Source organism: Peromyscus eremicus, chromosome 4 (assembly GCF_949786415.1).
Source record: "Peromyscus eremicus chromosome 4, PerEre_H2_v1, whole genome shotgun sequence".
NCBI lineage: Eukaryota > Metazoa > Chordata > Mammalia > Rodentia > Cricetidae > Peromyscus > Peromyscus eremicus.
The window spans coordinates 131367962-131512140 of record NC_081419.1 but is presented as its reverse complement, the minus strand read 5'-3'; the positions used below and the strand labels follow the sequence as shown (position 1 = coordinate 131512140).

The following is a 144179-nucleotide window of genomic DNA, read 5'->3' as shown; positions in this document are numbered from 1 at the left end:
TGGGGTGAGATCAGGTTCCACAATTCCTCACTAGGTGCTGACAAGCCTCAGAAGATCCACTTCTAAGCCTGTCACTGTCATCACAGCATTGACCTCTCCACGTGGTACCTCTGGTTGGTTAGATTCCAGTCAACAAGTGAACCCAACATGCTCTGGAGGAGGCAATGAGCAAAGGGCATGGAAACCAGGAAATGGGGTTCATGGGGCCACCTCAGAGGATGCCTACCCCATGGAAGCTGCTGCTGGAACCTGTCACCATGGATTCACAGAGATTGAAGGCAGATTCACCTTCATGACACTCTCCAGAGAGCCAGGCATTGGACCCCAGGATCTGCAGGTCCAGCTCTCTCTAAACCTTGCTGGCCTCACAGTGCATGGCTTTTTCCCACTGTGTGAGACAATATGGCCTTTTGGAACCTTAACTTAGCCTTGTGCCCTCCTGATCCAGGCTTGCCCACATTGTTCCTCCTCTGGGATGGCTTTTCTTGTCCTACCCAACCCCTAATTGCCCTTTAGACCCGAGCTTGAGTCACTTCCTCGGAGCAACTGTCCCTATCCAGCCAGTTTTGAGTTACCTGTGAACACATCTTTCTCTTGTCACAGAACCTTCTGTAGGTACTCTTTCTTTTGTCTCCCTTTGTCCTCTGGTTCTCTCCTTCCCTCCCTCCACCCCCTCTCTCCAGGATTTATCTATGTAGCCTTGGCTGTCCTTTGTAGACCAGACTGGCTTTGAGCTCACTGAGATCTGCCTGCCTCTGCCTCCCGAGTGCTGGGTCTAAAGGCGTGCACCACCACACCAGGCTAGCACTCTTTCTTTTGGAGACTGGTCATCACATCTGCCTCAAGACTGCTTATGCCAGATGAACATGGACCGTGAGTTTTTCCTTGTTTGATTTCCTGGAGTCCAGGCTCACCTCAAACTTACCATGTAGCCAAGGATGACCTTCAACTTCTGATCCTTCTGCCTCTACCTCCTGAGTGCTGGGGTTCTAGGCATGCACCACCAGTTTCTGTTTACAGGGTGCCAGGCAACACTCTGCTAACTGCACATCTCAACTCCAACTGTGTTTAGTTTTGCTAACTGTACTCATCATGCCACTTGCCTAGTAGCTGTTTAAGAAACATGGATGTGGTGGTATTGTGTTCCCCAAAATATTGTGCACCCTAATAAACTTATCTGGGGTCAGAGACAGAACAGCCACAATATTAAACATGAGGATAGGCAGTGGTAGCACATGCCTTTAATCCTAGCATTCCAGAGGCAGAAATCCATCTGTTCAAGGATACAGCCAAGCATGGTGACTCACACCTTTAATCCCAGGGAGTGATGGTAGAAAGCAGAAAGGTATGTAAGGTGTGAGGGCCAGAAACTAGAAGCATTTGGCTAGTTAAGCTTTTAGGCTTTCAAGCAGCAGTTCAGCTGAGACCCATTCTGGATGAGGACACAGAGGCTTCCAGTCTGAGGAAACAGGATCAGCTGAGGAATTGGCAAGGTGAGGTAGCTGTGGCTTGTTCTGCTTCTCTGATCTTCCTGCACTCACCCCAATAATTGGCCTCAGGTTTGATTTTATTAATAAGAACTTTTAAGATTCCTGCTACATCTGGCGCCCAACGTTTGTGGTATGAATTCATGAAAAAGCTGCTTGTCTGTGGCCTTGTGGGCCCCAGCTCAGGCCCGAGCTACACTCACCCGGTTGTGGTGGAACACACTGGTTGGATTTACTGAAGAAGGTAGAGGCAGGAGGATCTGGAGTTTGAGGCCAACCTAGGAGAAGCTTCGGCCGGGGCCCAGCCACAAACAGTGGTGGGACCATGAAATCAGTGGCTGCTGCTCCGAGTTGCTGGCTTCTTCTCATCGTGTTGGTGACTGTGGTGATGCTGTTACCTGGGACAAAGGGTTTACTGTTACTTGTTCAGAGAAGAATTGCCAGGACCATCGTGTTACAAAAAAGCATTGGCAAAGGTCAGTTTGGAAAAGTTTGGCAAGACAAATGGTGGGGAGAAATTGCTGTGAAGATATTCTCTTCCAGGGAAAAACATTCATGGTTTCAAGAGGCAGACACTTATAAGACTGTGATTGCTCCAGACCACAGAGGAGGCACAAAAAAAAAAAAAAAAAAAAAAAAAAAAAAAAAAAAAAACCTCTGCAGGGAACCAGGACCACGCCTAACAGCAAGTTTAAAATCTTCAAAAGCATGACGGGACCCCACAATGATAATTCCACATGGACTATGGTAAAGCCATTAAGCTGATTAATACCATGGAAAGATTGACTTTGGACTACAAACTACTCAGGACAATTTCGAGATGGCTAGCTGAGATGATCCAGCCTGACAGACAACTTGAACAAGGACTTGAGACAAGCCCTACACTTTCCCATTATTCAAAGACTGGACAAATGATACAGGACTTGACAATTAATCCCCTAAAGAGGCCTTCACCCCCAGAAAGCAGGAAGTAGTTTTAAGAAAATGACGCCCACATTCCCAAGATGTGGGGGTTTTTGGTCATTTAATGAGTTTTGGATATTGTCATTGTTTACAATGGATGGTTACAAGTTGTTAATTGTTAATGGTCAAGAAAAAAGCTGAACATGGAGATTAGATTCAGAGGGTTTTTTTTAAAAAAAAAAGGAAAAAGAAAGAAGAGAATATAGATATGAGGTAGATCATTGACTCTACTCTGAAAAAAAAAAGATAAAGAAATAATAGGATAAATGGGTAGATCACTGAATCTACACTAAAAAGAAAAAGGGGAAGATATAAAAATGACAAAAGGTAGATTACCGAATCTATTATGAAAAGAAAAAATACTTTTTAAAAGGAACTACTTGTTTTAAATAGGATAAGTAATGAAATTTTTTTGAGTTTATCAAATGTTACTGGACTGGACATTGTTAATATATATAATGGAGTTTTTTGTCTGAATCTGTCAGATGTTAATGGACTAGACATCATTAATGTAATCTTCACTGTGTATATTGTATATACTTATTGGATATAATTTTTCTTGTATTAGTTATAAGCTTTTTAAAATTTGAGACAAAAACGGGGAAATGTGGTGGTATGTGTTCCCCAAAATATTGTGCACCCTAATAAACTTATCTGGGGTCAGAGACAGAACAGCCACAATATTTTTTTTTAAAGATTTATTTATTTATTATGGATACAGTGTTCTGCCTGCATGCTTGCAGGCCAGAAGAGGGCACTAGATCTCATTGTAGATGGTTGTGAGCCACCATGTGGTTGCTGGGAATCGAATTCAGGACCTCTGGAAGAGCAGCCAGTGCTCTTAACCGCTGAGCCATCTCTCCAGCCTAACAGCCACAATATTAAACATGAGGATAGGCAGTGGTAGCACAAGCCTTTAATCCTAGCATTCCAGAGGCAGAAATCCATCTGTTCAAGGATATAGCCAAGCATGGTGACTCACACCTTTAACCCCAGAAAGCAAGCCTTTAATCCCAGGGAGTGATGGTAGAAAGCAGAAAGGTATATAAGGTGTGAGGACCAGAAACTAGAAGCTTTTGGCTGGTTAAGCATTTGGCTGGTTAAGCATTTGGCTGATTAAGCTTTCAGGTTTCTAGCAGCAGTTCAGCTGAGATTCATTCTGGATGAGGACTCAGAGACATCCAGTCTGAGGAAACAGGATCAGCTGAGGAATTGGCAAGGTGAGGTAGCTGTGGCTTGTTCTGCTTCTCTGTTCTTCCAGCACTCACCCCAATAACTGGCCTCAGGTTTGATTTTATTAATGAGACCATTTAAGATTCCTGCTACACATGGACAATAAATTTTATTTAAAAATGAGTGCAGCGGCACATGCCTGAAATTGCTGCACTTGGAAAGCTGGAGTGTGTAGCTGAAGTTTTCCTGTGTCCTGGCTGGCCGGCAGTCAGTCAGGACAAATCTCTCTCACCTGCCAGTCCCACAGCCGCTCAGACCCAAATAAATACACAGAGGCTTATATTAATTAAAACTGCTTGGCCATTAGCTCAGGCTAACTACTGACTAGCTCTTACACTTAAACTTAGCCCATTTCTGTTAATCTATATGCTGCCATGTGTTCCGTGGCTTTACCTGTGTGCCATTACATTCTGCTCTCTGGATGGCGGGTTGGCGTCTCCTCCTCAGTTCTGTTTTTCCTTCCCAGAACTCTCCTTGTCTGCTTATTCCGCCGATACTTCCTGCCTGGCCACTGGACAATCAGCATTTTATTTATCAACCAATCAGAGCAACACATTCACAGTATACAGAACATCCCACAGCAGAAGTGGAAGGGCCACAAGATCCAGGCCAAGTGGGTTGCATAGGGAGATGCTGTCTCAAACAAACAAATCAAACAGGCCTCAGAGGATACCTCGGTTGCTAAAACTCTTGTATTACAAGCACGATGACTTGACTCTAACCCCTAGGCTGGTAGGTCACTCGTAATCTCAGCTCTAGGGAGGCAGAAAACAGGCCGATCTCTGCAGCTCGGTGGCCAGCCAACTAAGTCTTCTGGGAAAGCTCCAGCCAGTGAGAGACCCTGTCTCAGAAAAAAAAAAAAAAAAAAACAACTGGTGGATGGTACCTGAGGAATGACATCTGAGGCTACCCTGTGGCCTTCACATACATCTGCGTGCATCCATTCACGCAAGCATACTCACACACCACTAACATGCTCTCTCTTACACACATGCACAGTTGAAGTCTTTCTGACGACAAAGAACAATTTGGAAGATATAAGTCCACTAGAATGACACAACTTTGGGGTGAAGAAAGGATTCAGAAACCGGCCGTCTCTTCATGTTTAGGAGAGGAAACAGACCAGAGACAGGATGGGAACACCAGTGCCACGGTCACTACAGCTCTTGACAAGAAGCCAGGCCACTGGTGTGATCGGCTCTCCTGCTAATTTCCATGTCACAATACCCACTGTATCCACTGCTCCCCAGCCTTCACTGTGGGCAGCTGACAAACGCCAGCAGATCACTCTGTCAGCCTTCAGCCTCTGGCACAACGTCTCTGCAAGCCACTGACAGAGTCTCCTCCCGGTAAATTCTCTCTGTAGTGTTGGCATTACCTAAAGACATGCAACCAATCAGGAAACAGTTGTTTTTACCCCAACCAAGAACCAGTTCTACATTTATAAACGCCACCCTTTGAGTTCCCTCCAGGAAGGTTCTAGACCTGTAGAGTCGGTTGGGGCCTGGGATATTCTAGGCCAACTCCGCAGAGAAACATGATCTCTGAAAGCAGGGCTGCGCTCCAAGCCTGGCCCCTCACATTCAGGAAGGATGGCACTCAGCTCTGCGTAAAGGCTAGCGGGTTCTTCCTAGAACAGAGTCCTTCCCAGAGCACAGTCTGTTGTATGGATCTCTGTCACTGACCCCCAGACGAGGGGACCCACTTCTAGTAAGAGTGGAGAACTAGTATTCCGAAAGCGTTTTCACATGCAACCCAGGGTTCCAGCTTCCCTTAGAAAAATGAGACCATCTTGAAATGTAATCCGGCTTGCCGACACTTGGCTGAACCGAGCATGCCTGGCTGTCCAGGCAGCCACACGCTCTCCTTGTCCTCCAACTTGCTTGCTTCCTTCTTTCATCTGTTTATTATCATGGAGGAAATGGATGTTTTTTAAACGCTCATACAAAGTAACGGGTTTTGTTAGGACACCCTCACACAGGCACGTCAGCTCCTTGGCTCACATCTACTCCCGTTATCCATTCTTGCTCAACCCCATTTTCCCTCCTTCTCCCCGAAACAGGCCCTCTTCTGTCTCTGTCGTGCATACACAGACATCTAGATTCTATGTACGAGAGAAAATACTCTTTGTCTTGTGGAGTGGGTGTGTTTCACCTAAGAGCACACCCACTCCCCTGCAAGTTCCATAATCTTGTTTTTCTTTATGGCAGAATAAACTCCATCGCGTGCGAGTACCACATTGTCCTCATCCATTCTTTATCCTCTCTTTGCCTGCCCGGCCCCAGGGCATTTACAGCCTCTCTCCCACCACAGCTGAGACTCTTTTTCTTCCTCTGGACCTTCTTCTTGAGTTTGCATTGGCTTCAGTGGATGCCCCTAGTAACACGGAGGTCATTACCATTTTGTCCCCTGGTAATGGTGTATATAATTGTATATAATGGTAATAGTTGGAGGGTGTGGGGAAGGAGGGAGAACCTGACCTGTCTGGAACGGTCACGGCGAATGTCGTTCCAGGCCTCATAAACTTGGATTGCCTCATTGCCGGTGTCTCTTGCTCATGTAGACTGAGGCAGATAAGAAAGCCAGCGCCGGGGATGACTTAGACTATGACAATGAAGTCCAGATGCAGCTGCGCTCTGGATACACCAGGGCCATGTCTGGATGGCCCTTCTGAAGTTCTGCAGGCAACCTCGGCAAATATCAAAGTGTTTGGAGGGCCTCCTTTGGATTCTTGAGCAATGACCAAGATTTCCATATGGTGCCGATCTGGGCTGATTCTCAACCTTGCCAAAAATGGACAGATCCTGAGCAATGTCAGGGCACTGAGCATTTCATCAGGGGGCAGCCTGGGAAATCTGTGTGGACACCCTTTACCAAGTTCTTGGTGAGCATCTACCTTTAAAATGGAAGTGGTTTTGTCCCTACCATGCTTACCAGTCACCCCTATCTCAATGGAATCGTTGGGAACCTGGACTGTTAGATCTGGAAGGGGCTGGTGTATTGCTGTCTGTTTAACTCTCTGTGAAGAAGAGGCTCCATCAGAGGCCCTGGCTGAGGGCTCAGCAGCTCTTTTCCCTAGAACTTGAGCTCTTGGTTCCAGTTTTATCTTCCAGGTAAGAGCCACCTACCTGCCCTCTGTGACATACACACATGCACACCCCACTTGCTTTCTCTTCCCCTGCAGGCTATGACCTTCCAGGTCCTCCAGTCCTTCCTTGGAGGTCTGGTCACCCTCCAATGACTGGCTGGGATCCCTTTCAGCATCTTGTCACAACAGCTGTGACCTTAAAATATGGAGCTCTTACAGCAGTATCTCCAGAGGAGAAAGGCTACATCCAGCCAGAGCTCATCCCAGGCTATTCTGCCCCAGAATTCTGTATCAGCAAATAGTTTCCTCAAAATCTATGTAGCTCAGCCTAGGTGAGCACTGTGAATCCAAATCCCTGCCACAGACACCTATGTGATTGAATTGATCATCTTTTTTATCGTTTGGATAACAAAACCCACACAGAAGCCAGTTAAATGATGAGGTTTGGATTTGAAACCACTGGGATCTCGAGTCAATGAACACTTGCTTGTAACTCCCTGTGTACTGCCTCTCTGCACAATGTACAGTGCTTACCTCCAGAGAGGGCTTCCAGGGAGGTCTGAAAATACTTAGTATCAGTTCTGGAGTCATTTAGTTGTGACTTCCACTGGAGTCCAAGTTTAAGGCTCTTTGCCTCAGCCTGAAGCATTCTGAGTGGACTAATCTGATTTAAGTGAAGTGGAAACAAATCCCTCAGGGAGGCAATGTTACTGAGATCCTTTCTAGGGAAATGAAATATATTTGAGCCTAGCTTTGAGCCCAGTGCATATCTAGAGGCTGTTTACACAGTAGGTCCTTGGGCCACTGCTTTACACAGTAGGTCCCTAAGCCAGAGAACAGAGACATGCCTGCTGTAAGTACCCGAGAGTCTGAAAGTGCACGTGTTGGAAACACATGAAGACCTCATTAATTAATAGCAGATTACTCAGGACCATCAGAGTCTCTGCTGGCTTGAAGAGCCTGTCACTTGAAGCCAGAGTTTGCAAAGCCTGCCCTGTGAAGGGCCCCTTCAGAGGGGACTGTGCCATGCTGTAATTCACTGCCCAGAACCGGTCCCAGCCAAAAGGTCATAGGGGAGCAATGTTCATCACAGAAGCTGAGCTGACTGTTCTCCTGTAAAATACTGTTCCACTCAATACTTTTGTGTGGTGGTTTGAATAAAAATGGCCCCCATAGGCTCATAGCGAGTGGCACTATTAGGAGATGCAGCCTTGTTTGAGTAGGTATGGCTTTGTTGGAGGAAGTGCATCACTAGGGGGTGGGCTTTGAGGTCTCAGAAGCTCAAACCAGGTCTAGCAGCATTCACTTCCTGCTGTCTGCGGATCCAGATGTAGAACTCTCAGCTACCTCTCCAGCACCATGTTTGCCTGCATGCCGCCATGCTTCCCACCATGACGATAATGAACTAAGCCTCTGAACTGTAAGCGAGCCACAGTTAAATGCTTTCCCTTACTAAGAGTTGCCTTGGCCATGGTGTCTCTTCGCAGCAGTAAAACCCTAACTAAGACACTGTGCAGGGTGTGTTTCTTGGCATCCACACAGAGGCTGACATTCTCAGATCACTGTTCTTCATGGCACACACAGTGCTAACTGCTGTCATCCACCCTGGGACGTGGCAACAGCACTCTTATGCTTGATAAAGTATTTTAGAGTGTGTGGGTCATACACTGTCTGCCTCAAAGTCCAGCTAGCCCATAGGGCAAAACAGCTGTAGCCACATGTAAGTGAACAAGTGGGCCAGGTGAGGGCAGCTGGCTGGTCCCTGTGCTGCGTTATGGAAAAGGCATCGTTGAGCAAGTCAGGTCTCACAGGGGCTGGGCCACCTCAGAGGAATTCCACAGCAATACCCATAACTGCCATGAAGTTAAGAGTCATCACACACACAAACACACCATACCACACACCACAGCACCAAAACGAGGATTGCAGCCTGAGCCCTCTTACCATAAAACCCTGTCTGCATCTACCTCATTCCACCATTTTGAAAGTGTCCTGGCCTCTCTGATCCTGCTTTGAGAAGTGAGCAGGTCACAGCCCTTTCATGGGAGAGACGAGGGCTCTGGGGGCACAGCAAGGGCACCAGACATAACCTAGGCCCCACAATCGATTGATAACTGTCAGCTGGGCTGGGGATGTGCCTCAGTGGTACAGCACTTGACTGTCAAGAGTGAAACCCTGAGTTCCGTGACCAACATATCACACATGTGCACACCTATACATCCCTTCACACACACATACAAACACATACATATACTCATACACCCCTACACACACACATATTCCCATATACATACACCTCTACACACACATACACATTTCTACATCATACACACACTTGCACACACACACATATATATATACATCTACACACAAAATTATACTTATATGCACACCCCTACACAAACACACACACACACACACACACACACACACACACAAACTAACACACAAATGCCAACTATAAAGTTCTCAAGAGACACCGGAAAGAAGGCGATCAGGCTTAAACGAGGCACAGAAGAGTGATGGGCACCTCTGCACTGGGGAGGTGGGTGTTGCAGTGATGGCCCAACAGTCCCATTTTACAGATGGGGAAACAGAGGCCCCAAGAGGTCATCACTCACCCAAGAGTGTGAAGGATGGAACTCAGCACCCAGCCCCGCCTGTCTCCAGCTTTCCTTTTGATGTACTCCGTAGATAGTTGGAGACTAGACTTGAAAAACACACAGCCTTTTGTTTTACAGAAGGAGGAAGTGAGGTCCAAAGAAAAGAAATCTTTTTCTGAGTTCCTGTAGCTGATTCTTGCCTCCAGGATTTATTGCCCTGTTGTTACAGCCAACTGGAGGTAAGCGGTGTGATAAAACACGACTTATCTAGTGTAATGTTCGTGTAACATGGGTGACCACTGTTCTAAAAGAAACCATTGTATTTCTGTTAGTGTTGTGAGGGAAGAGCCAGCTGCTGAGCAACACAGTGTGTGTGCATGTGTGTGTGTGTGTGTGTGTGTGCGCGCGCGCACGTGCGTGCGTGTGTGTGTGTGTGTGTGTGTGTGTGTGTTTGGGTGTGTGTCAAGGGGTATATGTGTGTGTGAGTAGAGGTGTGTATACAGGTGTGTGTGTGTGTGTGTTTCAGTGTGTGTGTGTGTATAGGGGTGCATGTGTGTGTATAGGGGTGTGTGTGTGTGTGTGTGTGTGTGTGTATGTGTGTGTGTGTGTGCAAGCAGTGTGCTTGCCCATATATGTGCATGTTGAGGCCAGAGGTCAGTGTTGAGTGTCTTCCTCTGTTGTTCTCCACCTTTAAAATTTCTTTACTACATTTTTATTTACTTGTGTGCATGCATGCCCATGCCACAGCACGTGTGTGGGGCTTGGTTCTCTCCTTCCATCACGTAGTTTCTGGGGACGGTTCAGAGTGTCCGTCTCAGCAGGAGGAGTCTCACCCACTGCGCTATCTCCAGAGCCACCCTCTTGGTTGGTGAGGCAGGGTCTTTCACTGGGAGCCACGGTCTTGCCTAGACTGGCTGTCACGGAGCCTCTGGAGCCTGACTGTCCCCCAGGGCTGGGGTTAGAGGCATACACTGCCTCATCTGGCTTTTACATGGGTGCTGCGAGTCCCAACTTAGGTCCTTATGCTTATGCAGCAGGCTGTTTGCTGACTATCTCCCCAGCACTGGCAGCTGGTGACTTGGACAGAGTCTGAGCAGTCTCTATTTGGTTTTTGTTGCTTTTGCTCGTTACATCTAGAAAGGCTTTTCCTGAAGCAAGGACACTAAGATTTACTCACATTTTTTTAAACTAATGGTTTCATAGTTTGAACGGTTTAGCTCTGCATCTGTTCTGAGTGAGTTTGTATGTGTGGTGTGGAGAGCTCTCACTTCACTCCTTGGCCTGCGCATATCCAGTTATTTGCTGAAGAAACTCTGCTTTCCCATCCAGCGGTCCCGACCCTGTAGCTGCCAATCAACTGATCACAAAGCACAAAGTGTAGGTTAGTTTTGGGATCCGATGGATCCATCAAACCTATGACAATACCTTGGAGTAAGTTATAAATTGGGGAGTGGCCACCTGTGGTGGCGCACACCTTTAATTCCAACACTGGGGAGGCAGAGGCAGGCGGATCTCCGTGAGTTTGAGGCCAGCCTGGTCTACAGAGCAAGTTCCAAGACAGTCAGAGCTATGTAGAGGAACCCTGTCTCAAAAACAAATAAACAAAAAGCAACCAAATAAAGAAGTAATAAATAACTTGATAGTGTTACTGAAAAAGAATTACTTAAAAAAAATTACAAATCCAGCTGAGATCCCCATAAGGAGCCCATGGGATCTGTGGCTCACTTTGGGAAGCACTGGCATCTGGACAGTAATGTCTTTCAATTCATTTTCTTGCGACAGTGTTTGTTATTTCCAGAGAAGAGGCTTTGTGCTCCTGTGGGATTTATTTTACTTCATGCTTCTTTAAGCGGAGCTGTTTTCAGATTGTTCATTATCTAACAATGAAAACACACTGATCTTTGTGTGCTGCTGATTGTTTACCCTGATGTCATTGTTTATTAACTTTTTGAAATGTTTTATTAGTATGGGGCGAGTTTGCATGTCAGCTGTCTCCTTTCACCTTTGCGTAGGTTCTAGAGATAGAACTCCAACTATCAGACTTCCCTCTCCTGCTGAGCCATCTTGCTGCCCTGGTTATTAAGCCTTACAGATAAGTTGGTGGGTTATCCAGGATTTGGATGCATGTCATCAACAAGTATTCATTATTTTACTTTTTTCCTTTCCTTTTATTTCAGTTTTGTCCCAAGAATGTTCAGTACAACACTGGTACATATGAGAGAGGACATCTTCGTCTCATCCCTAACCTTCTCCTCCAGTTACTCCAGTTCTTTTTTTTTTTTTTTTTTTTTGGTTTTTCGAGACAGGGTTTCTCTGTGTAGCTTTGCGCCTTTCCTGGAACTCACTTGGTAGCCCAGGCTGGCCTCGAACTCACAGAGATCTGCCTGGCTCTGCCTCACGAGTGCTGGGATTAAAGGCATGCGCCACCAACGCCCGGCTTCCTCCAGTTACTCTTTACCTTTCCTTCCCGAGACGGATCTCTCACTGAGCCTGGAGTTCGTTGATTCAGCTATACTGGGGCTGGCCAACGAGCTTCAGTGATCTGCCTGTTTCCAACCCCAGCCACCTCATCCCAGCACTGGGCCTTTTGTATCACAAGCTTTTTTATGTGGGTTTTGGGGATATGAGCTCAGGTTCTCATGCCTGTAAACTGAATTTTCTGATGTGGGTTTTTAGGCTTTTCTATTCACAGTATGTGGAATGTTCCTGAGGTTGACAGCTTGTGCTTTCATTTTCATGTGCTCTAAATACTTTCTAGTTTCCCGTTTGATTTCCTTTTAATGCATGTGTTTCCAGATATTGAAGAAGGAATTTCTTTCTAGTGTTAATTTCTAATTTAGATCCCTGTGGTGATTTGAAAGAAAATGGCCCCCAAAGGGAGTGGCACTATTGGGAGGTGTGGCTTTGTTGGAGTAGGCATGGCCTTGTTGGAGGACGTGTGTCACTGTGGAGGTGGGCTTTGAGGTCTTTTGCTTAAGCTTTGTGTTACAGTCAACTTCCTGTTGCCTGCAAGATGTAGGACTCTCAGCTACTACTCCAGCACCACACCTCCATGATGCCATGCTCCCCACCATGAACCTCTGAAACTGCAAGCAAGCTACCCCAATTAAATGTTTCCTTTATAAGACTTACCATGGCCATGGTGTCTTTTCACAGCAATAGAAACCCTAACTAAGATAGAAGATGGTACCAGGAGTGGGGTATTGCTATGATAGGCCTGATCATGTCTTTGTTTGGAGTAATATGGACTTTGGGAGCTTGGGTTAGGAAAGCAATGGAATACTTTAAGCACTGCTTAACGGGCCATACTAGTAAGAGCAGGAAGACAATGGTGTTGAATGTGGTTTGATGAACTGTGGGGATCAAGAGGTTTCAGAGAAGAATGTTAAGTATGTGACCTTGAGACTTGTCTTACTATATTTTGGTGAAGAAAGTAACTGCTTTTGGTCATTGTCCCAAGAGTCTGAATGAGACTAAAGTGAAGAGTTTTGGATTAATTCCATTGGCAGAGGAAATCTCAAAATAGCCTAGTATAGACTCTGTGTGGTTATTAGTGGTAACTCTAATGAAAATTCATAATGAAAAGGAGTAAGCTGAGCAGGGTAAATTACAAAATGTAAATTTTGAGGAGAAAAAGAGCACCAGGAAGTGGAATGAAACTAGATCCTCTGTTCAAAGAGATAAATGAACTAAGAAATTGAAAAAAGGGAGTAGTGACCTCAGGAAAAGATCCCACCCAGCTAAGTTTCCAACTTGTGAAAAGGAACTAAAGAAAAGCTTAGAGTTGGTGTGGTGGTGCATTGTTTTAATCTTAGCACTGGGAAGGCAGAGGCTGGTAGATCTCTGGGTTTGAGGCCAGCCTGGTCTATGGAGCAAGTTTCAGGACAGCCAAGCTATGAAAGACAGAGCTGGTGAAGATGTAATTGATTGAGGGGGCATGCAACCCCAGCAAACAGCAGAACTTGTCAGCTTCAGCCGCATGGTTCTGGCTTTAGAGTTAAGGATAGAAGAAAGGGGTTATGGAAATTGCCTCTGCACCTAAAGAAAGCTGCTGAGGCCAGGCATGTGTCAGGGGTGTCCCTGAATGGAGGCCTAGAGAGGCCATTGCATGAAGCTGTGAAGTTGAAGCCTGGATTATCTTGGAGACCCCAAGATGTTAGAGATGCCAGAGTCATGGGATACCTGTTGAGGAAAGCTGCTAACAGGGAGTGGAACCAGCGCAAGAGAGAGAAGTGTGTTGCAGTCAACAAAGATAAAAGATCTGAGGAGCACTTTGACATTAGACATGGAGATGCAGAGTTTGGAGTTTACCCAGCTAGTTTTTGGTCTTGCTTTGGTTCAGTATTTCCTCACTATGCTCCCTTCCCTGTGCTTTAGAACAGTAATGTATATCCTGTGCCATTATATGTTGGAAGTATGTGATCTGCTTTTTTATTTTAATTTTATAGGGGATTAGTTAAGAGATTGCCATGAATCTCAGAAAATACTTTGGACTTTGAAACAAGTTTGAGACTGTTATAGACTATGGGGACTTTTGAAGTTGGACTGAATGGATTTTTGCATTATGATATCTACAAGCCTTTGGGGGCCAGGGAGTGGAATGTGATGATCTGAAATAGAATGCCCTCCAAAGGGAGTGACACTATTGGGAGGTGTGGCTTTGTTGAAATAGGTGTGGCCTTGTTGGAGGAAGTGTGTCACTGTGGAGATGGGCTTTGAGGTTTTTCCTTAAACTTCACTCAGTGTCACAGTCTCCTTCCGGTTGCCTGCAAGATGTAGAACTCTCAGCTACTAATCCAGCCCCACATATGCATCACACTGCCATGCTCCCCATCATGATGATAATGGACTGAACCTCTGAACTGTAAGTAAGCCACTCCAATTAAATGTTTCCTTTATAGGAGGTGTCATGGTCATGGTGTCTTTTCACAGCAATAGAAACCCTAAGACATTCCCCAATGATAAGAGAACATGCTTCCTATTGCTTTTAAATATTATTAAATTTTCAGGGCATAATAATACATACCTTTAATCCCAGCACTTAGAAAGTAGAGGCAGGTGGATCTCCATGAGTTCAAGGTCTACATAGTGAACTCCACGACATCCAAAGCTACATAGTAAGACCCTGTCTCAAAAAACAAAAACAAACAAACCAACAAAAAGATTGTATTTGTTTTACGGTTTTAACTGTTACTTTGAGAGTTTGTATTCTGCAAGCTGTTGGGCAAAAGCCCTGGAGAAATGACATTGAGTAAGACCAGTCAATGATACAGTTTGCCTCCTTGCATAGGTCCACTCAGGCTGCCATAGCGAACACCATAGACAGTGTGGCTTGAACAACAGAAATGTATTACTCTTAGTTTTGTAGGCTGGAAATCCAAACATCAGGGCTGCAGTGTGGCTGGGTTCTGGAGAGAGTTCTCTGCTAGGCTTGTAGATAGTACCTTGTGTTATGCCCTCACCTGGGAGGCCAGAGAGAGGACACAAACTCTGTTTAAAAATGAAAACATTTCCAGCACAAGGGTATCTTGGCAATCGGGAGCCAAGGAGTACAACAAAGTCACAGCATGCAACAAACCTCACACAAGCAATTTATTGGGGGAACAACACGGAATGGGAATTGAATGGGAAGAGAGACAACAGAGGACTGGGCGAAGGGGAGGGCTTTTATAGGGTTTTTGGAGCTAATGGAAAAGTATAGCATAGTGGGGAAATATTGCTTGGCTGTTAACTCTGAAACACTGTTTGGCCATTAATGCTGAGTCATGGGGGCAGGGATTTCCAAATCACAGAAGTTCTGAGTCAAGCCAAGGGCAGGGTGTTTTTTTCTTGGCCCTTTTACCCTGCATCCCTCCCTTTTTTGTTTACTATTTATAACTAATCAGAAATCAGGAAAGAGGGCAACATTATCATTAGACTACTTCCTGTTGTATGGGGAATGTCAAAGTCCTTGGGGCAAGATTAATCTTCAATATCAGGGCATAATCGGGGGTCGTAGGCCTCTGATTCCATAGGTAGGAATGATGTATTTCCTTCTGTAACTACTTCCTACTGAAACTAGGATGTCATTGTCAGGGCTGAGGAAGGCTGGAATGCTAGTCAAAGGCTGGGAGGGGATTCAGGCAATGGGGCATTCATCAGAAGCATCTGGTTAGCTGATGTAGCTGAAGATGGAAATACGCTGAGACAGATATAGACTAGGGACAGAAGTTAAACTTTAGGAACATAAAGAAAAATCATCATATATTTGGAACTTTCAGGCCCATAGTACTGGTAGTTGGGGTAGGGGAAGTCTCAAGACCAGGGAGAGAGATCTCACCCTCAGGAATAGGCAGATGGAGAAACTTAGGTTGTACTTATCTGATGTCCAGTTGACCTGTGAGAAGTGGATCCAAGTCTCATGACTCCCTCCATTCTCTGAAGCTTATGTGAATTTTTTGTTTACTAGCAATACCACTGTTTGTAATCTGCATTGAAATCCACATTGTAGAAAAAGCAGCTAACAAGTATTGGTAAAACAGCTGGAGTACACTCACGCCTTCAAGTCATAACAGAAGCTTTGACTTAAAAAGCATGAATATGCTAGGTGGTGGTGCATGCCTTTAATTCAGGTACTCAGGAGGCAGAAGCAGGCAGATCTCAGTGAGTTCAAGGCTAGCCTGGTCTACAAAGTGAGTTCCAAGACAGCCAGGGCTGTTACACAGAGAAACTGTCTGGGGTGGGGGGAGCACTAACAATTTCCTCTGTCCAGAGGGCTGGACATATAGATGGGATAGAGATGTTTTTAGCCAAATGAGAAGCATCTTTAAGTCTATACTTAGAAGGCAACTGTCTTAATTAGGGTTTTTATTGCTGTGAAGAGACACCATGACCATGGCAAAGCTTATAAATGAAAACATTTAATTGGGATAGCTCACTTAAAGTTTCAGAGGTTCAGTCCATTATCATCATGGCAGGGAGCAAGGCAGCATGCATGCACGCAGACATGGTGCTGGAGTAGAAGCTAAGAGTCCTATATCTTCCAAGCAACAGGAAGTTGACTGAGACACTGGGCGGTATCCTGAGCATAGGAAACCTCAAAGCCCTCCTCCTCAGTAACACACTTCCTCCAACAAGGCCATACCCACTCCAACCAAGCCATACCTCTTAATAGTGCCACTCCCTATGAGATTATGGGGGCCAATTACATTCAAACTACCACAGCAAATAAAGGAAATTTATAATCTTGAGCTTGTGACTAATAATAGCAGTCAGTGTTTTATCAGCTTATCAGAACTCGATTGATGAATATTAAAACTCTGGACCTTCAAACCAGAGGGGGACAGTAATCTGAAACACTTTTCATTATCTTAGATCACTTTCTAGTATCTTTACAACTTGCATTACATACCTTAAAACACTAGCTTGCAGCCGGGCGGTGGTGGAGCACGCCTTTAATCCCAGCACTTGGGAGGCAGAGCTAGGCGGATCTCTGTGAGTTCGAGGCCAGCCTGGGCTACCAAGTGAGTTCCAGGAAAGGCGCAAAGCTACACAGAGAAACCCTGTCTTGAAAAACCAAAAAAAAAAAAAAAAAAAAAAAAACCAAACAAACAAACAAACAAAAAAACCAAAAACCAAAAAAAGACAAAACACTAGCTTGCACATCCTCAGATACATTCTCAGACCCTGAGAGCTTACTTAAGCTTTTATATCCTCAGACCTTTATTATACTTTCTCAGGCCCCTACTGCTTACTTATAACACTTTCTTAGACCATCATTGTTTACTTAAGCTTTCACATCCTCCATCTAACCATTTACCAGAGACATGGATAGTTATTACTGAGAGCAGTCACTGCAAAGCAAGCTCCTTTAAATCCTTCTGTTTTGTTTTGCTCTCTTTCTCTGTCACAGTCAGGTGGCTCTTCTGTCACAGTCAGGTGGCTCGCCTGACACAAGACAGAGATTGTGGAGGAAACCTTGGGTCTAGAGGTGGGGGGGGGGCACAACCAACTCCAGAGCCAGCTTTCCAATAAAGCAGAGCAACTTTACTATTATCCACACTCAAAAGGCATTCGAATCTCTGCTAAATTGAATCCAGTGACCAGAAAACTCAGAGATAAATTCTGAGCCCTGGACCTCAAAGCAGCCAAGGCAAGCAACATTAGCAGTGGTGACTGGTAACAAAAACAAAAAACACAAAACACAGAAAGCTCACACATGCAAAGAAGACCAATCATAAACAAAACATGCTGTAGTCATCATCAATTTATACATTCAACTGAGCCTGGCCCATTTTTGTTCGCTTCTCATGTTTAACACAAGACTTATGAACACACTGGAAAACAGACCCATCTGCACACACAAAACAGACAGATGAACCTTTCCAAGCAACAAGAACCGGGTGGGTGGGCGACATCTCACGTTTTTCCCTGGACAGGAGTGAAAGGGTTTTATAGTTGGTGATGAGATGGGGATGTGTGGTGATAGAGGGGTTTGGGGTGTCTCATACTTGGGGATACACCTGGGAGACTAGCAAGGGAAAAGGTGTGTCAGATTGTGTGATTTGGAGGAGAAGGGCAGGGGAGGAGAATGGCTGGCAAGCCTGTGGTCAAGCAGAATGGGAAACAAAGGAAACAGAGCCTTCCGCTTTAGCTAGGAGGTCTTTCCCCAGCAAGAGACAGATTGGTACCACCAGGAAGGAACTGGTAAGGGGAATACCCCTAAAGATACAACTGAGTGGTGGAGTTTGGTGAGGTTGGCAAAGCTGTCCCCCCCACCTTGATAATAGGGGAACGAGAAGGGGAGGTGGGCTCCCAAATCTCCATCAGGATGGAGTAAGTGGCCCCGGTGTCCAGAAGGAAGGAGATTCATTGCCCTGATACCACGATGACTAGCCATCATGGAGTTGGCCGTGGTTGGGCCAAGGGAGCCCAGGCACCCTCAGTTGTCCATGCCCCGGCCTAAGAGGTTGGCTAGAGGGCGATCTGGGCCTTATGTCCCGGCACTGTGAGAGACTTGAGGGCAGTCAACATGATGGCATCTTGGACATGGTTGAGGTGTGAGGGCTTGGGCAGGACCAGGCCTAGTGGACCCCCCACCCCAACTACATTTGAAGCAAGAACCCTGAGGTTCTCGTGCTTTGAGAAGCAAGGGAGCCTGGACAGTTGCTATGGGCCGCTGAAAGACCTCAGCCAACATCAGGGTTTTTTTTGTTTTTTTGTTTTGTTTTGTTTTTTTGTTTTTGTTTTTTTTGGTTTTTTGAGACAGGGTTTCTCTGTGTAGTTTTTGTGCCTGTCCTGGATATTGCTCTGTAGACCAGGCTGGCCTCGAATTCACAGAGATCTGCCTGGCTCTGCCTCCTGAGTGCTGGGATTAAAGACGTACGACACCACCGCCTGGCAACATCAGGTGTTTTTGTTTTGGGCTTTTTTCATCTCTCCCATGATACACCTTGAAGGCCTGCTAAGACTTCTGCCTTTGAGGTCAGGAGCCCCTCTCTAGGCATTTAAGTTTGGTCTTAATGTCAAGCAAACTCTGGAGAAGAAGTAGGTCATAAGGAATTGTTTCCAATCTGGGGTCTTGGGATCCAGATTGGTATATTGTAGGAGGGTCTTTGTAAGGTGGTCTAGGAATTGAGACAGGTTTTCTTGTTTGTCCTGGATGACCTCTTGGACTTTTTCACAATTTACCACTTTTAGGACAGCTTTGTGGAACCCAACCAGGAGGCAAGTTATGAACTGATCTGTAGCTAAACTGCCCCCCTCCCCCTGTTATCATAGTTCTATTCAGAATCCCAGTCAGGGACTGCCTCAGCCCTGGCTGGGTGGGTGACATTAGTTTGATGGATTTGTCTGCATGCACCCTAGCATATTCCCAGACTTGCCAGCACTCCTCAGGCAGGCTGTTGGTGAGAATCATATAAACATCACGGAAGGTGAGGTTGTAAGACTGGGTAATATACTGGAATTCTTTAACAGAGGTGGAAGAATTAGCAGTATAGGACCCCAATCCTTTTCCTATCTGAGAGAGTTTGCTTATTGAGAAGGGGACATGTACCTTGACTAAGCCATCCACCAGGATAACTTCCTGCAAAGGAAAAACCATGGCCAGGTTAAGCCCAGTAGAAGGAGGTAGAGAGGGCTCCATGGTGGAGCAGGAATGAGCAGTGGGAGGAGTAAGGGCTGCCAGTGGGGCTGAAAGTGAGTGCTAGGGAAATGTGGTTAGAGCAGCATGTCACTGGAGAGGGACCATAGGAGGAGAAGGAGCTGTGGGTTGAGGCCGGTAGTACGGAGGCTTGTTAGCTGGATTGAAGGTGGGGGAGGAATCTTCTGGTTCAGGCTTCATGGCTAGGAGGAGCTGGGTAGGGAACAGAGAGAACAGAGAAAGGGTTGGGAACGGAGATAAGAGAAAACTTGGACATAGGGAAACTCTTTCCATTTCTCTGATTGCCCACAGTAGTTGTAAAGGTCCCAAATCTTGGGATCTAGGGTGCCGTTAGACAGCCATTTGGATTGGCTATCTCAGGGATATTGAGGCCAAATTTGGGGAAAAGTGAATGAGTTTAGGGCCTTTCAGGTTGGGTGTCAGGTGGAGAGGCTGGAGGTTTTCTAGGAGGCATCCAAGGGGGAATGAGAGGGTATGGATGTCACCGTTCCCATGGATGACCCTTAACACTGAGTCATGGGGGCAGGGATTTCCAAGTCTCTGAGCTCAGGGTCAAGTCAGGGCCAGGGTGTTTTTCTCTTGGCCCTCTTACCCTACACGGTGGTCAGCTTCTTACAAAGTCATTAATCCCACCATGAGCTAATGACCTCTGTCGGGAGCAGAATAAAATTCTGAGTAAACGTGTATTGTTGACAAGGGCACACCCATGCGGAAGACTTCAAGGCCTCAGTTCCATGGGTTCCCCACATGCCTAGGCTCAAGAGGAGCAAAGGTTTCCTGGGGGAGCGGGGGTCTGAGTATGTGTGTTTGTGAAAAAATGATCAGTGTGTGCAAAGACTGCAATTGCAGCTCCCTCCTCTAGGACATTTACAGCAGAGACTGCTCCCTCCAGAAACACCCCACTGAGACTAGCTGTCCCTCCCCTCCTCCTCCCCCTCCCCTCCCACCCCCACATCCCTCTTCCTGCCCCTCCCCACGCTGCACCAAATAAATGCACTAAGGTTCCAGGTAGTGACACCTGACCCCAGCTTCCCTGTAACTGTGTCTGTGTGTCTGTCCTTTCTTCATTCCCCTAGCTGTGTGTTTGTCCTTTCTTTATGCACTAGCTGACCCTAGTCAGGGTTCCAGGACCCAAGCTGCTTGGGTTGCAGCACACTTCCCCTGACCTTATTTTCAGATATCATCACTCTGGGGACCAGGGTTTTAACATCCGAGATGGATGAGTACACAAATACGTATTCCATACTCATTCCATCAATCACTGAGAGTAGGTATTGACATCTCCATTATAATAGTGTATTCGTCTATTTGCAATTTCATCAGCTTTTGCATTATCCATTTTCAAGCTGTTACTAAATGCACAAATGCTTAGGATTACATCTCCTTTATCCTTAGTTTTTTACCATTACAAATGAACTGTTCTAACAATAGTAATATTCTTTTCTTTGATGCCATTTTCCCAATGTTATTACCCAGATTTTTTCAGTATAAGCATGATATATATTCTTACTCCTTTAAAAACAACCAGAAAAAGATAGTCTCATGGATCTCAGACTTCCCTAGAACTCAGCAAAAAAAAAAAATCCAAAAAAACAAAACAAAACAAAACAAAAAAACAACCAATCGAACAACAACAACAACAAAATCATCTGAGAATGATGTTGAATTTCTGATTCTTCTGCCTCTGTCTTCCCAGTACTGGGACTATAGACATGTGGGGGTTGAACTCATGGCTTCACACATGCTAGGTAAGCAGTCTACCTACTTATTTACATTCCTGGTCCCTGTTCTTTACTTTGAAACTACTTGTGTCTTTATAGTTAAAGTTTGTTTCTTCCAGGCAGCATATAGTTGGGTTTTGCTTCTGTCCTTGGAGACGCTCAAACTACTTGCATTATCTGTGATTACTGACATGATTGAGTTTAGGGTATCACATAACAGTTAATCCTTAATAGATTAGTTATTTTTCATTATTAATTTTTATTTAAAATGTCATTTAACTAACAGGTAGTGCCCTTACTGAAGGTTGGTAGAGATAAGTTTTTAAAGTGTGTTTGGAGTTAGTTCATGAATATTCTTGAGTTTTACATTATACCAGGAAGCCAGGCTCCATGAACATTTTTATGAAGTACTGAGTTGGGAAGAAGATCTTAGATCTTTAAGATTTATCTGGGTTGACTAAATCATCACATGACCAAGTAAACTTTTAAATTCCCACTTCAAAGTGTTCAAGACTTTAGCACCAGACGTGGTGGTACACATCTATAATTCTAGAACTCAGAAGGCAAAAACGAGAGAATTAGAGGCCAGCCTGGACTACATAGTAAGACCTTGTCTCCAGAGTCCAATAGTGGGGCATAGCTTTAAGAAAAAAGTTCAAGAGTTTGAAAAGAAAGCCAAACCATTCAAGGGGAAAGAATAGTCTCTTCCACAAATACCACTAGGACCAGGAAACAAAAATAAAAATTGACCAATGGGATTATGTCAAACTTAAAAACAATCAACAAAAGACAGCCTAGAGATTGGGAAAAAATATTTGCAAACTATTCATCCAGCAAGGGATTAGTGTCCAGAACAAACAAGTTCAACAACAAAACAGTAATAATCCAATTAAAATTTGACAAGTGTTCTGGCTAGAAATCTCTCAAAAAACAAAACCATAAAAAGAAAACAGACTCTAAAGTAGTTAACAAATATATGAAAAAAAAATATTCAACACCATGTGTCATGAGGGTATTGTAGATGAAACCCATGAGATGCCACTTTGCCCAGTCAGAATGGCTCTTACAGAAGAGAAAAACATAATAAATGCTGACAAAGACGTGGAGAAAGGGGAGCTCTCATACACTGTTGGTGGGAACACAAAAATTAATACATTCATAATGGGAAACACCGTGGAGGTGTCTCAGCATGTAAGGGTGCTTGCCACACAGGCCTGGAGATCCAAGTTCAAGTCCCAGAACCCACAGAGAACCAACTTCACAGAATTGTCTTCTGACCTCCACACGTCCACCATTGCACATGCTGCTCACAATACACACATACACATACACAACAATAAATACAATTATTTAAAAGAAACTAAGGGACTGGAGAGATGTCTTAGTGGTTAAGAGCATTGGCTACTTGTCTGAAGGACCTGGGTTCAATACCTAGCATCCACATAGTGGTTCACAACTATCACAAATGGATGAAATATGTGTGTGTGTGTGTGTGTGTGTGTGTGTGTATGATGTGTTCACATGAAAAAACAACTATTGCATGTTCTCATTCATATGTGGATGGCAAACCACTGATCTCACAGATGTAGAGAACAGAATAGTGGCAGGAGGTCTGGAGACAGATGACTGACAGGTTTGGGAGCTCAGTCAGAACAGAGAATAATGGCTCATGCTCCGTGTCATAATACAATGACTATAACGAACATTTAATGGCATGCCTCAAAATAGCTAGAAGAGGATTTTTAATGTTTTAAACACATACACACACATACACACACACACACACACACACACACACACACACAATATTTGCGGTCATGAACACACTCACATTGCTGGAAGTGGTGGCACACATCTTTAAACCCTGCACTTAAGAGACAGGCAACCTACACAACCATCTGCAGTTCCAGTTCCTGGAGGTCTGATGCCCTCTTCTGACCTCAGAGGGCACCAGGCACACATGTTCTGCAGAGACACACATGCAGGCAAGGCACTCATAAACATAAAGAGACAAATAAATAAATACATAAATAAAATATTAAAAACTTTTAAAAAATGTGTCAACTTGGTTAGGCTGCAGTACTGATACCTAGACACTGTTCTGGATAGTTCTGTGAAGGTATTTTTTAGTTAAGATTATACTTGAAACCAGAGTTTGGACAAGTAGAGTAGGCTGCCTTCCAAAATAGGTGTGGGCCTCACACGGTCCACTGCAGGCCTTAGCAAAGGACTGATGTCTCTGTGCACAAGAAGGAACCATCTATTAAAAAACAAAAGCCACCCCTTCAGCCACCTCTCTCCTCTATCTCACATGTATATGCATTTATAATGGTCATTTACTATTTATAAAGATGATATTAAATCTTAGGAGAACACAGAGGTAAGTCTTCATGCTCCTGGATTGGCTAGTACATGTAACAGGGAGACTGCGGAAAATCGCTGGTACAGGTGGAAACGGTCAGGTGCTGTGGAAAGCTACTCAAGTTGACTAATCTTGTCACCTTGACTGGCTGGAAAGCAGCCTGCATTCTCGATTCTGAGAGCCTTTCAAGAGACCGCTGGCTTGTGTGAGGGCGAACAAAGAGTAAAGACCCAGCTTGAATGTGGATGGTTCCACTCAACAGACCCAGATGGGACCAAAAAGGTAGGAAGGAAGCCGCACATGCGCACTACACTCTTTCTGAGCGAGTGCATCTACTGTGGCTACATCATCCATGGATGTCTGACTCCTTTAGCTTTTGAAGTGATTCAAACCAGTGACTCTGGGGAGCCTCCGGATCTTCAGCTTCCTTCTGGGACCGTGTCAACTCGGTCCCTCTTTTTCTGAGGCTTCCAGCTTCTTGGGGTGAGTAGATCCTGGGTCTTCTGGCTTTCCAGCATCCATATTGGCACGGGCCAGCCAGCCTCCCACTGTGTAAGCCAATTTAAAAGGTTCCTTTTACCTTCAATCTACTTTTACAGATTCTAGTCCTCAGAGAACTCGACTAACACATTCCACAAGAAGTTAAGCAAACAATTACCCTGTGGCCTGGCCATTGCACTCAGAGGCACATACCTTAAAGAATTGAGAACAGGTGTGCAAACCAAAACATGAGTTCACAGCAGCTCAATCAACAAAGCCAAGAAGAAGAAAAAAGAAAAACAAAAACCCAAAGGTCCACAACAATGTGGCATGTCTGTACAACAGAATATCATTCCACTCTAGAAAGGGAATGAACCTGGCACCTGCTACAAACACAGGTAAAACAACCAGGAAGTACTGAGCCAAGCGAAAAGAGCCACACAAAAGGCCACATTTGTATAATTCTATTTATTTTAAGTATCCAGATTAAGGCATTTCATAGAAATAGAAAGCAGGCTGTTTGCCAGGGGCTGGGATTGAGGGATTGTGGGAGTGGCTGCTTCATGGGTATCTGCTTTCCTAAAGTGGGGTGAGAATGTTCTGGAACTGCATAATGAGGCTGGCTGCCCAACATCACAAATGCAGCAAATAGCATTGAAAATGGGCCAGGTGATTAATCATGCTTTGTGTATCTTACACAATTAAAAGAAGTATTCACATTTACACAGAGAAGGGTAGTTTGTGAGCTTACTAACAGCTTAATGCTGTGGAAATGAAATTGAGTAACAGAAACAGAATAGTGAACGGACAATTGAAGGCCCTAAAATAAACCACCAACATGGTAAACCAAAGGTTGGTAGGACTCCAATGACAGTGGCATTGTAACCAATGAGTGGGCAAGTGTAACTAGAGGCTTTCCTCTGTCCCTGTTCTGCAGCCGCTTCCAAATAATCACTCAGAGGCTTATATTAATTATAAATGTTTGGATGATGGTTCAGGCTTATTATTAGCTAGCTCTTACATTTAAATTAACCTATTTCTAATAATCTATTTATTGCCACATGGTCCATGGCTTACCAGTTCTCTGGCATCTCATTCCTTGGATGGATGGATGGATGGATGGCATCTCTCGATTCCACCCTTCTTCATCTCCCTCTTCAGTTTGAATGTATAGCCTAACCTTATTCTGCCTGGCTATTGGCCAAAAGAGCTTTATTTATCAACCAATGAGAGCTACACATATTCATAGCATACAGAGAGACCATCCCACAGCAGGCAAGTGCCTCCAACCAAAGGAAAACTCAGGCCTCCACACTTCACTGGGGAGTAGTAAAGAAGATGTGAGCTGTCCCAACTCAGCTATTGGCATGCACAGAGCTAAGGGGCAGTGCAAGAGGCAAGGCTGCCCCAGGTCTGCTGCAGGTGAGACACTAGCATAGGGCAGGGAGACCCTTCCAGGGACTAAGTGGTGTCAGGAAAGGGAGAAGCAAGAGACAGCCCTTTCTGAGGGGTTGTGACATGACCTGGGTTGGCCAAGGCTCCACAAGTTCCTCTGGAGTGTTCTCACACCCTTCTCCCAGTCCCCCATGTTCACCCCATCGCAGGCTCTCTCAGAGTGATGCCCTCTCCCTGGCTCTTAGTTCATGCATGGTCCTTGCCCAGTATGAACTGACAGAACATGCTAGATTGTGACCACTGCTCTCCTCCACTTTGCCCTCACAGACTCCAGGAGTGGAGGCCTCACCAGGCTGCGGCACATCTTTTTTTGGATCCTCATCTGTGCACCTAGGCTGTTGTGGAATATTAGTTGAAGATGTGTTACACTTACTTATGCGTGGAACATTCGTTTAATGATGCAAAGATGTGTTGCATTCTTTTATGTTGCATTTGTTCAACTCTGTGAAGTTGTGTTACTTTGCCTGTCTAAAACACCTGATGGTCTAATAAAGAGCTGAATGGAAAAGAGTCAGGCAGGAGAAAGGATAGGCAGGGCTGGCAGGCAGAGAGACTCGAAGGAGAAATCTGGGAAGAGAAGATCAAGGAGCCAGAAGAGGAGAGGAGGACACTAGGGGCCAGCCACCCAGCTACACAAACAGCCACAGAGTAAGAAGTAAAGAAAGGCATGTAGAATAGAGAAAGATAAAAGTCCAGAGGCAAGAGGTAGATGGAATAATTTAAGTTAGAAAAGCTGGCTAGAAACAAGACAAGCTAAAACCGGGCATTCACAAAAAAGAATAAGCCTCCGTGTGATTTATTTGGGAACTAGGTGGCGGCCCCCCAGAGTAAAGAGTAATAACAACCTACTACACTAGCTAGCTACTAGCACCACATAATTTAGTTTTTGCCAGGCAGGAGTCATCATAGTCCACTAGACTGCCACCCTACAGGGCCCACTTAGCTCATGGAGGCCTCATATCTCAGTCTTGGGGGAAGAGGCTGTTGGCATGCACTGCTCCCTGGTGGGAGACTCCACACACTGACCAGTGGTGCTCTTTGAAGGAATCCTCACCCTGATATCCTCCTTTGGTCCTAATGCCTCACCCCTGGGGGGGGGGGTTAGAGGGGTATGGGGTTTTGACCCCTTCCTCCCTAAGTACTACCTATGGTATATAGCCTCCCAGCACACCTTACTTGTAACCTCTCATCACACATGCATGTAAATACCTACATATATTATTTTACACAGTCACTGAGCTCATGTGTCCCAGACCCTGGCACTAATCCCATTTGACATTGTGCTTAACGTTATCAATAGGTATGTTTGTAACTGCCTTATCTAGTTCATAACTAGGAACTCATGCAGATAACCAGCATTTAAAAACCTATGGAGGGCATTATGCAGGCACTGAGTTCACTAGGAAGATTCTCAGTAGGCAAAAATGCTCTGGAAGCCCAGGCATTGAACTTCAGACCTTGAAAGGACTTTAGCAGTTACTTGGGCAACCTACTCGTTTCCTATGAAAAGCAGCCAAGGGCCTAAGTGACTGGGAGACCTACCCAAGGTCATCACAGCGAGAGACAAGATAGTTAGCACTTTTCAAAGCCACCTCTTTGTTAAAAAAAAAAAAAGATGAATTGATTCATAATGCTAATTTTAATATTTATCAAACCAGTGGTAGGAATGAATTTTTAATGCAAAATAACTATTTTGGTCTAAAAAATTGAACAAACTGGGCTTTCAACACTACATAAAGCTGTATGAATCCAACCTACTGTGCAGGGGAATAATGGGTTCTTAATTGAATCTGTGCCTGAGAGTGGAAGAATGATTTTTAAGTGGAAAACCTCACAGAGGCAGAGAGAAATAAGTTTAGTCAGATAAATTATTCTAGGAGAAAGAGCAAAACCAGGCCAGAAAATGGCTTTTTCTAAAAGACCCAAATAAACCCAATGCAGCTGACAGCTGGCAAGTCACAAGCACTCATCCACCTTCCTGGCCTCGGCAATGTCATTTGGTCCTCATTCCTGTAGACCCAAATCTCCAAGGTGTCTGTCATGGAAGCCTGTCTAGCAGGTCTGGGACTCTACTCACTTATTTCATTTATATTACCAGCATCCCAGGACATCCTACCCAGAGTTCTCAAAAGCGATGCAGGCAACAACTACCCTCAGCTTTCAGGGCTAGCAGAGAGCTTGGGAATGATCTAGTACCATACAGCTCAGAGACAAGAAAACTGAGGCCCTGGGAGGAAGGTACCCAGCCCAGATAGGTCACATGGACTTAATGGCTCTAATCACCTAAGGTAAGTGTTTTGGCAGATTCGTCAACTCCATCTCCAGCTGTGAGGACCTGAGAGCCATGTTGTAGTCTCAAGTACTAATTAAAATCAACAGAGAATTATGGACATACTATTTATAGCTAGGAGTGAAGGAATTAACAAGATCATGAAAGCTGTGACACAGAAGACCCTGTCTACTGAGATTCACATTTTACACTCAACTTTTATTAAGACAGAACATAGGGTGAGGGTTGGCGAAGAGCTAGATTGATGGCTCGGCAGTCAAGAGTCGTTGGAGCTCTTGCAGAGGACCCAGGTTTGATTCCCAGCACACAAAGGATCCAGTGCCTTCTTCTGGGCTCTACAATCACCAGGCATGCACATGGTGCACATACATACATATAAGCAAAATTCACATACATTAAAAAAAAAAATCTAAGGGGGGAAAAAGGACGCAGGTAATATGTAGTCTCAACTTTCCTGGCAATGAATAGGACTTCAGCTGTAGTGAAAAAGGACACAGGTAATATGTAGTCTCAACTTTCCTGGCAATGAATAGGACTTTAGCTATAGTTAGTCTTGATGGACCATAGTTACTAAAGTAAGTCTCTGGCATCATGACAGAAACGTAAGCCCACACCTGGGAGGTAATACCACCATCACTTAGGAAGATCATAACCATCTTCCAAACACATCGGCTGCTTCAGAGCACCCTGTTTCCAAGGCCTTCTTTATTATTTTGAGTTTTAACCAATAATACCCAGTCACCAGGTCTTCTACTGGGTGTCAACACTGGAATGGAAACCCATGAAAACCTTTTAAAGAGATGGTGTTTTATTTTGCACGTTTCCTACAGCAGCTCCACCATACTGCAAATCAAACAGCTCCCATGAGGCCTGGCAGTGTGAACGAAAATGCTGCAGCCAAAGACCTCCCAAGCTGCCGGTGTGCTGGGGGTAGTCACTAGCTGCTCTCTGCCAGGCTCCACTCCTGCACAAGGATGAAATGTAGTTGGCTCTCCCTGCAGTGTGGACTGCTAATCCACTGGTCAATCAAGCTCCAAGAAAGAACTGAAAAGAAGTTCATCTTGTTATTTTATGTTTGTGCCACTAACAGCCCCAAGGGGGAGAGTCTGTGTAGACAGAGCGTTCTCCATGGATGGATCATCACTAACCACTATACAAGGCAGGGAGAAGAAACATCACATAATGTTGTTCAACAACACCATCTTTATTCAAAAATATATATCTATGAGACATTTCAGAATATACTGCTGTCACCAATGGCAGCCTATACTTCTAAATAAAGTCCTAAATTAATATACAAATTTAAGCTTTAAAAATATCCTTTAAGAAAAACAAAAACAAAGAAAGACTGAAGACTTTCTGAGGAACATGACCCTAAAGGAAAGATCCTTGAGGCCTATGGATGTCCTAAATAAACACAAAACCTGAAGTCACCCACCCCACCCTCCAGATCAACTCTCAGGGACAAGAAGTTTCATTTAAATTAAACAAGGGAAGTAAGCACACAGCTGGGAGACCGGGGGTGAGGGTGGGGGTACGACAAGGAAGATTAAAAAACTGAAGCATTTCATTAAAACGAAACCAACTTCCTCACAGTTAGTCTGCTAGGAACAGGTGTTGTTAGGAGGCCAACACATTCATTTACATAATCGCTACAGGTTCACTTCTTGATCTTGCTGTAAGAATTATGCACTGATTGCTGGTCAGAGATGCCAAAGGATAAAACACAGCAGTGAGCTAAATCCATTATGTTGTCATCTTTCCTCCTAGTGAGCAGAGAAGAGCTGCTACAGTCTTTTGGTCTGGGGCTGTGGGAAAGCCGTGTCTGAGGAAGGTGTTGAGAAATGGTGTGGCCATGTGACATTTCAGTGGCACCTCGTGTTGGGAGGTGTCCCACAGCAGAGACTGGGATTTCACTGGGTCAGTGCTGTCCTGTAGCCTTGGGGAAAACAATGTGGACAGAACAACGGGCAGAGTAGAGTGAACAAGGGAACGAACGGCAGCCTGCACTCAGTGAGAACAACAAGACCAGGCTCTGATGGGAACTCAGTACCACCACTGCCCAGACTGCCGGCTGCCGACTTGGTGACACACAGGCTTGTTTTAACATGTAAAACGAAGTGTGCCTGTTTTGGTGATCCTGAAAACAGCAACTCCAAACAATGAAGCTTCTCAGGCCCCCTTCACTGAACTCCTTCTTATGGCCTTTGGACTTCAGCTTTGGGTTATAATTCCTATTACACTAGTAGGGCAAAATGGCTTCTGCCCTTTCCACTGTCAAAAACAAGCCTGCCAGATTAGAATGATTTTTCAGGTCCAAGCCTGATCTTTACTAGACGTAAGATAAAAATCCTAACTACATCATTCAGTCATAATGTCAGCTGGCATGATAATGGAATTAGAACCCCAAATTAGTCTCCCTATGTTCCCTTCCTCTGCTGGAGGTGAGTTGTTTGTATGAATACTCCTCTCCTTGCATGGGAACATGGACGCACAGAGTGGCATGAAGTGCCTGGTGTGCTCAGTGTCCTATCTGCAAAGCTGATCAAGTTTAGTCACCATACAGTGGATGAATGCCCACATGGTGGAGTCAGTGTATACTCCAGTCCCCAAAAGAAGGGTAAAAACCCAGACTCCACCTGTGGAACATCCATCAGCGAGGGCATGCCAACCCAGACAGCTGCCTTCACAGCACCAGGGGCCAGAGGGCCCTGCTTTAGGGAGGTGCTCTGATACTGGGGACCCTTGAGAAGTGTAGCATGGGAAGGCTGTGGGGGAAACCAGGCAAATGACTTGTGATCCCTGTCACTCTGTACCTGTACTGTGACTTTATGCCCTAGGTCAGCTTTGAATCTTATTACTAGATTCTCTAGATTGCTCGAAAAACAAACACACCTAACCTTGACAACACTTCTCTAGTAGTTGGGTCAGGAAGGGTCAGCAATTTGGCAAACTTCTTGTGGCAAACTGCCTAATGGCTGTGCTGCCAACCTCGTGGGCAGATGGTAGCCAGGAGAGCCAATGCCTGAAGCCTGAGTCCCTCACTGGGAGCCTGTTCTGAACCTGGCCAAGCCCAGCTCAGAAAGAGGCTACCTCCATGACATGTGTTGTCACTTGGGGCAAGATTCTCTTGAAAGCTTCCGGAAATACACATGATTTTCATGGCTTATGGGTGTAAGAGAGAGCTAAGAATGGAAACGCAACAGGGGCATGAGAACATGAGTGGAGGGAGAATCAGTATTCTTAGCAAACACAAGTCAAAACTGAGTCCATCTGCACGGTTCTGAACTGTGCTCAGGAGGGAGCCGGAGAATGAGAAGTCAGGGTTCCCTGCTTCATTCCTGAGGCGGATGCTGGCTGAAGAGATGGAGCCAGGGCCAAAAGGCTGTCTCCAACAGTGACTTGCTTCTTTTCTCTGGCAAACACGGGAACCTGGAGCATGATACCTGTCCTAGTCAGTTGAGAAGAGGTCACCAGCAGAGGGCAGAGGTGCCAAGCCCCCTGTTACATTGGGCAGCAGCGAGAGGTCTGGCAAACTCTGAATGTGGGACTTGAGTTCCTTGCGGACCTGGGTTACTCGTGCGAGCTTCTGTTTATACTCCTAGAAGACAAGGGAGACACTGGGTTATACTGTGCAGACGGCTGGGCTAGCCAACAGGCCAAACCAGCTAGTCCCACCCACGGCTCTGCAGTCCCCAAACAGACTGGCCCTGCTCCTCCGGTCTATCACCACACTGCAGCTGCCAACCACCCAAAGGTCCAGCTTATTAAAGAAACAACCAGTTTGCCAACCTGATGAGAGCCTGTGGAAGAACATCCAGCCTAGCACATGAAGTTGGGAAGTAAAAAGCAGTGACATATTTGTATTCTTTTAACTGGTCCTCAACAGTTGTATAAAAATACAGGTGCTCACATGTTCTTGAGATTTTGAGGGCTTCATCTACACCAGTAGTTCTCAACATGTGGATCACAACTCCTATCTCCAAAAATATTTTCATTGAGATTCTTAACAGTAGAAATGAAAATAACTGTATGGTTGGGGGTCACCACAACCGCATTGAAGGATCACAGCATTAGGAAGGTTGAGAACCACTGTTCTCAACAAAGCTAGACAAATCATTATAAAATATTTACATTACACAATTTTTGTGTTAAAAGCTTATAGACCACAGCAGACTGATCACTCATAAACAAGCTCTCCACATGATCAAAATACCCACCTGTTACCACCTGGATCCAAGACCCCTTTACTGCCATCCATAATCCTTGAAAGGGCCTCCTAGAAGTCTGTGCTAGTTTCTCTAGGAATGCTGCCAGCCTTACCTCCAGAGTCTAGTCCCCCTTTACCGTCCCACTGAGAAGGCACAATGCTGTGGGATGGTCTTTCTGTATGCTGTGAATATGTGTTGCTACTATTGGTTAATGAAGAAGCTGCTTTGGCCTATGGCAAGACAGGTTATAGCCGGGTGGGAAATCCAAGCAAAGATACAGAGAGAAGAAAGGCAGAGTCAGGGCAGACGCTGCTAGCTACCAGAGGAACAAGATGTAATAGAACACAGGTAAAGCCACGAGACATGTGGTGATACACAGATTAACAGAAATGGGTTAATTTAAGATGTAATAGCTAGCTAGCTAGCAATAAGCCTGAGCCATAGACCAAACAGTTTGTAATTAATATCAAGCCTCTGAGTGATTATTTTATAAGCTGCTGTGGGGCCAAGCGGGACACAGAAAAGCTTCCGGTTACAGTACAATGTGCCCCACCATCCCCACAACTGCTCAGTGCCCAAAGCATTTGATTGTCACTGATTCCAAACTCATTCTCCCCTTCCTGCCCCCTCTGCACAGACCACTGTCCATATAGTCTATTCACTCAGGACTCCACCCCCCCCCCCACCAGGCTTGCAGGGCTCTCCTGCTTCTCTTGGTCCTAGCAAAGGCTGCTTCTGTCCCTCTACCTACTGGCTGAGCTCCACCTGCCTCAGAAAATCCACTCAGTGCCTAGAGAAGAGGTGTCCCACCCACACCTTTGCTCTACAGAGCTCCTGTGCTGGGTGAGCACTGGAGATCCCAGAAGCTGTTGCATGTTCACTCACCTCGGTCACATCAGACTTCCACAGTCCTCTACACTATGATTCCCAGTGAGAGAAACAGGACAGTTTTTTCTGTCCTCCACTCACAAATACCTCTGATACATCTATATGGGAAACCACTGGGCTATGTGAGGTCTGAGGCTTAGAGACTCCTAGAGGCTTATTTTTCCCCCACAATGCATTTTATAAGAATAAGGAAGTTCCTGAGGCCGGGCCTATGCTGCTTGAAGACTTTCTTAGAGGAGCCTCACACACAGTACTGGTTAAGACTCAGGGGCCAGGGGTTAGCATGCTTTTGCCTGTACTATCCTGTTTAAGACATGTTTCCTTCTTCCCTGCCCAAAGTGCAGACATAGCCTTTACCACGAAGCTCTTCCTTTAATTCTCAGTTCTTTGGGGGGCAGGGGTAGGTGAGTTCAAGACAGAGTCTCACTATATAGCTCTTGCTTTCCTGGAACTCACTATGTAGACCAGGCCAGCTTCAAACTCAGAGATCCACCTGCCTCTGCCTTCTGAGTGCTGGGATTAAAAGCATGCATCACCACAGCCAGCAGTAATTCTCGGATCTTCAATGCCAAATACCTAGGTACACTAGGGAGGCAAGCTTAAGGGCTTACGTAAACTATTAATGAAGACTCTTCCATCAAACCAGAAAGCTCTGGACCTACATGCCTCTCACTCCACACCCACCACACCCCACAGTGCCCAGTACAGTAACAAACATGGGTATAGAAATCTTCAAACTTGACTTCAGGTAGCACTTCCACTCCTGCAATGGAAGCTACCTTCAAGCATGGGCTCTCCAAGGCCAAGGTCCCCTCCCTTTGCTTGCACCAACACTTAAGTGACATTTGCCAAAGGCATCAAGTCAATGGTCTTTTTCTGGACATGATGCATTACTAATCACAGCACTCGGAAGGCTGAGGCAAGAGGATCACAAATTTAAGGCCAATCTGGGCAACAGAGAGATCCTGTCTCAAAAGCAGAACAAATCAAAGACCTAACAGGTCAAGAGGTTTAGATAATCAACAGGGTGAGCAGGGATAGCCTGAGTTCCCAAACACAAGTCAAGACTGCTGACTGCCTTAGAACAAGGGCCCCACAGAAGGACCCAGCTTAGTGACTGGCAGGTGACCAGGTCAAGCTGTAGCTGTTGTCTTACAGGTCACTGAGCAGATTTGAAGAGTCAGGCTTTCCAAATAAAGTCAACTATAAATGCTATCATGTACTAACAAAACATTCAAGAACAAGCCCAAGAAAAACTACCCCAAGTGCAACTTCAGCCCAAACTTCGAACTCTGTTCTGATGCTCCCCAGGCAGGACACTGCCGCGCACCCCCCACCCCCGCCACTAGCTGCCTTCTCAGTTTTCTCTGGTTCTGAGCAGGGACAACAAGTGCTCAGGAAATCTAAGAATCTCATTTCACAACGCACCAGCCAGCCTTTCCTCCTGGCAGTGTGTGGTCCTTAAGCTGTTGCTAAAAGACTCCCTTGGAAAAAAAGTGCCCCTGGCAACTCCTGCCCACTTCCACAATGCCACCTGTGGTGATTTGAATAAGAATGGCCCCACAGGCTCATATATTTGAATGCTTGGTCACCAAGGAGTGGCACTACTTGAGAAGGACTAGGAAATGTGGCCTTGTTGGAGTACACCAGGAGTGGCACTACTTGAGAAAGACTAGGAAATGTGGCCTTGTTGGAGTAGGTGTGGCCTTTTGGGGGAAGTGTGTCACTGGGGGTGGGCTTTGAGGTTTAAAAAGCCCATGCCAGGCCCAGTTCTCTCTCTGCCTGCAGATTAGGAGATAGCGCTCAGCTACTGCTCCAGTGTCATGTGCCCCCATGTTCCCTGATAAGATGACAATGGACTAAGCCTCTGAAAATGTAAGCAAGTCTCCAATTAATGCTCTCTCTTTTAAAAGCTGCCTTGGTCACGGTGTCTCTTCACAGCCACAGCACAGTGGCTAAGACAGCACTCAGACCAGCTTCCTATGAAGAGGCCCACTCAAGTGAAAGACTCCCAAAAGGTAGAGCTTTCCTCTTCTCTTTAGCACAAGAGCCACTCAAACAGGGCATGGACGGAAGCACAGGCTATTTGTTTAGAGGCTCCTGTGCTTGTGTGTGATCCTGACCTACCACCCATGCCTCCCTGCTTGGTCCAGGCTATTGAGAAATTAGGAGCTACACCATGCACACCCCAGGATGCTGCTTCTGCAGCGCCCTGACAGCTGTGTTCTCTCCTGCAGTTGCTACCCTCTTCCTTTACAAGTAGCCCCCCGACCCCAAGAAGGCAAGGCAAACCCCAAAGCCCTACCCCTGTCCTTCCCACTTGGGCATACTTCAGCCCCGGCTATTGCAGCCAGCCTGTCCACCAAACATCAGTGCAGAGACCTGAAACAAGTCAAGTCACATCTGACCTACTGCCACCACCTGAGTCAAAACCCAGGGGCTATGATAAGCTTCCAGGGTTTCTGTGGCTGCCAAGAAATGTTTCACATGTAGGCAGCCTAAGGTGTGTTCTGAGATAATGCCTAGGATTTATGTTCCTGGCAAAGCTTTGGAGTCTTGCCTCACAGCCACAAACTCCAGGAGAAAGTGCATTAACATCCCTGGCTGACACTGTGAACTCAAGCACATGGCACATGGGATGAAGTGCTGAGGGAGCAGGGCTTTCCACATTCTTTGCCTTTTATGGCCAGGGCAGTAAGCCAGACCTGACATACTGCAGATGAGCTCTGGGATAAGGGGGTTAAAAATGACAGGGCTGACAGCTCAGTGACCTTTCTACAGGAATTCCATTTTTGAAACAAACAGAATTATAAGCGTTTCCTCTAGCAACTCATGTAAGAAATGCAGATCAGAATGTGAGCATTCTCAAGCTCATTCTCTCCCTGGCTGCACTATTTACATTAGTATGAAGATTGGGCAGGCCTGAGTTGCTGAAAAGTAGCAATGAGGCCCCATGGCTGTCTCCTTTATCACATTCGGCTGTGCTATGGGACAGAAGACTCAGTTCCTCCAAGGTAAGGCATGAAGGAGTATCATGCACAACACAGTTCATGAAGGGCCTTGCTTTAAATAAATGAGGCACCAGACCAAGCTTAACTCCAAGAGCCACTTTGTTACAGGAGAAACTGGCCTTCGAGGCTCTGTGGTAGAATACTTGCCTAGCATGCACAAGGCCTTGGCTCTAATCCCAGCACCAGGAAATGGAAAAAGAAAAAAGGAAGTAAACTTTTACCTGGATATGATTTAACCTAACCCATGTCCTCCCATGGCACCAGAAGGCTTAGCCTCCATTATGGCTCACATGACCTGAACTTACAATCACAGCCTTAGTAAGCAGCTCCATTCAACCATCCATCTGGCCAGGAGAATAGCATGTATGTCTTTATATTAGACATAAGAATGCTGCTTTAAATTTTCTGTCAAAGATCCATGTGGAACAAAAATCATCACTAACCTGTACCTCTCTCCCAGCCAGCCCCAGGGCAGTCACCACATTTCAAAATGATGCCCTCTGGGAGCCACAGCAGAGCTGGAGCTGCTGAGTAAGATGCTGGGGAAGACACAAGGAAAAGGAGAAATTGTGGCTGCACCCCCGAGCCTGGGGCCTGGTCAGCTTCATTACTAAAGCCAATGATAAAAGTGCACGCAAAACCTTCCAAGAGGACAAATGGCAAGACGGCCACCAGAGGAACGCCTTTGAACCCCCATCCATCCATCCATCCATCCATCCATCCATCCATCCATCCATCCATCCATCCATCCATCCATCCGAGCATCTTTCTGTCACATGGCAGGGAGTTTCTTAAACACTGGAACATACAAACTTTGTCTGGATGCTTCTTTTCCCCCTGGCAACCCTCAAGTTTCTAGTGTCACCATAAAACCCCCAGTCTTGGGGCTAGAGAGAGGCTTGGAGGTGAGAGCACTTGTTGCTCTTTCAGAGGACCTGCATTCAATTCCTAGCACCAACATCGTGGCTCACAACCATCTGTAACTCTATTTCAGAGAATCTAACACCCTCTTCTGGCCACTGTGGGCACCAGGCATGCACATGATGCACAGACATACATGCAGACAAAACATGCATACCCATAATAAAGAAAATAATGAAAAAAAAAGTCTGACAGGGATTTGCACGAACAAAGGACGAATACAAAGTTATATGCCTATACATACATTAAGAACACTGTAAAGGACAAAAATAAAATTAATTTTAGGATAAGGCAATTCTTTCTCATTTTAATGTGGTGATAAAACTAAACATTCGCAATTTAAAGTCACACTTAGTGGTGTCAGGCCTTTAATCCCAGATACTTGGGAGGCTGAAACAAGAGGATCACAAATCCAAGGCTAGCTTGAACTACAAATTAAGTTCAAGGTCAGTCTGAGTAACTTACTAAAACCCTGTCTCAAAATTAAAAAAATATTAAGAGGGCTGGAGACGGCCGGGCGGTGGTGGCGCACGCCTTTAATCCCAGCACTCGGGAGGCAGAGCCAGGCGGATCTCTGTGAGTTCGAGGCCAGCCTGGGCTACCAAGTGAGTTCCAGGAAAGGCGCAAAGCTACACAGAGAAACCCTGTCTCGAAAAACCAAAAAAAAAAAAAAAAAAAAAAAAGAGGGCTGGAGACACAGCTCAACGGCTGAGTGCCCCATGTTCAAGGTCCCACATTTAATCTCCAATTCTCCGAGGTTAAAAACCCACATACTATAATAACTTAATAGAAATCTGTAAAAAATATTGATGACTCCTGGGTCCTTCAAAATGCAGGTGGTTGTGCAATGGGACCCCTCATAATATATAATACCAGTAAAATCAAAATGCTAAAACAGTTTTTTTTTTTTTTTTTAAGATAGAGCTTTATGTAGTTCAGGCTAGCCCTTGCTATATAGCTAAGGATGACTTTGAACTCCTGATGCTCCTGCCTCCATCTTCCAATTCCCGTGATTATAAGCCTTTAATAGGAATGGGAACTGTGGTTGGCTAGGAGGCTTGGACAAAACTAGTATGAATTAACCGATCTGAGGAGAAAGAACAACTAGCCCTCCCTAGTTTCCATTTATGAGCAATATTTAATCTTTCTGATTTATATGTTAAGAGGCATGTAGATTTGAAGAAAAAGAATTATTAATGAAATACAAAATCTTCTTCTCACAAACCATTCAACTGTCCTTACAGTCAAGCAAATTTACCAGACACTGCCTTGAGAGTATGAAAGGCCATTTGACCAGAGGCATCCTTTCTTCTCTAAAGGCCTGCCTCTAAAATTGGGGGGGGGGGGGATTTTTTTTTTTTTTTCCAGCTAAGTGACATCACACCCAGATCCATGCATCTACAAGCCCGCAGAGAGGAAGGAACTGGTCTACAAAGTAAGCCCAGACCTCATAGGAACACCCTCAGAATAGAGGAAGTTCCCTGCCAAGGATAAGGCTCTTCAGCATGCTTAGAAATTCATCAAGCTATGACCAGCCCTGATTGCTGAGCTAAAGGGAGCTAGAGGTATGAGAATGGTGATACAGACAGGATTTAGATATACAGGGGAATAACTACGAGTCCACAAGGGATGGAGAGCTCTGAAGGATAAAGTGGAAGCAGAGGCAACATCCACAGGGAGGGCACTTGGCTTTACAGGGTGGAGTCTGAAGGCATGCTGCCCAAAGAGGCAGTGAGATGTACAGATAGATGATGTCTTAGTTGGGTTTCTATTGCTTTGAAGAGACACCATGACCATGGCAACTCTTTTTTTTTTTTTTTTTGTTTTTGTTTTTATTTTTGTTTTTTTTTGTTTTTCGAGACAGGGTTTCTCTGTGTAGCTTTGTGCCTTTCCTGGGACTCACTTGGTAGCCCAGGCTGGCCTCGAACTCAGAGATCCACCTGGTTCTGCCTCCCAAGTGCTGGGATTAAAGGTGTGCGCCACCACCGCCCGGCATGGCAACTCTTATAAAGGAAAACATTTAATGGGGTGGCTTATAGATCAGAGGGTTAGTCCACTGTCATCATGATGGGACATAGCCACATGCAGGCAGACATGGTGCAGGAGAGGAGCTGAAATTCTACATTCTGATCAAGAGGCGACAGGAAGTGAATTGATACCAGGTGTAGCTTGAGCATAGAAGACCTCAAAGCCCACCCCCATAGTAACACACTGTTTCCAACAAGGCTCCATCTTCTAATAGTGCTACTCCCTATGAGCTTATGGGAGCCAATGACATTCAAACTACCACAGATGATGAGCAGAGACTAACAGGTAAGAGGAAATAGTGCAAAGTAAAGGAGAAGTATCCCAAGCAGGTGGAGGAAATAACCTTCAGAAAGCCAGAGATGAGAGATCAGCATGGGCAAATATCAGGCTGGTGGGGAAGGGGGAAGAAAAGCCATGAGTGATGGGGTGGGGGGCAGGCCATGGCAGGGGTTGAGGGAAATTGTGATTTGGATCATTTTAGAGGCAAAAAGAAGCCACTTAAATGATTAGGCAGGGAATGGTCTGCTTAGAGCTGCATTTTGAAAACATAAGAGGGTTGCTGTATGAATAACGGATTATAGGGCCACAGCAAGTAATCAGCAAGTCAGGCTACAGCAGGGAGGTGACAGCAGAGGTGGAGACAGCCAGCCAGGGAAGGCCTGGAAGAGGCCATGCAGCTCCCAGCACAGAAGCACAGTGGGGCAGGCAGAGTCTCTACAGAAACAGCTCCCAGCCAGACTCTGGCCCCTAAAAGCGAACTCTGTGAAGAAAGCAGCCACCAGGGACAGCGTAGAGAACTGGACCAGCTCACTCATGACCACTGTGCGGGTCTCAAGGGCGCTCAGAGGTCTTCCTTGCTGCTTAATTTTGTTGTGTTGAAATTTACAAAGTTACTATGCATGCTAAATTAAGAAAAGAGAGCTAACCACACTTTCTCCGATGAGAGCTTTAAGATAAAGGACCTAAAACAGGAAATGAGCAAACAAGGAGGTAGACAAAGCCACAGTGACCTGGCTAGTACCTGATGGTACACAGAGCCATCCTGAGTTTCATTTTTACTCCTTGGAGTAACCAGGAAGTTGTTGCCCTACACAAAAAGACTGTTTCTGACTTTGTTTTAAGCCCTACCTTCTGTTGTGAACACGTTTATTTATTTTTAAAAGTGTGTGTGTGTGTGTGTGTGTGTGTGTGTGTGTGTACACACGTATATGAATGCTGTTGCCAAGTAGGCCCAAAGAAGGTGTCAGATCCCCTGGAGCTGGAGCTACAGGCAGGTTATTTTTTTTAATTTTTAAGTTTAATTATTAAATTATATGTATATGGGGGGGGGTACACATGAGTGCAGGTGCCCTGGGAAGCTAGATCGAGTGTCTGCTGGAACTGGCATTACAGACAGTTATGAGCTGCCAGGACCTGTTTGGGTCCTCTCAAAGAACAGGAAGTGTTCTTAACTGCTGAGCCATCTCTCCAGCCACTTACAGGTGGTTTTGAGCACCCAATGCAGGTGCTGGGACACAAACTTGGGTCCTCTGCAAGGGCAGTCCACACTCTGACCACTGAGCCATCTGTTCCTTCCCTTACTTAAAAAAAAAAAAAAAAAAAAAAAAAAAAAAAGTAAGTCATTATGTAGTGCAGGCTGGCCTTGAACTCATATCACAATCCTCCTGCCTCAGCCTTTTGAATGCTGGTATTCTAGCCATGTACATTTGTCATTACAGAGACATAACTTCTGAGACTGCAGAGCATACAACCCTCCTCCAGTTTTCCCCTTTCCAAAGCACCAGTCTGAAGTGGGAGTAGAGGCCCAGCTTAGCAGCAGCAGCAGGACATTCACCAAAACTAAAATAGCACACACTCACTGGGGCAGTTAGCTACCATAGCTCAAATGTCTGTCATCTGAACCCTGCTCTTAAAATTCTGCTCACTCAAGTCAGTGTTACAAGTATCTGTCATTTTCCCACAGCTGTCGCAAATGTAAACAAGTTCATTTAAAAGCCAGAAGACAGCCCACTTTGTCTAATTAAACTCCTTCACAAACAAAGACTCCCCTTACTTGGGGAGAGCTGTACCTGGAGGTTTTGGAAGAGAATGAGAGCTCCTAAGACAGGAGTGCAGTTGGGGGAAGACACTGAAACAAACACTCTTCAGTGTGCACAAAGACACAGACACCACATGTTTCCACACAGACACCTCTAGAAATCTAGAGGACAACCATCCAAACACCGAGTCGGCAGAGAAGGTGCAGGCTGAAATGGAGAGGCATTGAGGAGAACAGTGCTCACAAGGGACCACAGGTATCTAAACTGCTCACAGCTTCTGTTAGCAAGGAAAGTAATTATGCAAAGTAAAAAACAAGATTAAAAAACTCTAAACATCACCCCTTATTTCAAAGGTTTCTCTTAGGGAGAAATGCCTCCCCATGTACAACCCAGGCTGGCACAGGCCTGCAACTTAAGATTCTCCTGCCTCAACCTTCTCTCACTGTTGGAATTACAGGTGTGTTCCACCATGCTTGGCTCTCCATTTTAACTTTCACAAAAAAGAAAAATAAAGCAACCAGACAAAAATTAACACAAATTCTTTGTCGATTATAAACTAATGAGATTATGATTCTTTCCTTACATGCATTATCTGTTTCCTCTGATTTACTATTTTTGCAATCAGAAAAAAAAAAGAAAAAACAGAGTATTTGGAGTGTAAGAAGGGCTGAGTACCAGGCAGGAACTGGGGGAGCGACAGAGCCAGTTTGCACCTGCACACACGTATGTGCCATCTACACCAGCAGAAACTCACCAAGGCTGCTCAGAAGACAGCTCCAACAACGGGCTGGGGGGTGCAGCTCAGGGTCCAGCACTTGTCTAGCGTAAGTGAAGTCCTGGGCTCACTCCGAGCAACACATATACTCGCACTCACACACACACTACTCACATCCTGCTAGACAGCTGCTCTGTATATAAATCTGGCCTATACTATAAGGGCTAGCCAAGTGAAAGGATTAAGAGGAATCCAATACCCCAATGTCTAGTTCCATGTCACTCATGGAACCCCAAATATCAACTCAACAGGAGCCCACAGAGATTGGAGGGAACCATGAAGAGAGGAGGGAGGAAAAAATGCCCCTAACAAGGCAGGAAGCAAGCCATGGCCTACTACAGAAAGAATCTAGGTACCAGACCCCGTGATCACCCTTCAGTAACTGTTCTAACTGCCCTTAGAGCCGATAATGCTGGCCTAGTGACGACCGAGCTGTGTGCTTCAAGGACAGACAGGTGGGGCCAGCTTGAGTCTATCTCAGGCAACTTGGCTATTCTGACATGCTCCATGTGGGCCAGCTCTAGTCATGTTCACTAGGATCAGGAGATCATGTACTGACACTATGACCTCCTCATATAAACCTCATATAAACCTCAAGCTTAATTCTTTTATGAAAAACAAGGATTAGACTGCCTGCATTTACTGTGAGGGACAGTGAGATAAGACAGTGACTTTGATCCTGTGGGAAGGAGAAGAATGTATTTCAAAGCTGACAAAGGGGAGCTCTCTATCTCCACCTACTGTTTGTCCCATGGTTGAAACAAATGTTTCTAAACATCTGCACCCTGAAGAGGAGGAAGAGAGGCTGCCAAAACCAACAGGCCATCAGTGTGGTTCAGAAGCCCCTAGGCTGGAGCCAAAGAATTTCTCGAGTTGTTAAAACCTGCAGTACACAGAAATACAAAGAGTCACATGGCAATGCTGGATTCTACATAGTCTGCCCTCCCAGCTGTGTTGTCTGAAGTCAAATTCTTAAGGATTCATTACAGGCCAGAAGAGGTGTGGAGAAACAGTAACACCCTAAGTTCATTTCTCCCCTGCCACCAGACCATGGGCATAGGCACACGGAGGGGAACAGGGAGCAGAGTGGATTCTCAAATACTCACAGACCACTCTGGGAATGCTTGCCCGCCATCACAGCCACTTCCCTGCATAAGGTATCACTGCTCCACAAGATGTTTTGGAGATTGTCTAAATGACTCAACTCTAGCTGCTCTTGTAGAAGAGTAAGATGTCTTCCTGCTGTTTTTCTCTTGGAATGAAGTCTCAAAAACCAAGCATTACAAACCTGAATGGAAAGTTATGAGATGTGTGTGTCCTGGGTTCTATTCCTGCCCTGCGGCTAGTTCCCTCCAGGTCTGAGTTTCTTCACCAATTCAAAATCATACCACATCCTGTTAAATAGACACCCATAGCCCTGGGAGCTTTGCTGAGGGTACATATGCATGCCTTCTAGAGATGAGGAGTGACATTTCTACCCTCAGTGTGTGCCAAGGAGACTTATGGTGCCTAGACAGGGCTTTCAAAGTGCCAACCACATCAGTAAGTGACACTCTGGTATGCTTATTAAAATTCTGCAGCAGCAGACTACAGCAGGCTATGCAAGGCCATCGAGCTCTTGTTTACAGACCAAAAAAGAAGGTCCCACCACCAATAAGGATTAAATGCAGTACAATTCAAATGGCTCTTTTTTCTTTTGCAGAAATTGAAATGATGATGGGAAATTCTTAAATTCATATGGAATTTTAAGGTTTTACACAAAACAACACGGGGGGGAAAAAAAAAAGAAAACAGGCCAGGCGTGGTGGTGCACGCCTTTAATCTCAGCACTCGGGAGTCAGAGGCAGGTGGATCTCTGTGAGTTAGAGGCCAGCCTGGTCTACAAAGCGAGATCCAGGACAGCCAGAGCTGTTACACAGAGAAGCCCTGTCTCGAAAAGCCAAAAAAGAAAGAAAGAAGGAAAGAAAAGAAAACAGATTGAAGACTTATGCTTCTCACTTTCAAACTTCCTACAGAGCTACATGCCAAAAGTGAGGTACCCTCATGGGACATACAGAGTTCATCTATGGCCAATGGTGTTTTGACAAGGGTGTCACACATTCAGTTGCAGAAAGGAACAGTCACTTCAACAAATGCTGCTCGGCAAATGGACATCTACACGCAACAGGAATTGGTTCCCTACCTCACACCACATACAAAACTAACTCAGAATCTATGACAACCTGAATGTAAGAGTTTAAGACACCAAAACTCCTAAAAACCAAAGGAGAAACCTTCATGTCTTGGCATTGGGCAATGAGTTCTTAGATACAACACCCAAAACAAGAGCAACAAGGAAAAATGAAGAGTACAATTGGAACTCATTAAAATACAAACAACTTTCAGAACAGGAGAAGATATTTGCAAATCTTATCTGGTAAGAACACAGCTATCCAAATACATAAACAACGCCAGAGACTCAAACTGCAAACAGCCCAACTTGAAAGTGGACAAAGGGACCTGAACAGACACACTTCCAACACTGACGACAAACGGTCATGGAGCAAGGAAGGTCATGCTCACTGCCACTGCTCCTCTGGGAAACACAAATCAATCACCACAGGTACAAGCTCACATTCTCTAGGTTGGATAGAAGCAAGAAGTGGTAAGTACTGTCAAGGATGTGAAGAAACCGAGGCCTGTACATCAGTGGTGGGAGCAGAAAATGGGGCAGCTGACACCAGGTAGTGGTGGCACACATTTTTAATCCTAGCATTTGAGAGGTAGAGGCAGGTGGATCTCAAAGCCTGGTCTACAAAACAAGTTCAAGGACAGCCAGGGCTACACAGAAAAACTTTGTCTTGAAAAAAAACAAATGAAAGAAGAAAGAGAGAGAGAGAGAGAGAGAGAGAGAGAGAGAGAGAGAGAGAGAGAGAGAGAATGTGGCAGCTGTTGAGGGAAACAGTTTGATGGGTGTCAAAGGTTAAACACAGAATCACCATTTGAGCAACCTCAATCCTCGTATAACACATACACCCAAGAGAAATGAAAAGATGTCTACAAAAACTTGTACATCACTGTCTACAGCAGCATTATTCATTACTCATAGTAACAGAAAAGTAGATGTAATTCAAATGCCCATCAATAAAAAAGAACAAATTGTGGCAGATCCATATAATAGCTAATAGCTATTACTGTTGCAATAATTATCAATATTTGCACTAATATTCATCCTCAGTAAGAATGAAGTACTGGTACATGGTACTTTGTGGATAAACCTCCATTTATTACCTAATTAAAAGAAGAGGCACGAGTATATAAAATCCCCAGGGGCAGAGAGGGTAAGGGCAGTGATGGAAATGTTAGGATAGCTGCTCTACCCTATGAAGTACTAAATGTCACTGAAATGCAGGCTCTTTAAAATGGTTAACTTCATGTTACATAAACTTCATCTCAGCCTACAATCAAACCTGTAGCTGGGGGTGCATGTGGGGCCCTCTCCTGTTTGGCAGTCTTTGTGTACCATAGCCCCCCCCCCTGTCAGCCTAGATCACGGACACACACGTGACTCAGCGCACGAAGCTGCTGTGCTAGGAGGTGAGACTGCAGGCACCTGGCCCTTTCATTTTTTCTTTCTTTAAAGCTTGTACCAGTGGCTTCTCTCCTCTGCCTCCTTCCCCTCCTTATCCTGGTGGCTCTGATGAACATATGCACACCACTTTTCATCCAAAATGACAAGACAGGAACTCTGAACAACCTGTTCAGACTAAAGCTTGGGAGCTTTAAGCAGTTGCTTGGCCTAAGAGTCACCTCTGTCAGCAAGAAACAAAGTCCCCTTTGTTCTGAGAAGTGATGTCTAGAGCTGTTCTGGTGCGCCTTTGCCTCTCACCTTTTTGAGCCAGCCTAGCTTTAGGCTCCACACTGTAGCTTGGCTTCTGAACTGTTAGTAACACTGGTCCCTTCCACAGCCTTCTTTCTCGTGTCTAGGTTTTCTCTGTTCACAACACAAAGCATTACAGATTTTCATCAGCTTTTCCTTTAACCTTGCTTGGAGTTTAAGGGAAAAGTGGTACAGCAGTGTCAACCATGACACTCAGAAGCGTTAAAATGTATCATCTCTAAATGAACCCTAATTCTGCTTAAAGAAGAAAGGACAGGTGCACAAGAGCAACAGTAGGCTGTTCTACCACAGTCACCTTTACCAAGTTTCTCTGCAGCTGGACAGTACATCAAATCTGTTAAACCACTTAATGGAACCTAGCGAGAACTCTCTTTCTAGGAAAAGGTGACTTCCACTGAGGAATCTGAGTCAAAGAACAAATATATCCCTAGTGCCGTGACAGCAGCCAAAGAGCATAGTGTCCACCAGACTTCAGGAGACCAGCTGGAGGTGTCTGGTGTTCCAAAACAGCTCCTGCATTTGATACTTTGTGTACATCCTTAATAAACATCTGATGGAATTAATATTATTAATAACAAGATTTTTCTTGGTCTGTTTCAGTGCGATGTGATGAGCTAGAAGATTCTCCTTCCTCTAAGCTTTCTCACATTCCCCTTCAACCCCTTGCTTCTACAGTTCTCTCGCTGGAGGGCAAGTCATTGAGGAGAGTAAGCAGGCTCTGGACATCAGGGAAACCTTTTGCTCCTGAGAAGCCTCTGGCTGCTCCCTTTTTATAAACATGTTTCTTTCCTTTAATTACCATTTCCTTTTACAAAAGGCTTTATTTCCTACCAGGGAGTATCTTAAACCACAACCAGAACTGTCAACTGTCTTAACTCATTTGGTTTACCTATGCTGCTGACACCAGACTTATGTCCTTGAAATGCAATTTCCTTCTGTGAGCCAGAATGGGTCCTCCTCCCCTCTAGACTCTGACCCAGAAGCTACTAGACACTCACCATAAAGTTCTCAATGAAAGAGAAGAAAGATGCTTGCTATCTAAAGGAAAATACAAATTAACAAATAACATACAAAAAAACCTTAAGTGTTAACAAATTTGAGCTGGGGGAAAGACTCCCAAGAAAACACCTATACACCCACAAGTCTATCAACTATAGCCTTTACACACTGAAGGCAATGAAAGGTTTCCAAACAAGATTTAACAGCCTTCTGATTTGGCAGTGTTGAGGACCAACCAACACAAGAGGAAGGTGGAGGGGCTGCAGCACCGAGGCTTCGCTCCAGCTGCACACTGGCTATTACCATCACCACCAGGACAGAATGAAGATCTGCCTATTACAAGGGGTGAGAGAAAACTGTAGATTTGGAAGAGCAGACTGTTCATGTGTTTAACAAGCACAAATAAAGAGCTAACACCATCCATCAGCCTCTTACATTTTATCTAGTCATCTGCTTTTTAAAATGCAGCAAACTTCATTTTATTTTCACAGTGAATGTTCTTGTCCAGTTGGCTTGTTGACATGGTTTGGGACAGGAACTCTCAGTTCTGACTGCCTTGCAGCACAGCACCGGGTTCTTCCTACTGCCTCCTCAAGTGCTGGGTTCCAATGCCATGCCATTCTGTGAAAGAGCAACAGTGGGGCTGCAAAGCTACAGAATGGACTGACCTCTCCTTTGACCTTCTGTGCCTCATAACCTCCTGGGGCATCCAGCAAGCTACTTGTTGTGCAGACGGCCCCCTATGAAACAGACAGCTAACTGCAGCTGGGGAAGAGACAGAACAAAGAGTTAACAGGCTCTCCCAACAGTCTCCTTCTCAAAGACTGTCCTCTATGGTGGCTTGCTGCGTTCCACCCAACAACAGCTGCTCATGATAATCAATGTCTGACAGATCAGAGAAAGCCCTTAATGTGTCGCCAAGGGGCAGTTCAACAGATGGCATGATGACTTACAACCAGAATCATTAATTACAATCTCTTATTAGTCCCAAGGTGCAGTGCTGAAATGCTTCCTCAGTGAAAGATGAGCGCTTCAGATAAATGGCCGTCTGCTATTGCTGATGGAGATGCCTTTAGGAGTCTGGTCAGTGCTGAATCTACAAGAAAGCCACACTACTGCTCAGCTCTCCTACCTTCCACTCAAGCTGGCTAGGCTTTTGAAGTCCCCAGCACCTCTAGCTATTAGAGTTCCCATAATCATTGCAGGTAAGGACACAGCATTCCCTCTCTAGTCAGCTGACCAAAGAATGATAAATGCGACAATCATTAGAGCTAGCTCAGTGCTCCCTCCCTAGTGGAAGAAGGGTGGTCTTCCACTTCCTTATTTACGGAGGGGCTTCGTGAGGTGTTTCTTGTGATCATTATGACTTATTCTCTAACTCAGACCCCTCTTCCCATCCTAGAAACACAGAGAGGAGAAACTCCAAAGAAACAAAATCTAACAATGGAAGGCAGACAGAACCCCAACAGCCACACCACTGTCTCTGCTCCCCAGGAACAAGGAGCTAAACTGAGTTAAGAAGCAGATGGTGAGGGGATGATTCTAAATCTTTTCTTGCTGGAGACACTGAGACGTATGCTCTCAATGCTGGAAAAAGGGGTTCCTGCCTACAGTTTGAATCAGGCTACATAAACATGACTGAACTTGTAGAATATGTACAGGAAGAGCTAGTAGGCAGGTGACTTACTGGCAAGCACATGTATATGTCAGAAATAAACCTTGAAAACAACTCAGATTCCCAAATATAACCAATTAAGTACCCTTTAGTTTTGCTGACCCTTCTGCAGCTCAACTTACAATTTTTCAACTGTAACACTAAACTGAAGCAACCTTAAGATCCTAAATGCTGTGACTAAGAGGCCACTGTTTTCACAATGTGAGTTTTTCTTTCCTGGACATGTAAAAACGTGACTTCAACCCTTAACTAGGCTCCAGTAATTACAGTTATCTGATGGATGCTGCTATCTCATTTGCTTTCAAAAGATTAAAAAAAAGGTTAATCCAGGAATAAAATGGGCTGTAGGAAGGGCAATCCAGGCAGTTGGGGTCTGCTCTGCTATGTACTCACTTCTAGCTTTTTCTCTTTTTCTGACAAAACCTCCTTCTGGTTCTGGGTGTACTCCACCAGCATCCGAGCCAGCTGGCGCCGGTCTTCCAGTTCCGCTGCCAGGCGCCCGTTATATTCCGCTAGTAACAGACATGCTTCATCTACCGTTTTTGAAAGACGTTCAGCTGCCTCTTTGTCTGAGTACAAATAAGAGCAGAAAACAGACAACATACAAATCACATAGGTATGATTGTAAACATTCCTGAGAGAAGGTTCACAGAGTCCCAAAATAAACCAGAACCTGTGAACCAACAATGCTGGCTAGCCAAGAATCCAAAGGTGCCAACTCTGTCAACAAGACACATTTCTGAATTGCCTGAAGTGAGGCAATGGGATGGGGCAGGAAAGCTGGCAGGCTGAAAAGCACTTCCAGCAGAAGCTCTCCAAACCAAACCAGCATACAGATATTTAGGGTCATCTGTGAAATGATTTCCCTAGCCTCTGAGACGATGTGCTTTTTCTTCTGTTACCGCATTAAGAACACTCCGTCCACTGCTCTGAAGTGACAGAACAGGCACTCACATCTTGGGTGTGGAGAGACTGAGAGAAAACAGAAGTTGTCTGAGAGGCTCAGAACGTGGTCTCAGAAGCTGATCTGCAGGCCTCTGTTCACTAGAGAAAGAGCCTGGCACCTGAGAATGAGCTTTTCTCCTACGCTTGCAAAATACAGGGTCTGAAAAGGAGGAAAGGCCTTTCGAATGTATCTAAACATGATCCTCAGTGGAAAGTTCATAAAAATACAAATAAGAAGCGACGTATGGTAGGTCACACTTGTAGGAGGACTGGAAGAAATTCCAAGTAAGCTGGATTACACAGCAAGAGTCTAAAAGAAAAAAGAAAAAGGAAGGGAAGGAAGAGGGAAACATCTTTTTCTTACATGTGCAAAAAATTTTGTGTTGTATTTTTAAAGTGTGGGTCATCATTGACCAGACTGATTTCATGTCCTAATAATGGCCTGTCTGTCACCCATGCTTTGGGGAGAGAAGAGCAAGCCCTGAATTCTAAGGAAGGGGATTCTTAGAAAGTAGTGCTAAACAAAGGCTGGTGCAGCAAATGAGCAGAGACAAAAGGATTCAGATGCACAAAGAAGCGCTGCAATTGTGTGGTGGGGGCATAAGTTTAAACACATGCATCTTGCTTTAAAAGGTCTTTTGGGGGCTGGAGAGATGGCTCAGTAGTTAAGAGCACTTATTGCTGTCGTAGAGAACTTGATTTGGTTCCCAACACCCATATCAAGTAGCTCACGATCACCTCTAACTCCACTTCTGGAGGATCCAAAGCAATCTCGGCATCTGTATACATATGGTGCACATAAATCCATGCAGGCACACACATACACATAAATAAAACATAAATATTAAAAATAAATAAAAGCAAAAAGGTCTTTTGGATGAAAATAGCAGGTTGATGCTTTGAAGCAAAGGGCACCAGAGCTGCCAGCCAGCAGTTACATAGACAACCCAGTGACACAAATCTGGGGCTCTCGGCATTCTTTGAGGCAATGGAATTGAGGACTTTCTGGCACAGAACAGCTATCTGGTCTTACTTGCGTCTGTGAACACCAGAGAATGAGCTGCTGAGGGCTCGCCAACTGGGTCTGATGGCCAAGACCAGGCTTTCTTCCCTCCTTGGGTTAGAGAACACATACTTAGGAAAGAGTGAGCAAAACAAGGTGGGAAGAGGGCCTACGACAGAGAGCAGGGGACCAACGCAGTCTCGACTGGAGATGCGGCCTGGGAACAAGCCCGAGTGACTGCGTACAGCTGTCAGTCCTTGACTACTGATCTCTTTATAACAGTAATTGCTAGAGTACCTGGGGCAAAAAATGTCAAGGAAACACTAATTTTTAAGATTTAAGATAAAAAAGAATCAATTCTCACCCTCGAGAACTTATATAAGAAAAGCAGATCATTTACACAAGTAATTGGAACCCAGAAACAGCTTTTTAATCACTCAAGAGTTACACAAAGCCACACTGGCTGGGAATCAGGTCAGTGTCTTGCTCAACCATCATCAGTGAAACTTCCTCCTGCAGAACTAACAGAGAACCACAACTGGACAGTGTACTGAGAGAGCTTTGGAACACCCAGGCCTAAATGGGATGTCTTCATCAAACCCCTTCCTTCCCTTAGGACTCAGGGAACCCTGAGGTTATAAGAGTCAGTGGTGATGGAGGACACCAAGGAAACAGTGTCTTCCAAACACAACAGGACTGATGCACAAATGAACCCAGAGACTGTGGTAGCATGCACTGGACCTGCACAGGTCCAAGCCAGATGGGGTCTCAGTGCTGAGAGTGGAAGTGGACAGGAGCCCCCATTCCTAATTATCTCCAAGTGTCAAATGCTTGAAAAGGAAAGATTAGTTTTTTTCCAATTAGAGTCTCACTGGACATACAAACCACGTTTAAAGACAGGACTCATGCCCAGCAGCAGAAGGCCAACACAAGATGAACGCAATGGTACTTTAGATGTTTTGTCCTGTAATGCTTTGTTTGGCATATGTATACATATACGCACATGGTTTCTGATTTTCTGTTTTTATATGTTTTGTTTGTGTGTGTGTGTGTGTGTGTGTGTGTGTGTGTGTGTGTGTGTGTGTGTGTGTGTATGTGTGTTTCTTAGGCTTTTTTCCTTTTTAAATTGTGGTTTATTTGTTCTTTTATTTGCCTGTTTGCTTTCTGAAGAGAAAAAGAAGGTGTGAAATTGATGGGTGGAGAAATGGGGAAGATCTGAGAAGAGGTAAGAGCGGGGAAACTGTGATCAGAATATATCATAAAAAATATTTTCAATTAAAAGGGGGGGTTTACACAAAAACTGCAGTCCAAATGCAGAAGCAGATCTTGCCTGGGGCTGACGGTGGCTGTGCTCTGACCCGCCCTCCCTATGCCGTGGTGAGCCTCCTGAGGCCAGTCCTCCACCTGGGCTCAGGAATCCTGCATTCCCGGGTGACTCGCTCAAACACTCAGTTTCTGGTAGTCCCCAAGTTCCCCCTATCTCCTCCATTTCTCTACTTTCTTAAGCACACCACCAGCACAGGAGGGAACCTGTAGCTGTCTCCCTACGAGCTATTACCTCACTTCCCTGCTCCCCTCCACAGCAAACTCAAGAGGCCCTTACAGTCCCTGTAGGCCTCTCTCCTATGTCCAGACGTTCACCCCAATCAGCAATCAGCCTTCCAGATTCTCAGTGCACAACCTTCTAATCACTGTGCGAAAATACATTGCTGTGATTGGTGTAATAAAAAGCTGAACAGTCAATAGCTAGGAAGAGGTTAGGCAGGACTTCCAGGGACAGAAAGGACTCTGAGAAAAAGAAGGGTGGAGTCAACAATGAGACTTGGAGGAAGCAGCATTAACAGTATGGAGAGAAGAGGTAACAAGACATGCAACAGAACGTAGATTTAATTTAAGTTATAAGAGCTAGCAGGACAAGCCTAAGCTAAGGCTGAACTTTCACAATTAATAATAAGTCTCCAGATCATTATTTGTAAGCTGGCAACCCAAAGCAAAGTCTGACTACAAATCACCTAAAAAATATCTGAGCTCCTCCCATGTGCCTTGGTTTTCAGACAGCAGGGGACAAAAGACAAGAAACACTCTCTGCCTTCAAGTCTGGGCTACTACGGGAAGGGAAGTCATGCACAGTACTGTATTGTTCATCAGCTGAAGATCAGAACTACAGAGGAGTAGGGCAATGGGAGTGAGAGGACCAGCATTTTCAATAAGGGCTTGGGAGAGGCTTCACAGAGGTGGTAGGAAAATACAGACCTAAAAGAGGGGAGGCTCAGAGATTCCCATAGCAGAAAGCTTTCCTTGATCACCTTTATCTCCTTCAGTGATTCACTGCCCACCAACTCTGTCTCCTCCTCCTTAACATTTTATCCTTGACAGGCTATGGATATGACACCAGGAACATCTGCTATACAGTGAACCTCAAAGATATCCCAACTGAAGGAAGTTATTGCCTCAGTAACTTTGACTTCCTTCACATGAACATGGACAAAGCCAGAGAAGCAGCCAGCTCAAGGGGCTGGAGGGGAAATGACCTGGAGAGAATGGGATCCAAGTACTGGGCTTTTGCAGTGAGAAGACCATTCAATATGCAGCCTAGGTTGGAATCCCCAAATCCACTGCATGTGTGATCTTGGCCAAGATATCTAACTTAGCAACGTCTCAATCCTTTCTTACATATGAGAATACACTTCTTCAAAGACTATCACGAGGCATAGAGTGCCAGGCACAGAACATGCTTTTTAAAAAATTTGTTCATACTTTACTCCCTTCTTCAACTGTTTGTACAGAAAGCAAGAACAGTGTCCATTCCTCTATTTAACCAAAGGTGATTGTGATGAGCTCAACAGCACACCGAGAATTCTTAGCACTGAATCACCTTCAAGCTTGTCAGTGTGCAGTGCAGTAAACAGCACACCTGTATACCATACACTTTTTTTCCTCTTAGCAAAGGGTTCATCCCTTCCTGGCCTCCAGTGTGCTATACATATACAATTTGCACCATGTTGTCTTATTTAGAGGGTGGCCGATTATGACACCCCAGCATTTCTGCTGTAACTACTCAGATCACTACTCATTCTGTTTCAAAGGCTTCCTTTGTTGTGGTTTACTTTTATCTATTTATTTAAGATTTTTGTTTGCTTGTTTTTTATTTGTAAATGCTTACATGTAAGTGCTTGCCTGCATGCATGTAAGTACATCACTTGTGTGTCTGATGCCCAAAGAGGTCAGAAGACAGCATCAGATGCCCTGGAACTGGAGTTATAGGTGGTTGTGCTACCATGTGGGTGCTGGGAACCACACCTAGGTCCTATGAAAGGGCAGTAAGAGCTCTTAACCACTGAGCCATCTCTCCAGCCCCAAGATTTATTTGTATTATTTTTACTTATATGAATGAGTGCATGTAAGTACGTCATATGTGTGTAAGTGTCCATGGAAGCCAAAAGAGTACATCAGATTCCTTGAGCTGGAGTTGAAGGTATTGTTAGCTGCCCAATGTAGGTGTCTGAAATGGAACCCAGGTCCCCTGCAGGAGCAGGAAGTACTCTTAATGTGGAGCTACCTGTCCAGCCCCTCCAAGAACTTTCTTGTTCAGCATGCTGAATTGCTTCACATGCCAAGATGGCAGAGCACCCATCATCACACAGAAAGTCTCTCTCTGCCTAGGATATAGCATGACCACAAATGGCTCCTTCTTTCCTATCTTTCACCTAACAACCTTCTTACCTGTTATTTTTTCTAGCAGTGACACATCCTGTACTTCTTGGGGCAGGGAAGCAATCTTCTGTCGAACAGTAGCATCCCCTGATGCAGCATTTTCCAGATCCTGCAACGCTTTGATTAACTCCTCAGTCTATAAAAGGCAAAGAAAATATATAATCCATTAAGACATAATGGGGTTAAAGAAAATTAGCTAGAGGCAAATTATAAAAACAGCCATTCTTAGTATTAAAAACAGGTCAAAAGTCACACAAACAACTGTTGTTAGGAGCAGGACTTTGTGGATGGAAATAATATGGACTCTAAAGGACAAAAAGTTAGTTGTTCTAAGTCTACACACATAAATAAACCTCTATAGAACTCTATTTTTTTTTTTAAATTAAAGGGCATATTTTTGGCAACTTAAGAATATGGACTCTAGTTCATGCCGCTTAATTTCAAGTGAAGCATTGTTACAGTATGAAACAGTCTATAATATAGAAAAAAGACATAAATACCAGATGTTGAACAGGTAGGTGTTGGCTGATTAAATTCTTTCTAGAGTTTGCTTTACAAAGTAAAGATCACCACTAATATTAAAATGTCAAATGAATTAACTCATTAGGAGTTAAAACAAGAAAAGCATATTCTGTGTCTATCAAAGGGGCTTCATCAAACCCTGAGAAAGCACACAGTGCTGCTAAGTGGCAGAGCACAGTGACCCAAGAACAGCCGGCTGTGGTGACAGTCAGATCACCCTGAAAGTTGACAATCCAAACTCATCTCCTTTAAAGGCGTTAGATGCAAAGATAGGGCCTAACATTGCTATTACTTAATCCTGTCTAAACACTATACAACACACACACACACACACACACACACACACACACACACACACACTTCCTAGTTACCACGTCCTGACCATATCCACGTAGAATACAGTGAGGTTGACAGGAGGCAGTCTCATCCAACGAACAGGACATGGACAGCCAAGTATGATGGCATGCACTTGTCATCCCAGCACTGGGGAAACTGAGGCAGAAGTATTGTTGTTTTTTTTTTTAAATAGGGTCTCATTATATAGCCAGGCTGACCTTAAACCTGTGATCCTCCTGCCTCAGCCTCCCCAGGGTTAGTATTACAGATATAATGTGCTATAACAGGAAGATACCAAGTTTAACGCCAGCAGGCATTACATAGTAAAACTCTTATCTCAAAACATTAAAAACAAAACAAACAAAAAAGCATGGACTCTGAATTGTGACAGATCTGAATTCAAATTAAGATACTTGGCAAATTACTTAAATGCTATTCAATCTCTTTTGTGTGGCTCATTTTCTTTGATGGTAAACAGATGAACCAAAACAAACTTGTTTCATAAGAGGTTATCTAAGGCAAATGCATCCTTAAATGCTAACCCCCTGTTGTAATTCCTATAACAGAGGCTATCATGCAGTAAATTCACTATTGGCAGTTACAAAACTGTCCTTAGATAGTAGTAAGCTGTTTGCTTAAACAAGAACGCTATTAGCAACAGGTACAGCAAAGTACTTCAGAATATCTTTATCATGCCATATAAATCTGCTTTTAAAGAATATTTTTCATTTTTAGGAGACAAAACCAATTCCAAATATTTTATAAAACATAAACCCATTGTAAAGTCGTGGTGTGAAAGGCAGGGTGAAGTCTGATGTCTGAGAAGCTCTGGGTGGGCTATTGTATCTGCAGCCCTTTGACAGATCACACTACTAGGAACAAGCGCCACCTCGTGGTCATGATCTTTCAATTAGAGGTCACCTAGAGTCACTTTGTGCTGGGGTCACATACCAAGAGGGGGCCTGCAGAAGGATCTTGGGGAGAGTAACTTCCAGGGTAGTCATCATCTTCTTCCTCTTGTATCTGCTGAAAAGTTCGTTTCAGAGACTTCTTCTCTTCTGTTGCTAGGGAAATGTGACAAATGTGAGCTGCACGTCCTGCCCAAACATCCAGTGTTCTGTACAATGACCACAGGTAAATCGAGGGTAGGGGTGTGCAGTTTCAGAGATGGCTTCATGCTAACTTTCTTGCTAGCTATTTTAAATGGATGTAACTCCTTATGTTATTGAAGAGACAAAAAGTTCCCAGTATATCATCTAAGATTGACTCTTTGAATCCAAGAAAATGCTACTGGAAAGCATCTAAAACTGGTATGTCCCAAGCTACCATAGTTAGAAACTTCCTTCCTTCCTTCAAAAGAAGTAAACAGTAAAATGGTACGAAGCATGAGGTGATACAATGAAGTAAACCAACACGTATGAGGGGCACAGAGAACACACTGCATATTAAACAGCTTTATTCTTTCCAAGGATCATTTTGGAAAAAAATAGGAGGGACAAAACTATCAAAGATTTCAAGTACAAATACTCTTTGAAATTTTTCTTTAAAACCAGAATAAATGTAATTTTACTGTACAATAAAAAAACAACCATTACTGAGAAACGTGATTGATATTACTGGAAGAAATTACTTAAGTTCTCATTCTAGAATTAACTACTTTTGAGGCTGGCAAGGTACATTCTTTATTATCTGTCCCCTGTGCTTTTACACGATTATGACAGATGTGTTAATTCTAAAATCATTCCTATTGCATCACATCGGGCAACACAAACCAAGCACAAACGACTGGGGGAAATAAGTCTAAATGATAAATCTGCGTAGAAAAGAAATATTGGACACCAAGTATGTGCAGAGCATTGCGATGGTTTCTTTACCTTCATCTTTCCAACAACTCTGACAGAACATTCCATTACAAGCAGAAAAAGACCTAGGGAGGTTAAACAACTCCCTGGCACAACACTCAAGTCCGTACTCATCCCACTGTATGCAAACAACTAAGCACAAGCACCTTTATCTGTCAAAAAGGGAGTACCAGGCACCCGCCTCAGAACTTGTTGCACGTACAGGGTAACTCACAAGGAAGGTGTGCACATGTTCACTTAAGTCTCTTCTGAAACCAAGGATGCAGTTCCTGTTTTCTATCTTATACATGAATTGGCTATGTTAGACAGGAAGGCCAGTCAATAGCATAAACTGCTTTGTTTTGTTTTGTTTTCTTACAGTTTTGTTTGTGGGAAGGAAGGGAGAAAATAACCAGCCACAGTAATGATAGAGGCTGTCCCTGTTTCACACAATGCTACTATGGAGAACAGCTCTCACAGTTCAGCGAAATGACACCAGTCCCCAGCAGTGCACTTCAGGTCTCACTGCCAGGTGTATCAAGTCTAAGTCCTGGGATGAAGTCATTTCTCTAATGGTTCAGCACCCAAATCACAATCAATAACCAATCATTTCCTTTCTGCAATGTCTGTCAATGACAGTCACTGTGCACTGGTTCCTCAGCCCACAAGGATGGGAGAGTAGATAATTGTGTCATCCCATTTCTCAGTGACAGATACCATATCACATTTCATAAAAATAATAAGTAGAGAATAAAAATGAAAGCACAACAAAGCAGCTGCAACAAAAGCTATGGTGGAACTGAATCTGAATGGCACTAAGAGGAGCTGAGAAGTAAGCACTTACTCAAGCGCTTACTTTTACCCTGCAGAGGGGCCTACTGATGCTGTGAGGCTAACACTGCACAGAGGAGCCTAGAGATGCTGTGAGGCTAACACTGTACAGAGGAGCCTAGTGATGCTGTGAGGCTAACACTGCACAGAGGGACCTAGAGATGCTGTGAGGCTAACACTGCACAGAGGGACCTAGAGATGCTGTGAGGCTAACACTGCACAGAGAGACCTAGAGATGCTGTAAGAGGCTAACACTGCACAGAAGGACCTAGTGATGCCAAGTTAGCCGCAAAAGTGAGGAAAGAGGATGACGGTGGAAGAAGTAGCCCCACAGAAACACGTCACACTAAAGCAACTTTCAGAGTGTATCTAGTGACAAACGCCTGCAATCTCAGACACATAGAGGCTGAGACACCGATTCAGAGTTCAAGGCCAGGACTACACAGCAAGACTCTGTCTCAAAATAAAGTAAAAAGGGCAGAGGATGTCAACTCACTGGCAGGACACTTACCCGACACACATGAAGCCCTCTGTCCAATCCCCACCCTTCAAAAAACATTAAAATTAAAAAAGATGTCTCCCCGTTTTAAAACACGGAAGGCAAGACTGTTCGAACCACTCTTGACACATCGGTTACAATGAAAGTTACTTTATTTCAGTATTTCTACTTTCTGTGTTTCTCCAGCTCTAAGAACCGAACTTAGGGTCTTGCCCTCGGAGGCAGACCCTCTGTTGTTCAGCTTCATCCTAGACAATGGTTTACTGAGACAGGATCTCGTTATGCAGCTCAAGCTGGCCTTTAAGTCCCATCGTAGCCCAGGCTGGTCTCAAACTAGCAATCCTCCTGCCTCTGTCTCCTGAGTCCTGGGACTGTAGGAATGTGCCACTGTGCCTATCGAAAGCAACTGTCTTTCTTTTTCATTATACATTTGTAGTCAATGTTTAAAAAAAAAAAAACAAAGGCACAGAATTGTTATTTCCTACATGTATTATTAAAGTTCTTTCTGCATAGTTTCAATTTACATGATCATTTTATAGTCTTGCCGCTATAAGATAACCCTTCTGTACACTATGAATATGTATTACTCTCATTGGTTAATAATAAAGCTGGTTGGCCTATAGCAAGGCAGGATAAAGTTAGGTGGGACAATCAAACTGAGCACTGGTATGAAGGGTGAAGCTGGGGGAGATGCCAGCAAGCTGCCCAAGAAGCAAGATGCTAGAGGACACATAAAGCCTCGAGTCATGTGGCAATACATAGATTAATAGAAATGGGTTAATTTAAATGTAAGAGCTAGTTAACAATAAGCCTGAGCTATCGGCCAAGCATTCTGTAATTAATATAAGATTTTATGCATTTATCTGGGACCGGGTGGTCAGGACAGAAAAGCTCTGCCTCCGTTTACATCTTGCAAAGCAATGATTGATACACTGTTAAGTGGAAAATCCACTAGCATATGGTTTACATATGAAATACCCAACAGTACTCAATGCACAGCAACTACTTAACGTATGCCATGTGGTATGACCTCCACACACTCAGCCATCACAGCATAAAAGTGTCATGTGAAAGGAGTGGCCACCAGAATCTGAATATAAGATCAAAAGAAAAATCATAATGCGGTGGCACTGAAGAGGTGGCTCAGTAGTTAAGAGCACTGGCTGTTCTTCAGAGGACCCAAGTCCTGTTCTCTTCACAAACGTGGCAGCTCACAGCTGTAACTCCAGTTCACATATACATAATTAAAAATGCAATAAATAAATAAATAAAAACAAACCAATAAAAACCTTTTTAAAAAGTTCCAAAAGAAATCTTTTATTGTAAAGGCAAACTCTATGAGTTGCCTGAAGATAATGAATTACCCATGAATCAATACTACAATATGAACGAACTATTCAAATTTGGAAATGAGCCTCTAGGGAGGTCAAGAGTGTTTGAAAGGATGGTAGTAAATGACTTTGATCATCCAGGTCCTGGGAACACAAGAGTGAGCTGCCATGACCAACATACCCAGGGAACCTACTGAGTGTCTGTCTTTAAAGGATGAAGGAGAAGGGGAACCAACCTTTAGACAATGAACCAGCACATGTCACTGCTAGCCTGTAAAAAAAGCCACACCCCAAAGAAGCCATTCCCAACACTGCCACATCTGTGACTACTCCCTGTGGTGTACAATTGTACTCCTCTGCGCTCCTTTGCAAAGCACCTAGCACAGCCCAACACGTGTGTGTAGCCATGCCTGAATGACCATTCCAACATCAGCTTCAAGCTTCCTTTAAGGCAAGAGCTCTCCTGCTTGTCCCAGGCACTATCTACTGAATGAACTGTAAGGCAGGGTACAGGCAAAAAAACACTGGATATTTTCCCCAAACTACATTAGAGTGAAACTTCCAAAGGCCACAATGCTGTCACTACTGGAACCCAAGGCAGCAAACACCTTGCTTTTCAGAAGCATTTTTTAACAATTCTAAGTAAATCCTTTCACAATGGCCCAAAGCCTAAAAGCACTTTCTTAGAAAGCCTCTTTCAGTTTACAGTAAAGTACATGCCATTGGCAGAGTTGTGCGCACAGCACCAGAGAACAAGGAGGGGATGGCTACATAGCCCACAGCAAGGAAGCCATGGGAGCCAGGGTGGCATTCCTGGAGAATGCACTGTCACAGGGAAAGGGGTGGAAAGACGTGTTGTAAAGTGCAGCAGGTACAGAGAAAAGGGCACTCGGAAACTCAGCCTGACCAAAGAACCAGGAGCATTGCGAGGGCATGGAAGAAGAATCTGCACATGGATTAGTCCACATCAGAAAACCTCCTCAATGTGGTGAGTACTTGGACTTGACCCTCAGCAGTAAGCTTAAATGGAGTCAGATCAGAGTGACTCCTGCTTAGAAGCTTGTCATGCCAACTAGAAGTAACCTACAACTAACCAAAGACTGAAAACCCAAACATCTGAATTTATTCTTTAGAGAAAGAAGTAACATAAACTCTTAAGAACTTTAAAATTTACATACATACTTCCCAAGGATACCCTGGGCTCAGTAAAGATCAAAATCAACATAGACAATAAACTGTCAATCATAAAAGTATACAAAACCAGATTTATTATCAATAAAGCCAAGTTCTAAAAGGGCAAGGGACTTAAATGAGGCCCTGCTGTAGACAATGTCGGGGCCAGGACGAGGTATTCCTTAGTCAACCACAATTCTAAAGAAGGTGGTTGTTCTTTCCCTGTGTGAGGGCAGTTCCTGAAGGAGCAAGGCGGGCCAAAAGAGCACACAGGAGTGAGGAGTGAAAGTATGGCAGCAGGACACAAGGCCAGGCCTGCCCACTGCCAGCACTGCATGAATTCTCACCATCGCTCAGGATCATCTCGCTCGGAAGAGTCAGAAAGCGGCTGGTGGATCCCAGCAGCCACAGCAGCCCCCACTGCAGCTTTTCATGTGGGGTTGGGAGTAGCAAAGACCAAGAGCTGTAAACATGTGGTGATGGTTCTACCTTTGGGGGGAGGGCTCTTGGAGTCCTCCATAGACAGCTTCAGCTGCTGTATGAACTCGCCGCCATACACACTTCGTTCTTGCCAGATGTTCAGCAATCTTTCTAAAGGTTTTTTACAACCTTCATCTGCCTCTCTGCCCAGAAAAGATGAAAAGATATATATATAAGCTTAAGTTTTTGTTTTTAATTAGGACAGATCTACTTTAAAAAAAAATCAACAATGGCCAAAATGATTTACATACTTAAAACAAGAATGTGGTACACCCTGTGCTACTTGGACTCCCAAATCTTGACAGAAACTGCATTCCTCCCATGGTGATGGGGAAGAGGCATCCCATAACCCAAGGAATCTTTTTTTCCTCTTAGAAAGGTAGAGAGAATAGGAAAAAAGCCTATTTGACTGGTTTTAACAGACAGAAAATAAAATTGACCATATCAATTGTGACAACTTGCCTTTTCAGAAAACATCAATTCAAATTAAATCCTAGACAGAGACTGGAAATTAAAATTAGCCAAACTTTTAAGATTTTAAAAGCACAAATATTTAAATTTACATTAACACAGCAACATCTCTACACACATACACATATGTGCTAAAAGTATCTCAACCTTAACTACTTCTTAATGACTTTAACATTGGGCTGAGACTGAGTTCCATGTTCACACTAATATATCTAGTGGATAATCTTGGAACACACTGGAAATAATGTAGTCCTTTTTAATTTACATCTGAAAGAAAAAGTTAGGTAATTTTCCTGGTATGTTGACACAGCATTAACCTCTTACCTACTCAACGTCTGAGATGGCAGCAGACAAGCAGGAGACTTTCTGAAAAGACCCAGGCCCTGCCTGCCCGCTGGGCTCCTGTGCACTCTGTTCAGTGAGAATGCATAAAAGCCACATCTTAACACTGAGCACCGTAAGAAGGGTCACCGTAGGGCTCACAAGATGGCTCAGCAAGTAAGTATGCTTGCCTCCAAGCCTGACAGCCTGACTTCCATACCCAGGACCACATACTAAAAGAAGAGAAACAATTCAGGCAAGTTTTCCTGTCTCCCATGAGTGGGTCATGCCTCTCTCCAAATTAATTAGTTAATTAAAATGTAACTGTTAAAAAAGGGAGACCCTGAGTTGGAGATGTAGCTCAGTTGACGTGCTTGTCCAGCCGTGGGTTCAATCCCCAACACTGCAAAAGCTGAGCATGGTTGACAATGTCTGTGATCCCAGCACTGGGGAGTGGAAGGCAAGAGGATCAGAAGTTCAAGGTCATCCATCATCCTCAGCTACACAGTGAGTTTGAGGCCAGACTCGGATATATGAAACTATGCCAAAACGGGGAGGGGAAAAGACCTCTACATCTTAGGTACAAAGTCAAATGTCTTCACTAAGTACCTCAAGAAGACCTAATTCAACTGAGGTGGGAGCTCTACCCACCCTCAGCACTGACAGCACGTCTGCGATGCTATGCTAATGCTCAGCCTGGTCTGGTCAGATGGCCTACTTACAAATTACTAGTAGCAAGTCAACTAAACTGATCAAAGTACTAAGTCAGGAAACATATAAATTAATGTTTTATAATTTTTTTCAAGTCAGAGGTAAGCACTAGGAAAACAGGGAAATGCTTCTGCTACATCTTAAAGACCTCAACTATAAGCAAGCTCTCTGGTGTTTATGCCGAGACATCTATTTTCAAAATATATGCAGAAGAGTTACTCTCACCCCTTCCTTCCTCCGCCAACAACCTGGCCCAAGCAGCAGCCATTTCTGTCCAGCAGGCCTTCTCCGACAGCCTCATTACTGCTTTTCCTGCTTCCAGCCTTGTCCTCCTCCAGCCTACTCAGGTTTTAATAATGTAATTCTAGCTGCTGTGGGAAGGCACTTCTTGTTTCTTTCCACTCTCCTCAGAGCAGACAGAGTCCTCACAAAGTCCTCAAGGCTTTTCAACCTCGCCTACCTACTCTGGTCCTCAGGCCTAGACCCTGCAGTCAGCTCTCCTGCGGTGACTCTCAGTGCCACCCTCCTCTTCAGTAGCACTTCCCTAGTCCCCACAGTGACTTACACTTCTTGACCCACCTTCATTGTGTTCCATATAATTAGCTCTCACATGCTGTACAAAATAGTTGTTTACTTGTTCTGTATAAACGCAATTTCTGGACAGAGGGGGTTGTGTGTGTGTGTGTGTGTGTGTGTGTGTGTGTGTGTGTGTGTGTGTCCTTCGCCAAGGACCATACTGGCTAAATCAGTCCTTTTTGAAATTTTAAAATCTTTTTTGAATTCTATATAAAGCATGTGATTTCCAACTTTCCTGCAAAGTCATTCAAGTCAAAAATTAACTGAACTAACCGGTTTTGAAATAAGTCATTCCAGCGAAACAGAAGTCACTTTAGCACCCAGAATCAGACCGAGCTAGAGTAAAAAAGCAGTATGACAAAAAAAAGAGGCACTACCTTTACAAGTTACACAGATTTCATTCTAAATTGAGAATTCTTGAGGCTGGAAACGTAGCTCATTTGGCACTGCTTGCCTACCATGGACAAAGACCTGAGTTCAATCCCACCCCTGCATAAACTGGGCATGGTGATGAGTGCCTATAACCCCAGAACTCAAGGGGAGAAGGCAGGAAGATCAGTTCAAAGTCATCTCTGGCTACACAAATACTCTGAGGCCAGCCTGGGCTACATGAAGACCTGTCTCCAAACAAAACAAATAAATGATGTGTATATGAGAAATAGCTAAGTGAAAAAGTGAAAATATTTTAAAAATATTTGCTATTGAACTATGGAAAAAAAGAAATAATTACTTACACACTGAGTATGTATGTTGAATGTTTAATATATATTTAATTCTAATTATAAATTCAACCTATGCTCACCTTTCTAATACAGATGTCCAAAACTGACCAAGTCATAGTGTGTAGCACACACACAGCACTGTTTCTTCAAGTGTCAGCTGGATCCCTAAGCCCTTGCCAAGCTAGCCTTAGGGACTTTCCTTCCTGTGCTTCCTTGGTACTTCTTTGAAAACACACACACGCACACACACACACTTTTCATGTGTGTATTTTATATTCATTTTTAATGTGTACATCAGTCTTATCCATATATAACAAGTCTGTGGTAGACCCAGTAGAAGTAGAATCCTTTCTTCTAAGATGTCAGCTTTTCCCACAATACCTCATGCAAAGCTCGAACAGAAAACCCCTTCATAATTGTTCAGAAAGAATTGATGGGGCTGGAGAGGTGGATCAGCAGTTAAGAGCATAGTCACAACCACCTCCAACTCTAGCTCCAGGGAGACTCTGTTGCTTCTGGCCTCCATAAGCACCTGAACTCGTGTGCACATGCACCCCCATAAACACACAAACTAAAAATAAACCTGAAGAAAAAGAATTACGCACTTGGGAGGCAGAGGCAGGCGGATCTCTGAGTTTAAGACCATTCTGGTCTGCAGAGTGAGTTCCAGGACAGCCAGGACTACAAAGAAAACTCAAAACCCGCTCCTCCCCCAGAAGAGAGAGAGAGAGAGAGAGAGAGAGAGAGAGAGAGAGAGAGAGAGAGAGAGAGAATGGGAATTAATATAAATGCTGTGTCCTAGAAAGACCTGCTGTCAACTGGTGGCTGCTGATCATTTGTGTATAAAGTGGTCCCACAAGAAGTATCCAATACTGAAGACTCTGACTCCGGCCATGCAGATGCTGTGGATAAAGGAGGGCCAGGAAGGTGCTTATATCATCAATGAGTTCACAGCTGACTGGACCATTAGGAGATATGCTTCAGAGGGGCCCCTCCAATCCCTCCTCCTCTTTCCTAGCCATCCTGAGGGCTCCAGCATACACTCCCTCCCTCCATTCCAAAAGAAGTGGAGCTGGCAGCAGGAATTGAAACTTCTGGAACCATGAGCCCAGAGGAATCCTTAATCCCTTATGCTTATCTCTGGCATTTTTCCACAGTGACAGAAAGCTGAGACAGGAGCACTCCTGGGGACTGGGGTTTCAGGACGATGCTCTACTTCCTAATGATCTTGGTGGTTGGTGTCTCAACTGTGTAAACGAAATGGTTCTACATGAGTGACTGCTTACTTCCAGGACAACGGAAGAGGTGCCTTCAATGTCTCAGCTGAGTCTCTTCCCATCAGAACGGATTCCAAACCTGCTGTCACAATTACCCGTGCACCTTCCCCCTTTGCTGATCGTCTGTATCCCTGGGTGTAGTAAATCAGAGCCATGAGCCCTCCTAGGAAGTTACCCACCTGGGAGAAGTACAGAGACCCACAAACAACAAAGAAGTCTCACGTATTTGGCAATAACTACTGATTTATCTCTCAAGAAGTTAAGTCTAGGATCAGAAAAGATGGCTCAGTGGGTAAAGGTATGTGCCACCAAGCCTGACAACTCGAGTCCAATCCCTGGGATTGAGTGGAAGGAGTGAACTGACTTCTGAAAATTGTCCTCTGCCCTCCACATTTGCTACAGCACATGCACAGACACATGAGTACATATACACACACAAATGTAATTTTAAAAAAAAATTAAGAAATTGGAGGCACGTGTGGGGGGGGCACTGAAGAAGTAGTTCAGCAGTTAACAGCACTTGCTACTCTTTCAGAGGACCCAGATTTGATTCTCAGCACCCACATGGCAGCTCACAAATGCCTATAACTCCAGTTTCAGAGATCTGATGCCCTGTGTGGTCTGTGTGGGTACTAGGCACACATGTGGCACACAGACATGCATGCAGACAAAATGCCCATATATATAAAATAATAAAAAATTTTAAAATTCTATGAATTTTAAACTACTTTACCCATGTGTCTATACATAATTACCCCTTGGAACACCTAACTAGTCATTTCAAACTTAACATGGCCAAAATAAAACAAAAATCATTTCCTCCATCAAATCTTCTCCCATCTTCAGTAAACAGTACCATCAACCATTCACTTACACTAAACATTTTTCTCTTCCCTCACCACCAACTCCCACCTAATTCCAACACATTGTACAAATTTTACAGGAGAGAAGACTCTATCTACAGAATAATCATTCAATAAATGGAGACAGCCTTCTCATCGCAAATGCCTTAACTGATCTCACCTTAGCCAACACCACAGCAATACCTTCCAAACTCAAGCTTTCTTGCCCTTCATAACCCATTCTCCACACAAGCCTTTTACACACACACTGTGCGTGCATGCATGTGCGAGCAATCTGAGTGTGTATGTGTGTTCACATCTGTGTGTATACGCATGTAGAGGCTCAAGGTTGACATTAGGTGCTTCCCTCAATTGTTCCCCACTTTACATATTGAGATGGGTTCAACTGTACCCAGAGCTTGCCAATTCAGCTAAGCTGGCTTTTACCCCGACTCATCTATTCAAAACAATACAAGCCTTTAAAAATTTAAAAGAATTGTCTCTACATTGTAATGAGAAGATGTATACATATGCCTTATCAACATCTGAGTAGCTGAATAAAAAGAGAGAACTCTTCTAGTATACTGAACTTTATTTTTTTAGGTACAACTTTTGCCTTAAGTGCTTACTCATTATGTTACAAATGGTTAAACTTTTCATGAACCAATGGCAGCACAATTAACAAATGGGTTGACAGGAAAAAAAATCCTAGAAATACGCTTAGGTTACTTTTTCTCTTTAATTTTATGGGGCTTTAGATATTTCCTCTTTTTATTTTTATTTTTTTATTTTTTGAAATTATAATTATGTCTTTTCCCTTCCCTCTCTCCAAACCCTCCCATATACCCATTCCAACCCCCTTTCAAATTCACAGCCTCTTTTTAGCTGTTAGACACATTTGTGTATAAGTACAAGATTTTTAAAAGAAGGATAATTTACAATGTCTATGGGAATTGTTTCATTCCCTGGCTTAAAATCTTGACTGACATCCTATCAGAAAAGACTCTCAGGGAGTATGTAACTGGTTCCTTTCTACCTCTCTCTCTGATCTCATCTGGGGCTATATCTCACTTTGCTCACCATATCCACTGGCTTACATCCTGTTCCTCTTAAGATACCATGATTAGTTCTACCTTAGATTCTCAAATGTCACTTCCTTAACCCACAATGCCTAGAAGAGGTCCCACCCCAGAACACTATTCTACTTAACTTTGTCCATATCATTTCAAGATGTCTTGTTCTCTTCACTGTTCTTGTCTGCCTTCTTCCCTAATACTCCCCAGGCTCTGGATCAGCATGTGACATATAAAGAACACTCATATATGTTGAATGACGAATGTGTAACTACCTTCAAACTTAAAGAAAACAGGGTACTTGTAACCATACATGTTCATAGTCTGGCTAATTAAACTGCTACTTAAATCAAATCTACCTTATGAACACTGTGCTTTCTCTGAATTCAAATATTGTTTTGCTTAGGGATAGAAGCATCATAAAAAAGATTGCTAATTGCCGGGCAGTGGTGGCGCACGCCTTTAATCCCAGCACTTGGGAAGCAGAGGCAGGCGGATCTCTGTGAGTTCGAGGCCAGCCCGGTCTCCAAAGCAAGTTCCAGGAAAGGCGCAAAGCTACACAGAGAAACCCTGTCTCAAAAAAAACAAACAAACAAACAAAAAAGATTGCTAATCAATTTGAGGATTAATGGGTCAGCCACTTTTGTTCACCATCTGGCCACAGCAAAAGCACACCATGAGCACATACTAAATTACTTTTGGTTGATAATGTCCATTAGTATTAAAGTAACTATTGTACTTTCTGTTCTAATGATGGGGTAAAGGAGATAGGCCTAGAAACATGGTTCAAACTGGACCTTAAACAGACTGGAGTGCAGACAGGAGCTGGGAAAGTCAGGTAGAATATACCAAGATGTTTTTCCAGTGCCGTCTGATTCCATTTCTTTGTGACAAGATCTCACTACATAGCCCAGCCTGGCTTCTGAGTGCTGGAATTACAGGAACGTGTTGCCATACGTAGCTTCTATATAGTTTTAGATGTGTCCACATACTAGACAAGCCCTCTGAATCTTGGTACCCACCTTCTAGTCCTTTCTACTTGTCCTTTCCTTATTTAAGACAGTAAAAATAATGCCAGGCGGTGGTGGTGCACCCTTTTAATCCCAGCACTCAGGAGGGAGAGCCAGGCAGATCTCTGTGAGTTTGAGGCCAGCCTGGTCTACAGAGCGAGATCCAGGACAGGCACCAAAACATCACAGAGAAACCCAAAAAATAAAAATAAATAAAAATAAAAAAAGACAGTAAAAATATTATCATTTTAAAATAAAAATGTTAGTTTACTACCCCTCTAGGGTAATTCCTTAAACCAGATCTTGTCCCCAATTAGTCACTATTATCCTAATTCAATCAACAAATATTTACTAAATCCCTGCTCAGCACCAGGACAGACCCCAGTGCTGCTAGGTCTTGGAAAGCCCTGTGAAAGGCTATGTAAATGCATTCCCTGAACTGGAGGCTGTGCACTAGGCACTAAAAGGTATGCAGCCTGGGAGCTAGGAAAAGAAACAGTCCTTCCCTACTGGAGTGTAGTGCATGAAAACGGTTGGGTAAAACGTGGACCAGGTTTCACAGAACTTCTCATTCTACTAGGAGTCACAATAACTAAGAGATAAGAAGTTTCCATGCCTTTTAACTAGGTAAGAAACTTGAGCTCAGAAACTTAACTTACATACCCAAGGCCACTCACATGGTGTCTGAGACAGAGCAGGATCTAAGGCATCTAACTAAACCTTATCAAAACAAATCCCTGTCTCCAGCAGTCTACTGTAAGCCTACCAGCTGTTCGAAGACTCGGTAATTTTCTTCAAGTTACTAATACGTTCTGCTACTTCCATGCCCACATTCATCAGAAGCCAGCACCACAGGTAGAAGGAAAAATCCTTTCCACCTTTAGAAAGCTAGATGTGGTTTTAAATTTCTGGATTAATTTTATTCCTCTGAACATTTCAAATCCTTCAAGAAATACAGACTTAAATTCACATTTAAGACCTTTTACTCACATCTTCTTAGACCCCAGAACATTTTTTGTTTCACCCACTAGTCTTATTTTAACTCTTCTTGGCTTCTTTTTGCAAAGATCTGTATATTTTTTGTGCACCCTTACAAACACAATAGTCTATCAAATAAACAAAACCCAATTTTCCTCCTGGGAACCTAACTCATACCCACAACAAGATGTGAAAATGAGCACAAGTGATGTAAAGTTTTAACCGGTGTGAGCTTCCTCCCAGAAGCCTGAGTGCTCCACAGTCCCACACTCACTGCAATTCCAGAAGCAGACTCACTACAATCGGCTCAAGCAGCTCCTTCCCCACATTTAGGGTGACTAGTTTTGTAGTGACAGTAATGACTACTATTTTTAGCAAACTAGAAATCGAGAAGGAAATAAAGAAGTCTCAGGAGCCAATTTCTGCTATTGAAGAGACATTACTAAAAGGCTCTTTCATCCTGCTACCACTGGGTTTTGATCATAAACTAATGAGACAACTTAGCCATGGAAAACATACTCAAGAATGAATCTCTTCAGTGTTTCAAAATGTTTATATGTCTGAGATGATAGTTAAGGGCCCAGAAAAACATAAAACCATATTTGCCCTTCAAAACACTCTGTAAAGTACAAAGTTGCCAATTTACAAAGGATATCACAAAAATAGAACAAAAAGGTGCAAAATTTAAAAGCCCCCAAGTAGAAAACATACCTGGCAACGTGAGAAAAAGCATCCACAAGGACAGATTCAAATTCTCTTGTGAACTCAGGTCCTTTCCTTTTACTGTTTTGGATGACATCATTTGCTAAATACAGAAAAGTAAGCTTTCTATTTGATTTGGCTGGAAAAAAAAAGAAGAAAAAAAGGACAATTTAACTTATGCCAAAGAAATTCGAATTAATGATTATTAGGATATTCCTAAAGAACGTTACAAATGAGGAGATAGTTCACCAGGGAAGGCACTTGTCGCACAAACATGAGGACTGGAATTTGGATCTCAGCACCCAAATAAAAGGCCAGGTGGAGGTTGGTTCTCTGGGGCTGGCAGCTAGCTAGGCCAATTGGTGAGCTCTGGGTTTAAGTGAGAGATTCTACCCTACTCTATAAGGTGGGTAGTGGTTAAGGAGGACACATCAACCTCTGGGCTACACACACACACACACACACACACACACACACACACACACACACACCCCTGTACACACAAAAAACACTAAGGTAAGTTCTACCTCTCAGAGTCAAGTAAGTGTCTGGATAAAACAATGGGATAAAATACCCTTGAGGTCTCTAACATGCACATCTGGGAATACAATTTTGGGAGAAGAATGAAAAATATCAGCTTCATTTTTGTGTTACTTGAACCAGGGTAATTAACTGGCAGCAAAAATGAAGATAATTCAAGGAAAATTCTTAAAGATATTCTGTCAATCTTAATGCTAAGCCAAGGTGCTCATTCACTGTACTGTGAGGATGTCCACTTCGAATACAATCTTCATTACCAAATGTTCTAGAGTGAAACACTGAGTTACGATTCAACTTTGAAAGATGATCTTGTAATTGATGCTCTCAACTGAGAATTTTTCTTTGAGATGCCAATAACCATAGTCAGCCAATGACACTGACTCTACAGTCCAGAAGATTCTCTAGATACACCAATGAACATTAATCTCAAACACAAACATGCAGAAATGCTGTATTATTGTTGAAAATTTACACACATCTCAAATCTGAATATGCAAAATTATGGCTCCCACAAAAACCATAATTCTTCTCTGTTACACATACAAAATGTACTATTTTCTATTACTCTATATGGAATCATATATTAAACCATAAAAGCTTCATGCAATACACCTGAGTTACAGCTGCTTGGGGAACACTACTGAATTTTCTGGCTTCTATGCACATAAGTTCTCAACCCTAAAGTTATATCACTACCAATTTTGGTCCCGGTTTTCTTTTAAAAGAAATAAATATGAATATAATAAGATGTTTCAAAACAGTTTTCTTCAATGCTAAAGAGAAAACTCTAGCAGTATGTATGCCAACTTTTACACAACTGTGTTCCTAGCCATTACTCCAGTGCTCTCAAAGAACACTTCTGAAAAGCACAGCAGGCAGATCTGACATTTTAAAACTCAGCTATAAAATAAGTAAATTAAAAACAGGGGTTTAAAAGCACATTATAGTTGTTCTGATTGGTTTTTTTTCTTTCTTTTTTAAAAATAATTTATTTTTATTTTATGTGCATTGGTGTTTTGCCTGCATGTATGTATGTGTGAGGATGCCAGATGCCTTGGACCTGGAGTTACAAACAGTCGTGAGCAGCCACAGAGGTGCTAGGAATTGAACCCAGGTCCTCTGGAAGAGCAGCCAGTGCTCTCAACTGCCAAGCCATCTCTCCAGCCCCTTATTTATTTTCTTAAGACAGGGTCTCAATATGCCTGGCTGCACATTAAAGTTTAAACTATATCCTAAAATGCTCACAAAATTAGACAGGGAGATATTGAACTACATTAGCTATCTAGTAATAACCTAATTTAGATAATTAACTGAGGAGACTGTAGGAAATAATCATAACAATTATTCAAAAGCCAAGCCAGGCATATTTTTAATGTAGTGCATGCCTTTAATCCCAATACTGGGAAAAGAGAGGCAGAAAAATCTTCATGAGTTTGAGGCCAGCCTAGACTACCTAGAGTTAGCAAATTCCAAGGTAGTCAGAACTACACACTGAGACTATTAAAAAAAAAAAAAAAAAGTCAAGATAAAAGTATCCAGAGTTGATACAGTGTCTCACTGCTGCTACATACAAAGGGGGGATTACAGCAAGACTGGAGAGACAGCTCAGCCGTTAAGAACACTCCTGTAGCTGCACATCCTTCTCCAGGGCCTCCTAAGTCTAGTCCTAATCCCCATCAAAGAAACTCTTTTTTGCAATAGATGGAGACCATTACAGAAAACCACAACCAATCAAAATGCAGTTGCAGAGCCCAGTCTCATCTACAAAAAACAAAACAAAACAAAACAAAAAACCTGCACCTAAGGCTCAGGGATCAGGAGAGGAGGTAGAAAGATATTCCAAGTCAGAGGCTACACCCACAAAGTCTCACCAACGTGACTGCCTAAACTTAACTTATGAGCTGAACAAGGACAACAGCGGACATGCTAACATGGACAGGGAAAGACCCTGAGGCCTCAGCCCTACACAAAGAACTACAGGCAACTAAGGAATGCTGAGAGAGGGAGAAATAGTCTTTCTCAGGGAAGAACAGAGCAACTGGTTATCCAATACCAAACAGTCAGCCCTGAAACCATACATACGAGTAACATTATACTGACTGAGCTGGTTATATTTAGAAATATATATGTATATACATGTAAGTACGTAACAACAATTAATAAAAAGAAAGAAAGAGGCTGTGTGAGTGTTGTGGTGCACTCCTTTAAACCCAGCACTTGGGAGGCAGAGGCAGGCAGATCTCTGTGAGCTCAAAGCTAGTTGAGTCTACAAAAGGAATTCCAGGACAGCCAGAGCTGTTACACAGAGAAACCCTGTCTCAAAAAAACAAAAACAAAAACAAAGAGGCTATAAATTTGAGAGAGCAAGGGGTATATGGGAAGGTTTGGAGGGAGGAAAGGGAAGGGGGAAATGATGTGATTATATTATAACCTCAAAAAAAAAAAAACTACTCTTAAAAATGATGCAATTAAAATGTCACATAAGTTAAACAAAATAAAGTCAAGAGTGAAAATAGAAAAAAAGGAATATAACACTCTACTCAAACATATTGAAGTTCTCAGTTCTGATAAGCATCTAATTCTATAACCCAAAACTCAGTATATATGCTTTGATCACTCAGATCAGGGTTAGCACAGCTTTCCTTTTATAATGTTTTAAGAAATAATAACAAACTATTATTTTGATTTAAGGGGGAAAAAAATCAAGCTGTGTATGACTTTTGCCTTTGATCATAGCACCTGAGAGACAGAGAAAGACAGATCTCTGTAAGTTCCTAGGCAGCCAGGGCTACATAGTGAGACCCCCATCTCAAAAAAAGGCAGACTCACTACTCTTCCAGAGGGCCCAAGTTTGGTTCCCAGAACCCACATGGCAGCTCAAACTGCCTATAACTACAGTTCCAGGGGACCCAATGCCTCTTTCAGCCTTAATCACATTGGGCCACCCTAAAAGACAAGTACCCTGTGTGTAGCAGCACAGTGATACAGCAAAACACACAGTACATACATCTCACTACTCCAACTCTAGGTGACAATATGACAAAATGTATCTTCCCACCTCCTACCAAAGCCCATTAAAAACCAGTGGAACTAGTTGCTGAGTAAAGTTTAAAGGACTGGCTAATCAAAAATTTTTGATGTATAGAGAAAGGTTACGAAGTATTCTAGAAAAAAGGAACTACTTACCTACATTGTGGCCGCAATTTAAAAAAAAAAAAAAAACCCAAAATAAAAATAATTCATCTTAGCCAGGTGTGGTAGCACACACACCTTTAATCCTAGCACTTGGGAGGCCAAGTCAGGCAGGTCTCTGGGAGTTTGAAGCCAGCCTGGTCCACATGGCATGTTCCAGGCCAGCCAAGGCTACATAGAAAGAGAGAAAAAAATAATTTTTTTTCTGTCTCAAAAACAACAACAACAACAACAACAAAAAAAAAAAAAAATCATCAAATACCCTCGTAATACCAAAATATTCCATAAAGGAGAGAAGTTCTACTTACAATCTAAAAGGACCGATTAGTAATTCCTAGAGTGGAAATAACATATTAAAAACAAAAGCAATTCCTAAGCAAGAGGAAATCATTTTTGTAACGCTCACAGTACTTTGATGACAACTAAAGATGGTGGCGATGTCTTAGATGGAAAACAATCCATCAACACAGACGGCCATTTGTAAAAGCTCAGAGGGAGCTAGAATACCAGGAACTAATCGGTTTCAACATCAGAGCACAAACCCTTTTCTACTGTAATATGGGGACATTTTCAGTTCACAAGAGAAACTGGCTAGCAGATGAACACACACCTCAATGCTTGGGGAAGAACTCTAGTTCTACAAGATCCAATCTGGTAGCCATCAGCCACGGGGGGCCAGTCAACACGTGACTAAGCTAATAAAACTGGAGAACTGAATCTTCAATCATATTTATTCAAAAGTGTAGTTCCTTTGTCACCATTTTAAATGGCCAACAGTCACAAGGAGTAAGTGGCTACCCTGTGGACAACACAGCACAACACTGAGACTGCCGCAGACAGCTGAACCAGTGCTGTTTAGATCCTTTACTCAAATATGAAAATATTATCAGAAGCACAACTAAACTGCTAAACTCATTTTTAACTAGGTAACAGACACAATTCTAAGCGCATTAGAGGGCCCTGGTCAAAACACACCTAGTGAAGGAGACATACTAAGAGTGATGGGATGGGGAGAACTTTCAGTAGAGGAGAGCTAGCTGCACTCAGACCACACCTTCCCTCGTTAAGATCACCGAGGCACCAGGTACTTGAAAAAGCACAAGTCTTGGAGATCAGTCCTCTCTGGGCCCATGTCCTAGCTAGGGACCCCTGAGCAAGCCACTGATCTTCCTGTATCTATAAAATGGGGATAAGAATGCCAGCCTACTTGCTACATAAGACTCTATCAGCTAAGATCAGAGATAAAGGAGCTTCAGCCATGAAAGTCCCCTACATTGCTATTCTCTAGTATAACCCAAATAGGGTACGGTAAGGAATTGAGAAAAGAAGTTTGAGGCGGGCTGACAATTTCAAGATGATCACGAGATTCTACCAAACAGAACTCAGCAGGTCACTGGCAGTTTTCTCATGTCTCCACAGATGTTGTAGATATTTGACTGGCACAGCAGACTGGGAACCCCAGGCTCTACCTAACTGTCCCAGAGGGCTGAAGGGATTCCTATCGAAGCATAGCAAATCATAACTGGGAGGCTCTGCAAGAAGCCTAGAGTACAGTCTCCTGAAAAAAAAAAATCTCTCTCTGTCTCTCTCTCTCCGCCTGGAATTTGGTTCCTGCTTAGCCTCACCAGTTCAAAGACCTCAAATATACCATTATCCATGTCAGTTTCCTCATCTACAACAAAGGGTGATACCACAGAGAGTAAAGACACACGTGGAGTTACTTTGCACTAAGCTCCAACTCTTCAGCCTTCTGCTAAGGAACCCAGCACAGTGTGAGTTGGCACTGTATGTGTCCTGCCCACAGCTCCACACCAAGCGTAGCAGCCTGAAGGCAAAAACCAAGCCGCACACTGGGCAATGAACAGGCCTACCTCACCACTTCTCCTCAAGGCTGCACTGTGCCTACAGCACACTAAAATGTTGACTGGATTGTCCTGGCTTCGTTCAACCCTGGGTTTCCCCATCTGCAAAGTTCCTACTTCAAAAGGCCCTGAGAACTAAAAAAACAAAACAACACGGTGGCACCTGCTGTTAGTCCCAGTATTTGGGAGGCAGAAGCAGGTGGATCTCTGAGGCCAGCCTGGTCTACAGAGGGAGTTCCAGGCTAGGGCAAGCTAAATAGTGAGGCCCTGTTCTAAAACAAAAACAAAAGCAACCTACCTACAGTGGCACATGATAAAGCCAAGGCAATGTAAGTTATCACCATCTCCATTTTCTTTTTGTTTGTTTGTTTGGGTTTTGTTTTTGTTTTTTGTTTTTTTCGAGACAGGGTTTCTCTATATAGTTTTTGGTGCCTATCCTGGATCTCGCTCTGTAGACCAGGCTGGCCTTGAACTCACAGAGATCCGCCTGCCTCTGCCTCCCAAGTGCTGGGATTAAAGGCGAGCGCCACCACCACCTGGCATCATCTCCATTTTCTCTACAAGGAAACACAAAGGACACAGAGGTTAAGCTGCTGAGGTAAGTGGCAAAGACAGGCTTAACTTCCACACAGATGCCAGAGACAACTTGCTATTAAGTGTCCAACACAGGGCTTGAAAAGTAACAGGCAGGGCTCAATGAACGTCAGACTCTGAGAGTCTGAATTTATGGCAAGTGCAGAAGGCTACCCAATTGACAGGGCTGTTCTGAAGTCTATGAACAGTGACTGACATGGAGTAAAGTTTGTAAGTACAGCTAACTTTGTGTCCGTCTTACAGATAGATAAGAATACACAGACACAGGGATATGAAGAATCATGCCCAATATTACTTAGCTAGGAAGTGTTTGCACCAGGTCTCAATGTAGAGTGTCTGACCCGGGACCGCTGGATCTTATTCCAAATGCCCCAAACAGGGTCTGGTGCATAATGCTTACAGCTCTAAACACAGCCAAGATTTAAAAGCAAAACAACAACAAAAAAAAAAAACAACTGTCGCCAAGTGTGAGGGGGAGCCTGAGGGGGAAAGCAGCTTAATAACTCCACGTCTGGGCATCTGAGCCCTTGGAACCTCAGGTGAACATCTTATACCTCACTGGGCCTCAGTTTCCCTCTCTGAGAAACGTAATAACACTGTCTCCAATCTCAGAAGCTCCATCAGAGACCCAGGCCCGCAAAGGCGGGCTTAATTAAGAAGGCAGAGGGGTCTGTGAACAGACCCCTGGGAGAGCCCGGGGGAGGGGGTGGTCACCTTTGCGGAGCTCCCGGTGCCACACGGAGACGATGGGTCCTGCATGCTTGCGGTGGTGGATGAGCCACAGGGACAGGGTCTGCACGCTCTGCTGAGAGTTGCTCAGCTCTGAAAGCTTCTTCTCCAGCGCCGACTCGGAGAAGGAGGACATGGTGGCGACGGTGAGGAGCGGCCTGGGCCGCCCGAGTGAGACGGAGAGAGCGACCGCACTCGGCCCAGGCCTCCCCTGACAGGCTGCAGGGCCCTCCGCCGACTGACAGACAGCTAGGGGTATCAGGCTGGGGGAGGGGACAGGTCTCCGCAGTAACAGCCGCCCGCGCCGCCGCCACAAGATGGCCACCCGACCTCTCACCCCGCCGCCACGGGGTCAAAGGGCAAGGGCCAGACCCGGGCGCCGAGAGGCCTCGGAGCCGGAGGGAAACGATCCTTGGAGGGCGGCAGTCTCTTTGGGCCTCGCTCAGGGGACTTCGGACGGGGCAGGCCGAAGGAACAATTCCAGGTCCTCGGACACCGAAAGGCGCTTGAACCGCTCGCGCCCGCGCGCCGGCGCAGTGAGCCCCACCGAAACCCTTTCTCCCGCTCCGGCAGGACTTTTCTGGCGCGGCGCGGCGCGCTACTTGTTCGTCACTTCCGGTTAGGTGCAGGAGGCGGGAGAGTGAGGGAAAGACTGGAAGACGAGGTAAGAGTGGCGGGAGCGAGAGGGAGTTCGGCCGCTTAGGAGCGTCCAGAAGCAGATGAGGGGACACTGAGGCCGAAAGCGCGGGACCTGGGTGTGGGAAGGGCCGCGTCGCTCAGGTGGCTGGCCCAGGCCACACTGCCCCTCCGTGCCTGGTGCTCACACACACCCTCCCCCACCCCCGCCCTCCTCTGGTTCCATCAAGACACGTACCCCGAAGGCCTTCACAGCTTGGCTCTTGTTCTGTCTTCAGAAGTGACGTCCCTTCCCTCACCTGGTGGAACTGCGCAGCCTCCAGGACCACCTTTTCACGTCCAGTGCTTCACCTCCCGAAGCACGGCTTTGTGTGCTGGACTCTGACTCAGTTGCTTGCTTTGATCATGGAATTCCGTCCTCTGTTGTATTGACTTTTTTTTTTTTTTTTTGAGGGGTGTGGAGAAGGGGCTCGAGGGTAGAGTGCTTTCTCTGCAAGAATGAGGGCCTGAGTTCCCATCCCAGCCCTCATTAAAAAGCCCAAGTTGGTGGGCCAGGTCTGTAACTCCAGTGCTGTGGGGCTGAGGCAGGCGGATCGCTGGAGTTTTCTAGTTGCCAGCTTAACTCCACGTTCAGTGAAAGACCCAGTTTCAAAGGAATAAGATGGAGAGTGAGCAGGACACCTGACATTCTCCTCTGGCCTTGCGCGTGTACACACACACACCTACAACTTTCCTGATTGTTGTTGAACTTCTTAGTTGTAGGCCCATCCATCCCAGCCTAGAAGACATTCCTACAGTTGATGCCTGGTTTTCTTAACTGTTCCGTTCTTCGTACCCATACTTGGACCCTTCACTTGGACTACATCATTATCATAGCTAGCACAGTGAGAAATTGCTACTTTTCAAAGCTGTGAAGTAGGTTATTATAGTCTCATGGTTTACCAAATGAAGAAACAAGGTTAGAGAAGTATAGGGATCACATAAGTTTCAAGATCACATAGCTGAGTCCTGAATGAAGAGAGTATATCTTAGTGTGTCCCAGCATCTGGGATCAAAGCTGAATTCATAGCTGATTGAATGAGTTAACATAAAAGTCAGCACCTACTCATAATCATAAGCTGGAGCTTTTGAGCTAGGTGTGATGGTGCACACACCTTTGTTTGTTTGTTTGTTTGTTTGTTTTTTCGAGACAGGGTTTCTCTGTGTAGCTTTGCACTTTTCCTGGAAATCACTCTGTAGCCCAGACTGGCTTTGAACTCCCAGAGATCTGCCTGGCTCTGCTTCTGGGAGTTTGAGGCCAGCCTGGTCTGTATAGTGAGTTCCAGTCCAGCTAGAACTACAAAGTGAGACCCTGCCTTTAAAAAAAAAAAAGAAAGAAAGAAAGAAAAAGGCTAGGGCTTTTGAGGTCTCATCTAAACAATGGCTGAGTATCTAGTAACTGTCATGTACTAAGTACCCTTGTACTGAGTCTATGTATCCAGCACATTACTACTTCTAAATCTCAATCCTTGACAACATTACTCTGGAGTGGGGATTGCCATCACCATTTGATAATGAGAACACATAAAACGTGGGTAGGTAACCTATCTGAAGTTGCTCGGGCATAGCAAGAAAATGGCAAAACTAGAATTCAATCAAGGTCGCCTCATCCCAAATTCTTCACATTAGCCAAAGATTCTTTCAGTGAATAATTTTTGAGCACCTGTGTATGAAGCACTGTTCCTATGCAAACAAAACACCCATGTCCTTGAGAGCTTACCTTCTGCTAGAGAAGATAGGAAATCAGGCATGCAAGTATAACATGAGTCAATGACCAGGGCTTTGCATAAAAATCCAGGAAGTAAGGGGAATAGAGACTACATGGGGGTTGAGAAATCTATGTTAGTCTCATAGGAGTCTGTTATATATGCCCTTCAGAAAGGATAAAGTAAATATTTGGTCAGCTTGCAAAGAACTAACTAACCATACGCTGTCTTTCCAGGTAGAGAGAAAACCAACTTCAAACCCTTGTTGGCAGTTTTGAGGAGTAGAAAAGATGGTATAACCAAAGTGATAAAAATCAGAAGAGTAGCTAGACATGAAGCCAGAAAAGTATGGAGGAACCATGTCCCATGGGCACATGTAGGCACAAGTCAGGATTTATCGTTTCTCTGAATGGACAGTAGCAATTGAAGGCAGAGCATTTTATTCTTATTGCACTGTGCTGTCATTACATTTGGATAGAGGATTTGCTTACATAAGCAAGGCTGTTATGTAGCAAACAGTCATGGTACAAGAAAGACAGGAAGACCAGTTTGCCAGCTGTTACAATAACCCAGGTAAAAGGGTGACTCAGACCAAGGTTGTACCAGTGGAAGAAGGAGGAAAAGGATGGAATATGGAGATGTTTTAAAGGAAGAGATAACAGGATTTGCTGATAGACTAGGTTTAGATAGGAAAGAAGACAAGGGGGGTCCAGGTGGCCCCAGGAATACTGACCTAAGCAACTAGAAGGATGAGATTTCTGTTTACTGAGCTTAAGAAAGAAAGAGAGAAAGAGAAGCAGATTTGTGGACTGAACAGTACAGGGTGGACATGTTTGGTTGAAAATGCTTATCTAGGAACAGTCACCAATCACTGCTCAGTGTCTGGAGAGTTGGCTCTAGGATACATGCACCATCACTCAGGTGCCACATCATCTCTAATTCATATGTAGTACAGTGTAAATGATTTGTAAAAGTTGTTACACAGGCTCGGGTGGCAACACTTGGGAGGCAGAGGCAGGTGGAGCTCTGTGAGTTTGATGCCAGCCTGATCTATAGAGTGAGTTCCAGGACAACCAGAGCTACACAGAGAAACCCTATCTCGAAAAACAAACAAAGTTGTTACACAGTTTTTTAAAGACTTAATAGCAAGCACTAAGGAGCAGAGTACATGTTCGATACAATCATAGGCTTTTTTACCAAATATTTTTGATCTGCTTGGTTGAATTGCTAGTTTAGGGCTCACAGGTACAGAAGGCTACCTCTACAAATACATAGGCGATTGGTCTTATCAGTCTGGAGTTCAAGGGCAAGTTCTGGGCTACAGCTAAAAATGTAAGAGTCCTAAGGGAGAAGGTGCAGAAAGAGGCTGAGGCTTAGGACATGTTACCCTTGAGAGGTCTAGAAGATGGAGGTGATTTGATTATGCAATTTAGCCTCTTCAATCCTTTAATATTAATTTGAGGGGTTTTCAAGTCCTGAGCCAGCCTTGAATCTCTGGAACAACTTTACTTTGTTGTATCCTACGGCTTTTTACATACTGCTAAAGTGGATGTCCTGTTACTTAGTTTAGAATTTGTGTTGGTAGACATGAAGAAAATCAGTCTTTAGGTTTTTGTTGTTGTTCACATTAATTAGTTGTGTGTGCGCGTGCGCATTCACACATGCATGCCTAGCACTCCTGTCGATGTCAGGACAGTTTGCAGGATTTGGTTCTCTCCTTCCAACGTGTGGGTCCTGGGCTGGAATTTAGGTTGTCAGACTTGGTGGTTAAGCATCTTTACCCACTGAGCCATTTCTTCAGTAACCCTTCCCCTTTAAACACCTTAAAGTGTTTTTGTTAGTGTTTGTTTATTTTGTGTGTTCATGGGTATGTGTGTGTACGTGCATGTCCGTGTTGAGGTCAGAAGACAGCTTTTCAGAGTAAGCTTGCTCCTTCCACCATGTGGGGCTGAGGGATTGAGCTTTTGTTCAGGCTGGACAGAAGTGCTTTTTCCTGCTGAGCCGTCTTACCATTTCTAGTCTTTTTTGGGGGGAGAGAGGAAACAGGGTCTCTACATAATCTTGGCTGTCCTAGAATTCACTATGTAGACCAGACTGGCCTCAGATTCACAGAGATCCTCCTACCTCTGCCTCCTAAGTACTGGGATTAAAGCCTGGCCCTGGCCTTAGTCTTTAGTTGTGTGCCAGCGTCCTACTGACTTCAGAAAATGGTGTTTCTTCCTCCTCTCTTTCTGTATTGTGCAGAATTGGTGTTCATTCATCTCTAAATGTTGGTTAGAATTTGCCAGTGAATTCTTTTGGTGAATTTTTTAGTAACAAACTTGTTTTCCACAAAAGTTGCAAAGCTTCTTCAGCAATCTTTCCTAATATGTAATTGCAGTGATTTGATTTAAACCACTTTGTCTCTGCTGTGGTGGGGATATGGTTTGAGGGTCCTCTAGTGCTTCGTGTATTGAAAGTTAATCTCTATTGTGGAGCATTGAGAGAGTGGGCACTTCGGCATTGAAAGGTATGGCCCTTGGGAAGCAACTGGGATTGTTAACAATTAAGGATGTTAAAGTGGAGTTCCCCTGATTGAAGAAGCTTTATATAATAAGGAGAATACCAGACAAGTGCACACATGCACTCCCTGTCTCTTGTCATATGATGCCCTGTGCCACTTCAGGGATTCTTCTAACAAGAAGACCATCACCTAACACAGCCCTTAGACCTTCTACCTCTAGAACTATGAGCCAGAGCAACGTAGTCTGCCTCTCAGTGTGTGTGTGTGTGTGTGTTTTAGTTGTATAGTCTTTTATTAGAAACAAATTATGCATCTGTAGAACAACATGAATGGTTAATTGTCTATAACTGCAGACTTGCTGTATTTTAATAAAGATCATTTATAAATGCAATTTTTAATCTTTGTGTATGATGTATATGGATGTTCCTGTGAATGAATTTGGGGGTCAGGTGCCACAGCATGCATGTGGAAGTCAGAGGACCAACTCAGGTGGCAGCCTTTGTCTTCCACCTTGAGGTGGGAGTCTCTTGTGGTTTGCAGCAGGGTCTCTTAGTTGTTTGCCACTGTATGGACCAGGCTAGCTGGCCTGAGAGTTCCAGAGAGTCTCCTGTCTCTGCCTCCTGTCTCCCTGTAGGAGTACTGAGATTACATACAGATGCTGCTACTGTACCCAGCTTTAGATGGCTGCTGGAGAGTCAAACTCAGGGTCTCATGTTTGCACAGTAAGTGCCTTACTCATGGAGCCATCTCCCTGTTCTTAATGCAATTTCTTTTTAAAAGCTTCTGCCTGTTTTTGTCTGTGTACAATTTTCACAACTTTCCTGAAAGTGGAATTTATGTACACAAGTCTGAAAAGAGTACAAATTTATGGTGTGGTAAATGCTTTCTGAGTTACTATTTAAAAAAAAAAAAAAAAAACTGTCTGCCGTGACTGAACCTTTATTTACATTATTACCTTTTTAAAAAAGATGTTTGTTTTTTTGTTTTTTTTTTTCCTGTGTATTTGGGAAGGGGGAGTATACATACATAAGTGCAGGTATCTGCAGAAGCTAGAAGTGTTGACTCCCCTGGAGCTGGAGTTAGAGGTGTTTGTGAGCTCTCTGATGTGGGTGCTGGGAACTGAACTCCGATCCTCTGCAAGAACAGCAAGTGCTCTTGACTGCTGAACTATCTCTCCAGTCTTCACTGTCTTTTTTAATTAAAACGTTTTTATGCCAGCCTTCCTTCCACTGTCCCAAACTATGTGACATTTTAATGAGTTGAAATTAAAGAGGACTGTACTGACTGAAAAAGAAGAGAGTTTTATTAGGCTGAGCTTTCCCCCAGACCCAAACTATCATCTTGGTAAAGGCTGGGCTGGGACCTTGGACAGATACTGAGTCTGTGAAGGGGCATCTCTGAGGATTGGGGCTTCATTGAGCCCTGAGTGCTCTGGCTGCATTGCTCACTGTCCTGTCTTGCCAAGTTCTACACTGGCTCAACGAGACTTACACTCATGCATTCTTCTGTGAAAGTGTTTACAATGAATGCCCCAATGAGATGTCTTCTCCTACAGTATTACAGTACTTCTTCAAATAACTACTAAAAGATACAGATTCAAATTGTTTATAATACTCCCATTTTACTTTTGTAAGTTCAGGGGTGGGGTGGGTCTGGGATTCGTCATAGTAACTGTAATAGAATCTTGGCCCCCAAGCACAGAAACCTGGGAGAGAGAGACAGAGAGAGACAGACACAGACACAGACAGACAGAAGGAGGAGGAGGGAGGGAGAAAGAGAGAGGGAAAGTTTGGAGAGATTATTGGAATCTGTTAGCTATTGGATAAGAGTTTTCCATGTTCAAACTCCAGCTAGCACAAAAATAATAGTAAATGTATCCTTATGGGTACCCATGGATAAGGTAAATGAATTCCAGTACTGTGATCATTTGTCTTCAGGAATATATCAGACATGCCCATCTTCCATAGCTCTCTGCAAAATTCTCTGTCAATGTGAAGGTCATACAGAGGTACCCTGTATATGTCCACACTGGAAAGTGCACAATGAGAGAGGGATAGAACACCCCTAGTGATAGAGTCATTTGTTCCTAAGCAGAGGTAGCACAGGACCCACAGTGAGCGAACATGTGTGGATTGTTGACTCCAGAAGGTCTTTCTGTAAAGAGTGTTGGTGAAAGCCAACCTTCAGTGGTAAGGAGCCTGGGTGATCTTGAAACAGTAGAATCACTACAAAGTCACACCCCATCATGGATGACAGCCTCATTGGAACTGCAGCTGGGAGTTTTTTTGCCTTCTGAGATTTTGTTGTAGTAACAAAAATCAGACAAATACTGTCTGAATTATCTGATTAATTTGAAAAGTTTGAAAAGTTATTTACGGTGTTCTTGTGATGTTCTTGTGATGTCTGCAACACCTGCCCTGCTATTCATTTCATCATTATTATTAATGTGATGTTCCTCTCGCCTTTTCTCACTGTCTTACCTTTTGGTCTTGCTAGAAGTTTGTTATGTTGATCTTTTCAAAGAACCAGTCTTTGTTGATTTTCTTTTCTTCTCATTAGTTTTTGTTTTGGATTTTTATGGTTTTCTTCTTTCTGCTTGTTTTAAGGTTAGTTTAACTTTATCCCCCACCCCAGGTTCTTGGGAAACAAGAGTTTAAATTTGTTGTTGTTGTTTGAAACCTTTCTTTTTTTTTCTAATATATAACAGTACTATAAATTTACCTCTGGGGTGGGAATATGTAGTTCAGTGGCAGAGTACTTGTCTAGCATGTGTGAAGCCCTGAGTTCATTCTCCAGCCCCACAAAAATACATAAATAAATAATTACCTCTCAGTGGTTATAGGTGTTATTTTCATTTTTATTAACTGGGTTCATTCTTGTTCTCTCTCTCTCTCTCTCTCTCTCTCTCTCTCTCTCTCTTCTCTCTTCTCTCTTCTCTCTTCTCTCTTCTCTCTCTCTTCTCTCTCTCTTTTGAGGAGCCCAAGCCTCAGAAAGATGAAGTGAGGCCCACACAGAGAACAGGTATTAGACAAAGGATTTGCCTCAAGCACCCATTCAACTTTTATGCGAATGAATGTTTTGCCTGCGTATATGTATTGTATGTGTATCACATGTATGCCTGGTACCCACAGAGGTCAGAAGAGGGTGTTGAATTTCTTGAAACTGGAATTGCGGTTGCTTCTCAATCACCATATGGATTCAGGGACCTGAATGTAGGTCCTCTGCAAGAGTAACAAGTGCTTTTAACTGCTAAACCTTCTCTCTAGCCCCATGACCTATCTTAGTATTGTTCTATGGGCTCTTGAAAAGAATGTATAGTATGCTGCTGTGGGGTGGAGTGTTGTATACAGAGCACAGATCTTGAGGGTGGTAGTGGTGTGACTTCTTCAGTGCCTTTGTCACTTTTCTGCCTGGTTATTAGTCGTTAACTGAGGAGTGGAGATAGCTCCACCTATGCTTATGGATTTGTCTACTTTGTAGCTTTTTATTTTTCACACATTTGTCGGCTGTTGTTTTGTGTATGTAATTTGGAAGTATTTTTTTCTTAGTAGAGTTACTCCTTAACTATTATATGATGTTCCTCTCTGTGTCAGGTAACCTTGGTCTGAAGTCTGTATCTAGTACAGCTCCTATTGCTTTAATTAACATTTGCATGGTAATATAGTCTCTGTCCTTTGGCTCTCATCATACCTGATTGTTACATTAAGTGAATTTCTTGTGAACAGTCTTGTAATTAGTTCATGATTTTAAATCCATTCTGGCAGTCTCTACCTTTTAATTAGTATATTTAGGCCCTTTATATTTAGCATAATTATTGATATGGTAGAGCTCAAGCTTGCCTTTAGTTCTTTTTTATTTCTGTTATCTTTTTTCAGCCTTTCCACTGGTTGCTTGAATAAACTCTTAGAATTCCATTTGATTTACTTATGATGTTTTTATATCTATGTGTGTATCCTTTTCAATGGTTATTGTACCTTATAGGTTTGTAATTTGCCAGTTCTAGGTAGGAGGAAGGCCAAGCAGGAAGCAATAGAACTTCAGTGTGCCAAGAGTTTGATATCTATCTTCTTTTGCTCATTTATTGAGTGAAGGGACCAAAGGTAAAGCTGCAACTCTAAATGAGTACATCCTTTACTGGGAAGACAGACAAATATGCTGTTGTTTGAACTCAAGACAGCGATAAAGGGAGAAATCCACAGAGTCCATTTAATGAGCAAAGGAATTTATTTGGAGGTGAACTCACTACCATGGGAGATTTATCAAAGGGTTCTGGGAAAGCTGAGCTATGTCCCATGCTGATTTGCCTGGTCCAAGATCTAAGCATCCAATACCACAAGGAGGCAAAGAGAGCCACATATGTGCATCCCAGCTCTTAAGGGTCCCCAGCAGTCACACACCAGGGGCATGTACTTCAAGGTCATAGGTAGATGTAACAGTTACCTGTTACCTCACTAGGGGCGGTGCTTCAAGGTCATAGCTAGAACAGCTACCAGCTACACAGCCTTACTCAAAACACCTTGAATATGACTGTCAATGGGGTGTTGAATCTCTATCATTGCAGAACTCCTGTTTTTCAGGAGATCCTGCATAGACTACATGTTTCAGGGTTCCTACTCTTGGCTGACTTTGTGAACTCTTTTTTTTTTTTTTGGTTTTTCGAGACAGGGTTTCTCTGTGTAGCTTTGTGCCTTTCCTGGAACTTACTTGGTAGCCCAGGCTGGCCTCGAACTCACAGAGATCCGCCTGCCTCTGCCTTCTGAGTGCTGGGATTAAAGGCGTGTGCCACCACCGCCCGGCCAACTTTGTGAACTCTTAAAGCCATAGATTCCTAAGCATTCTGGTCCCCTCAGAATAGATTGCAATTCAGTAGATCTGGTGTGGAGCCCAGGAAGTTGAACTTAAACTGTAGCCCCTTAATTCTGATGAGCAGCCAGACTGGCAAGCCCTAGTATAGTACAAAGAATATACTAGCCTTTGGAGTCAGTCTTTAGACAAATCCTGCTCCCTGCGTGGGCCTCACTTCATCTTTTTGAGGCTTGGGCTCCTTAGTTTGTGGATGAGGAATTTATGGACATAAAGGATCTACCATGGCCAGGTACAAAGGTGTACGCCTTTAATCCCAGCACTGGAGAGCCAGAGGCAAGTGGATTTCTGTGAGTTTGAAGCCAGCCTGGTCTACGTAGTAAGTTCTAGGCCAGCCATGACTACATAGTGAGACCCTGTCTCAAACAAACAAGCAAACAAACCTAGCATGGGGGCTAGGGAAATGGCTAAGTAGATAAGATGCCTGCTACAGAAGCATAGGGACCTGGGTTCCAATCCCCATCACCCACGTGAAAACCCAGGAACAGTGGTGTGTACCTATGGTCCTAGCACTGGGAGTGTTTTGTTTTCTTTCACAGCACTTAGCACCACCTGTCAAACCAGATTACCTTCCTACCTTGGATTGTGGCCATCAGCAGCATAAAATAACCACTTGGTGCCGAGAATAAGAAACAAGCTAGGCAAAAATCAAACTTTCTAAAGCCTGAATTTGAGTGAGGGTGGGGAGAGACTAAGGGGTTCCTCAGACTCATTGGCCATCCAGTGTAGCAGAGTTGATGAGCTTCAGATACAGCGAGAGGCCCTGTTTCAAAAAATAAAAGTGAATGCAGTTAAGGAAAGACATCTGATGTTGATCTCTGGCCTCCATCCACATAAACATGTACACATCCACACCACAAGTCCAACCAACACACAAATGCCTAGTACAGTGCCTAGCATAGGGTGGTTTTTGGTTGTTGGGTTTTTTTTTTAAGATTATTTCTTTTTATTTTATTCATATGAGTGTTTGCCTGTGTGTATGTCTGTGTACCATATGCATGTCTGGTGCCTGTGAAGGTCAGAAGAAGGCATCAGATCCCCTGGAACTAAAGTCCCACATGTTGTGAGCCACCACCATGTAGCATCTCAACACCCAGATCCTCTGCAAGAGCAGCAAGCACTCTTGAACAATGAGGACTTAATCCAGCCCCCATATGGTGACAATCTTAAAACACACACACACACACACACACACACACACACACACACACACTACTAATTTTCTTCTTCTTCAGGAATTGTATTGGAACTTCTTATGTTTGAACTCCCATCTCTTGGTCCAAACCTAGTCTTCCTTTCCAACAGCAATTATTAGAGATTGAAGTGTTGCAGACCATATTACCCATCAAACTTTAATTTTTTTTAAGTAGGCTAAAACTTACGGAAACCACATAGCCAGGACTGGGAGAATCAGGGCTGAAACCCACATCAGAAAAGCCCTGTTTGGGCTTAAAGTCTAAAAGTGGTCTAAGGTACAGACACAATCTAAAACTGGCTGCCTCAAAAAAACAGGTACAGCAAGGTCATCTGGGGTTAATAAGATCAACTGCCTAGAGGGATAACTCCTCCCAAGAGAAGAATATGATGATTCTTATCCAGAATCTAGTTCACATACAGCTTCATCAGAGATCCACCAATGAGAGAACCAGACCTTGGGTTACAGCCATTGACAGCATTAAATACTTAGTTCCAGGAGTGAGAAACAAGCTAGGCCAAGATCACAATTCTTAGAACCTACATTTGAGTGAGTGGAGACGATCCTGGGTATGATCCAAAACTATAGTAAACAAGTAGGCAGGTAGTCTGTTTTGACAGGTGGTGCTAAGTGCTGTGAAGGAAAATTAAAGACAGAGAAAGGAGGTTGTGAGGACCAAGGTGAGGAGGAGTAAGGATGAGTTGCAGTTTCAGATGGGGTAATGAGAAGCCCTCACTCAGAAGTCACATCTAGCAGAGGCCTGGAAGAGGCCAAGAGGGAGCAAGCTGTAACATATTCAAGGACAGTCAGTGGAAAGCCTAAGCATATGATCTCATCAGTGTCACCACAGAGTGAAGCCTGGCATACACCACTGTGGCCTCTTGTTAGGTGTTCGTCTCTGCTTCCATCAGGTCTGTTCTCATGACAGGATTTTTAGGTATGGTCCTCCTTCCTCAATAGAAATCCCTCTGTGAGCACTTCTCTGTTGGCATCCAGTTTCTGAGCTCCTTTTGCCTGCTTTCCTCTCTCTTTTCATTGTTTGCTTGTATAATACAGTAAGTGCTTGCCTTGTGATCTGCCCTCTTCCCCTTCCTGTGTTAGTAAAGAAGCCGGGCATGGTGGTGCACGCCTTTAACCAGCACTTGGGAGGCAGAGGCAGGTAGATCTCTGTGAGTTCGAGGACAGTCTGGTCCACATAATAAGTTCCGGGACAGCAAGGGCTATGTAGAGAGACCCTGTCTCCAAACAAACAAGCACGCAAGCAAGCAAACAAGATAACAGGGCATCCTATACAGAGTGCGCCTTTGGATTCACCCACTGTTGGTATGGCACATCTCTGAGATGAGGCAGAAAAGCTTGGAGAGGCAGGACATGATTCACGCTCTCCAGCTGCAAATCTTCTTCTGCCACCTCTACAGTGGTCCTTCTAAGACCACACAGGACACATTAGAAAAGCTTTAGATGGCCTCTAGCAGTCATGGCTGTCCACTCCTGCTTACGTTTATTAGCTACTATCTGAATCCTAATTGTTCACTTGTTCTGCTTGCCTTATCCATCTCAGCGTCACTTTTTGGGCTCCTGTTATGTAAACTGTAGCAGCAGCCCTACATTAAATAATCAGGGCTGTGGTTTAAAGGAGTAGAAGCCAGGACTCTACAGCTCTAAGTCTCTAAACAATTCCTTCTGTAATTGACATATTGTCACACAAGCACAATTTCATGGCCACCCCATAAAGCTATGATTGCCTTTTATAGTCATATCAAAGTAGCAATGTGTTATACTATCTTCCTTACAAAAACCTGCTTTATATTTCTGATCCTTAGCCCATTCTTTAGATGTCTAGCTGTGATAAACTTTAATCTGGATGGTATTCCATTGAGAGATGATAACACCGTTTATTCATAGGTAGACATTTGGGTAGCTTCCATGCCAGGATGACAGTGGGTGGTATATTCCTGAACACATTATATGTGCATTTCTGCTGGGTGTATATCAGTGTGGAATATCTAGATCATGGAGCACACCTGCTCTCCTGGAGAATTAGCTACAGCCAAAGAGTTTTCCTGAGTAATTGTGTTGCTTCCTATCTTTGCCAGCATCTAGTATTTTCCTTTCCTGATGGATGTGCAGTGATGATGGTAGTTGTGGTTATTTAAGACAGTCTCACTTTGTAGTTCTGGCTGGCCTGGAATTTGCTTTGTAGACCAGGTTAGCCTCAAACTCATGGAGATTCTCTTCCCTCTGTTTCCTGAGTACTGGGATTAAAGGTGTACACTACCTCAAGCAGTTTTTATTGTTATTCATTTTATGGTATGTGTAATGAGAGTTTCAGCTGCATGTTGCTAGAACTGGAGTTACAGGTGGTTGGGAACCACCATTTGGTACTAGGACTTGAACCCAGGTCCTTTGCAAAAGCTGCACTATCTCCCCAACCTCCCAGCTTTTAATAGTATCTCTTGATAAATATTTCTTACTTGTAATGGTCAACATATCAGGGTGTTTTGCTTTGTTTTTCTTTTATGTATCCTGTTTTTATATTCTGGTGTTTGGGGAAATCACCTTGTTCTGTTTTGTTATATGACAGTCTTAGTGCTGTAGCCCAGGCTAGCCTTAAACTCACTATTGAGCTCATACTGGCATTGAGCTTGGTTCAGTCTTCCTGCCTCAGCCTCCCAAGTACTGGGATTATAAATGTGAGCCACTGTGTTAGGCTTTTAGGTATTGTTTAAGAAATTTTTGCTAGTTGGGTGTTATGCCTATAATCCCAGCACTCTGGAAGCTGAGACAGGAAGACTAAAGCCAGTGAGGCTACATAGTAAGTAAGAAAGAGTTGGAGTCCCCATTGTTTACCCACTGCAAAGTCACAGAAGTGTTGGTCTTTGGAGAGTTTTCCTTGTTTTACATTCTACATTTAAATTAGTATGAGAGGGAGGAAGCCCCTCATGTATTGTTCTGACTTCCGTGGTTCAAAAATATGTCTTAGTTTCATTTGTGTTGCCAATAAAATACCCTGACAAAAAGCAATTTAGGGAAAAAAGAGTTTATTCCAGCTCACAATTCCACATTATAGTCCATCACTGCAGAGAAGTCACAGAGGCAGGAACTTGAAGCAGCTAGTCATAAACATCTACAGTCAAAAAAGAACAGATAGAAATTAAATGAATGTATGCATACTTAGTGCTCAGCCAGCTCTCTACTCTTAACAAGTTCAGGGCCCAGCTAGACTGTGGTGGTACATGCCTTTAATCCTAGCACTCAGAGGCAGGTGGATCTCTGTGAGTTCAAGGCCAGCCTGATCTACAGAGCAAGTTCCAGGACAACCAGGACTAGGACTGTTAATATAGGGAAACCTTGTCTTAGAAAAACAAAAAATAAATAAATAAATAAAAAAGTCCAGAGCCCAAAACCAGGGAATGATGCTACCCACTCGTAGGCTGTGTTTTCCCACATTGCTTAAGACAATCAAGACTGTCCCCCACAGACATTCCTACACTACAGGCCAACTTGATCTAAACATCTCTCGTTGAGACTTTACCCAGGTGGTTCTAGGTAGTGTTAAGTTGGTGATCACAAATATGATCTTGACAAGAGAACACATTCATAGACTTAGTCACTTATTATAGACTACATTCTTATTTTTATTATTACTGTTATTAATCTGATTTTGAGGGTTTTTTTTCCTACTTTACTAATTAAACCTGCTGAGAGTAAACACTTGTAGGAAAAAGCAGAGTATGTATAGAGTTTGGTAAAAGTTCCGTCTTAGGAACCTATTGGGGTCTTACAACACATTCCCCACAGTTAGTGGAAATGACTATACTTTTTTTCATATGTAGAGCCAAGTGATGTAGCATCTTTAATGAAAAGGCCATTGTTGAGCCAGGCATGGTGATGCCTCAGCACTCTTAAGTACTAGGGAGACAGAGGCAGGCAGATCTCTGAGTTTGAGGCCAGCCTGGTCTACAAAGCAAGTTCCAGGACAGCCAGGGCTACACACAAACCTTGCTTCAAAGAAAAGAAAAAGGGGGGAAAAAAAAAAGACAAAAGATCATTCTTCCACTGCATTTCACTATCACCTTTGTATGTACAGCTAAATTCGGGCAGTGTTCTACCTAAGATACAAGATACTAATTCTGAACTTTATTTCCGAGAGAGAGAGAGAGAGAGAGAGAGAGAGAGAGAGAGAGAGAGAGAGAGAGAGAGAGTGTTTCTTTATGCCATTATGCAGCGATTGTACCATTCCAGATACATTTATCTTGAATCAGATAAGGTGAGTTCTCCAGTTTCATTCTTCAAGATTGTCTTTGATAGTCTAGGTCTTTTGCATTCCTGTAGCCATTTTAGAAGCATGTTCCTTTCTTGTTTGTTTGTGTGTATTTGTTTACTTGCTTTAAGGCAGAGTCTCACTGTGTAATCCAAGCTAGCCTCAAACTCAAAATACTGTTGCCTCAGCCTCCTTAGTACACAGATTCAGGCATGCACCACCATGACTGACATTACTTTCTAGAAAAGTTCTGTTGGGGGGGCTAGAGAGATGACTCAGAGGTTAAGAGCACTGGCTGCTCTTCCAGAGGTCCTGAGTTCAGTTCCCAGCAACCACATGGTGGCTCATACCATCTGTAATGAGATCTGGTGCCCTCTTCTGGCCTGAAGGGATACACGCAAGCAGAACACTGTATACATAATAAATAAATAAATCTTTAAAAAAAGAAAAAGAAAGAGAAGTTCTGTTGGGTTTTTGATTGGAATCATGTGGACTTTCCCAGTGGTTCTCATCCAAGCGTGATTTTTTTGGCCTCCACAGGACAGTTGGCAATAGCTAGAGACATTTTTGGTTGTCATAGCAGTGAGAATGCTAATGGCATCTAAAATCAAAAGGCCAAGAAAACTGCTGGATACCCAGCAATGCTCAGGGCAGCCCTCCATCAACGAATTATCAACTAGCTAAAACGTTGGTAGCACTGCTGAAAGAAACTCTGAATTAGTGTGCACTACTTCTCTTGGCCTTGTCTGCCATCTTACTGTTTGTTTTCTAAGTGGTTCATTGGTCGGTTTTTTGTTTTGTTTTCTTTTCATTTTTGGTGGTGGCACACGCCTTTAATCCCAGCACTCGGGAGGCAGAGGCAGGTGGATCTCTGTGAGTTCGAGGCCAGCCTGGTCTACAGAGTGAGTTCCAGGAAAGGCACAAAGCTACACAGAGAAACCCTGTCTCGAAAAACCAAAAAAAAAAAAAAAAAAGAATACATCATCTGGGGATTTAGCTCAGTGGTAGAGCACTTGCCTAGCAAGTGCAAGGCCCTGGGTTTGGTCCTCAGCTCCGGAAAAATAAAAAAAAAAATTTAAAAAAAGAATACATCATTCCAGCCAGGCAACGGTGGCACAAGACTTTAATTCCAGCACTTAGAAGGCAGAGCCAGGCGGATCTCTGAGTTCGAGGCCAGCCTGGTCTACAGAGCAAGTTCCAGGACAGACTCCAAACAAAGCTACACAGAGAAACCCTGTCGCCCCCCTTCCCCCCAAAATAATACATCATCCAGACTTTAACATGCATTTGACATCTTGATACAGTTCATCTGATACAAATGATCTACCACTTCCTGGCTCTTGTAGATTCCCCAAACACTTAACTTCACCCCTGTTTTATTTTTATAGCCACATAAACTATTAAAGACTTGATGCTGACTGACGTGAACACTTAACATTGTTTGTGCTAGCCGGCTCCATTCTACCTCTTCATTCTACCTCCTTTTCCATGCTTCTTCTTAGGTTAATTTTCTTACTCTACTTTTTCCTTTAGTGCATTCCTGACAGCAATAAATTCCCTCAATTTTTGCTCTAAAACTCAGGGCCTTGAGCCTGCCTAGCATGCACTATGCCACTGAGCTAAACCCCAAACCATACCTTCATTTTTAAAAACATTTTTTATGCATGAAATTCAAGGTTGGTAGTTGTCTTCTGGCCCATTAAAGAGGTCACTTTAGTTTTTGTCATGCTGTTGAGAAACCACCTGTCAATCTTATTCTACTGCTTTTAAGATTTTCCTTGTTGGCTAGGCATAGTGGTACACACCTGTGACCCCAGCACTAGGAGGAAGAAGCAGGAGGATCACAAGTTTGAGGCCAGACTAATCTCTTACAGGGAGACTGTCTCTTGTCCCCACCCCACTACAAGAAAAAATTTCTCTTTATTTGCCTTTGTTTTTAGCAGAATGGCTGTAATAGGTTTGTGTATGCCTCTCTTACCTTGGTCAACTTGGGATTTGCTGAGTTTCTTGAGTCTGTGGTTGATTTCTTTGTTTTGTATAATTCAGTCTTGCTTTGTTTTATGCCCTTTCTTCTGGGACTTATTCACACATGAGACCTTTCAGTATATCCCAGGTGCCTTTATCACATTGCTTACCATTCTTTTTTCTCTCTTGGCTTGAGCTGGGGCAGTTTTTATTGATTTATCTTCCATATCATTAATCTTGTCTTCTGCTAAATCCATTTGCAGCTAAACCTTACAATGTGTTCTTAATGATAGGTACTGTATTTCTTAGCTCTATGTGTCCATTTGTGGGGAGGGGGGTGCTTTTACTCAGAAAAGAAAGATTTTCAAATTTTAAGTTAAAGTTTTAGTTATATTTGTAAGGTCTTACTGTGTGGCCCAGGCTAGACTTGAACTCATAATTTTCCTACCTCATCATCGCAAGTACTAGGATTGCAGTCCTATAAGGATATACCAGCAGAAAATTATTTCAGGTAAAAGCAATATTATTTTAGTTGGCTATAGTAACACATTTTAATCCCAGCACTTGGGAGGCAGAGGCAAGTAGATCTCTGTGAGTTTGAGGCCAACTTGGTCTACATAGTGAGTTCTAAGACAGCCAGAGCTACATAGTGAGACCCTTTCTCAAAACAAACAAACAAATAATATTTGTATTTTGAGGACATTTTATATAAAAATAAAATGGAGTCAAGATGTGTACCGTCATCAAAAAGTTCTTGATTAGGTTTGTTTATAAGTCTACCTAAAATAAAGTCTAATCCTGGGATTCAGTAACTGCAATCAACTTTTAAGTATAATTAAATGAGTTCAGTTTAGCTTCTGTTAAACAAAATGGCTTGAATTCATAGAATTTTTTAAAAAGATTTATTTATTTATTATATATACAGTATTCTGCCTACATGTATGCCTGCAGGCCAGAAGAGGGCACCAGATCTTATTACATATGGTTGTGAGCCATCATGTGGTTGCTGGGAATTGAACTTGGGACCTCTGGAAGAGCAGCCAGTGCTCTTAACCACTGAGCCATCTCTCCAGCCCCCCCCCCAAAACTTTCTTAATTCTAACTTTAGCTTTAATATCTTCAAATCACTTATTTAAAAAGAAGACAGCAATAAGTAAATAATACCTTAAGATAAACAGAGGAGCTACCTCAAGAAAAATAGGTCCAGCAAGATGGCTTAGCAGGAAAAGGTGCTTGCCATGAGAGGTAGAAGGAAGGAACGAGCTCTTTCTGATTGTCCTCTGACCTACACACACATTCTCTCTCTCTCTCTCTCTCTCTCTCTCTCTCTCTCTCTCTCTCTCTCCCCCCTCCCTCCCTCCCTCCCTCCCTCCCTCCCTCCCTCCTTCCTTCTCTGTACCTATCTTATCTTTTTTAATTAAAAAAGGGGGAAAAAGAGTGTTCCTTGACTATGTTAATCTTTTTTTTACTTCCCCAAGACAGGGTTTCTCTGAATAGCCCTGGCTGTCCTGGAACTCAAGATGTAGACCAGGCTAGCCTGTCTCTTTGCCTCCCAAGTGCTGAAAAATAAGGTACACATGTGCCACCACTGCCTGGCTAATCTTGTTTTTTAAAGACCTTGGCTATTAGGTTGCCTATGGGTCTGGTTGTATTGTCTTTCCTGTGGAGTTTCAGTTATATGGTCTTGTTTCTTCACATGTTCAGAAGCATCTTATTGTATGTGAGAGTATATAAAATGACTATTAGTGACTCATGATACTATCTTCTCAGAGGTCTCTACTTTTCTGTTAGGCTCATCACAAACAGGAACCAAGACTGAATTAAAGAGGGACTGAGCTGAGTCACCAACCAAGTGTTTAAAGTTTGAGAGCAAACCTCCAGTTTTGTTACTCTAGCTTTAAGGAACACTAAAATATCTCTTGGTTTCTGTCTCAGCAGAAGCCTTCTTTTCAAAATCTTGTATTTTGAAATTTCTCAAAACTAGGTTCGTCTTTCCAGCCCCATGAGGCATTGTGTAGTCAGAAGTTTTCCTGTGCTCACCTGGCACCAAGGTCTCACAGCCACTTATAAAATTTCTGTGTCCCACCTGGTCCTGCACCGCTCTGACCCAAGTAAACACAAAGAGGCTTATATTATTTTTAAACTATGGCCATGGCAGGCTTTTCGCTAGCTAGCTCTTACATCTTAAATTAACCCATTTCTATAAATCTATACTTTGCCACATGGCTTATAGCTTACCAGTACCTTTACATCTTGCTTCTCCTGGCAGTGGCTAGCAGCATTTGTCTGCTTTGCCTCTCCTTTCTCTTCCTGTCTATCTGTTTGGATTTCCTGCCTGCCTCTAAGATGCCTTGCCATAGGCCAAATGGCTTTATTTATCAACCAATAAGAGCAACATATATTCACAGCATACAGAAAGACATTTCCCCATCAGCATTGTGTTCTCTCTTTCACCACTGACAGCTCTGCCCTGTGCAGACCCCCAAGGTGTACCAAGTTGGGGTGGGGAACTGTAGATCCACTTACCCTGAGCATCTCCCTTCCCTGCACTGTTAGGCTACTTGTCTTCATTGTTCCCTTGGGGGTTGGGTACTGTAAGAAATGATTTTGGGGTATATGTCATGACTCTTCTCCGTAATCCAAACACTTGAGAGGCTGAGGCAGAAGGTTTGCCGTGAGTGTGTCTTGGGCTATTGTTCACACACATACACACATACAGTAATTTTTGACTTTTCAGCCATCAATAAGAGTGTTAGTCTGCCATACCCTACTCTACCTTGCTTTAGAGCAAGATTTATAAGGATCTGTGGAAATGGTGAATGTCTGCCAGAGGCTTTTTTTACTTCTAGGTACAGAGTTGCCTCTGCCCTTCCAGAGGCCTGGTCTAAAGTAGTTAGATACACATGTTCAAATGTAGTTTTTTGGTACTGTAGTTGAAGGATGTGCTGGAGGTGTAGGAAAGGGGAGAGAAATATGAAGTAGTACATCTGTTTAGAAAGTGGCAAGTTTTCATTTTTGGCTTTTGAGACAGGATTTCTCTGTAGACCTGGCCGTCCTGGAATTCACTCTGTAGACCAAGCTGGCCTCAAACTCACAAACTCTTCTTCTGCCTCCCAAATGTTGGGATTAAAGATGTGCACTACCACCTCCCAGCTGGAAAGGAGCAAGTTTTATAATTGTGTATGGTTACAACATTGAGCAATGAGGTTGATACAGTGAGCAGATGCCTAGGAAGGACTCTGCAAGACTTAGTAGAAGCTTAGGTGGCTGTGGATAACAGTGAGAGAACTTTAAACAATGAGAAGAGGGGTGAGATTTTGTTTTTGAAAGACTGCTTTAGTGTCAGTTTGAAATGTGAATTCAAGAAGGGCCAGCACAGAGGACAAGAGGTGGGGGGCTGTTATAACTGGCACAATGTGAAGTTTGTGAGCATCTTCCTTGGTTTAGGGAGGCATTGATAGAGTGGAGTGGTGAAATTGAAGGAATGGTAGGATTAAGAGGAAAATGAAAGAAAGCAGAGATCTCAAGGCTTCTAGCCTGAGTGAGGGTCATAAAGAACAAAGGAAAGCCATTCTGGACATGCCATGTCCTCTGTTTCATTAGGCCTGTGTCCATACACAATCTGAGCTTTGGAGCTGCTACCCTGAGGGACTCCCAGCTCCCTAGTTATTTTCATGAAATTCCTAAGGTGAATAAGAGAGATGCAGAAGTCCCAGGCAGTTGCCCTCACCTCAGCCTTTTCTGAGTTTTATGTGTTATATACTAGTCATCAACTTAAGCGTTCTATTTGAAGAAAGTTTTCCACGCTAAAAGAAAAAGAAATGCCTTTTTTTTTTTTTCTTTTACTGCTCTTCCTGTCTTAGGTCTCTATTGTGTTTTTTGTTTGTTTGTTTTTATATGTGCATATGTTTTGTGATTGTGTGTACATGGTAGAGTATAGATGGGTATAGGGTATACATGTAAACATGTTGTATACATGTAGGTTGTGTATATATGCTCATGCGTGTGTATGGAGGCAGAGGTTGTAGCCTTGGGTATTGTTCCTCAGGAACCATCTACCTTGTTTTGTTACTTTCAACAGAAGCTCTCACTAGGACTTGGAGCTCACCCATTAGGCTAGACTGACTAGTCAGCCAGTCCCAGGAATCCTGTCTCTACTACCCCAAGTGTATGCCACCTGGCTTTTTTCATGTGGGTTCTCAGAGAAGATTGAATCGAGGTCATTGTGGTTGTACAGCAAGCACCTTACCAACAGAGCCCCTTGCTCAGGTTTAAGCTAGCTCTGCTTGACCTTTCAGGCCATTCACTGGTCTCAGCAATTAGCCATCATCCACTCATTATTACATCATCAAGTGGACTTTTGGGGCATGGAAAATCACGTTTTTAATGCTGAGAAATATCTTTCATTGTGTACTTGAACTTTTTTGATTCAGATTCTCATCTGCCTCTAGTAGTACTTCTGCTGCAGGTAAGATTCACCACCTCCAGGAGTCTGAAATGCATTTCCTGCCTCCGACTGTGGGGTCCCGGTTAGCTTTCTTCCCTATTCATTAATCCAGCAACCATTACCTCAGGCAGGAGATGCCACAGATAGTCAGTGTGTGAGCCAGTACCCAGGGGGTACCATTCGTCCTCAGTCAAGCTTATGCCATTCACACTTGGCATTTTCCTAACCTAGATGAGGAGGCTTAAAATCCTTTCCTTGGCCTCATGAGGGCCATAGATGCCAGCAATACCCTTCCTCACAGGGTCTGTGGAGCTCCGGAGGCCAAACTCTCTCTAGGGTATCTTTTTGTGCACTGGAGCCCTCTTTTAGTTCGTAGGCACAATCCAACACAACTCTCTGGAATGACCAGGTCTTGGTCCATACACATACCAGGCTTCTCTGGCCTACCATCCCTGTGGTCACTGGATTTAGGAATTCTCGCTCAGTGAGATAGAGATGGACAGCTGAGGAGGAAAAGTGCAAGCCCACCAGACTGGATGATCACTAATCCAGCCATGGGTGAGCACTCCATCCAATGCCAGCATTTTACAATGTTACACATTTATATCTCCAGCTTTGACTCAATCCTTAGTACCCTTGGGCCACAGTTTTTGTCTTCCCAGCATACTCTGTTTTCCTAAAGGGAATGTTTGAGACTTTATTTCTCTCCTCAAGCTCTGTGTTTATCTTTTTTTGTTCACTGTCAGTCTCTGAGTTTGAATTTCTCCTCACAGAAGAGAAAGGCTTTCAGGCATTAAGCTGCTCAGCCTCTTCGTTCCCTCTAAACCTGTCTCCTTTGTTTTCCTGCCTGCCATCCAGCTTTCTGTGCTGCTGAAATCTCTTCCCCCATGATGTCTATGGCAGTATACACTCCTGGTTTTCCATCTCTGGGCATAACCTTCTGCCTTTTGTGTTTCTGTCAGTCTCGCCCAGCTCTGATCCTTCCTCCATATTACCATCCACATAAAGATCATAGCTTCCCAACCCCCCGACCCCACCCACACACACACTTAAAACCTCTGAGTGACAAGAACAGGCAAAAGGAATCCTGAGAGAGAAGTCAGAATTATAGGGGAAGAAGAATCAATTGTAAAGGACATGAGAGAGCCTTCTCGGGTACTAGAAACGTTTTCTGTCTTGCTTTGGGTAGTGCTTATGCAGGTCTGTACCTATGTGAAAACTCACTGGCCTGTACAGCAAGACTGTGTTTTCCTCTGTATGTCCCTCTTCTTTCAGCAGCTCAGTCAGGAGTTAGAACCCGAACTCTGGCCTAGCCCAGAACCTTATGCATTTGCCCCTAGGTAATGGTTCAGGCATGCTATTGTGAAACTCAGTTCTAGCTTTCCTAGGGATGTGACTCCTCCCTGCTCACTTAGAACCTAAGCTTAGGTCTATCCTAAAACCTAGAGACTGTGGTGTATGCTTACGTCCCTCACTAAACTGAGGAAACGCCAAGAACAGGAGCCAGTTCTTTGCAGTTTCCTTGCTCCTCGTAGGGCCCCATAATGTTGGACGGATGGACGGACAGACGGACGGACGGGTGGGTGGGTGGATGGGTGGATGGATGGATGGACAGACGGATGGATGGACCTTCACTTTGTATTTGCTTTGAGCTTGACCCTCTTTACTGAGAAGCTTCCCTCTTCCAGCCTGCAGGATGTCTCCTCGGTGAGGGGAAGGCAGTTGTACAATGGCTGTGTTTGACACTCCTGAGGAGGCCTTTGGTGTCTTACGTCCAGTCTGTGTTCAGCTCACAAAGGCCCAGACGGTGGAGAATGTGGAACATCTGCAGACACAGTTACAGGCCGTGAGTGATGCTGCCCTTCAGGAACTACAGCAGTACGTCCTCTTTCCTTTGCGATTTGCCCTGAAGACCCCAGGGCCCAAAAGAGAGCGCCTGATCCAGAGTGTGGTGGAGTGCCTCACCTTTGTCCTCTCTTCAACATGTGTGAGAGAGCAAGAGCTTCTCCAGGAACTCTTCTCAGAACTTTCAGCCTGTCTGTACTCTCCCAACTCCCAAAAACCTGCAGCTGTGTCAGAGGAGTTGAAATTGGCTGTGATCCAGGGACTTAGCACCTTAATGCACTCAGCTTACAGGGACATCATTCTGACTTTTTATGAGCCCTCCATTCTGCCTCGTTTAGGATTTGCTGTGTCTTTACTGTTGGGCTTGGCAGAGCAGGAGAAGTCAAAACAGATTAAAATTGCTGCCTTACAGTGTCTACAGGTTCTCCTCCTTCAGTGCGATTGTCAGGACCATCCGCAGCCTGTGGGTGAATTGGAGCAGCAGCAGCAGCTGGGGGACTTGTTGGCCTCTTTCTTACCTGGAATCTCAACTGCACTGACCAGAGTCATCACAGGAGACTTTAAACAAGGTCACAGCATTGTTGTGTCTTCCCTGAAGGTCTTTTACAAGACAGTGGGCTTCATCATGGCTGATGAACAGCTCACAAGGATCCCAAAGGCCCGAGCAAAGCCTGCAGTTGAGCACAGAGTGGCAGCCCTGATGATTCACAGGGAAGCAGACTGGGTCAAAAGCACTGGTGACAAGTTGGCAATCCTTATTAAAAAGATAATCGAGTGTGTCTCTGTTCACCCACACTGGAAGGTGAGGCTGGAACTGGTAGAGCTTGTGGAGGTCCTGCTTCTGAAGTGCAGTCAGTCCCTGGTGGAATGTACAGGACCCCTCTTGAAGGTGTTAGTCGGCCTAGTAAACGACGAAAGTCCTGAAGTCCAGGCGCAGTGCAATACGGTGCTAAGGCGTTTTGCAGATGAGAAAGTAGTGGTGGGCAGCAGAGCCTTGGCTGACATCTTGTCAGAAAGCCTGCATGCACTTGCCACATCTCTTCCCCGCCTAATGAACACACAAGACGACCAGGGCAAGTTCTCTACTCTTTCCTTGTTATTGGGCTATCTAAAACTTTTGGGCCCCAAAGTGCATGTGATTCTCAATTCTGTGGCCCATGTGCAGCGCCTTTCCAGAGCACTTGTCCAAGTACTGGAGCTAGAGGTGACTGATGTCAAGATGGTAGAGGAGCGGCGCTGGAACTCTGACACCCTGAGTGCTTCTCCAGAGGCCTCCAATGCACGACCGTGGAACAGAGTCCAGAGGAGATATTTCCGCTGCTTCACTGACGAGAGGGTCTTCCTGCTTCTGCGGCAGATCTGTCAGCTCCTTGGTTACTATGGGGACCTGTATTTGCTTGTGGATCACTTTATGGAACTGTACCATGCGTCTGTAGTTTACCGAAAGCAAGCTGCCATGATCCTTAATGAACTGGTTGTAGGGGCTGCTGGTCTGGATATAGAAGATATTCATAACAAATGTACAAGCATAGGCCCAGAGGAACTGAGAGAGATTGTGAAATCTATACTGGAGGATTACACAAGCCAAGAAAACTGGTACTTGATTACCTGTATTGAAGCTGAGGAGGGGGAGGAGATGACAGTGAAACAGCATGGCCTCCAGGCCATCACATCTGGTGCACACACCTGCCACGGTGTATCTTTTCCAGCCTTGGCAAAGCCGAGCCCCACTATCTGCTCCTTGAACAGTAACATCTGGCAGATATGCATTCAGTTGGAAGGGGTTGGCCAGTTTGCTTATGCATTAGGAAAAGACTTTCGCTTGCTTTTGATGTCAGCTCTCTATCCAGTATTGGAGAAGGCTGGAGACCAAACCTTGCTCATTAGTCAAGTGGCTACTAGCACCATGGTAGACATTTGCCATGCTTGTGGCTATGACTCTGTTCAGCACCTCATCAGTCAAAATTCAGACTATTTGGTGAATGGCATCTCTTTAAATCTGCGTCACCTCGCTCTGCACCCACATACCCCCAAAGTCTTGGAAGTCATGCTTCGGAACTCAGATGCTAGCCTACTTCCTTTGGTAGCAGATGTGGTTCAAGATGTCTTGGCCACGCTGGACCAATTTTATGATAAGAGAGCTGCTTCCTTTGTCAGCGTTCTGCATGCTCTGCTGGCAGCATTAGGTATATTGAAAGCCCTTTTTGATGCTAGTTGAGGAGATAGGAGCCAGGATCCTGGTCTGCCTAGTCTCATTTTATTCCGTGTTCAAGAATGTGCTGTGGAGGACATTGGAAAGGTTGTCTCTCCAACCCCATGGGATTGTCAGGCTCCAGTGTTTATTGTTTATACTTTGAATATCTCTGCAATTTATTGAGCCTTGCTCTATGGCAGGGATATAAACCACACAGACTAGGTAGAAACAGCATTTTTTATTTTACAAATAAGAAAAACCAAGGCTCAGTGATATCCTGCTCAGCCAGGGTCACACTATTAATAAGGGATAAAGTTGGATTTGTGGCTAGTTTATTCTTCCCAATATAATATGCTGCTACCAATGCTTCTTAGAGCTGGCAGTATCTGTGCTGGGAGAGAGCAGGAGCAGCGGAAGTGCTCAGCCACAGAGAGCTGGAGCAACAGGAAGTGCTCAGCCACGGAGAGCTGGAGTGGAGGAAGTGCTCAGCCACAGAGAGCTGGAGCAACAGGAAGTGCTCAGCCACAGGGAGCTGGAGCGGAGGAAGTGCCCAGCCACAGGGAGCTGGAGCGGAGGAAGTACCCAGCCACAGGGAGCTGGAGCGGAGGAAGTACCCAGGCACAGGGAGCTGGAGCGGAGGAAGTACCCAGCCACAGGGAGCTGGAGCGGAGGAAGTGCTCAGCCACAGAGAGCTGGAGCAGAGGAAGTGCTCAGCCACAGAGAGCTGGAACAGTAGATAGAACCTTTCTTTTCTTTCTTTGATTGAGGTTGGCTCTGGGAATTGAACTCAGGGCCTACATATGCTAAGGTATTCTACCACTGAACTACATCCTCAACCCACTAGAGTTTCTTGATGATAGTAATTCATTTTCTCTCTGTCTGTCTGTCTGTCTGTCTGTCTGTCTGTCTCTCTCTCTCTCTCTCTCTCTCTCTCTCACACACACACACACACACACACACACACACACACATACACCCAGTGCAATAGCCAGTATCCCCATGTGGCTAAAACTACTGGGGAATTGAATTTTTTGGTTTGGGGCTTTTTTGGTTTTGTTTTTTAAGAGACGGTCTCACTCTGTAACCCAGACTGCCCTGGAACTTACTATATAGCCTAAACTTTGAACTTGCAGCCTTCCTTCTGCCTTAGCCTCCCAAGTGCTGAGATTACAGATGTGAACCATTATGTCCAGCAGGAAATTGAAGTTTTAATTTTGTTTCATTCTTTAGCCATATAGACCATACTGGCTAATACACAGCAGTAATCTAGAAGCTTAAGAACATTTATTTTGTGTGTATGAGTGTTTTGCCTATATGCATGTATATGCCTACATATGTGTGCTTGGTGCCTGCAAAGGCCAGAAGAAGGCACTATATCTCCTAGCACTGGAGTTACAGTTCGTTATGAGCCACCATATGGGTACTGGGAATTGGAACTGGTCCTTCTGAAAGAACAACCAGTGTTCTTAACTGCTGTACCATCATGTCTCCAGCCCCTTGCTCTTCCTTTTAACCTTTTTTTTTTAAAAAGATTTATTTATTTATTTGTTTTATGTGTATGGCTGTTGTACCTGCTTGTGTGTCTGTGCACCACATGCATTCAGTGCCCTTGGAGGCCAGAAGAGGGTGTCAGATCCCCTGGAACTGGAATTACAAATATCTCTTAGCTGCTGTGTCAGTGCTAGGAATTGAACCTAGGTCCCCTGGAAGAGCAGCCGGTGTTCTTAACCACTGAGCCATCTCTCCAGCCCTTCCTTTTAACCTTTCAATTGTACCAGTTGACTTAATTGTCTCATTTATATTTTGATCCTGTTGGGTGCCTGCTACGGATGTTAGCCACCATTAGCATGGCACAATTTTGTACTAGGAAAAAAAGCCAGGCTTGGTAGGATTATACCTGTAATCCCAGCTGTCGGGAAACTCAAGCAGGAGGAACATGAGTTCAAGGCCAGTCTGAGCTACATAGCAAGACTGTGTCTAATAAATAAATCCCTGAACTGAACAGTTAGTCATTGAATGAAAAACTGTGAGTTATATCTTGGATCCTTTATCTAAAGAACATATCTCTCCAGTGCTGCCAGTAACCTCTGAGGCAGAGGAAAAGGTCCTTGGCCTCGTTCTGTCAGGTGAAAAGGCCAAGACTGTGAGAAACTTTCTCGGGAGAGGAGATTGGGGCAGGGACTGTGCCCTGCTCTGAGGTGACACTTGCGGTGTTCACTCCTTCCATGACCATTCACATACAGCGTGAATGCTTTTTTCACTCATAAAAAGTGCCTGCTGTATGTCAGACGCTACACTAAGTGGTGAGGATACCACAGTGAACAAGATAAACTCGGAGCGTTCCTGCTGCTGAGAGAAATGACAGACGAGTAACAAGAGCATTAAGCAAGCTCAGGGAGCCGCTGATAAGCACTTGGAAGGAAGTGAAAACCTCTTGCTGGGGAGGAACAGGGATAGGCTACTCAAAGTTGCACTGTCAGGGAAGACCCCTCTGGGAAATTCAACTAAGGCTGAGACAGGAAGGAGGAGCAGGAGGCTGCCAGCGTACAGGGCTGTGGCACTGTTTCTGTGATTCAAAGAGCACTATCAGCAGAGGGAATAGTGGTGTGAATACCCCACGGACACAGCGGAAGTGAAGTGTTTGAAAAAAATGTAGAGAGTGTAAAGCAGGATTAAATAGGAAATAGGACAGGTCCTTACAGGCATATAGGTCAAGGAAAGAAGTAGAAAAGCTTTTCGTGTCATGGCAGTCAGGACACAGGCAGAGAGGAAAAGGGGGTAGGTAACAAGATACACCCTTCCTGGGTGTACCTACAGTGATTACCTCTTCCACCCAGGTCCCAGCTCTTAGAGTCACCACCAGCTAAGGGACATGGCATTTGGGAGGCATTTCAGATCCTAACCATAACACCTATCTGTGGCTAATAGTCGCTGGAAAAGCAGCTGTGAACAAAACCCACCCAGGCCTGGCCTGAACTAGACCTCCTACTAAGACACCTAAGTGCTTAGACATTGCAGACTGGAACCAGCTTCTGTGGCCAGATGTCCCACCTCTGCTACACTGGGGAACTAGATTATATTTCAGCTTGAAATTTGAACATTTTAGGAAAAGACCTAGGGAGCTGGAGAGATGGCTCAATGATTAAGAGCACTTGTTCTGCAGGGGGCCCAGTTTCAATTCCCAGCACCAACATGGGTCACAAACATCTGTAACTCCGGTCCCAGGGTATCCAGTGCCCTCTTCTGACTAGTGCAGGCACCAGGTGCACACATGGTGCACAGACACATCCATGCAAGGCTCGTACAACACTCATACACAGAAAATAATTTACTGACGTGTAGGAGATGTGTCTTTTCCGGAGATAGCTGATTAGATTTGAAAATTGAGTTTCCTTCGATTTCTGATGTCTTTGGTCATCTGAAGGAGGAAAGGCAAAACATCCTGCATAACACTTTTTAATACTGAAGTAGAGGAGTGGAGTCTCCATTGTAAAAAGGAAAATAAGGACAATTAAGACTGACTGGAACATGGGGTGGGGGAAGTAAAGCAAAATTGGAAACAGATTTTCCACAAGTTTTGAAACAACCCTGTATATAATTGCATTTTGAACAGTACCTAATGAAATTAGTAGTCACAGATCAAAGCAGCACTTGAGCTGTTTGTCATCAAATTGCCTAACAGATGGCCTTTCTTTTAAGATAAGAGTGAAAGTTTGCCTTCAAGGAACTTCTGGAAAGTCTTGAAAGAACCAGATACAGCCGGGCGGTGGTGGCGCACGCCTTTAATCCCAGCACTCGGGAGGCAGAGGCCGGCGGATCTCTGTGAGTTCGAGGCCAGCCTGGGCTACCAAGTGAGTTCCAGGAAAGGCGCAAAAGCTACACAGAGAAACCCTGTCTCGAAAAACAAAAAACAAAAAACAAAAAAAAAACAAAAAAAAAAGAACCAGATACATGTTTTAGGGCACTAAGTTAACCAAACATGCATGCTTCGTATGCATTGACCAAGAAGCAACAGGTGCCCACTGAGGGCAGAACCACCAGGCACATCACTGCTCAGCACCAACCACTGATTGACCAATTGTTGGTCACAAGGAAAAACCAGGAAGTTGCCGGGCGGTGGTGGCGCACGCCTTTAATCCCAGCACTCGGGAGGCAGAGCCAGGTGGATCTCTGTGAGTTCGAGGCCAGCCTGGGCTACCAAGTGAGTTCCAGGAAAGGCGCAAAGCTACACAGAGAAACCCTGTCTCGAAAAACCAAAAAAAAAAAAAAAAAAAAAAAACCAGGAAGTCGTCCTGTCACACTCCACACTGGGGGAGTATGCCCCATGCACACAGGGCTGTGATCTTACAGCTGCATCACATCCACTGTGTCATGGCACTGATTTTAACCAGACCTTTCTTGCTTGACATTTCAGTCCTTTCTCATCCTTTGCCACCACCACAAAACAATTTAAGAATTCTCACACTATCTTTTGCCTTTAACATATCAGTAGCATAAATTCCTAACAGAAATGCTTGTTCAAAGAGTTTTACATTTAAATTTTTGATTGAGAGTATCAAATTGCTTTCCTAAGAGGTTGTACCAATTTAAGCTTCATCAGCAATGTAAAAGTGCCAATTTTGCCACACCCTCGCCCATACTGTCTTATTACTGAGCCTTTGATCTTTACCAATCCAATAGGAGAAAAATCGTACCTTATTATAGTTGTAATTTGCATTAAGAGTGAGGTTGAGCTTCTTTTCATACGTTTAAAACCCATTTGTGAGCAAAGATGTTCCCCAATCTGACACTAGCTTTGAATGTAGAAATAATCTGCAGTGTGGACTCCCAGCAGTGAAAATGCTGGGGCTAGGCTTTACCCATCTGGGGACCAGCACCTTAGAGTGTACCCAGAGCCTAATACACATCTGGGAATGGGGCACTGAAGAAATGGCATACTTAGCTGCGGGCATATTAGAGTCAAGAGTTCCCTGGTACCGAAGAGATGGCTCAGTGGGTAAGGGCACTGACTGCTCTTCCAGAGGACCCAGGTTCAACTCCCAGCACCTACATGGCACTTAACGACTGTCTCTAACTCCCAAGACCTGACACCCTTACACAGATATACATGCAGGCAAAATACCAATACAAATAAAAAATAAATTTAAAAAGAGTTCCCCGATGAAGATTCACATGCCAATCAGTACACATAAACTAAATACAGTTAGAACATACAAAAGGAAAGAGCATTGTGCTTTGTAAGGGATGGCTATACTGGGAAAGTGATTGTTCTGAAATGTGCAGTAATTTGGAATTAACCAGATGTAAAGTAGGAAAAGCATTCTGGACATTTGAGAGCAGCATATGTAAGAGTTCTGAGGCAGAAAAATGCCTCACATACTGGAGCCACTGGAAGATGGCAAGTTATCAGGGCAGCTGACATCTGGTAGAAGGTAGGGTTGCAGGACACAGACAGTGTCTGGATGGTTCGGAGGGCTGTGCCAGCCTCGCCAAAGACCTTGTTCTGCTTATAAAGTGCTGGTGCCTGTCACTCACTGATCACCAGAGTCATCATGATAACGTTTTCTTACAGCCCACTGGTTCCCAGACGCAGGTTCTACTGGGCAGCTCCAGCAGCGCAGTTTAGAAGAGGAGGGAAAGCAAATACCAACTGCTCATGGGGCTAGTACCACAGCTGAGGACATCGAGCAGTTTGTGCTGAGCTACCTCAAAGAGAAGGATGTGGCAGAGGGGAATGTTTCTGACCTGGAAACTGAGGAAGGTAATTGCTATTTGGTTTAACTAGTTCCTTCTTTTTCAAACAGATCATTGTGAAAACAACAAAATGTCATTCCAGAAAGTGGAAGAAAAGGTGCCCCAAACCTCATGTGCTCACAGCTGTGTGTGTGTGTGTGTGTGTGTGTGTGTGTGTGTGTGTGTGTGAACTTATCCCATTCTTTTTTTTTTTTTTTTAATTGTTTTTACATGGTTACAGCCATAGTTTTTGTTTTGTGCTGATGAGGATTGAACTAGGCTCACTACCACTAGGCTATACCTAGTGCCTCCTGCTCCAGAGTCTAAATGTACCACATCCTTTCTGTGCTTAGTTATAAAGGACTCTCCAGGTTTTCAGACTCATTTGTTGGAATGGCAGCTACCAAGTGTCCATCCCCCCATGTGAAGTTGAGGTTGCCTGCAGCCTTGCTGTGATATACAATGTGCAAGCGATGATATCTGTGTGTGTGATCTTTTCTTCCTATGTGTATATCTCTATAAATTCTTACAGGTAGGGTTTCTCGGTCCAAGATACGAGCATCATCTAGTGCTTTCCAGACAGTTATATCAATCTGTACCTTCCCAACAATGACAATTACCTACTCACTTTTTCCAATGTTAACAAGTTAAAAATGGCTCATTATTTTACTTTGCATGTCTTTGATTAGTGCCCAAGTTGGACATATTTCTTTATGCTTCTTCCTATCATTTTTTTCTTCCTTAGGCCTGTTGTCTATTCCTGGGCTTCATCTATTTCTTTACTGATAGAGAACGATTGCAGTGTTTTTCTTACCTATTTATATGATAGAGGAAAAAGAGAGTTCAAGCCAGCAGCAGCTCTGGCCTCTTGTTTTATTCACAAACTCAATCTGGAGCTTTAGGTCATGGAAGAATTAATAAATTATTAGAATCGCCTCTGCAAATATAAAATGCCAAGTCATAATGAGCTTGTGGTCCCAGAACTATACTAAATCGAACTGAGTCCCAAATTAGTTTGTTAGGTTGGAAATGAGCAGATTTCTTTTTTTTTTTTTTTTTTTCTTTTTCATTTTTCCCATCTGTGCTCTCATTCTGGTTTGCTGGAGCCAACACGTCCAGGGTAACAGGAAAGTATAGCTCGCTGCAGTGAATGCAACAGATTTCCTTGTGAGCAATGGCAAGCAGCACAGGTCCAAACAGGGCTCTTGCAGAGTTGAGCTGGTACAGCTCCCACAGCCAGTGCTCTGGTTATAACCTTCAGGCTTTGTCTTCTGTTTCTCTGCTGAGCCAGCCCAAACCTTCCTGTGAGCCACACTCCACCCAAACCTACACCTCTGAAGAGGCAGGTGACTTGGCCTTTCATGATCCAAGGTCCAAACCCCACCAATAACTCTGCTCTTCTGTGACTAAGGTCTTCTAGTTCTGGTGAGGTAACTCAGTCAATAAAGTGCTTGCTGTGCAAGCGTAAGGACGCAAGTGGGATCCCTAGAAGTCACATAAGAAGCCTGGCATGGTAGCATGGGCTTGTAACCCCAGTACTCAGGTTGTGAAGATGGACAGGTCCCCAAGATCTCTGGCCAGGTAGCCTAGCCTACTCAGTCAGCTCCAGACCAAATGAGAAACCCTGTTTCAAAAAATAAGGTGACTAGCTGGAGGAACAAAACATAAGTTTGACTTGTAGCTTTTACATGTGCGTGCACACACACATGCACACACCCACACAGATCTACACAAACACACAAAGATCTGGTTCTACTGGAAAGTTGCTGGGATCAGATGGAATGCATCAAACCTTCTTCCAAAACCAGAAGCTCACATCCTGACACAGCACTCCACAACAGGCAGATTCAGACAACAGACCCTCCTCTGAGGAGAAGCAGCTCCAGCCCTGTTGCTCTTGCAGTTGTCATTCTTTATGAGCATTTGACTTCCCTGACTTTATAAAGATTATTTGGCTTGATACAGGTTTGGCATGAGTATTCTGTTTAACTATGTAAAGGCACCTATACATCCAAGGTCCCTTTCTGTGAGAAAGTCAAACATTCCGCAGATACCTCTCCCTTCATCCTCTCAGCATCTAGTAGAGACTAGTACAGCCCCTATTATAAGGTTCCAGTTTTCCAGCAGAAGAATCTGAACTCATAAAAAGTTAAGGGAGCAGTGCAGGAAAGTCCTTCAGGACAGGGATGAGGCCTGGAGTTCAGGCAGCTGGCAAGTCTTTTTGTTGTTCGGTTTCCATCTTCTACCTCTCAAGCAGACTAGGCAGGGAGAGATGATGAGAGCTGTGTCATCCTCCTCACTCACTCACCTTGCAGCAAATGACATGCCTTATCCCTTTGGTGCAGGTGACATAGTGTACGGTGGGAGGGGTGTTAACAGGTTGTAGAGTCTCCCTGGCCCAAGGCCTACATCTGTGCATTGCACCAGGCTGCCCTAGAATGTCACCTCTCAAACAATAAGTTTTTGGTGTTGGCCATCCAACATCTTACAAGCTAGTAGAGATGATAAGCATTGGCCTTCTGTGGTCAAGGGATGAATCAAAAAGAAAGGAAAGAAGAGAAAACAGAAAAGGCCTCCCAGGGCACTGCCCAGCCTGGGGCTCCAAATCAGAACTTCCCTAAAAAAGTTTTAAGTTGTCTATTATCCCATGACCTACCCTTCCCAATACATTGTTATTCTTCCTCCCCTGCAAACATTCCTATCATAGAGCCTGGGCTGCATCTGCAAATGTGGGGGAGTGGAGCAGGAAGGGAAGAGGGGTGCCACTCACTGTGTGGCCTTGGCTGACCTCAGACTCTGATATCTACCTGCCTCTGTCTCACAAGCACTAGGATTAGAGGCACGCCCCACCACTCCTGGTGAACTTCCTGACTTGTGCAGTTTGGCCTAAATTCCTTACGATGCATCTCTACACATTTTTCTCTAAGTCCTTGTCTCAGTTAGGATTCTATTGCTGTGAAGAGATGCCATGACCATGGCAGATCTTATAAAGGAAAACATTTAATTAGGGCTGGCTTACAATTCAGAGGTTAGTCTATTATTATGTTGAGAAGCATGGCAGCATGCAGGCAGACATGGTGCTAGAGAGGGAGCTGAGAGTTCTACATCTGGATCAGCAGGCAGCAGGAAGAGAGAATCACACTGGGCTTGGCTTGAGCATCTGAAACCTCAAAGCCTGCCCCTAGTGACACACTTTCTCTAATAAGACTATATCTACTCCAACAAGGCCACACCCCCTGATAGTGCCATTCCCTAGGAGCCTATGGGGGTTGTTTTCTTTCAAACCACCACAATCGTATTGCGGAGTCTGAAGCTGGCAGTCATGCTGGGTTTTCCTAAAGCATTGTAACTGATTCTGTTCTTTCAGAGGAGCAGTCATCCCCCTCCAAAGTGGACGAGAATGACACCCCTCCAGATGTGGAGCCACCACTGCCAGTGCACATCCAGATAGCCAAGGATGTGATGGAACGCTGCATTCATTTATCATCAGATAAAAATCTGAAAATCCGCCTGAAGGTGAGTGTGCAGCCCTTTTCTTTATTCATAGAGCAGCAGATCTGAGCTGTGTTGTGGTCAGTAGAAACTGAATAAACCAGCAGATTTCCTCACCTGGTCCATGTGTGATGTCCAGGAGAAAGAAGCATTAAGAGGAGTCTTTCTGTGGGTTCACTGAGTCGCCAAGACAAGAACTACCATGCGCTTTGAAAGGGTGTCATTTTTGTGCTAACTTGATGCAGGATGCAGCTTTTAATGCTTTAAGGTGGTTGTTCTTCTGAGCCCTTATCTTTGTTTCTGTTTCTATTTTCATCATAGAAAAATCTAACACTTTCTATGATTTCACCTCCTCATATGTCAACAGTTCCCAGGCAAGCCCCCATCACAAGGACTGAGCCACATGAGTAGCTCAGTAAAGGACCATGGGGAGGGGGAGCTCTCATAATCACTCCAAAAAAGTTCTTAAGCCAAAGAGAAGCATCACTTCTCCATACCCCAAGCAGGAAGGAGAACAATTGCCTTAGTTGTTCCACATCAGTAGCCTTGTTAAAAGATGGGAACCCTGATCTGCAAGTTATCCCCAGTCTGTGTTATAGAGCTTTTTCTGTCTTTCTGAGACATCTGCCTATTACACATTCCACCAGCATTGGGGAAGAGGGTACATGTGACATGCAGGGCTTCAGTTTTAGTGCCTAGTCACTATTGGGCAGCCTTCTGAATACTCTTCATCTTTGTGACAGATATATATACACACACAGTGCACTTATTAAGAGTATGTGCCAGCATGGTGGCACATACCTTTAATCCTAGCACTTGGGAGGCAGGCAGGTCTGTATGATTTCTAGGACAGCCTGGTCTACAAAATGAGTTCCAAGACAGCCAGAGCTACACAGTGAAACCTTGTCTTGAAAAAAAAAAAAAAAAAGAGTGTCAGTTGGGCTAGCAAGATGGCTCAGCAGGTAAAACTTGCCACACATTAGAACCAGCTCCCAGGACCTCTACAGTAATGCTGTGGCACACATACTCTGGTACACAGATGCACACACAGACATGCCATACACATATTAATAAATAAATCTTTTTTTTTCTTAATTTATTTTTATTTTATGTGCAATGGTATTTTGCCATGGGTGTCAGGTCCCCTGGAAGTGGAATTGCAGACAGTTTGTGAGCTGCCGTGTGGGTGCTGGGAATTGAACCTGGGTCCTCTGGAAGAACAGTCAGTACTCTTAACCACTGAGCCATCTCTCTAGCCCCTAAATAAATCTTTTAGAAGTGTAGGACCCACATAGCTGAGTTAAGGTGATGCCTCTGCTCTTTACTAGCCATGTGACCTTGAGTGAGTTAATTCACAGCTTTGAGCCTTTACATCAGCATGAGGAAAATGGGAACAAGGATGTCACCCTCACAGGATTATTCATATAAAAATACAAGAGCCTGGCATATGGTGTATACATTCATTCATTCCCTCCCTCATTGAGTTCTTATGTAGGGCATACAGAAGACAGTGGTACAGATGTGAGCCCTGTCTCCTTGGAGCTTTCTATCTGTTGTGGGGAGGGAGCAATATACACACATCCAAGTTTTGGAGGTTCTAGCGAGATAATGAACAGGCACCGTGATAGGGAAGGGTAATCCATCCACAAAGCAGAGCTTGCTTTCTGATTCCAACTAGCCAGTTAAGCAGGCCTCTGAGGTGACAGCATCTCTAAAGGTTGAAGAGCTGGCTATGCAAAGGGGCCAAGGCAAAGAGAACTTTCCAGGCAGAAAGGGGAAAGTGGGTATCTTTGAGTCCATGAAATGAGATGCAGCTTGTCCAGACAGTGACACCAAAGCCGTTGGTGCTGCACTCTTGCTCTTCTGTCTCACTAAGCTTGCTTCTCCACCTGCTGACTGTCCTCCAGAGGTGTGGCCTCTGCTCTTCTGTGCCTTTGGTGTGGGGTCAGCTGGTTGTAGAAGACTCCTAGTAAGACTCCCATTGGCCAGCTTCACTCTGCCTTTCTGACTTTTGGGGGGCACTCATCCTTGCAAAGCCCGTGTAGGCTGCTGTACTGACCACTACCTGTGATTGATGCCAGCTGTCAGTGTTGAGTAGTAGTCTAAAAGATCAGTGTGCATCTAGGCTAGCCCAATCCTTGCTGGTAAGATTGACTGGCCCTCAACTCCCTGCCTGCTTCTCCTGATAGCAGCAATAAGACTCGACCCCACCTACTTCTCAGCCTGCTCCTCCTCCCTGCTTTCTGTTTCCTTCAGTGGCACTGCTGCTCATTTCCTAACCTGACTCTGAGCAGCTCTGTTGAAGTCATACAGTCTTGCTGAAGTCAGACAGGGTTCAAATCCTTTCATGGTTCTGCCGAGGTCATGTGATCACGTCTTTGCTGTGGACTCCTAAGGGCCTTATCACTTCTTCCCAACCTCCTTCAAATGCCTTCTTCACTCAGCAACTAGGATGACCTTCAAAAAACATGAATATGTCCTGTCATTTCCCTGCTAAAACACTTGGAAATGCCCCAGTATACATAGCACAAAATGGAAGATTCTTAATATGACCTTCTATGGTCCAGCTCCATCTCAGTCTGCTATTTTGGCTGCTCTCTTTGGGTGTTTTTGATGTTAGGGATTGAACCCAGGATATTGCACATGCTCAGAAGCACTCTACCACCAAGGTCCATCTCAGCTTCAGGGTCTTCTTTGTTGTAGTCCAGCTGTAGGAACCCTCACCGTGCACTGAACTAGTGCCTGCTCATGATTTGTGTCTCCTTTTAGAAGCCATTCTTGAAAGATAACCTTCCCAAGTCTGTGCTTTAGAGATGTCTCATTTTTTTGCATTAAATACTTTATGGTCTTTCTTGGCACAGTGACTATTCTTTTCTCTATTGAGTGGTATGATCCTGTACTCCATAAAGGCAAGGAACTATATATATTTTGTCCTTGTGTGTTTGTGTGCCCCTAGTACCTGGCCTGGACTGAAGGTCAACAGGAATGGCCAAATCTCCAGGAAATTAGGTTAATGTTATTTTGGAACCAAAAGGTATATCAAGTTTCTGTTACTATCTTAATGCATGTCTCAGGCTCACTCTGTTGAACAAGGACTTGGTCCCAGGCATCTGATTTTAAGCCCCTACTGCCTACTGAAGTTCTGTCTTTTCTTTCAGGTCTTGGATGTGCTGGGTTTGTGTGTGGTGGTTCTACAATTCCACAAGAACCAGCTCCTCCCCCTGGCTCATCGGGCCTGGCCTTCACTTGTGCACCGACTCACTTGTGATGACCCTCTGGCAGTGCTCAGAGCCTTCAAGGTACTGACCCCTCAGTCTTCTGAATTACTTCTCATTATCTGACCTCTGGGCACAGACTTTGAAGAAAGTAAAGAAAAATAAAAGAACAGAAAAAAGCTGGGTGATGGTGGTGCATGCCTTTAATCCCAGCACTCGGGAGGCAGTAGCAGGCAGATCTCTATGAGTTCGAGGCCAGCCTGGTCTACAGAGCGAGATCCAGGACAGCCAGAGCTACACAGAGAAACCCTGTCTCGGAAAAAGAAAAAGAAAAGCACAGAAGAGATTAAACGACACTTTCTTCAGAATTTAAAGCTGAGTGATCTCATAAAGCAAAGGCCACCAATATTCATTGAGCATCTCTTGTGTGCCAGGCAGTAAGCTTGACATTGTCCACATGGAAGTTCACGTCATAGTAACCTGCAAGGTGCTTTTTACCTCCTTTTTTGGCCAAGAAGGAAACAAATTCAGAGATGATAACATACCTTGGAACTCTACAGCTAGTAAGGGATAGAACCCAGGTCAGACTCATGCTTAGTGAACCATATGAGAGTCCAGATGACAGCCACTTCTGCCCAGCTGAAGCCCACAGTCAGCCATTTTCAGGGGGGATTTAGGTACAGTTTTTGTCAAGGATGAAATAGAATTCTGGTAAAGGCCTTTGAAAAGCTACAGCCTTGTAGAGATGTCATTCTCCCTGGTTAGTTTGGCTTATATTAGCACATGAATTTTCACTTATTTATTTATATCCTTCCTTGTTCTAAAAAGCACTTAACGGCGTCCTACAGAGATACGTTTGCCATGCAAGACAGCATAAATTAGAAGTGGATGAGCAAGATGAAGCAGAGGGAAGAGATGTGGAGGGGCAGCAAATGGGAGCTGGAAATGCAGTCAGTATGCCTGGGAGAAGTAGTCTGGTTTTCTATAAGATTCTCCAGTAGATACTAAGCCAGAATACCAGCTTATTTGAAGGACATAATTGTTAATGTTAATTCCAAAGCAAAATGCATGAAATGGGGGTGTGTGTGTGTGTGTGTGTGTGTGTGTTAAGAGGGAAGGAGGAGAGAGAGAAGGAATGTGTGTAGAGAAAGAGGAGAGAGCCTGGGGGAGGCAGAGAGGGAAGGCCGTATTACTAAATCTTATTCAGATGTACTGTTTCCCTTTATGAAAATTAATAGGTTATTTGAAATGACAGCCAGCCAGTGTAGAAAAATGAAAACATACTAAGATATTTGAGCTGCAAGTGGGGCTGCTTTTTCCACATGCAGACACATTAGTAGTGCTTTACCTGAGGTCATGTGATACAGCTAAGGGCCCTTGAGATGAGAACCTTACTCTGCAGACCGGACAGACACTGTGTGCCCATTAGGCCTTGCTTACCAATTCTTAAAGAAATTCCTGTCCTCCTGTTCACTTAGTCTTGTGCATCGGGGCAAAACATTTCAATATGGTCTGCTACAGAAAGTTTAAACGACACATGCAAAGAGACTGCCTGTTGTGAAAGATAGAAAAAGGGCGATGTACATGAGAGATTATACAGTCGAACAGACGGAACGCAGATATGGCTCCAGCCACAGGGACCAGCCTTAGCTTAGCCAGGGACCATAGTCTGGTCACCATCCTGATGCCTGTACATGGAAGCTGCTCAGCCTCAGAGTATGTGTTTGCTCAGCTAGCAAGAGTTAAAAGCCCAAGTCTTCTCAAGGGATGTTAGAAAGATTCCAGAGATGATCTATGTAAACTGCTTTAAGTGCTCTCTCTCTCTCTCTCTCTTTCTCTGTCATCAAAAACAGGAAAGGAAATCAAGGTATTAATCATATTATTCCTCCAACTCAAGCTCCCTCTGAATTACTCTCCATGTAATCTGTATTTATGGATAGAAGCATCCATACCTTGGAAGCAGAGACCTCCAAATTCATAACTGTCAGAATCACAAACCATGGGCAAGGAATTAACAGCAATAATTCCATTCTTTTTTCTAAGTAGAGCCCTAGATAGAATTGAATTAGCAACCATGTCCCAGCCTTCTTGCTGCTTTAGCAGTGTGCAGTCACCAGGCTGGGGGCTGTTTCTGCAGGTTTTACAGACACTTGGAAGCAGATGTGGCGATTTTCTCCGGAGCCGGTTCTGCAAAGATGTCCTGCCAAAATTGGCCAGCTCCTTAATCACCCAGGCCCCCATCAGTGCCCGGGCTGGACCAATTTATTCTCACACACTGGCCTTCAAGCTGCAGCTGGCTGTTTTGCAGGGCTTGGGTCCCCTCTGTGAGAGTCTGGACTTAGGTAGGTATCACATGGGTCTTCCGGCCTCAGAGCCAGCACAGGACTCGATGCCCCCTACTTTGCATCCTCTGCCTAGTAGTGCATGTGTCCCTCACCTCCCTTCTTATATACTTCCTTCAGTCTACCTTGGCCCCCCATCTGTCCTTTTACCTTTGGTAGTCCTGGCTTGCTGGACAGAGTAAAGCACCCAGGGAATCTTGCATGGCTAATCTTAGGTCCCCAGACAGTGATTGGTTATTGCTTGTCCCAAATGCAGTCTGAGGGCCTGAGGCTTGTTTTGTTTTTCTGCCCTGCAGGTGAGGGTGACCTGAATAAAGTGGCTGATGCCTGCTTGATTTACCTCAGCACCAAACAGCCCGTGAAATTACAAGAGGCTGCCAGGAGGTACGTCTGCTTCATCACCCGCATCTCTTTACGTTTGTTCTAAATTATAGATGATTTGCTAATGGCGAGCAGAGTTGAGGCAATCTCTGCTCTCTTTTCTCTCTCCTTGCCAGGTTAAGATGATTTCTTTAGCTGTGCCAACTCCAAAGATGGTATTTTGACTAGATGCTTTTTGCACGTGACCTTTTCCTGTGCTGCAATGTCAGCACCAATTCCAGAGGGCCACAAAGCAGAAAGACTGGGTGCTGGAGGGAACCCAAGCCTCCCTGGCTGGAGGGTTCCCATCTCTCTTCTGTTCCTTGTGATCAGTGATCCGGCACCTTTCTATGCCTCTGCTCCCTCCATAGCGAAGCCAAAGGGAAGCACCAGGTGTGCCATGACTAACTACAGAAAGTCATAGACGGAAGAAGATTCTGTGCAGAACTGGGTGCAGTGCAGGCAGATGTGTGCCTGTCTGTAGTGTTCATACCACTCAACTGCTTCTGGCAGTAAGCTGACCCAAAGAGCAACTTGATAGACCTTTTGATTCCAAAATTACATGAGCCTAATTTCCCAGGGTTTTGGCCATGCCTGTTAGAAAATAGCAGTGCCTCTAACACAAGCTATTTCAGTTCCACAAGGACTGAGTGATTTTTCTCATAAGCTGAAACTGAGCACAGCAGCATCCTTAACTTGAGACCCAGAGTGCACCCTGGCCTCCTTTCCCCAGTCCTCCTGCCTGCTGGGAACAGCCTGTGCTCCGCAGCTGCCTGCCCCTGGACACCTGCTGCCTGGCTTGCCAACTTCATGCAGGCATAACCCCTCCTCCTCGGGTATCTGGAGTTGGCCCTCATCATCCTTCCTGGGGTGGGAGTCAGGCGACTCCTCATTCCCCCTAGGAGCTGGGAAGGCTGCTCTGACTGTGGAATGAGGAGAGCAACGTGCTCCCTTATCCATTCCCTACAAGTGAGGGGAATATCTTTTGGAATTGATTTATTGTCTTTGCAATTCTTTGCTCTTGATTTCCTTCGTAGCTTTGTTTCCTTCTGTCCCTTTCCTGTCAAATCTCTTAGACCCAAAATCAGTCCTGGTTTCTGGAGCATAGGGGTACATCCCAAAGAGCTTCTTATCCTCAGGCACTCCTGTTCCTTAAAGAACCAGCATAAGGTGAAAGTGGTCCTTCCTGGGCCAAGCTGTAGCTGGTTGTGCTGTGACTTAAGGTGCAACCCAAGGACATGATGACATTATCTTAGAATAAATTCTTTTGAGTTATAGAAATCTGATTTTCACACTTCCCATCCCAGTCTGCTTTTCTTAAATTCACTGCATCCCATCCTTCAAGTTTAGAACCATCAAGCTAATAGTCACAATACATTTATCTTTTCATTTCTAATTCTCTTTTGCCACTGAAAGTAATTAAGCCCAGAATTGGACCTTGCTGAACCTTAGGTTGGTGTTGAAGGTGGCTGGAGGAGGAGAACGCAGTCAGACCACTTGGCTGTGGCTCCCTGCTTTGCTCCAGTACCTTCCCTTCCACCAAAGGGTTGAGTCACGTGACTGTGTCTGCCTTGTGGGAGCCAGGGCAAGTACAGAGCTGATTGCTTCACCCACACCTCATCTGCAAACTTATTTTGAAGAAAGTGGGCTTGAGAATCAGTGTTGTCCTTGATCAGGAGCTGATTTAGCATCTTGATTCAGAAATTAATGAGCTCTCTAAACTGGAGGAGTCACCCAAGACAATAGACGGGCCTGGTGTCCTGAGCCACCACATGGAGTGAGGGCCCTGATGAGGCTGATTGCATTGAAGCAGTCATGGTAGTCCTGAGGAGAGAGTAGGGCCCAGGCCCAGCCTGTTTGTCCTTAGTTCTCTTTCTTAACCCCTGGATCCCTTCCTAAGAGAACGCCAACCTGCCACTTGGAAGATTGTCTGCTCTCTTCCATTCCAAGTACCAATAGTCAAGCCACCGTAACCCGTGACCTGAGCCACCACAGAAGCCTCTGTATCAGCTACTGCCTCCACCTCTGCCCCCGAGGATTCACCACATGGCCAGAGTAACACAACACACACTCATGGGAGACAGGAAAGCTCTTGTGTTTGGAGAGTTTGTAGCAGGTTTTATAAAAAGACAAACCTCACTGGGCGGTGGTGGCACACGCCTTTAATCCCAGCACTTGGGAGGCAGAGCCAGGTGGATCTCTATGAGTTCAAGGCCAGCCTGGTCTACAGAGTGAGATCCAGGACAAGCACCAAAACTACACAGAGAACCCCTGTCTCGAAAACAAGCAAACAAAAGACAAACCTTAGCATAATCTCTAATAGTAACAGGAAAAGTCAGAAGGCCCCACAGATGGCCCAGCTCCCTTCAGAACAGGTGAGTTCCCCACCCTGCTCCTCTGTCTGCCAAAGAGCTGGTAAGGGAAGCTTTGAGGGCCGGGGGCTACTCTGAGGCCCTGCCTTCTACAAGATGGTGAGCCTCATGCCCAGGAGTAGGTGCTTCTGTGGGCCTCGGAGCCATCGTGATGTGAAAGACAGGCAAAGGTGAGCACACCTTTCATCCACACCAGGGCTATTTTCATTCCCCCATTTGCTTTTCCTGCTCCAAAGAATGTCCAAGCCTCTGTTTGCTTTTTTAATTTGTCCTATTAAATATAGCCTTCATGGCAGGCTTTTACATCCAGATTGTAAACTCTGGAAATGGAAATTGATCAGGGGGTGGTTGATATAACCAAGGCTGTAAATGCTAAGAGTGGAGCTGCCATTCCAGTTTAATGCTTTTATCTGGTAAATGTGCCTTGTGAGGAGGGGGCATAAATCTTATAACTTGAGGGAGCGGTGGGGGTAGGAGATAACCTTGCTGCTTTTTACCACAAGGTGTCACTGTTAACTGGTTATGGGGGGAGGGGGAGCTCCTTCAAATCCCATGTATTTAAGTAACTTTAATGGATGACAGATAAGTAAATCATATGCAGGGTGTGGGAAGAGTGGCCAACAAACCAGGGCTACAAAGAAGGCAGTGAGCCTTGAATCAGCCCTGCCCCACCTAAGCCAGAGGCAGAGTCGATTGTAACGGTTTTAAATTCCCACGGGACCCAGGAGCCTCCAAGATATCTCCCAGCATGTAGTTCTGTGCCCTTCTGACCATTGAGGCCTTGCCATTTCATACCTGAAAAGAATTCCAGAGGAGAGCAACTCCCCCACTCTTGTAGCCCCATCCCAATTTCCTTTTTCCTTGAATACGAGCACTCAGTGGGCCAATCTCCGGCTAGCCTCTGAGGCTTGTCCTCCAGCAAGGTCTTCTATCATATGCATCTTCACTCTGGGCCAAAAGCAAATAAAAACTAGGCAATATCTCCTGGTAAAACATGAAGTCCATCCCCAAGGAGTTTCATGATAAAACAGAGCTCCAAGGCTGCTTGGTCTCTATCAACTCCTGCCCCCAGCCAACCCCAGAACCTAGCTAGGGATGCAGGTAGCCACCAGCTAGCATACCTTCTGGCCATGCAGGTCCTGATGCTGTTATTGCTTAGTCTTGAGGGCGGGGGGTTGAGGGTTCACAGTCTCATTTACCTTCCTTTACCTGATATTGCGTGAAAACAAGTAGCACCAGTTGGACAAACTAGGTTTAGGTCCTACATCCTGTGATATGTGGCCACATGGGATCCATTGCTTTTCAGTTCCTCCCTCTATGAGGAGATGGTGGTGATGCCTTCCCCGTAAAGTCTTTGTACAGATGAGTTGTTTTTATGTCATCAGAAAGTCAACTCTGAAAATTGTGTGGTGAACTCCCATGTGCCAAGCACTGTTTTGGGTACTGAAAATAGAAGAGAAGACAGCAGCCTCTGCCCTCACAGTGCATGTGTTTCTGTGTGTATGTACACGTTAGGAAATGCATGTGTGCATACACTAACTGAATGATGTGTTGTCATACGTATAGACATAGATGCAGCCTTCCTTCTGAATCTTCTTGTTACTGAAATCTGAACAGGGCTTTCTTCTCAAAAGGGTGGGGTTTTTTTTCCAACGTTAATTGGGGCACCCCTTTTCATCCCATTTGTGGGGGAAGTCAGGAGCAGGTTTGAAAGTTCATTTATTGACTGACTTCCCAGCTCTCTTTCTAGCAGTAGGATCCCAGCCCATCAAAGAACCAGCTGGTGCCTTCAAACCCTGGGCAACACAGACTAGCACAGGCTCCTTCATTTCATCCCCACCAGAGCCCGACTCCTCTCTGCGCCACCCACTGGCCTGTCTGAACAGATCAGGAGCCACTGAGGTGATCCACTAGTTCAGCTAGCTCAAAATGAATAGCCCGTCCCATGAATGGGGTGGGCAGCTCGCTTGAGGCCTGAATGCAAAGCTGTTTCCCCTGGGTTGCACCTGGCGTGGAAATGAGGGCGCTCCTCCTCTTTTCCCTTCTGACATTTGATTAATAGTTGACAAATTCAGACCCAAGTAGTTAGCTTTCCTATTATCCATCTTTTGACAGGCACTGCTGCTTTCTTTTCAAGGCCCATTGTTCTAAAAATACACTCAGATCTGAAGCTGTTCACTGCACATCGAGGCATGATTTCATGGTGTCAGAGATAAGAGACATCTGCCATGCAGATTATAAACAGAGCAGGTTCTGGGTTTCGGATATGAAGGCAGAGATCTCGGCACTACTTAAACCATGTGTTGCCAGTATTTTCCTGAGGCTGTAGTGTGTTGTGGGATTGCTAACCTGCTAGAGTTTGCAGCCGGTGTGTGTATGGGGGGCGGGATAAGCTTGCCTATACATGTGCATGCAGAGGCCAACTGCCAAGATCAAAAGCACGCACCATCATACCCCAGCAGAAGTACATTTCTAAGAAACACTTCTCACTGCACCCGTCATGGGAGCTGCTGGCTTAGTGCCAAAGCATGGGTCACAGAAAAAGAATTGGAGTAGGAGAGGGCAAGACACTTAGATTGTCACAGAAGTGTCATCTTTCTTGTAGGGGCAGGAAGCACTGCACATGGCCTCTTAGTATACCAGCCAGTACTGAGACCAGAGGCTGCTTTGAAGCCAGTGGCAAGCAGCACTGTCATGGAACCTTAGCCTAGGGGCCTGGAAGTAGAAGAGCTAGCCAGATGGAAGGGGCTGCATTTAAAACCCACCCAGTAGGACTTCAGCCCTGCTAGGTTCTGGCTTCCTTTTGAATTATCTCTAACAGATTGGGCCTCTCCGTGTCATGTCCTTTTAAATATGCATGAAGCAATGGAGGCATTCTACTGCATTTATGATACTCTATCTTGTGGTACTTTAGGGGCATGATTAGCATCATACGCTGCTACTGGTGTTTATGGTTTTAAATCCTTTCCTCCTTGCATTTAAATATTTTTAATGGGAGTCTGAGTGTGCATGTTGGAGGTCGATCGATGGATGAATGGTTTTGAACAGGTAAATATAGTTAGGTCTAACAAGTAAGTGTAGCAGCAAAGGTAATTGGTAGCATGTATTTGGAGAGTAAATTGTTGCTTCCAGTCATAATCCCCCATTCCCAACATTTAGAAACAAAAAAACAGCCTCGGTGCATAGGAAGATAGCTAAATTGAATAGCAAGAAAGGACAGGCTTGAAATACTGGTCAACCAATGAACCGAGACCCATTAGAGTAAATTACCAAGTGTGGAAACATAGCCCCACTGCTTGCTGGCTGGGACAAGTCAACACCCTGGGCATCCATTTGTTTAAAAGGCAGCACACAGCCTCATTTGCAGTATTGGCATGCACGGAGTAATGGAGGGAGAGATGGCCAGAGAAAGGGGTGTGGAGGCTGTTCTGCCAGAGAGGGGAACAGGCCTGCTTCCCAGTAAGTGATGTGCCTTCAGTCACATTTGCTCAGGCCCCTGTGGAAAGAGTATGTGCCATGCTCCTAGGGAGATACCCCAGAACCACTTTCTTAGACGCTCCAAATAGACAAACAGATCACAAAGCCACAAGTTCTTTACCTCTGGCATTTGCCCTGACAGCTCCTGGGAGCATTTTATAAATCCAGAAAGAGACAAGGAACACCAGATCCCTCAAGCAAGTAATTGACAGAAAAAGAATAGCCTGTCACCCAGGAGAGCTGGGAGCCTTGCACTTCAGTTACAGTTTATTTAGCAATGCTAGACCCTGATTGGTTTAGAGTTTTCTAGAGTGGCCTTTGAGCAGATGCTGTCTAGACAGAGGTGGTGAAGACATACTCTGCTCCTAAAACACAGGGCTCTTGTTTTGGTTTTGCCACTGGGAGGGGTGGTGGTGGTGGAGGTGGATAATCCAGTGCTCATGCTGCAGAGCCTGTGGAAGCCAGACAGCACCTTGGAACCATCTGTCTACCCCTGGAGTCTCCACTGGCCGTGCGCACTCCTTGGGAATCCTGGTTGCACCCACAGAGGGCCTCTAGGATGGCCTATCCATACTACACTATGATGTCTGCCTTTTCCAGCAGATGGGTCCCTAAACCATAGCCTTCATCAACCACCTTTGCAGCATCTCAGAGACCCAGCACAGTGTCTGCACTGACTAGACGCTTGTGAGTGTCTGAACCACAAAGATAAGGCCCTGATTCTGCTAGCTAGATTCTGTTAGCACACTTCTTGTCTCCCCAGGCCACCACACCCCATCTGACTCATTGGAGCAGCCCAGCACTGATCCTGAAGGAATGCTCTCCTTCTGTTGGTTTGGCCTCTGGAGTTTATTAGGTACTTACTGATACCCGTCAACTGTAGATAGGGCTGAAGTGCAGGGAAATGGCTGCCTGCATGAAGTGAAATTCAATAAAACCGCATTTTAAGTGAAAAATCAGTATAAACACCAGGCTTCTTTGCCATGGAAACAGAGGTTGCTTAGAAACTGCCTAACGGCGAGTTCTAAATTTTTTAAAGTCAAGTTATCATTTAAGCTACACGGCCCTACAGGTTATTGAGAGATAATCACCTGCCTCGGGACATGTGGAGGCATGAGGCACAGCTGAGTGCCTCCTGTGCTCTGGGGACCAGGTCATCTCTTGATAACTGTGCTCCCCGGAGCCACCAATTTGGGCCTGGGGGAAGGAGAAAGGAGTTTTGTTCAGAAGTTAGATAGTGTACGTTCTCTTTGGGTTTGAAAAAGCTGAAACTGGCCATTTGGCATGTTCAACAGCCATCCCTGCCCTGTCTGGAGATAGACTGGGCACATGTTCCAGGCAGCTGCCCTGGTCACTCAAAGCAAAGGGCTTACCTTTGTCTTCTGGCTTGATTATGCAGAAAGGCTGGGCGAGAAGTGGCCCCAAGCAAAGTGCTCCGAGGAGAATCAAAGCCAGGCCTCTGGAGCCCCGGAACCCAGCCTGCCGGACCTCAGGCTCAGCCAGCAGGGCCAAGCCAACAGGGCCCCTGAAGAATTGGTCAGGGTTTAGGGTTCAGCAGACCACATGCCTCCTGCCCAGCAAATGTACAGCTGCTCCTGCCAGCCACCTGCCTTCATGGCGCGGGTTCACTCCCCACCTCAGGCATGCAGACAGTGAAATACACTGCATTCTGTTGTCCCTAAAATAACAGACAAAATTAGAGCCCTGTGGCTGAGAATTGGGCCTCACCAAGGCACTGTGGAGTTGCATGAGACAAAAGACAGATGTTTTGCCCTTTTCAGACTGAGCATTATCCATAGCAGGTGATGCTGCTGGAGGTGGTGGTCATAATCATTCCTCAGGCTCATGGTCCCCCACCCCACCCCCGTGTCTCTCTCCCTCTCTTTTTGTCTGCCTCTCTCTCTTTTTCTTCCTCCTTCTGTCTCCCCCCCCACACACCCTTCTCATCTCTCTCTGTATCTCTGTCTCTGTCTCTGGAACAGTGCTTTCATTAGGCACTCGGTACTTCCCTGCCCCTCTCCTCCTGTCTCTTCCCCTGAGAACAATGCTTGGGGAGGCTAGACTGCCTGACCATCCTTGGGAGGAGTGGAAGCAGGCTCTGGAGGCAGGATCTTTGCTTGCAGCGGCTGAGGCAGGAGGAGGAACTTGCTTGCTTGAGCATCTACCCTTTCAGGAGCAAAGCACTGACGTCTAAAATGATTTCTTAGAGCTTGGCTCTGCTTAATGAAAGCGAGTGAACTCTGCACATGCTTTCTTTGCTTCCCTGTTAGCATATTATTTGGAGATCCTGGAGGGTCAATGCAGCATCCTATTCAGCCTGCTAAAGGGGTCTCAGGAAATGAGTGTTGCTATGCTCCCAACCTGTGAGCAGAGCAGAGCTGTGGCTGAGCTGGGCCTCGGCACCTTCTGCTGACTGCTGCCCAAATAAAAATATTCCTTGAAGGAAGAGCAGCTGCAACTTGAGAAATTGTTCCAGTTCTTAAAGTAGAGGGGAAAAAATCAAATGAAATCATTTGCATTCTAACAGTCTTTGGCACCAAGGGAAACTGTCAACAGTGTCACGTGTAAACAGAAATGTGCTTCCCGGGTATTTTTTTTTTTTTTTTGTATGTTTTTTATCATTTCCCTCACCACTCTAATTATCAAAGATATTTTTGTTTTTAAACAAAAATTGTCTCCCACGCAGGCCCCATCTCTTTTCTGCAGTGAAGTGGAAACGGTGAATTAGAATAGTATAATCACTTCTTCAGCAACCACTGTGTAGGTTATAAACAAGATTATTCTAAGCTAACACACACACATGCACACACACTCACAGATGCACACACAAAAAAAAAAAAAAAAAAAAAAAAATTAAGAACTTATGGAGACGTGAGAAGTGGCTGTGGCTTGTTTTCCTCTGATCTTTCAGCATTTGCTCCAATATCTGGCTCAGGTTTTTATTATAAGACCATTAGGATTCTACACTCACACACATACGCACACACAGACAGTCTCCACCCCCAGGATATGTCTATCACACACAAGGAAGAAAGCAAAACTGGCTTCATAGGGTAAGGCCCAGCTCCCCCAAGGGCACAGGTTTTTCGGATTAATGAAATTAAAAACCAAAAATTAAGTTTTATTTAGCAATCCTTTTATTCCCACTTGACACTCAAAAGCATGCTAGAGGCCCCTAGAAATAATTAGCAAGAATGAGATAATTGTTCCTATCTATATAGTTGTTCCTCGGTACCCAGGAGGGATTGGCTCCAGGCCTCATAGGTACCAAGTCCCTTTATGAAATGACAGCATGTCTGCATAACGTGGGCACGTGGTGATCACCTTACCCGGTGTAACCCTGAATGCTGGTTACTCTGTGATGACAGGGAAAGCCTGTGTTATGTTCAGTACAAGTGGAATTTGGCTTCCAAGTGTTTTATTCCATCACTAGTCGAGTCTGGTTCGTCCACTAATCCTGGGGGCTGATGGTATTTTTAGCTGGTAAATGGGGGGGGGGTCACTTGGAGATGGGCAAGAACAACATAGAATGGCACATGTGTGAAAATTGTGACAAAACCCATTACTTTGTATGCTAACTTCAAAAATAAATTTAAAATATACTTGGGGGCTGGTGAGATAGACAGTAAAGGCACTTGCTATGGAGCCTGATGCCCTGAATCCCATCCCAGGACCCACATGGTAGAAATCGAGAACCTACTCGTGCATGTTGTCCCTTGCCTCCACACATGGCATGCACATGTCCAACACACACACACACTAAATAAATGTTTTGTTTTGTTTTTTAAAGAGTTTAAATGGAGTTAGTAAGGACTGATCTGTGTTTTAAACCTTGGCTAAAACCTGTAAAATGAGAAAACTGAAAAACAGGTGTGGTTGTACTAAAGGAATTGGTAAGTGGAGGCAGAAAATCAAGAGTTCAAGGCCAACCTTGGCTACATAGCAAATTTGAAACTAGCCTGGGTTACATGAGACCTTGTCTCAAAGAAAAAAAAAGGGGGGGGGAAGCATTGGAGAAACTGAGGCCAAACCATGTGTATAGTTTCCACGGCTCCATAGCTAGTGATAATTGATAACACATTTTGTTCACCCTGTTCCTGTTCTTCCTTGATGATGACCTTGTAACCTTCCCCAGACCCTTTCCAAAATGTTTTGTTTGTTTTTTTGTTTTTCAAGACAGGGTTTCTCTGTGTAGCTTTGCGCCTTTCCTGGAACTCACTCTGTAGCCCAGGCTGGCCTTGAACTCACAGAGATCCGCCTGCCTCTGCCTCCCGAGTGCTGGGATTAAAGGCATGAGCCGCCGCCGCCGCCACCACCAAGTTATATTTTTTAAGATTGATTTGTGTATACAGTGTTCTGCCTGCATGTATGCCTAGAGGCCAGAAAAGGGCACCAGATCTCATTATAGATGGTTGCAAGCCACCATGTGGTTGCTGGGAATTGAACTCAGGACCTCTGGAAGAGCAGGCAGTGCTCTTAACCTCTGAGCCACCTCCCCAGCCCTTTCCAAAATGTAAAGACTCCAGGAAGGGGTATCCCTCAAAGTCCTTCGTCAGTCGGGAGCCTGTTGGTCAGCAGGTATTCACTGACTGCTTACAGTGTGCTGAGCCGAGGGAACCCAGCAGCCACAGTCCATGCCACTGTGAGACGGCTAAGGGCAGAAAGAGTCCTGAGAGAGGGAGAGACGGGAGACCACTTGGACAGAGTGGGAAAGCAGTCTCTCCAGCAGGTGATGCAGTGGGTGGGCTGACGGGTCAGCACAGGGAGGGCATCACTTGCCCTGGGGTTGAACAGCCAGGTGTGGGAGGTTGACACGGGACTGTCTAGTCTGGTGGCCCCAGGCACATGACTGGTGGTTCAGAAATAGGAGTTGAACAGATAATAGCCAAAGTTGGGGTCAAGGGGAAGGATTTCATCCCTGGTAACACTGTGGCCTTGGCCTTTGAGCTCCAGGTTGTATTTGTACAGGACATTAGAGCTCTGGGCTAGCCTTCAATGAGCACTTACTTAGTCTGTTGGCTTTGTACTCAGACCTCCAAGAAGCCATGGCTCTGAGTGGCCAGAGTGGGTCCATCCAGGGGCGCAGGAGGACCTTGAAGAACAGTGGTTAAGGGGCTTGCCCAGGTCCCCAGGCACAGCTGGTGATGCAGGGCTAGGCCTGTCGTTCCTTCAGACTCCAGCTTTACACAGAAGAGCTTCTTTGTGTCAATATTGCTTCCCTTGGACTAATTACTATTTTACTCCATGTCAATGGATCAGAAGCTGTTCTCCGCTCTTTCTGTTAGGCTTTGGACCGTCCTAATGGTCCTGTCTTAGGATCTAAGTGGGTTCCCTCTGCTCTTTGAAGTGACTTGATACTGTGATCAATTCCTTCTCAGAGAGCCCAGTAAACAGCCTCTGGGATGAACAGTAGCCCGCCCTCCTTCCTGCTCCCCTCCATCTCCCCTACTGATGCCATCCTCTCTCCACAGTGTCTTCCTCCACCTGGCGAAAGTAGACCCCGACTCTACCTGGCTTCTCCTGCATGAGCTGTACTGCCCTGTGCAGCAGTTCACAGCCCCCCACCCCAGCCTTCACCCAGTGCAGCTGCGGGGGGCCACTGAGCAACAGAACCCCTATGCCACCAATGTGCTCCACCTGCTCCAGCAGCTACAGTGACCCTGCCGGACCCTGCCAGCCAGAAGCTGAGTTGAGGCACCCCTGATGGAGGTAGTTGCAGCAGCACAGAGGTGGTGAAGGTGGATTAGACAGCCGATCGATGTATAAATTGATCGATCACACAACTGCTTAGAAATTGGATTAAAGGAAAGTAGCTGACTGTTGTTTATATTTCACTCTTCGTGTTTCAGATGACATTGTCGGGCGGCCAGCACAAAGAGCTTAACTCCTTAGCCTACAGTCTGCACAGCCCATCTGCCTCACGGGTCCCTACACACACACACACACACACACACACTCACACTCACACTCACACACATTCACCCATACACATATATCCCTGTGCTCCAGTTCCAAGGGATCCAACACCCTCTTCTGACCTCCACAGGCACCAGACTTGCACATGGTGCATAGACACACATGTGAGCAAAACACTCATAAGATAAATAAATCTTTTTAAAAAATTTTAATGAGATACTGATTTATTCCTCACATTTCTTTATGGGTATATGGGACATGCCATATCAGTCATGTCGCTCACCAGAGGACAACTTGCAAGAGTCGCTTCTCCTTCCTGTGTGCTTCCCAGGGGTTAAACGCAGGTCAGCAGGCTTGGCAGGTGTACCTTTACCTGTTGAGCCGTCTCCCCAGCTCCCCCACCCCACTTTTTTAAGACAGAGTAACACTGTAGCCTTGGCTCTTCTGGAACTCACTAGGTAGCCCAGGCTGGCCTTGAACTCATGACAATTCTCCTTCCTTGAGTTCCTGAGTACTGGGATTACAGACATGAACCATCACACCCAGCTTGATTTCATATTTATTTGTTTGTTTGTTTGTTTGTTTGATGTGTGTGAGTGTTTTGCCTCATGTATGAATGTATATAACCATGTGTGTGCTGGGTGCTGAAGGATGTCAGAAGAAAGTGTCGGATCCCCTAGAACCAGAGTTACGGATAGTTTGAGCCACCATGTGGGTACTGCAAACCAAACCTGGGTCCTCTGGAATAGTAGCCAAGTGCTCTTCCCTGCTGAGCCATCTCTCCAGCCCTGTCATCTTGATTTCCTAATTTTTACTGTTGGTACCGGCATACTAGCCCTTGTAAAGACTGAGACAGGTGTGGCTGAGCCATGAAGTGTGTCCAAGGCCGTGGGTTTGATCCTAGCACCACACTCAGCCCTGCCCACTTGTCTAGTTCACTGACCTGGGGCTTATTCTCAAGCAGATCCTAGATGTCTTATACAAGCTTTTCAATGTGTAAGTGTAATGCCTGTGTGGCTGCATCTAAAAAGCCCAGCAGGGACCCTGTGATGTTAGCCGTTCCGTGTCTTCATTTTCCCATCACATTTGAATCACAGTGTATACATTGGGGTACTCTGATACTTCTAATTTACAGCTGCCCCCTGTACCTCTCTTTCCTTGGAAGGTTTGCTGGAAGGATATATAGACTGTCTATTCCTGGCCTCCTAGTCCTGCTAAATGGATTTACTGATTGCATCCATACATCAAGTTCTTCTGGAATTTCCGTAAACTGGGAAACAGCAAGAGTCCTGGGTCAGGTGTGGCATTTTTTTTTTCCTTCCAGATTCCTGGCTTAGCATTATCCCCTATAGGTGCCTCAGTCAGGAGCTACAACTTCCCTTGTATCGGCAGCCATCCGTGTGCCCACCTGTTACCACTCACTCATTAAGGTTGCCAAATATGGCTTTGCTAAGTCTCCCATGCAGATTTGCCTTTGCCTGGGGTATCTGTGAGCCAGGAATCTTCCCTTTCTCAGGTATGTGTAGCTGCAGCTACCATTTATTAGAAAAGGCAGGAAAAAAAATACTTGATTTTCTTCCTAGCTGAGGAATTTAGCACAGTACACATTTGAGTGTGCGGTCAGAGGATGGACTGACAAATACCCTTCCGGGCACCAGCCAACTAACTTGCGGAATGATGTGGATGATCCCCAAGCTCCAGCACTTCACTGGCATGAGGGGGACACTGGATTGAGGGACTGCAGCTAGTTCCACTGGTCACTGTCTGCTTTGCAAGGGCAGTGGAATGTCCAGCTCCCTCAGGTCTTGATGGCCACCACTCTTCAGGTGGGTCCCCGTGGGCTTCCTCTCTGGCCTCAGTGCTCCAGCGCAAGGGTGGAGGGGTCAGGCCAGAGGAAGGCTCTGAGTCTTCTGGTCTGGCCTCTCCAGGCATCTGATGAAATGAAGACTGGCCCTCCAGAGGTAAGCCCCTGCTCGTCCCCTGCCACCCTGGGGGGCACTGCATCATCTCACATGTCATTTAACTGACGTTACAGAACTCTGTACAACTCCTGAGATTTCACCTGGGACCCAGAGCTAAGAGTCCGTGGCAGGACATGGTATCATTTGTCTCTCTTCTAGTCGAGAAGTTCTGGGATGGCTTTGTCCCCAGCTCTACCAGGACAAAGTGATTGGCTGATTCAGTCTCTAGCCTCTGACAGATGAGGAAACAGGTTGGCAAGGTGGCATGCCTTACAGAGCATTACATAGCTGTTAATGTTGGGAGGAGAGGTGACAGGGAACACAGGAGGGATTGCACTGTGCTCCAAACACGCTCCTGCCCCACAAAGAGTTAAAATAGGCCGAGCTGCTTTCTGATTCCAGTGGGCAGATTGTTACACTTGATTAAAAACAAAAACCTAATTAGTGTGCCGCTGTTAGTATATTCAGGCAACTTTAATTTTGAACCTGCCCAGCTGACTCAGGGTAGTCCTTGTTAGCATGGGTGTCCAACAGTGGTCCTTCCCCTCTTCCAGCTTGCCGAGGTGGGAAGAGCTCCTTTCCTTCATCGTGTATCAGCACCGGGACACTGTGCACAGACAGAGTGGTGCCAGGCTTCAGGCAGGGGAGGGGGGCAGGATCAGGAGTGCCAGGTCATCCTCAGCTACACTGAGGTTTTAGGCACATAAGACCCTATCTAAAATAAAATAAAATAAATAACAGGAAAAGGAGTAATGAGGTGGCCCAGCTGGTAAAGGTGCTCACCACACAAGCCTGACAACTTAAGTTCAACCCCAGATCCTGTGTAAAGATGAAAGGAGAGAACAGACCACAGAGTTGTCCTCTGACACCTCCCCATGCACACACAACAACACACAACAATAAACTGAAGGATGAGAATGAGAGATTGGGTAGACAGTTCAGCTAATAAGACACTTGCCTTCGGAGTGTAAGGACCTGAGTTCAATCCCCAGAACCCACAGAGAAGCCAGGTGTGATGGCACTGTGGAGTTGGAGACGGGCCAGCGAGCCTGGCCTGCTTGGGAAGTTCCACCAGGCCTGTCTCAGAAACAGCAAGGCTGAAGTGGAGGCTCACCACGGAAGGGCATGTGTTTCTCTTGCAGAAGACGCGTGTGGCAGCTTACCACCACCGGTAACTAGTTCCAGACCCCCGATGTCCTTTGACCCCCACGGGGGTCACATAGTGCACATACATACATGCAGGCAAAACACTTAACACACAAAAATATTTAATTTTAATTTTTTAAAAAGGTGGATGGCTCCTGAGGAAAAACACCAGAGATTGACTTCTGGCCTCCACATTGCACCTGCACACATGAACATGCATGAAGAAAAATGAGTAGGTGAAGACGAAAAGAATTTGAGTAGAAGGTTCTGGAAAGGGCAGGGAAATACAGATCTGGATGTAGGGCATCCGGTGAAGGTGGCTGGAGGTGCCACGTTGTGGAAAGAATGTGGATGCTTAGGCTCATCGGAGCCGGGGTGGATTCCTGCCTCTGCCTCTGAGTGACTGCATGACCTTGGACTAGTCATTGTTACTTTTGAGTTTCATTTCCCATCACTCCTGCAGTTGCTGCCTTGGCCTCTTCCAGCACCCGTGTGGGGAGGAATCGGCTCTGTAAACTCTAGTGTCAATGACAGTGACTCAGCCTCCACCAGTGTCCAACTGCTGTCCAACTTGCTGCCCGTGGCTTCTTATGCAGTTCTGGCTGAGAAAGTCGCTGGTTAGCCCTCAGCATGCCCCACGTTTGAACTGAAGGGAACTGCAGGTTGGAGCTAGACAAAAGACTGACTCAAGAGTGCCAATACCAGGACTTCAGCCGGATCTGCAGGAAGACACGCAATACCCTAGGTGCACTGAACTGGGAAAGCTCCTGCCTGGGAAGGCTGCTGGCGGCTGTTTTTGATTCTGGAAAGGTCCCAGCCAGGGCCTGGGAAATGTGGGGACTTCTCAGAAGGGGGATGTCTATGCTTGCAGGCCTAGGCACCCCCGCCAGTGTCTGTACCCATGCTACTTGTTATTGGAGCATGAACACCAAAAGGCCAGAATAGGCCACATTCCTTCTCCAGCCTTGGACTCGTGTTTCCCTGTAACCTCTGTCCAGTCAGAGATGGCCACCCGCAGCTTTGTCAAGGTTCACATTCTTGGAGATTCACCTCCTTCAGCCAGAACCAGATGCAGTCCAGGGTTCCTGCTCCTCAGTTTAGTTGGCTGTCCTACTCCAAACCAGCCATCAGCCATCTACAGTAGGTGGCAGGGATCCACCTAGGTAAAGGCAATGAGGCCCTTGGGCCTATAAGGCCAGAAGACTCTTCACCTTTGACTTTTTTGGGGGCGGTGGGTAGTTGAGACAAGGTTTCTCTGTGTAACAGGCCTGGCTGTCATGGAACTCACTCTGTAGCCCAGGCTGGCCTCAAACTCACAGAAATCCACCTGCCTCTGCCTCCCAAGAGTTGGGATTAAAGGCATGCACTACCACCACCACCCAGCTCACCTTTGATTTTTTTTAATACCCTTTTAAAATGTTAATTGTGTGTGTGTGTGTGTGTGTGTGTGTAAGTGTGGGTGCATATATGTGTGGGAGGAAAGCACGTGTGTGCAGGTGTACATGTACATGCACATGTGTATGGTTGTGTGGAGGACAGAGGTCAACTGTGGGCGGCGTCCTTCCTTAGGAGCCACCCTTTTGTTTTCAAGCAGGGTCTCTTCACCTGGCCTGGAGAGGACCTCACCTAGCAAGCATGGCCAGCTGGACAGTGAGCCCCAGGGATCTACCTCCCCAGCTCCATGATAGGAAGTGTGCACCAGGGATCTACCTCCCCGGCTCCGGGATAGGAAGTGTGCACCAGGGATCTACCTCCCCGGCTCCGGGATAGGAAGTGAGCCCCAGGGATCTACCTCCCCGCCTCCGGATAGGAAGTGTGCCCCAGCACGCCTGGCTTTCCCATCAGTGTTGGGGATTGAACTCGGGTCCTTGTGCTTACAAGGCGAGCACTTTACCCTGTTGTTCTAGCCCCTATAATTCTTTTAGAAAATAGGAAAATCATTTTGGCTCAAAGGTTTAGTAAAAATAGAGATGGGTTGTCTTTTTCTTTCTCCCCCCAACCATATTTGACAGTCCCTGATCTACATCTTCATGGACAGGCCTGGAGGCACAAGTCCAGGTCAGCTCACCCTACCATGTGGAGAAGGAATTGGGGTGCAGTGCAGTTTCCCTCTAAAGGAAGAGCTGTGTTTAGCTGCCTGCAGATACCGAGGTGGGGAGGAGGGACATGACAGCCATTTATCACCCTGAGTTTGCAGCCTGTCAGTAACATATTGCTGGGAGGGGGCGGTAAGGGGGTTGGGGAAACGCTGAGGCCACACCTACAGAGAGCTTTGAATGCCAAGCCTCAGGTCCCAGCCTTGAGGGATCAACCCGGTCGTCTTGGAAGGTTCTTGAACAGGATGTGTTGAGGGCATTTTAGGAATATTCATCTGGCAGCATAGGAAGAAATGAGAAGAAAGAGAGAGGCCGGCAATGAAACTGTGTTTCTAAAAGTCCCAGGACGTGTACCTCTTCCATCAGCCCAGAACTGTTGGACATGCGGTGGTTCACGAGCGACTTGAGGCACATAAATATGTGCTTTAAAGTTTAAAGTACGGAGTGAGATGAATGGGGCCTCTGATGAGGCCTCCTCGGGCTCCATCCCGAGCAGTGAGAGGAGCCCTGGAAATGATTTCCCTCAGCTCCAGCTGTGCGGAACAATGCGGGAGCCGCTCTCTCTTTGTGTGGCTCACCCCAGTCCTCCTCGGCCGCTTGATTGGAAGCCCAGAGCCTGGATTGCCTTTCCTCCAGAGTGAGGAACAGAGGCCAAATTTCAGAAAATAATTCTGAGTGATGGGGGACTCTGGCGAAGCGCTGATTGCTTTACAAATGGCATTCTCCCCACACCGGCACCCCCACCCCACCACAGCTGACTTTGGGAGGCGGCGGCTTTTCAAATCATGCCTGAAAAGCGGCCTGATTTCCCACAGGAATCATCTCCGACATTAGGAGCTCGGCTACCTTTTCCTACAGTTTTACCCTGAGCTAGAGCCGGTCTGCAAAGCGGGAAGAGGAAGCAAGCCTCCTCACTTCAAAATCTTCAGCACCTACCGTTTGTGGAAGTGTTCCTCACAGCAGCCGTGGCCTGGTACCCAGGGCTGCCTGTTCTTGCCGCAGGAAAGGGTTAAAGGCACTGATGAATGGGCTGCCTGCACCACCCCCGTCTGGTTCCAGTCCTTAGGTAATTTGCCATTCTTCCTGCACAACAGCTCGAGGTCTCAACCTCCTCTCTCAATCAGTGCCCCCACGTCCTCAGCTTCCTCCCACACAGGGTTCAGAAGTGAGGAAAGCACCTTTCAGAATCTAAGGCAGTTTCCAAGGGAAAAGATGGGAGGTGGGGGGCAAGAAGAGGGAAGGGAGTGGAGAGAAAAGCCAGAAGTTTCGTCTGGAGATATAAAATCTGTCACATCCCCCAAGGTGCAGGTGTGCAGCAGAGAGAAACCTCAGAGCACCCCACGGGACTCATCTTCTCCCATGGGGACCCCACCTAGTGTTCTTATTCTCCCCCCAGATGCTGTCCCCCTTCTCTGGAGGACACCAGAGACACCAGAGGTAGGAACCAAACTGGTACCATCCATAAGTGACCTTGGGTGTTCCTCCCGTCTTCATGAGCCTCAGTTGTCACATCTGCTTCATGAAGAAGGGCTTGGACCAGTCTCCAGGCATAATCCCACCTCCTAAAACATCTGTGATTTGAGATCGTGTTGACAATATGGAAGATGGGTATGTAATTGGTACAAGCTCCTTCAAGGTTGCCTGGACAGTACACCGGTCCATGAAAATGTGTGTGCATAGGCCATTCACTGGTTGTGTTACTTTTAGAGATTCTACAAGGCTCATTGACTAGCTAGAACCTACATGGTTGTGGAGAGTTGGAATGTTGCTGGTCTGGAGCCAAGTTATCTTGGGCTATTTTTAGCTCCTTCATAGCTGTTCTTTGCCTACCTCTGTCTCTGAGTTGACACCCTTGTGACTAACAGACCCCCAGCTTCCTCCAGCCCAAGGGCTAAGTGCATCATCAGAGACTATGTGAGGCCCACACCAAAGGTTTCCCTGCTTGGCTATAACCTGCCTGTGCAGCGCTGAAGTACTCAGGAAAGAGACCACACTGGAAGATGGTGTTTGGGGCGACGTAAATCTGTGTTCCCCAGCCGCGGGCACTCATATTTGGCTCAAGAATCAACTATCGTTTATCTCCTCCTTTGAGGTTAGAGTTGTGTCTGTGTGTTGACTTTCCTTGTTTACAAAAGCAATCATGTATCAGATGTCCTGTATGTTGAAGCAAAAGACAAAAAGTGACAGAGTCATGGGATCACATAGTCTGGAGCAGATGAGACACTCCATATCCCTGCCCAACAGGAGTCTCCAGAGCATCTACGCCAATGTGCTGTGGGTTATTTCCTAAAAACGAATATTAAAGAGGAAGAGGGAGGGCTGAGCAGTGCAGAGCACTTACTGCTCCTTAGAGGACCTGGGTGCAGCGCCCAGGAACCACATGGAAGCTCACACTGTGAGTAACTCCACTTAAAAGGATCCGATGCTCTCTTCTGGCCTCCGTGGCACTGTACACATGTGTTACAAATACACACAGGACAGTGCACACCTTTAGGACAATGCTGGGCCACGTGTTTAAAAACAAAACCTGTAGAAGTTTTTTTAGACTTGTTTTCAGTTATGTGTGTGTGTGTGCACATGAGTGTTGGTACATGCACACACACACACATTGGACCGTCTGGACTAGAGGTATAGGCAGTTGTGAGCCACACAATGTGGTGGATGCTGGGACTTGAGCCCTGATTTTCTAAAAGAGCCATACATGCTCTTAACTGCTGAGCCATCCCTCCAGCCCCCTAAAACCTGTCAAGTTGTAAGCATATGTGCACTTTGATTTAGCAATCCTGTTCTTCAGAATCCTTTTATACATTTTTTTAGATTGATTTTATGCGTTTAAGTGTTTTTCCTGCATGTACGTATGTATGGGCATTGTGTGCATGCCTGGTGCTCACAGAGCTCAGGAGAAGGCTTTGGGCCCCCTGGGACTGGAGGTATGGACAGTTATGAGCTGCCACGTGGGTGCTGGGAATCAAACCTAGGTCCTCCACAGGAGCAATAACTGCTCTTAACTATTGAGCCATCTCTCCATCCCTTAGAACTTTCCTACCCCATGTTCAGGATGACGAGTGGCATGTTTACTGGTACATGTTTACATTAATAAAGATTCACAGTAACCTAAAACTCTAGCCAGAGTCACTGGCTAATGAGTGCCTGGTGAATGTGTGTGGTGTGACGCACAGCCTTCCAGAACGAGATTGTTCATGTATAGCTCCAAGATGTAGTATTGAAGAGCAGGGCTCTTAGTAGGGGAGATTCTGGCTTAAGGAGGCTCTCTTTAAAGGATGCCCAAGTGGCAGTCTATAGGAAGGGGAACAGGATGGCTGATGTCTTCAGAAAATGCTCTTTACACTATTTCGGTTTTTTTTTTTTTTAATGTGCATGTGTAACCCACAAAAACAGTTATCATTAAAATAGAAGGCTCAGGGGCTGGAGAGCTTGCTGCTCGTCCAGAGGACCGGAGTTCAGCTCCCAGCACCCACTTTGGGTGGTTCACAATCATATGTAATCCCACCTCCAGGGGATTCAGTATCTTCTTCTGGCCTCTCCGAGCAACTGCATACATGTGATGTATCCGCACACACGCATACATAAAGATAAAATACTTTTTAACTGGAGGCCTGTGGGTTTATAGTTCTATAGTTAGCTCACGCTGACATGGGGGTGTGATGGTGGGGTTCCCCATCAATGTGGACCCCTCTCCGCAGGCAGGGAGATTATCTCAGCACACCTAGCGCTCTGTGCACTCTACAGGCAGACCAGGCCCTTAGTCTTCCTGACTGCCCAGGCTGAATTAATTCAGGGCTCTTGGCTGCTGTTCTTGGGACACCGTCTGTCGCCCTCACCCTCTGCCCTCTGTATGCTGATCTTTCCCAGAAGCTCTGTCCATCTTCCAGCCTTTCCTCTCTGAGGGGTTGAGTTATAGTTGGGCCCACCTCTTCAGCACCATGAACAGAAACACAAACAGCTCCATACCACAGTTAACATAAGTGAACAAAAATGAGCTCAAAGGCACGGAGAGCCGCCCACTGGTTTTGAACCCAAAGCTGCTAGTGTCACATGATCAGATACATCCGGGCCCGTGTGACAGGACCCTTACCCTGCTGATTGGTAACATCAATAAGCATTGTTTTAAGGTCCAGAAGACAAAGATTCAAAATGCTGCCTCCCAGGAACTAGGCCCAGAGGAGAACTAATCAGACAAGCTAGTGTGGGAAGACACAGGAAGTCAGCAGCAAGCAGTGGGGAGCATCTCCCAGGAAGGCTCTGGAGAAGGCACCAAGAAGACTTGTGCCGGGATGCCTAAGTGGAAGCAAGGGCAGGGGCTGAAGGGGACTGGAGGTCTGGAGAGACCATCCAGACGAGAAGCAAGGGAAGCCTCAGGCAGAGGGGCAGCAAAGCCTTCAACAGTCAGTAGATGACTCCAGCTGTGAGATGGGCGGGAGAGCAGCAGGCAGTGAAAGTGTAGACAAGATAAGACCTGAAAGAGGCTGCCAGCTACTGCCCCCTCTTAAAACAATCTCATATTTTATTCTTTAACAGTTTCATACATGTAAACACTGTGTCTTAATCATATCCGCCCCCAGCTCTCCTTTACCTTTGTGTTCCCCTCAGATATCCTTCTGACCATGTCCCCTTTCCACTTCCGTGAGTGTGTGCGTGTGTGTGTGTGTGTGTGTGTGTGTGTGTGTGTGTGTGTGTGTGTGGTATAGATGCCCCATTTAGGGCTGAGCTTTCGACGACAGTCACTTATCGCCAGCACTCTGGCCAGTTAAGAGTCTCCAGCAGTGTAACCTTGACAAATCAGCTTTCTCCTCGATCCTCAGTGACTTGATTTTTTTTTTTTTTTTTTGATGTTTTAGGACAGAGTCTTTCTCTATAGTCAAACTCACTGTGTAGAACAAACTGGCCTTGAACTCACAAAGATCGGCTTGCCCCTGCCTCAAATGCTGGGATTAAAGGACCGGACCTCAATGACTTGGTTTAATGTATGCCAAGTCTGAGGCCAGCAGCGTTCTGCAATAGCCTAAGGTCCCCGGGAGCAGGAGAGTATGTGACCCAGGAAGGGTGTCCCCTCACCTGATGGTGCTCAGCTTGCAGGAGGCAAGCAAGAGACAGACAGCTTCCTGGACATGGCTCAGTATGGGGAGGCATGAGGCAATGGAGAATGGCTGGGAAACTGGGCAGGCAGGAAGACTCAGTGGGCAAAGGCACTTGCCACCAAAACTGACAACCTGAGTTCAGTTGCCAGGAACCACATGGTGGAAGGAGAGGACCACCTCCCTGAAAGTATCATCTAACCTCCCCATGTGTGTAACCAGGCCTGCAAACACATGGGGCGCCGGCGGGAAGAAGGGGGAGAGAGTAAATATGAACAGATTAATAATTTATTTTTAAAAGACGAACAATTGGGCCGGGTGGTGGTGGCAGCACAAGCCTTTAATCCCAGCACTTAGGCGGAAGAGCCAGGCATATCTCTGTGAGTTCGAGGCCAGCCTGGTCTACAAATTGAGTTCCAGGACAACCAGGGCTACACAGAGAAACCCTGTCTCAAAAATAAATAAATAAATAAATAAATAAATAAACAAACAAACAAATAAATAAATAAATAAAATTTTAAATGAACAATTAAGGCAACACAGGAAAAGGCTCCTTACCCCTTGAAGTCCCTCAGCAGCTATGAGTCAAGAGTCCCCACACAATTAACAACTTTTGCTGTGGAGGCTGCAGATATGGAGACAGTCTTCTGTGGAGAGAAGTTTCTCTGTGTCCTGCCCAGCCCTGCGGTTGTGATGAATCTCTCCCACCGCGGTCCTGCAGCTGCTTATAAAATAATTACACAGAGGCTTATATTAATTACAAACTGTATGACCTATGGCTTCAGCTTCTTGCTGGCTAGCTCTTTCATCTTAAATTAACCCATTCCCATTCATCTATATGGTGCCACGTGGCGGTGGCGTTACCGGTGGCAGGCTGATGTCGCTCCTGACTCCACCCTTCTCTCTATATCTCTGCTTGGATTTCCCACCTGGCTGAAAGCTTTCTTGCCATAGGACAAAACAGCTTTATTTATTATCCAATGGAAGTCACACATATTCACAGAGTACAGAAAGATATCCCACAGCAGTATTCTTTTCAAATGTTAAGACAAATGTTAAGATAGAAGTGAACCTCAAGCTTGGTGGTACACACCTTTATTTTATTTTATTTTTTTATTTTTTTGGTTTTTCGAGACAGGGTTTCTCTGTGTAGCTTTGCGCCTTTCCTGGAACTCACTTGGTAGCCCAGGCTGGCCTTGAACTCACGGAGATCCGCCTGGCTCTGCCTCCCGAGTGCTGGGATTAAAGGCGTGCGCCACCCCCCACCACACACACACACACACACACACACACACACACACACACACACACACCACCGCCCGGCTGGTACACACCTTTAATCCCAGCAGGTGGATCATTATGAATTTGAAGCCAGCTTGGTCCGGAACAGCCAGGGCTACATAATGAAACCTTGTCCCCACCCCCACCGCCCAAAAAAGCACACTTAGGGCCCGAGAATATACAACCAAGCATGGCCTCTCTTTCTGGCAATCCTGGCCTCACAGTGTCCTCTGATGAGATAGGATTCTGGGCTCCTTTTGCAGAGTAGAAGGAGCAGCATCCTGGTATCCCTCTGTGGGAGAACCCTGAGGAATACAGAGGTCAGCCTAGGTGTTTCCTGCAGGTAGTAGCTGCTTTGCTGAATCCTGGGAGTCTATGCAAGAGGGGTACAGCCTTGAGATTATGCTCCAGTGCGGGAGGCCAGACTTCCTCAGAAACATTTTCACTTACTAATGGGTTTAATGAGTGCAGAACTTCCTATTTTAAACAAACAAGTCATTAGCATTGACTATAGACTTGGAAATGGATCCTAATGAATTGCTAATTAGCCTCCTCCTCTTCCCAGGCTCTTTAGCTGGTAGAGTCTGTCTCTGGCCATTGGAGGCTTTTTTCAGCTAGACCAGGATTTGCTCATGCACATATTTACTCATTCACCCAGTCAGTGTACATTTCTTGAACACCTACTATGTGTTACTGAACATGACAACCGAGCTTTCTTCCTCACAGCTTGATGGAGAAGACAGCACTAATCAACTAGCCTCAGAGAGATGACCCACTGTGGGACAGGGCTGCGGCAGTGTACATTAGGAGGACTTGATCTTGTCCTGGGCTGATATGGGGACTTCGTGGAATAGTCCTTTACACTGTGTGAATATATGTCACTGTGATTGGTTTAATAAAGAAGCTGATTGGTCTATAGCTAGGCAGGATAAGGTTAGACAGGAGAACCAGCCTAAAAGAATGCTGGGAAGAAGAAGGGCAGAGTCCTAGGAGACGCCATGAGACCCAGAGTGAGCAGGATGGGAAGTACGTACATGAGGTAAACAAGCCTTGGGGCAGTACACAGATTAATAGAAATGGGTTAGTTTAAATTGTAAGAGCTAGCTACAAATGAGCCTATGCTATCGGCCAAACATTTATAATTAATAATAATAAGTGTTAGTGTGGTTATTTTGGGAGTGGCTGGTTGGTGGTCTAGATGGAAAATTCTGTCTATAGGACTTCCCTCAGAGGAGCCTATAGGGGAAGGTACAGGAAATAACTGAGCCAGTATCTAAAGAATGTGTAGATGCACTAGATGCCAGGAGGGGTGTTAATCCTGATGATGGGGGCAGAGAGACCTCAGACCCAAATCATTATGGCCAAATTAATTGAAGCAAGCAGTTAATTAAAGCAAGCTTTTTTTATTCATGTACACAGGCTGCCTCTCCCTAAGGCGGGGTTTGAGAGGTCAGCACTGGCTGTGAGGAAGACAAAGCTTTTACAGCTCAGGGGTAGGGGGTTTCCAAATGGGGAATTTGGCAGGCAAAATAGGCGGGTTCCAGGAGCAGGACATAAGCATACACGTTATTCCTAACACACTCCTGAAACAAAGACGTGGTGGCAAGGTGGGTATAACAAGTAGTCAGAAAACAGGTAGTCAGAACAAGGGAGTCATAGGTGGTCACACAACCTTTTGAAATAAAAGTAGATTGCAAGATGGTTATAAACAACTTTTTGAATTAAGGACATGGTTGCAGTTTCCTGGAACAGGCAGAGTTACAAGTGGCTCATAGCCCAACCCTTGAGAAACAGAGGTTTAATCATAAACAGGAATGAACCTAGTTTATCTTTACTATAGGGTGGCTTTTAAGCTTAAGATGGAGGCAAGCTGGTTCATGAGGGGGAAGATTATCCCAGACTTCCAGAATAGTCTATGTAAAGGTCTTGCAATAAGAGGGAACACGGTGAGTCTGAAGATGAGGTGGTGTGTGTGTGTGTGTGTGTGTGTGTGTGTGTGTGTGTGTGTGTGTGTAAAAGCTGTGTCAAGGGTATTGCTCTTCATCCTTTGGAACACACAGCACAAGGTGCCTGCTCACAGCCTTCAGGCCTTACCTTCAGGTGTACCAGCCACTTTCCAACCACCTTCTGTTTGATTTCTTTGCCTGAGGACATCCTGAAGTGGGGGAGGCCTTCCATCTGCACCCTGGGCAGGCCAGACTGCTTGGTGAACTAAATAGGAATTGGGAACAGATGACAAAGGATGCTCAGATCTCTAAGCTCCATCCTCCACCTCCTTGGACAGAATGGCTTTGAGTTTCAAGTTCTGTACCACTTCCCAGTGTTCCTGGAAGGAATGAACCTGACTTGTGCACTGTGTTTAAACTACTGCCCTTTCCCCGGCTTCCCCCTGTCCAGGAAGCTGGTTGCTCCCTACCTGGGGCCACCTTCCAGTAAGGTGCTCACCCTCCCTTTGCCCCATATCTGCTTCTGGAGGGATGCACACTGAGACACCCTTGAAACAAGACACAAATGTGCCTCTGGCCTCCCGTTCTGATTCTCATCCTCCTCACTTCGCTCTCTCACTTGTAGTGTGGGGACTGAATGTTTTATTTTATTGATTTGAACCTAAATTGATATACATGGGTTGTAGCAACATTTTGGACACAACGCTGGGATACACCCTACCCCTTGAGGCTGCAAAGTTTCACAGAGATCAAGTTTCCCAAGTGAACGATGGGAAAGCCAGGGGACCCAGGTCTCTGTGCCCCACCCCACCCCAACTAGCAGACCCACCCACTGATTCCATCACCAATCCCCTCTGAATTCAGTTCTTCAGTTGTTCTGTCCCCTCTGCAGCAGACAACCTCCAGACGGAGTCCCCTAGGAGGGCCCGAGTGGTCAGGGGCAGGAGGTACTGGCAAACACCTCCCCAGGCATCAGCCTGGCTTTCTCAGTATGCACTGAAGTGTTCAGGTCAGAATCAGGCCTGAGGCAGGCTGTCAGGAATCTATCCTTAACCTCATTTAAACAAAAGAGTCCTGGTATACATCCAGATGCTCAACTGGTCAGGATGAAGGCCTCATCACTCAGCTTCCCATGCAGCTAGGTGTGGCTGTGGAAGTAAATTCTGACCCACAATGAGTAAGAAGAAATGGCCTGTAGCCCCAGGCAGTATACGTAAAGGGAGAGTGTGGGCTTCTCTCTCCCCTTTCCTCTTTCCTGCTGGCTGAAACAGGCCTCCATGGAGAGCAGAGCAGCCATCCTTGGCAAGAGTCAGGGTAACAGGATGGAAATGCCAACTAGCTCCCATATTAAGATCAATCCACATGAGTCTATTTAATGGGTAATAGGGATTTATTAAGATATAAATTGAGGAAATACACTCATGAATACAGAGTGGAGTAGACAGCTGAAGTCCTCTAATCTGACCAGGAATGAATTCACTTCTCAGGCAGCAGGGAGAGGGGCATGTGACCCTTCTCCCTTTCCTTTAAGAGGTCATGTAAAACAGCAGGAAGCACTGCC

At 45.0% G+C, this 144179-nt stretch overlaps 2 protein-coding genes across 3 annotated transcripts; one reads left to right on the top strand and one right to left on the bottom strand.

Annotated features, from left to right (window-relative positions):
• Positions 1 to 29890: 29890 nt before the first annotated feature.
• On the bottom strand, positions 29891 to 77068 carry Rprd1b (regulation of nuclear pre-mRNA domain containing 1B). Of its 2 annotated transcripts, none has more exons than XM_059261819.1 (7): positions 76514 to 77068; positions 69621 to 69750; positions 60938 to 61071; positions 55725 to 55831; positions 53925 to 54051; positions 48647 to 48822; positions 29891 to 31427 (listed from the first exon to the last, which is right to left on the bottom strand). In XM_059261819.1, exons 1-7 carry the CDS (start codon positions 76662 to 76664, stop codon positions 31278 to 31280), a joined length of 975 nt encoding a protein of 324 aa, XP_059117802.1. In that variant the 5' UTR covers positions 76665 to 77068; the 3' UTR covers positions 29891 to 31277. The 2 variants fall into 2 exon arrangements, with proteins under 2 accessions (XP_059117802.1, XP_059117801.1); XM_059261818.1 differs by having other exon boundaries at positions 55725 to 55837; positions 76514 to 77064.
• A 45-nt stretch (positions 77069 to 77113) lies between these two features.
• Tti1 (TELO2 interacting protein 1) lies at positions 77114 to 129008 on the top strand. The gene is made up of 8 exons (XM_059261817.1): positions 77114 to 77192; positions 99835 to 102177; positions 107758 to 107946; positions 111286 to 111434; positions 114569 to 114709; positions 116763 to 116967; positions 117264 to 117351; positions 128648 to 129008. The coding sequence occupies exons 2-8, from the start codon at positions 99876 to 99878 to the stop codon at positions 128832 to 128834; spliced, it is 3261 nt and encodes a 1086-aa protein (XP_059117800.1). The 5' UTR covers positions 77114 to 77192; positions 99835 to 99875; the 3' UTR covers positions 128835 to 129008.
• Positions 129009 to 144179: the final 15171 nt, after the last annotated feature.

Excerpts from the sequence above, each read along its gene's own strand:
- Rprd1b (XM_059261818.1), bottom strand. The coding sequence starts at position 76,664 with ATGTCCTCCTTCTCCGAGTCGGCGCTGGAGAAGAAGCTTTCAGAGCTG. Across the intron at positions 61,072-69,620 it reads GCTTTTTCTCACGTTGCCAG|AGAGGCAGATGAAGGTTGTA; the intron begins GTATGTTTTCTA and ends TTTTCTGGGCAG. Across the intron at positions 31,428-48,646 it reads AAAAAGAGAAAAAGCTAGAA|GAGTATAAACAGAAGCTCGC; the intron begins GTGAGTACATAG and ends CTTGTCTTCTAG.
- Tti1 (XM_059261817.1), top strand. The coding sequence starts at position 99,876 with ATGGCTGTGTTTGACACTCCTGAGGAGGCCTTTGGTGTCTTACGTCCA. Across the intron at positions 102,178-107,757 it reads TGCTCTGCTGGCAGCATTAG|CCCACTGGTTCCCAGACGCA; the intron begins GTATATTGAAAG and ends GTTTTCTTACAG. Across the intron at positions 114,710-116,762 it reads CAGTGCTCAGAGCCTTCAAG|GTTTTACAGACACTTGGAAG; the intron begins GTACTGACCCCT and ends CTGTTTCTGCAG.